The 144,179-nt window shown below is 32.7% G+C and overlaps 8 protein-coding genes and 1 non-coding gene across 17 annotated transcripts in view; 7 read left to right on the forward strand and 2 right to left on the reverse strand.

Moving 5' to 3' along the window:
• The first annotated feature begins 1,007 nt into the window (after positions 1–1,007).
• Positions 1,008–48,118, forward strand: LOC148304687 (protein phosphatase 1 regulatory subunit 16A-like). Of its 3 annotated transcripts, XM_088267794.1 has the most exons (12): positions 1,008–1,258; positions 12,007–12,101; positions 13,077–13,255; positions 14,731–14,849; positions 17,462–17,591; positions 20,141–20,337; positions 25,597–25,722; positions 27,629–27,704; positions 28,933–29,174; positions 43,687–44,290; positions 46,705–46,794; positions 47,040–47,254. In XM_088267794.1, exons 2-12 carry the CDS (start codon positions 12,022–12,024, stop codon positions 47,090–47,092), a joined length of 1,896 nt encoding a protein of 631 aa, XP_088123920.1. In that variant the 5' UTR covers positions 1,008–1,258; positions 12,007–12,021; the 3' UTR covers positions 47,093–47,254. The 3 variants fall into 3 exon arrangements, with proteins under 3 accessions (XP_088123920.1, XP_088123919.1, XP_088123918.1); XM_088267793.1 differs by having other exon boundaries at positions 46,705–48,118; XM_088267792.1 differs by having other exon boundaries at positions 12,010–12,101; positions 46,705–48,118.
• Positions 48,119–59,965: 11,847 nt separating this feature from the next.
• On the forward strand, positions 59,966–69,808 carry MsrA (methionine sulfoxide reductase A). The gene is made up of 5 exons (XM_088267896.1): positions 59,966–60,234; positions 63,945–64,108; positions 65,483–65,603; positions 67,160–67,296; positions 67,884–69,808. The coding sequence occupies exons 1-5, from the start codon at positions 60,187–60,189 to the stop codon at positions 68,119–68,121; spliced, it is 708 nt and encodes a 235-aa protein (XP_088124022.1). The 5' UTR covers positions 59,966–60,186; the 3' UTR covers positions 68,122–69,808.
• On the forward strand, positions 62,003–62,195 carry LOC148304689 (U2 spliceosomal RNA). Its single transcript, XR_015838311.1, has one exon. It is a non-coding gene; the product is annotated as a U2 spliceosomal RNA (small nuclear RNA).
• A 2,445-nt stretch (positions 69,809–72,253) lies between the features above and the next one.
• LOC148304690 (UBA-like domain-containing protein 2) lies at positions 72,254–82,889 on the reverse strand. Of its 2 annotated transcripts, none has more exons than XM_088267848.1 (4): positions 82,701–82,889; positions 78,029–78,106; positions 75,693–75,899; positions 72,254–75,409 (listed from the first exon to the last, which is right to left on the reverse strand). In XM_088267848.1, the coding sequence occupies exons 1-4, from the start codon at positions 82,809–82,811 to the stop codon at positions 75,383–75,385; spliced, it is 423 nt and encodes a 140-aa protein (XP_088123974.1). In that variant the 5' UTR covers positions 82,812–82,889; the 3' UTR covers positions 72,254–75,382. The 2 variants fall into 2 exon arrangements, with proteins under 2 accessions (XP_088123974.1, XP_088123975.1); XM_088267849.1 differs by having other exon boundaries at positions 73,859–75,409; positions 75,693–75,896.
• Positions 82,890–85,536: 2,647 nt separating this feature from the next.
• Positions 85,537–109,661, reverse strand: LOC148304691 (uncharacterized). Of its 5 annotated transcripts, none has more exons than XM_088267830.1 (17): positions 109,527–109,661; positions 108,234–108,956; positions 107,760–107,956; positions 106,867–107,010; positions 106,609–106,744; positions 104,748–104,892; positions 103,808–103,988; positions 102,486–102,703; positions 100,407–100,433; positions 99,448–99,613; positions 97,264–97,305; positions 95,332–95,498; positions 91,382–91,459; positions 89,698–89,860; positions 88,305–88,389; positions 87,653–87,805; positions 85,540–87,147 (listed from the first exon to the last, which is right to left on the reverse strand). In XM_088267830.1, exons 2-17 carry the CDS (start codon positions 108,952–108,954, stop codon positions 87,008–87,010), a joined length of 2,763 nt encoding a protein of 920 aa, XP_088123956.1. In that variant the 5' UTR covers positions 108,955–108,956; positions 109,527–109,661; the 3' UTR covers positions 85,540–87,007. The 5 variants fall into 5 exon arrangements, with proteins under 5 accessions (XP_088123958.1, XP_088123957.1, XP_088123956.1 ...); XM_088267828.1 differs by having other exon boundaries at positions 91,382–91,474; XM_088267829.1 differs by lacking the exon at positions 109,527–109,661 and adding an exon at positions 109,205–109,334 and having other exon boundaries at positions 91,382–91,474.
• Positions 109,662–110,503: 842 nt separating this feature from the next.
• Positions 110,504–117,538, forward strand: Nhe1 (Na[+]/H[+] hydrogen exchanger 1). The gene is made up of 7 exons (XM_088267894.1): positions 110,504–111,869; positions 112,219–112,375; positions 113,442–113,596; positions 114,413–114,564; positions 115,385–115,513; positions 115,931–116,023; positions 117,243–117,538. The coding sequence occupies exons 1-7, from the start codon at positions 110,642–110,644 to the stop codon at positions 117,387–117,389; spliced, it is 2,061 nt and encodes a 686-aa protein (XP_088124020.1). The 5' UTR covers positions 110,504–110,641; the 3' UTR covers positions 117,390–117,538.
• Positions 117,539–125,872: 8,334 nt separating this feature from the next.
• Positions 125,873–133,246, forward strand: LOC148304693 (uncharacterized). The gene is made up of 5 exons (XM_088267837.1): positions 125,873–125,890; positions 128,292–128,575; positions 128,675–129,183; positions 129,325–129,469; positions 133,234–133,246. The coding sequence occupies exons 1-5, from the start codon at positions 125,873–125,875 to the stop codon at positions 133,244–133,246; spliced, it is 969 nt and encodes a 322-aa protein (XP_088123963.1).
• On the forward strand, positions 131,929–140,650 carry LOC148304694 (lipase 3-like). Of its 2 annotated transcripts, XM_088267790.1 has the most exons (8): positions 131,929–132,005; positions 133,234–133,432; positions 133,524–133,894; positions 133,975–134,133; positions 138,124–138,322; positions 138,440–138,804; positions 138,900–139,058; positions 139,996–140,650. In XM_088267790.1, exons 2-8 carry the CDS (start codon positions 133,309–133,311, stop codon positions 140,374–140,376), a joined length of 1,758 nt encoding a protein of 585 aa, XP_088123916.1. In that variant the 5' UTR covers positions 131,929–132,005; positions 133,234–133,308; the 3' UTR covers positions 140,377–140,650. The 2 variants fall into 2 exon arrangements, with proteins under 2 accessions (XP_088123916.1, XP_088123917.1); XM_088267791.1 differs by lacking the exons at positions 138,124–138,322; positions 138,440–138,804; positions 138,900–139,058; positions 139,996–140,650 and adding an exon at positions 134,235–134,615.
• Positions 140,651–141,670: 1,020 nt separating this feature from the next.
• Positions 141,671–144,179, forward strand: part of LOC148304695 (lipase 3-like) — a 3,173-nt gene continuing 664 nt past the window's right edge. The window contains exons 1-4 of the mRNA XM_088267841.1: positions 141,671–141,833; positions 142,540–142,738; positions 143,108–143,472; positions 143,574–143,732. Coding sequence (XP_088123967.1) covers positions 141,696–141,833; positions 142,540–142,738; positions 143,108–143,472; positions 143,574–143,732 — 861 coding nt within the window. The 5' untranslated portion in view covers positions 141,671–141,695. The remainder of the gene's footprint in view (positions 141,834–142,539; positions 142,739–143,107; positions 143,473–143,573; positions 143,733–144,179) is intronic.

A 144,179-nucleotide genomic window follows, 5' to 3' on the forward strand; every position in this document is an offset into this window, starting at 1 on the left:
TCAATGAAATATTATGTGAGTAGGTTAGTAGCAATTATTGAATCTTCTACTGAAATATATCAGGTACCCTTATTATGAAAATGTTTGGCACACATTGAAAAAGAAATGAATGTAAAGCTTTATATTTTTGAAAGAGCCTTGCAAAGCGTTTTCTGTCAAATTGAATAAAAACTTGTTCATTGTGATTCGAAGGATGAGAAAAGTATATATTTTTCTTTTATAATGGTGAAGAATGCATGTTTGGAGTGAAAATAAATAAATTGTTTATCAAAATATAGTGTTTCAATTATTAGCCCTGAGCGAAAAAAACTTTTTGTACCCGCACACAGTATCCTGATTCCATTCTCTTTTTCAGTTTTTAATGAAAATAGACACTAGAGGTAGATAGTAGGCATTGCTTTTTACCTAAATGGAACGCACGCCCCCTGTCCACATCCAATGATTCATTAAATAATTATAATCATTTGAAATTCATGGCAGAGGGTTTAAAAATATTTATGTCATAAAAAAAAATATTACGGAAATGAAATCATTTAAAAATCTGACACGTTAACTATCTTGCAAAAGGATTAGATAAAATACGTAAATCCAAAATATCACAATGTAAGTTATATTATTACTTCATCAATTTAGCACGACTCCTTTGACTATCATAATCCATTATCCCACAATTCTGTTTTTTTTTAATTACCTAACGTCCAAGTGACTCTGAAATCTAGGTACGGCTTATGCAACACCGTTTGTCATGTCCCTACTCAGGTTTCAACTTTATAAGTTTCATAGCCTATGCCTATTTGTGAGTGGATTTACTGTTTATGTTTAAAGTTACTATAATTTCATGTAATTCATGAGTGAATATTTAATTCTCTGTTTATACTGAATTCTTTTTATATGTAGGTAGATACCTCACAATATCGCCTTTAGTACTTACGCACACGTTTATTTCATTTTCTGCGTTATTATTTACGGTCTGGCAATAGAGGTAATATATATTTTCGTTGATGTACACACTGCACCGTTTAACCAATGAACTTGAACGGGATTCATTTTCTCCCGTTCGTGCTTGTTTATATTATTATTGTGTCGTGAATATTATGTGTATAGTTTAGTGTGTTTTATTACGTTAAATTCCGTTTAGAATCGAAAATGGCAAGCTATTTTCATAATGGTTTCAGTGCATTTTTAAGTGTCACAAGCAGTCATGTGTCTTAGCGAACGTTTGCCAAAGAACGAATATTGTATTTTTATGTGTGATATAGTAAGTATTTATACTATTTATTAATGTGTATAGATTACGCTATCGCGTTCTTATATTAGAAACATGATGGCATTGTTTTTTTTATTGTGAATGTACGTGTTAAGTGTAAACTTTCATTATTCAACAACACCCAATATCTGTTGCTGTCAGATCGACAATCGCTGTCATATCTTACATTCCACTTTCTACGAGATGTAAAAATAGAAGATGCTATTAAATGCTGTTAGTCGTATCCGGAATAAATTATAAAGTGTCTTTATATTTAATTTCCTTTTCACCTCATCATATAATGTTTCAGTAATCTTATCAGTGATCAGATTAATCCCGTGTATAAACCATTTATTTGGTGATTGAACCGAACCGAATAGTTTTATTCCTAATCAGTTTTCTAATTTGGTAAATCTCTCAAATTTCAAAATACTTTAAATATGCCTTCCATATATGTCATTGGATCAGTCATGAAATTGTAACTCTTAAACTATAAATTTATTCACCAACATATTTAAAAAATAATTACTTTAATATTACTATCTTGGAATTCCACCTCGAAATATTACCCGATAAGACCTTATCACTTAAATTCACTCCTTTTGTCAATGGTTTAAATTCCTCAATGATTGCATGTAATGTTTTGATATGGCAAATTTGACACAAAAATATTTTTTCAATGTTATTTTGAATGCAATATCATTATTCTTCCTCTCAGTGAGTATGTATATATCCATAGTTTTATATATGTTACATATAAATATGGTTAAATATACACCAGAGGAAGACTGCGAAAATTAACAGGAATATTCTCCATCATAAAGTTTCTTAAAAATCCATTTTTTTTTACCAAAATATCAACAAAAAACAGAAGTTGATTCGCCATTGGACGGGATAAACGAAGTTCTGTCAACAAATTTTTGCAATTAATAACCATTGAAAAATCACAAAAACAACTATGTTTTTAATAAGTGACACAAGCAGGCTCTACCAAAATTTTACGAATTTGTCTTTTTCATGCAAATATTTAGATGACAGCCCAATTTGCTGATTTGCTGTACCCAAACTTGGTGGTAGAACCGTCAAAGATAATAGTATAGATGCTCCTTAAACATTCCTACGCAATCACTTGCCTCCGCTGGCAAATATTCCCCACCCCCGCGGTCTACCCTTCTCCAATGTAGCACACATTTTTTCTATGATTATAAATCCCGATAACAAATAAAAATTAGGTAATAATACCCTTTTGAATTTGTGCTATACCCATACCCTATACCCATACCCCGTATAGGTGTAATAAATAAATTTACAACATTAATATAAGAGTTTCTGCTTAGTAAAAAGCTTCTTTACATCTCACCAATAGATGTCTCTAGTGAAGTTCTAGTGATCCAAGAACAAGGTTTCTAAATTGGTTCATATATATAGAACTTCCAAGAATTTGAGTAGTGTGGTTGTCAATAATGGGTAGAATTGGTGAATGTTACACGTGTGTAAAGTGATCACTTAAACCAGCCTATGACGGTCGTCAGCCCCGTAAATGCCCAGACTTCCATATTCTTCTTCATCTTTGATGAGATGTCAAAAATAATAAATAAATACTGTATACAGTCTTTACCGCCGTTGTATACAGTCTATACCGCGTCCGTAGTGTAATGGTCAGCACGCTCGGCTACCGTTCTGGAGGTCCCGGGTTCGATTCCCAAGGGGGGTAAAATAAATATAAGGGATTTTTTCACTGTCATATTTATTCAATATTACCCTGGACTGGTACCTGAAGCGGAGGGCTGATCACCTTTCCTTCATGTGTAAACGATCAAGATAACACTGCGTTTATATGACGCAGTGCCCTATACACCATCGGAGTGCGGATAAGGGTTTTATTATTATTATATTATTATTATGTATACAGTAAACCATAGAGCATAGATTTCCAAAGTTAACTGGGCTCCGATCCATCTAATAAAAATTTCCAATCTTGTAACCCACTTAGCTGTAAGTTTATTAAATTTTTAGGAATTATAAATAGCTGAATGAAATATCAAATTTGTCACTTCCTATTTTTTTTTTAATTCATGAGGACCCACTAAATATTTGTTTGCGACCCACTATTGGGTTGCAAGTCCCATAGTTTGGGAAACTATGCCATAGAGTATATCATGTTGTTTTTTTATAAAACTTATTTTTTTTAGGTGTCACTTCCTAATTTCATTTTTTCATTCAAACCCTTATCCGCACCCCACTGGTGCATAGGGCACTGCATCATACAAACGCAGTGTTATCTTGATCGTTAACACACGAAGGAAAGGTGATCAGCCCTCCGCTTCAGGTACCAGTCCAGGGTAATATAGAATAAATATTAGAGTGGAAAAATCACTTATATTTATTTGACCCCCCCTGGGAATCGAACCCGGGACCTCCAGAACGGTAGCCGAGCGTGCTGACCATTACACTACGGAGGCGGACAAATTTCCTAATTTACGACAACTAATTAATTATTTTCCATGAAGCAATAAAATTTATGTACCATTGAAAATATAATGTTTTAAATGGATTTTTAATCTTTGGTTATTTTAATATGTCACAGTAAGATCAAAAACAGTATTAAAGTTTTCATAAATTATCTAATTAATCAAAGTCCATTATTGCTTTTTTTTATTACAACACTCTCTTACAAAACTTCTTGAAATAATTATCAGCAATGCCATGAAATTAATACACTGATGTAAGACATTCTTTCTTATTTTTACTTCATAAAAGAAATAAACCGTGTCTATTTTTTTTTTGTCGCCTCCGTAGTGTAATGGTCAGCATGCTCGCCTACCGTTCTGGAGGTCCCGGGTTCGATTCCCAGGGGGGTTTAATAAATATAAGTGATTTTTTCACTCTAATATTTATTCAATATTACACTAAACTGGTACCTGAAGTGGAGGGCTGATCACCTTTCCTTCATGTGTAATCGATCGAGATAACACTGCGTTCATATGAAGCAGTGCCCTATGCACCATTGGGGTGCGGTAAGGGATTTATTATTATTTTTTTTTTTTAAATCTATGTGCTATGTACTCTAACATGCTTCAAGAAACCATTTAAAAGGGGGTATTCCAATATACTCATCCAAAATTTGTCTGGCTTCCTGATATCCTAAGTCAGTCTGTTTTACTCACACCGTATTTGCAGATTTCCTATGTTTCCAATGAAATATAATGAATTACAGGTGATAACGAATATCGAAGGTGATATTGATGTTAGTAATAATGTCGGAGTGATATCTTTATGGCTTCAGATTGATTCTGTTTACTTACTAATCAGCTAGAATACGTAAATTTGCTTCGCCTATTCGAAAATCCAAGCAAAAATAGTCACTCGCCTAGAACCTTTTGTCTGTGGGAATCTAATTTTAGAATTTGCACTGTATTTGAACATAAATTTGCATAAAACAAAAGAAATATGAATTTAAATTTTATTTCATGCAAGTTGTCTCGCTGCTTTATCAGGATGAAGGTATGAGTAACGTGCTTGAAGTTGTTATATTGCAGACTTTTGTTTGTTGAGTGATTAATCCTCCTGTTACTAGTAATATTTAGATAAAAAGTGAATATGTGGAATGAGCTGATAAAGATATAAGCTCTTATTTATACCTGTTCTCATTACTTCAATGGATTTCTCATTTAATCGCCTTTGCTTAGCTTTTATGTTGTAATAATAATTTTATTGCATTGTTATTAAATAATTACATAATATTGGATATCTATACAAATTGTATAAGTAATAGTAGACCGTTCTGGAGGTCCCGGGTTCGATTCTCAAGGGGGGTAAAATAAATCTTAGTGATTTTTTCACTGTAATATTTATTCAATATTACCCTGGACTGGTACCAGAAGCGGAGGGCTGATCACCTTTCCTTCATGTGTAAACGATCAAGAGAACACTGCGTTTATATGACGCAGTGCCCTATGCACCATTGGGGTGCGGTTAAGGGTTTTATTTTTATTATTATTAATAAGTAGACTTGCACTGAGAACTTTTTTATTTTATTGATTTGGCATTAACTTTTTGGAATCAATGATAATTTAAATATATTTTTATCGCTTGTATCAGAGCATAGGTATATGAGTTTATTGATGTATACACAACTAGTTTCGAGAACTACAGATGTTGTCATCAACAGATGGAAATACAAATAGTTTGTTATTTTTACTATTTTTTTTACTTAAATATTTGTTTTATAATTCATGTTACTGTATGCAGAAATGTTCTCAAAGGGTTTGAGGGTTTTCATGCTCTGTGTTGCTTGTACTGACTATTTCCAACACGTTTTTACAAAGACCACACTGAATTGTCATGTTACTAAAGAAATGTTTACTCGCGTTAAACTTACAGTACCATTATAAGACTGCGCATATAAAAATCTGTATACTGTTGAATCTTTTTTGCTGGCATTATATTTTAAATGAAACTTTTTTACATTTTCTCAAATATTATTAGGTACTCTAAAAATGCTCTGCAAGCGATTTATATGATATTTTTCATCTCAACAATGGTAGGTGGTAAAAATAACCTTATCAGGAGTAATTTTTTTATGAGATAATGAGACCTCTCTTAAAAATGCTGATTGAAATGACAATATTAATTTATTTTTGTAAGAAATAAATGTTATATAATTTTACAGTCTCAAACAATTTCATGGTTACTTTGACAGTGTATCGAAATGAGATTTTTAATATCTAGGTTACCGTTTGTTTCATGTGTACGTATTTAAAATTCAAACAAAGATAATATCAAATTGGATAACACTAACATGTCTCTTTTGTTAAAATATACACACTGTACACATATACATACATACAATATGGTTGGTATTAAATATGGGTTTTAATAATAATAATTGTAATAAATTTGGATAACTTATATAGCGCCATTTTTGTAAAAAAACACCTCAAGGGCGCTTCACTGTGAATGAATTGGGGAAAATATTATGGTGGAAATGATTTAGCAAACAAATGTGTTTTTAGTCTTTTTCTAAAGATCATCTCACTCTCACTATTTCTAACCATTGGTGGAAGAGCATTCCACGCCGTCGGTCCTGCAACAGCAAAGGCACGCTCGCCAAATTTAGTGCGTTGGTTGCGAGCTGGTAAGATCACTTTGCCCATTGCAGATGTTGTAGCCGATCGAAGCGTGAGACGTCTATCAACCAATTCATCTGGAATACACAGCTCCTTAAGATACTCTGGAGCCATATTGTGTATTGGTTTATACATGAGTAGGCAGAGTTTATACTCAACCCTTTCGGGAAAGGGTAACCAGTGGAGTTTGTGAAGTAGTGGGGTAATGTGACTGAATTTAGAAATTCCAAAAATTAGTCTCGCTGCTGCGTTTAACACTGATTGCAGTCGAGTCATTTTATTGTTTGGTAGACCCGTGTATACAATACCGTTGAAAAAATCAATTATATTTATTAGACCCCCCTCTGGGAATCGAACCCGAGACCTCCAGAATGGTAACCGAGCGTGCTGACCATTACACTACGGAGGCAGACAATTGGCATTCCGATAGAATAATTATTTTAAAATCTTATAAAATTGGATCTGGCGAATTTTGAAAGTAGGCGACACATATTATGACATCAACAAAAAATAAATAAGACTGAACAATAACAAATTATTTGAAAAATGGCAAGCATCTTTGAATTATTTATCTTAATCACTTTCTACATTACTGATCCTCGGTTGATATAGCTTTTTTTATTATCTTATTTTAATACTTATATTATATTATAATATATATATATATATATATATATATATATATATATATATATATATATATATATATATATATATATATATATATATATATATATATATATATATTCTTCTTCTTCTTCTCCGTCTTAATCCTCATTGCTGAGGGTTGTGACCCTTGCAGAAGCAATGACTCTTCTCCAGTTATCCCTTGACTGCGCTGCACGTAGCGCTCCAACCACTGAGGTGCCTGCTGCTGCCTTAATTTGATCGGTCCATCGTGTGGGGGATCTTCCTCTCCCTCTCTTTCCCTCCAGGCTACCGATCACAACTAGTCGTTCCAGGCTATCCTCGTTGCCACGCGCAACGTGTCCAAAGAACTGGAGAATCCGTCGGGTACAGATATTGGCCAGAGACAAGCCATCCAAGCGTAGTTCCTGGCGAATGGACTCATTGGTGCGTCTAGCTGTCCATGGAATTCGGAGCATGCGCCTCCAACACCACATTTCAAAGGCATCAATTTTTCTCCTTTCTGCTGCTTTTATAGTCCATGTTTCAGCAGCATAGAGAAAAATGGAGTGGACCAAGCTCCTGACAAGCTTCATCTTGGTGTTGTTACTCACACCCCGGTCTTTCCAGATTTTGTCTAGCTTAGACATGGCACTTTTGGCGATGGCGATACGACGTCTAATCTCTCCTTCACAAGTTCCTTCATTGCTGATTTGAGATCCAAGGAACTGGAACTCGTTTATTATCTCTAAACCTTCGAATGAGTTCCCGAGATCACCAAACTTCTTAGATCGATCTATGATCATGATCTTGGTCTTGCTTTGGTTAATCTCTAGTCCCAGTGCCTTGCTCTCAATCTCTACTCGTTTAAGGAGATCTACCATCTCTTTTGGGTCTTTGGCCAAAAGTGTTGTGTCGTCCGCATATCGTATATTGGACAGCTTTACGCCACCAATGGACACTCCTCCATTCCATTCGTAGAGAGCCCTGCGCATGATGTATTCCCCATAGATGTTAAACAGGTCAGGGGAGAGTATGCATCCCTGTCTTACACCTTTCTCAGTGAGGAAGCTTGCAGTGTTTATGCCATTGATTCTTACGATTGCCTTACTTTGGGCATAAAGTTCATGGATGAGTTTTATCAAATGGGATGGGACTCCCATCTCCATGAGTACTTTCCACAGATGTTCCCACTTCACGCAGTCGAAAGCTTTTTTGTAATCGATAAAGCATAAAACTGTTGGCGTCAGGAACTCTCGGCTTTTTTCGATCACTTGGCGGATGTTGAGGATCTGCTCTCTTGTTCCTCTTCCTTTCACAAAACCAGCTTGTTCCTTTGGTATTTGCCATCCAATGTAACTGTGTAATCGTGCTTTTAGAACATATAGCATTATCTTGCTGGTGTGAGAGATAAGTGCTATTGTCCTATAGTTTTCACACATTTTGGATGAGCCTTTTTTGTGAAGAGGAATGAAAACAGATTCAGCCCATTCCTGAGGCCATGTTCCCGTTCTCCATATGAGGTTGCAGAGATCCAGCACTGTTTTTATGCCCTTATCCCCTAGTTCTTTTAGAAGCTCGGCCTGTATGCAGTCATTGCCGGGGGACTTGTTGCATTTTAGTTTTTTCAGTGCATTTCGAATCTCTTCTTCCAAAATGTCGGGTTCCATGGTTTGATTCTCAAAGGAAGGACTTCCTGCTGTTGAGGTCTCGGCATATAGTCCGGAGCAGTAACCTCGCCATCTCTCCAAGACGCTGCCAATGTCCGTCAGAACGCTTCCATTTTGGTCCTCTATTGCCCATGTCTGAGGTTTGAAGGCACGGGTTAAGAGTTTAACCTTTTGGAAAAGATCCTTTGTAGTGACGCTATTCGCTTTATCTTCTATCTCAGCACAGATATCCGAAATTTGTTTATTTTTGTCTCGTCGGCAATGTCTTTGTATATCTTTATTGAGCCTAGAGTATTCTTGTCTCGCTTCTGCAGATGAGGTTCCTTTTACTCTCATCGCTTTTCTCTTTGATATCATATCCCATGTGGGGTCTGATATCCAAGATTTCCTCTTTTCATTTCTCGGCTCCTGATATTTCATTGCAGTCTTTACAATTTTCTCTTTGAGACTGTTCCAACGCTGTTCGACATTTTCTGAGGAGTTTACGTTGAAATCAGCGTCTTGTTTCCTGATATCTGTGCCAAAACATTTAATTGCTGGCTCATTGAGGTTTAAAGTTTTAAACTTATCCCTTTTTATAATTTTGAACTTGGCTCTGATTTGTGCAATCAGCAGATTATGATCAGAGCCGCAATCTGCACCAGGATAAGTTTTAACATTACTTACTGATGACCTCCAGCGGCTATTTATCATGATGTAATCAATCTGGTTGCGACATCTATCACCCGGTGATATCCATGTGTATAGGCGTCTGATGTGCTGTTTAAACCAAGTATTCATGATTATCATTTTTTCTTCAATAGCAAATTGGATCAAACGTTCACCTCTATCATTTTGGGTGCCAATTCCATAATGGCCAACTGCACCTTCGAGGTAACTGTTTGATCCAACTTTTGCATTGAGATCACCAATAACCATCGTTATTTCTTTATTGGGTATTTGAGCCAGCGTATCTTTGAGAGCAGAATAGAAAAGATCAATAACTTCATCTGGAGCATCGGCAGTCGGTGCATACACTTGTACAATATTCATTTTGCAGGGTTGAGTGTTCAGTTTGATGTGGATCATTCTGTCATTAATGGGGTTATATCCAATGACAGACTTACTTAACTGAGATGTTAAAATTACCGCTACCCCACTAAATGTTGCATTTGCATTGCCTGAGAAGTATATTGTATTACCGTTTGCTGTTGTTAAGTGTCCACTTTCGGTCCAATGTGTTTCTGAGACTCCTAATATGTGTATGTTATGGTTGGTCATTTCTTTTTCTAGAATATCCGTCTTTCCTCTGACATTCCAGGTGCCAACTCTGTGTGTATTACGCACGGATATTCTTGTATTGGAATTAGCTTCACCAGTCGCACATTTCCCACATGGTGCCTGGTGCGTCACACCGATGTGCCCGGTCACCGATTTCCCACCTTGGGGCCCGGACCCCCAGAGGCGCCGGGTGTCAACCGGATCGCTCGACGGCCTTCCTATTTGTTTGCTTACTTTCATTGGGTTGTCTTGGGAAAGTAGTGCAGTGGTTTCCCGTTGCCTTCTGCACCGCAGTACTCCAGTCGTTGAGGCTGTTGCAGCTGCGCCTGGAGTAATCTGTTGGGCAACCGTTCTGGCATCCATTGCCTCCGCTCGCTTCCAGTTCTGATGGGTACTGCTGCCCTCCATCAGTGCAGTAGCCCAGCTAACTCGGGCTGTGGATGCCGGCTGTCCAGTTTCCTGGCAGCCACCATCCTTAGGTACACGGCCTGCACCGGGACCATCCAGGGAGCTCCTCGCCAGTTCAGTACTGATGTGAGCCCTCCAGACCCCCGTCTCCCGTCTGCTCACCTACCCAGGCTTCCAAAGGGGTTGGTTACCGCAATCTCTTCCTGGGTTGCTAGGTTTAACAGGGTTCACCACGGGTAGGTGGGAGTGGAGTTGTTGCAGAGAGGCTAGTATGTACACAACTTGTATAGTTACATTGTATTGCGCATCTGCATCCACGAACCCCCATATATATATATATATATATATATATATATATATATATATATATATATATATATATATATATATATATATATATATATATATATATATATATATATATATATATATATATATATATATATATATATATATATATATATATATATATATATTATTATAATATTATTATAAAACCCTTATCCGCACCCCAATGGTGCATAGGGCACTGCTTCATATAAACGCAGTGTTAAATTGATAGATTACACATGAAGGAAAGGTGATCAGCCCTCCGCTTCAGGTACCATTCCAGGGTAATATTGAATAAATATAACAGTGAAAAAATCACTAATATTTATTTGACCCCCCCTGGGAATCAAACCCGGGACCTCCAGAGCGTGCTGACCCTTACACTACGGAGGCGGACAAATATATATATATATATATATATATATATATATATATATATATATATATATATATATATATATATATATATATATATATATATATATATATATATATATGTATATATTTTAAATTATATTTAAAAACAATTAAGTGGTTTAAAGTTTACTTTTTCGAGTCTTTATGAAATGCATTAACAAATCAAGTACATTTAATTTTTTTTAATATGTAAAGGTGGAGATTGTCCTCCACATTTCGTCGTAACGTAACATTCGCGGCGGCATCCTACTTTGGAACGAGCGACGAGCATCTCAGCTCGCTGTTCTGACTGCACGAATGCTCGCATCGTAACGTGTCACGTTACGACGAAATGACTCCAGTCAGTCTCCATCTTAAGGGATTGTGCATTTTTATCTTGTAAAAAATAATGTTTTTTTTTTTAAAGGAATAACCCACAAAGTGTCTATTTTAGATGCTTGTTTTTGAAATTTATAACTTTTTTTTATAAAAATAGCACCATAAAATTTTGATGAATTAATGAATAATTAGCTGGGTATAGGGGTGGGTAAGATCCGGTCATTCTAAAGATCGATATCATGGACCAAAATCAAGACCAGATCAACTAAAGAATGTATATTTTCCATAAATCCGTGATTTATTCATTGACTTAAGCTAAATTGTCTCGAAACCAGTGACCGAATCAAGAGGTGTTATCAACCAACTGTTTTATGCTAGGTTGGCCCTTTGAGCCTCATTTTGTTAACCCGTCAGCCCAACATCGATAGTCTATACGGGATTACATTGGTTAGTCATTTGGGCTAAAATAAATTAACCATTTGGTCCTCTAATAATATTGCATTAAAATTGGTTATATATTGGAAAAGTAGTTTTGTTTTATGAATCACATATTTTTTTTATTGTTTGCTATTATTTCATTTGTTTTTTAAATTTTTTGCAGTAGCAATTTTTCAAAATGGAGCACTCTGATCTCGTAGCGGAGATGGCTCAGGTGGAACATCTCACCACGCAGGAAAGGCTGCACCTAGCGAGAAGGTAATTCGTCCATTCATTTATCTGAGAATCACTTAATTAACCCAATATTTGCTCAGCATGTTTGCATTGCTCTTCTGCATGAATGACACTGTCTTGTGATTTGAATAAACAAGAATTAAACACAGCGACGGGCGGTGAAGAATATGTGGGGGAGTGTAAAAGAGTATTTACCTGATGGTCTCTGTATTACAGTTCAGGCTTGATTCAGTTGTTTTAGTTTGAAGTCACATTTATAGATGAATATAAATTCCTTAAGAAAAATGGTAAATTATGTTTATCAATATGTATTTATTTATTTTATGGATTAAAAAAGTTTCAACAGTGACAATGGTACAGCAAAATAAAACAACTAGTAAAAATTAGTAAATTATGTCAAATCTTAATATAATATGAAAATAAAGCAATTAATCAAAATAAACATTATTTATTGATATGTATAATGTAATACAAAAACTTACTCCAAATGTATACAAATACAACAGTAGTTGTAAAATCTTATGATGGGATGGGTTCGGGGTCCACTGAAGAATTAATTTTTTTGGAAGAAAAAAGGATTTAGTCTTGATTGTTTTTCTTTTTCTCTCACCAAGCAATTTATTGTAACAGGAGAGTGACCCATTACATCTCGCCTTACTTTTGTGCTTAGTTGGTAGTCATTTTCAACAAATTTAATTAAATGTTAAGAAATCACTGAGTAAATTATTGCTTTTTTATTTCCTCGGTGAATCACTGAATCGCACTATTAAAACAGTGTTATAGCAAAACATAAGTAGGGGTGGCGTTAAGGGGTATTACTGTATTCCAATCCTACATCCAAAAATCTAAAATGCAGAACATTCCTTCCTTTTTTCAATACCCTCTTGGTCTAATGTAGTACCTTGAATCAGCATAAGAATCAGATTATATTCTACCCTTCCATTATACCCTTAGTTAAGGGATCCTGCCATTTCTCATGATAAAATTTTAATTCTGCAGGCGCCGCATTCAGCAGCTGAAGCTCTGGGCACAAAGGGAAAAGGAATGGTTGCGATCCCGCTCTGGACAGCGCAAGGACAAGACCCAACAACCTCCCACGGCCAAAACCAAGAGAAACATCTTCTTCAGCGACAGCGTGATGCTGTTGGAAGCTGCCGCGAGGAATGACATCGAAGAAGGTATTTGATTGTGCACTGTGCAAGGTGCATTGAAGATATCTGCACCTTCAAACTGAATGTCCAGAAGTATTTTTTTTATGTGATTGAGTTTACGATACCAATATATTCATATATCCATTATATATATATAAAGCAAAATCTTTCATCATTAAAATAGTTTTGTACGAGTGATTGAGGTTTGTATATTTACAATGTTTTTATTCATGGCCAGATACTATACTTATCATCACTGTACAAACAGAACGCACTAAGATACAAAAAAAAAGATTTACGACCATATTAATTTATATGGGATGACATTTAAAATGAAAATCTGGAGAGAAAAAAATACTTGAAGCTTGCAACTGATGTTAACATAGAAAATGAATTGAACTGCAACTGAATTTGACATAAAAAATATATACATTTATGATAAAAACTATTTTTCAATTTATGCATGTATTTGGATAGTTGTGGAGAAAGTACATATACGAAATAAGATAAATTAGGATAAAAAAAATGAAGGGAAATATTTTTGTTTTTATTACACACACATGAACACCTTTTTTATGAATATTATTAAAAAAGCTGTCAAATTGTAATAGGGGTATTCGAAATCGGAAACTCTGACTCAGAGTCCGCGACACTAACCACAGGACCGCAATCCGCGAATCATGTTTATAACTTGGTGTTGTGGAAAAATGAAGAGATTGTTTATACAGTGAAACCTCTATTTATCGTTCCTTAAATAATCATTTTCCCGGATGTGTCATTTCTTCTATCCCAAATTAATTTCAAACTCAACTAAACCGCATCGATCCTTTCTGTATCACCATTTACCGCATTTATCGTTCTAATTAAGCTGCATATTTGATACATTTTGTCTGTTTTTTTTTACATTCTTTTCAATTTTCTTACTTTCAACGGCAACTTATGGAATAGAAACTATCGAAAGCTTGTGTAACCGATAGCAGGAGAGGTCGATATTGATGAAAAGGAGCGCTGCCTGTACCTGCATTTCCAGAAGCGTGCACACTCTTTGAAAGAAAACTTTCTACAACACACATTCAATAACCGATGCTGAAAAAATACAATTTGCAAAGCCGAAAATATACTATTGACTTGCGAAAATAAAACAGTTAAAAAACAAAAGTATTTTTTAAAATTCTATTCAGGTTTGTATTTTTTTTATATAAATATATTTGCATCTGAAACATGTATTCTTCTTAGAATTTTAGCCTACGAATGGTTATGCAGATTGGGAGGACGGTATCTTTACTCGGTCGTATCTATTTGCGTATTGAACTCTTAATCCTGCATTCATTGTTTTCCCGTATTCATAGTTTATTTTAATAGGTCCCTTTAAAAACGATAGATAGAGGTTTCACTCATTTGAATAATATATGTAATGAAAGAATACACATAGAAGATTTTTATATATTGCAATGTTTTACTCTCTTTAGTACTCAGTTAATAGAATATTGTTAATGTTTCAGTGAGAAGACTTCTATCTCGAGGAGTTACTCCCGACGCTACCAATGAAGATGGACTCACCGCCCTCCACCAGTGCTGTATAGACAATAATGAAGAAATGCTGCAACTTCTGCTAGATAAGGTCTGATACTCCTAAGATCTAAAATTCATTTTCATTCATTCATTCAAACCCTTATCCGCACCCCAATGGTGCATAGGACACTGCATCACACAAAGGCAGTGTTATCTTGATCGTTAACACATAGAAACCATTTATAAAAAAAAAAACAATTTTTCAAATATTAAAGGGTTATAATTATTTTAATTTAAAAAAAGTTTTTTTTCGAGATTCTTAAATGATTTTTCCACTCCAAAACGCAACATTAAGCAATTTCAACAAAACTTCAAATATTTGGGAATTAAATATTTCAATAAACTCCCTTAAGAAATTTAAAAAATAGAAGATATAAAAATACTTAAGAAAAAAAAAGTCCATTAAAAATAAATCTTGAAAAAATATACAAACAAAAAAAAAATACTATTATAACATTTATTATATAACATTAAACCATGAGTGTAAGTCCCTTTCCAAACACAAGAGCTCAGTCTCTTTTTTGGAGAGGCACAGCGAATCTAAATTTAATGTTTTCCATATGTATAAATGTTTAAAATGTATTATGTTATACTTAAAAATGTAAATATATTAAATAAATAAAATTTAAAAAGAAAACACATGAAGGAAAAGTGATCAGCCCTCCGCTTCAGGTTCCAGTTCAGGGTAATATGGAATAAATATTACAGTGAAAAAATCACTTATATTTATTTGACCCCCCTGGTAATCGAACCCGGGACCTCCAGAACGGTAGCCGAGCGTGCTGACCATTACACTATGGAGGCGGACAATATCTAAAATAGCAACCTTAAAACGTTTTTTACTATCATTTTAACTGCCCCGATCGTCTTAACACATGTTGCATTTCCGGCCATACTTATTTCCCCTTTTTGCACATACCACTTTCTTATTTATTTTATTAGTAAATTTGTCATTATTATCGTTATCTGATTTATTTAAACTGTCTGGAAATATTTACTAGGGATATGAAATTTATTTTCTGTTTGTCAAGGTTTCCAGTATATGGAGGTCCGGTTTAAACAGGTTTTAACCGGTTAACTGCCAAGAGTTTTAAGTCAATGTCTTAAGACGCATAATTTTCTGTGAACGGAGCGCCGCTCATACAAAAATTACGTCTTAAGACGCGCCGTTTTAAATGGGCTTTTACTAAAGAATAACAATTATTTAAAATGTACAAATATATTGAACGCATAGTGACATCTATTGAGAATATCTTTGCATACTTAGAATTGAAACAGATTTTTTTTTTACCACTTTAAACGTTAACTTAAGAGAGCTTTGTCGTCGGAACAACTAATGGCGCTCAGGGTTGTCCAATAATCCCAGAGTTGCCGTCACTGCCGAATCTGATGACGGTGATTTTAGTGTCGATTCTGATGATTTTTAATTTTTTTTCAAATCAAAGTGTGTGTGTGTGTGTGTATATATACTTTTAATATTAAACTAACATAAACAATTACTTTTGACATATAATTTAGTTTTCATATTTTCTATGACAAATTTTGTGACAACCCTGCACCATGAAAATTAATTTTATGATTATGGATAAATGACTGAACGACTGGCGCGCTCTTAATTTATTTGGCAAGTTTTATAAATAAACGTTAATACACTTTTAATAACAATATGTTTAGAAGGTTTTATTTTTGTCGTAAAATTCGCAGCGTGCTGGGTTCCGCCACACATGTACCTGCCGGCAGTTAACCGGTTAAACTGTATTAAAGCTAAAACTTGACAGCATATACATATATCATATAAATCGGTCACAGAAAAAGAGTTTATACCTACCAGCTGGTTAATAATTATTAATTATACCTTGTAACCTTTCGTCCACCTCCGTGGTGTAATGGTCAGCACGCTCGGCTACCGTTCTGGAGGTCCCGGGTTCGATTCCCAAGGGGGGTAAAATAAATATAAGTAATTTTCTCACTGTAATATTTATTCAATATTACCATGGACTGGTACCTGAAGCGGAGGGCTGATCACCTTTCCTTCATGTGTAAAACGATCATGATAACACTGCGTTTATAAGACACAGTGCCCTATGCACCATTGGGGTGCGGATAAGGGTTTTAATAATAAACCTTTACATGGTATACAACATTTCAAATAAAAAAATTTGCTAGTGAAGATTGCCGTAGAAATTGAGAGCAATTAATCACTTTCCAACATTTGGTCTAATATCCCCTTAAGCATTATAAAAACAAGCCTTTTAGTGAAACTTGTGATAGTAATAAATCCGTAGAAACCATTTTTATATATTTGAATAGTTTCTATGGATTTTACCATAGACATTGTTTTTCGTCATCAAAAATATATGTTGCATATACAATATGATCCTCCTCCGTAGTGTAATGGTCAGCTCGAGCTCGACTACAGCACTGGAGGTCCCCGGTTTGATTCCCAGGGGGGTTCAAATAAATATAGGTGATTTTTTCACTCTAATATTTATTCAATGTACCCTGGACTGGTACCTGAAGTGGAGGGCTGATCACCTTTCCTTCATGTGTTAATAGATCAAGATAACACTGAGTTTATATGATGCAGTGCCCATTAGGGTCCGTATGAGATTTGGAGATGTATGATATAATTAAATGCTATGATTCCTTTTTAAATTTCAGGGAGCAAATGTAAACGCGGAAGATTCGGAGAAGTGGACTCCGCTGCACGCCGCGGCCACCTGTGGGCATTTGCAATTAGTACGTGTTCTCATAGAACGCGGTGCTAATTTATTGGCTGTGAATGCGGATGGTAATCACTTATCTTCATCTTTTAAATCCTGAACTTATATGACAAATTGTTACACAAGAATACCATATTTTTTTAAAGAATATATAATGCCATTTTCCCTTAGTCATGCGCTGATAGTAAGTTCTTTAATTTAAAAAAATCTTCTTTGTTGACAATAATTCAATATGTGAATACAACATTTTCAATATATATTTTTAAATAATTTTTACAAAACATATAAAACGATCATATCTAAGTCATACAGGAGAAAGTGACAAAGTGCATTTTTTACAAAAACGTGATCGTTGACTATTTGATATCTTACTAGCTTAATATTGTCCGGAAAAAAATCCCAAAGGATTTTAAACTTGGAAGTATAGTATATTGACTTGTTAAAATGACTAACTGCATTGATATTTATTTTCTTGCCAAGCAAAAGTGACTTAAATGGCCCTCCTGAACATTTTACATTTTGTTAGTTGGTCACTTTCTCCTGTACGACTACGATATGTAACTTAAAACCAACTTTGTTATCAAATAACTATGTATATATCTTATTATAACTTAATTATAATGTCGAGCAGTTTATTCCCCACTAATCAATAGTAAACAGATGCCGTAGTGTAGTCGGGTAGACGATTAATGCAAAACTGCCATTGCAGATTTGATTCCCGCCAATTTTAAAATAAATTCAGGAAAGGTTTATTTTCAATTGATCAGTGTTTGTGGTGTATTTTTCACATTTCGCTCACTCCTTTCAAGAACGTCATAAATCAAAAAACTTGATTTTCCAGGAGAACGTTTTTAAAGTGTAAAAATATAGTACAATGTATTTAAAATAAATATCAAGCCACTTGCTGAACTATTTACTGTGCAACAGATCTTTTTAGGTAAAACCTGAAGGTTTTTTTCTCCATTTGAAAAATAGTTAGTATTTTTTTTTAAATAATTAAACAATACCTTTTCTTCAAAATGCAAAAACAACACTTTCTGCCCTGTAGCGGGTAAATATTAAGTCAAAAATATGCCTCTTTTTCTCTCCTCCTTTCAATAACGTCAAATATCAAAAAACTTGATTTTTCAGATTGTTTTTAAAGTTTAAAAATATAATACAATGCATTAAAAATAAATATCAAGCCACTTATTGAACTTTTTACTGTGCAACACATCTTTTTAGGTGGAACCTGAAGGTTTTTTCTCCATTTGAAAAATATTTTGTATATTTCAAAAAACACTTAAACAATACCTTTTCTTCAAAATGCAAAAACAACACTTTCTGCCCTGTAGCGGGTAAATATTAAGTAAAAAATATGCCTCTTTTTCTGGAATAAAGTACATTTTATGGGCATTCCGAAAACACGTACAACTGAAAATTTACGATTTTTGATTTATGACGTTCTTGAAAGGAGTGAGCGATTTATCTTCCTTGTCCTTACTATCCTACCTGCAGACAACCGTCTTAAAGTGGAGACTTTCCAGTTATTCCCTTAAAATAATGTTTTTGAGGAAGAAACTGTTATACAGTAAGGTTATAATAAGATATGTATTGATTTTATAACAATGTTAGTTTTCAAAATTTTATTTTTATTATATTAAATTATAATCGATTGATATAGTATATAGTATAATTATTTTATCTCAAATCTGATTATAATGAATTCGATATGATAAAAAAAGAGATCCCGTAACATTTAAACAAAAAACACCAATTACATGAATTCCACTTTTTAAATACACTAGGGGAATACAAGTTTTAAGTTATCTTTTTTTTTTTAAAAAAATTAATTAACACATTTCCGTCAGATGTTTTTTACACCTCCAGACTGCTGTCGACAGAATTTGATAATATGTACATATAGTTTAAACCTTAATAAAGTGATTGTTACATAATGTTCATAAAAAAAATTAAGTAATTCCTTCTTTTCTGACTTTCAAATAAGGCCGACACAGAAGGTAAAAATATCATTCTCGTCCTTGAGCATCAATCGCCGAACGGGTAGAATTACTTTCCCGTCCTAAGTGTGTTAATATAATAGAATATTTTGTACCTGTAATATCGACGTGCCCTACGTAAAGTGCTCTAATTACATTTTTGTCAATTTTGAGATATTTGGTGTGTGTTATCAACTGGCCATTATCTACAAATATAAACAAACAAAAAAAAATTACGCTTAGTTTTCAGGCGTATAAGACGCTATCTACATCGAATTTTCAAAATGAACTGAACTCCTAAAACGCTAACTACTTAATTTTTATAAAGTTTATTGTTTTAAAACGATTTAATACATTATTTTAATGTGTTTTTTAATGAATAATACTAGTTTAGAATTTCAGATAAAACCGTTATTTAATAAAAAAGAATACTTTGAAAAAATCTTCTAAGCTCTCTCCTGTAAAGTAACAGATTTGCAGATAGAGTACTTTACGTAGGGGCCGTCGATATATTATATTGTTTAATGCAAAAAAATATATGTATTTTGAGTTTTGACGAGACTTAAATCAAGTTTGCTATATGGAATTTTACATTTGAGGCAATATTTTGCTGTAATATCCGTGTTTGATTATTGCAGGCAACATGCCGTACGACATATGCGAGGACGAGGCGACGCTGGACTGCATAGAGGGCGAGATGGCCTCCAACGGCGTGACGCAGCGGCTGATAGACGCCACGCGCGCGGCCACGGAGCGCCGCATGCTTCGCGACCTGCGGCAGGTGGCGGCCGCGGCGGGCGACCTGGAGGCGCGCGACCAGCACGGCGCCACTCCGGTGAGGCTCCTGCGCGGGCTGCTCCGACTCGTCGCCAGTCTGGCCCTCGGACTGGTCAAGAGGAAGGTCGGCAGAAGGCCGCTCTGGAAAGGGATTCTTAAATACTCGGATGTAGACACAAACATCATTTAACTCTAGACCGCGGGACTTGTTTCAATGTACCTTTAACACATAGTTGTTGGGCGGTTTTTTACTTACTTACTACTTCAGCGTTCTTCTTATGTCCAGTATTGAACAAAGGCCTCCCTCCTGGACTTCCACAGTTGTCTGTTGGACGCGACTCTCTTCCAGTGCAGGAATGCCACTATTTTAATGTCATCTGACCATCTTGTCTGGAAAATATATGAGGATGAAAAAAACTCACATTTTATCAAAAAAGTTTCCAAAAAACATTTTAAAAAATAAGTACAACATATTTTTTAAAATTTTTATATAATATACGAACATAAAATAATGCTAAAAAATTTTGATCCTAGTTATCACTACATTCTTTACACATGTTGCCTCGGTGCCTTCCACAAATTGGATGTCTGTCGTTAATTTTACAAATGTCCTGTAATCTAAGGTTAAAAAGTCAATTTCGTATGAGCAGCTAATCAGAGCATGGGAAAAGCACATATCGCTCACTCCTTTCAATAACGTCAAATATCAAAAAACTTGATTTTTCAAATCGTTTTAAAGTTTGAAAATATAATATAATGTATAAATATCAAGCCACTTATTGAACTTTTTACTGTGCAACACATCTTTTTAGGTGAAACCTGAAGGTTTTTTCTCCATTTGAAAAATATTTTGTATATTTCAAAAAACACTTAAACAAACACTTTATTGTGCAAAATTAATTTATATTTCAAAAAACACTTAAACAAACACTTTATTGTGCAAAAAATCTTTTTAGGTAAAACATGAAGGTTTTTTCTCCATTTGAAAAATATTTAGTATATTTTAAAAAAATAGTTAAAAAATACCTTTTCTTCAAAATGCAAAAACAACACTTTCTGCCCTGTAGCGGGTAAATATTAAGTAAAAAATATGCCGCTTTTGCTGGGATATAGTACATTTTCTGGGCATTCCGAAAACATGCACAACTGAAAATTGACGATTTTTGATATATGACGTTGTTGAAAGGAGTGAGCGATATATAGAGCAATTTTAAACAGTTAAATAACAGAATATCACAATTCTCAAGAATTTATTTTATAAAAATTGCATTGAGATATTATAGACCAATAGCAATTTGTTAATATGTACATATATATATTTTTCCTACGTGTTAATTTTTGTTTTGTGGTTAAATTGTGTGGTTATGGCTTATATAGAACTAAAAGGTGCTATTTTACTTAACAGTGTATATTCAGTAAAAGCTCATTAAAGTTTAAATTATAAATGTATATTTATATATATATTTTTTATTCTCTTATGAATTAAAATTGAATTTTAATCGAAAATTTTAAAAAAAACTTCTACATATTCGCAAATTATGGCAAAATTTTAACTATTGTCAATTTAATTAAAGAGCTTTTTCTGTATGTTATGTATTATAATCAGGTGCTATCAATGTTTGGTGTTTGTTACTTAGGTAGAAACTATTTTAGAGAACAAAATAATTTTAGAAACGTGTTTTATAAAACTGTTTTTCTAACATAAAATTTATTGGGTCCAGATGCAATGCTGCCACTTTCTACCATCATGCTCTTGTCGGTATATCTCAGGGACCTCTCTCCTTTGAGCCAGTTCTTGTATCTCTTTATATAATACATATCTTACTCCTTACGCCAAAGATTAAAATTGTCTTTTGTTAATGTTTTAATTATTACAGCGGTGAATGGTGACAGTTTTGCATCGGCTCATCGTACGTAGAAATGGGTCCAAAAATATAATTTTAAAGTAATAGATTTAATTGGGACCACTTTTGATTACTTTTTTTATTCAGATTTATAAATATTGTTATATATTTGTAGTTTCTTATAAACTGCATTGTAAATGTATATAAAATTGCATGTTTTGAGTACAGTACTGTTGTAATCGTTGGGAAGTCATTAGTAGTTTAAATGCAGATTTTTCTAAGAAAAAACTAAATATATTTGAATTTATAAACTGTATCTATTTTTACCCTTAAATTTTATTGAACTAAATAACTTATGGTGATTGTTGAACAATAATATCATGGTGATTGGTTTTATGCACATAATTTTTTCTTGCTTGAATTCTTCTCTTTTTTTCTATTACCTTATTATTATGTTTTTATAGTGATATTTTATTCCTTGATTTAATACTCTTCTATGTCAATATTTCTTTATTTTTTTAAGTGTGAATGATTTAACAGTTTCCTTATAAAAAGTAAAAAGTTGTTTCGGTTTCTATTTTTTAGTTTTATAATTATAACAAAAGATCGTAAGATTAAATTTGACAAAAAAACTTGCTTATGTATTATAGACAATAATACAAATCTTTGTTATTATTCAAGACTGCCTATGCGTCACTTCAATATTGCCTACGTGGTGTGAAATATTATTTAAGGTATAGTGGAAATCGAACCACAACCTGACTAAAATTCTCTATGGTCTGATTATGATTTTCTATTGGTTGATTCAAAATACATTATAGTAGACTACTAGCCGACTAGAATATTAAAAAGCTGTCAAAAAGAAAAATGCTCATATCGTAGTCGTACAGGAGAAAGTGACTAACTAACAAAATGTAAAATGTTCAGGGGGGGCATTTAAGTCACTTTTGCTTGGCAAGAAAATAAATAACAATGCAGTTAGTCATTTTTAACAAGTCAATATATTATACTTCCAAGTTTAAAATCCTTTGAGATTTTTTTCAAGGCAATATTTAGCCAGTAAGATATCAAATAGTCAATGATCACGTTTTTGTAAGAAATACACTTGGTCACTTTCTCCTGTATGACTACGATATATGTATTGCAACGGTTTGATCATTAATTTATTATCGTCTGTTTCCCTTTTTTTATTCTTGATTTATATTGTATTTTAAAAATAAAACATCACAATTAGATATGAAACATGACAGATAACATCAGACGACGTTTGGAGGATGCTTTTGGATACCACGTCTGAAAATAATAAGTGAAAATTTCTTCCATAAAACAATATTTTTACTTTTACTCTTACGATCCTTTGCCTTGTGCTAATATTTTCTGGTCTACGGGCAGCTTCTTTAAAATATTTATGTACTAATTTTGTCCTCCGTGTTTGTATTCTGTTGCTTTTTGTGTCTAATATATTTTTATATTATTTTAAATACACTTCTTTCTTTTACTTGTCTTTTTTTTGCCTTGTTCTTCTTTTTCTGTCTGCTATTTATAGTCTCTCTGCTTTCAATAATATTTCAATCACTAATTCATTGAATATATTACATAAACCATATGAGTAACTAATGAGATATAATACAATTCTAACAATGATTAAAAAGTTTACTGTCGTATAAGAATAGAATGGCTATACATGGGTGTATTTCTTAAGGCATTTTGAATTCATTTATGACCAAAGGAACCAATGGCTTACTGATATTATGAGTGACATGATTACTAATACAAATGTATGTATGTATAACAAATATTAAATACATACATTGTCCTTGCAAATTACTTACTTTTTCTGACTCTCATCTCCAGCCAATGATGCAAAAGATACTGTATCAGATTTATGCTAATAGAGTGTTAACTTATTAGGCAATTGGATGAAGACAAAGTGATAATTATGTACTGTGGCACAGGCGACCGACCAGGATAATATTAAATGTTCTCCCCCAGGCCTATATAGTATTTATTCCTGGGAATAGAACCCAGGACTTCATGAACTGTAGACAAATGATACTAACCACTAGATTAGAAAGCGGACAGGAATTAGAATTAAAAACTGTTTTCTCAATATGTTTTAAATATCTCAAATGACAGAAGTTTTTGAGAAGGGAATATAGAAATATAGACATTTACGTGGCCTATGAACCATATATGGCTGGTTTAAGTGATTGTGTACATACCGTGTAACATTCACCATTCTATCTGTTATTGGACATCCATAGTGAGATTTTTTTTCCGATTCCTTGAGTCATATATCCAGTATCCTAATAAGATTAGGATATTTTCATAAATATCATCAAACTATCATTAATTATCGGTAAATAATACTAAAACTAAGTGTCAATGTAAGTATTGCAAAAACTGACAACTAATTAAAGGATTAACAATAAAACCCCATACACATAAGGTAACATTGTTTACAAACTAGCTGACACACATTTACATCTATAAGCCTCCATTCACACGAAAAACATGTGGTTTTTGGATCGTCCGGCAATCAAATAAAAGAGATTTTATGAATCTTAAAATACATAAAATTGGTATTGGGTCTTCAGATACTATCAACTGTCATTCATATAGGAGGTTTCAATCACTTAATTCTATTCCTCAACATACAATTCATTATTTAGTCATTATTTTTCTCTCTGTGTGGCCAGAATTAAATAAATTATATTTGCATCTAAAAAAAGCACCATCTGATGCATTTCAAGAAACATTATTAAATATTCTTGTATCCCTAACTGTCCATCATATTGTCTCTTCTCCCCCCTTCTTCAACTTCTTACTGAACAAGCAGGTGTTATGGCATTGTTGGGTAGACACTCAATTGCAAAACTGACATCACTTGTTCCATTTACGCTATTTGCAAAATGAATTCATAAAATATTTATTTTCAATTGGTATGGGTGTTTGCGGTGAATTTCATATCAACCTTCCTTATCCCTACTATCCTACCTGCAGTCAAGTCTCTAAAATAATGACTTTGCAGGGCATTCCTTTTTAAATAATCAAAACCTACTCTATGGCCTCATTGTTTTGAAAAATTCAGTTTTATAAATATGGATATATATCATATTGTATTTATTTAATCTTTCACACTGCACCTCCTCATATATATTTTTTTCATTTTCACTTATGCCAGTACAAGCACTATCTGCCTATTTATTTCAAACAGTTTTATAAGGCACAAACCTAGACCAATATTATTAGTCTGTATTTGGTTGTTTGAAAGGCATTGTTTCATAATAATAAGCCGACTTATCTACGTTTATTCTACAATAATTTTAACAAATAAATAATTGAAAGTATAATATGTGAAAGAAGAGATGCACAAACATGTGCACCTTTTTAACTAAGGCACATACATACCTTGTAAATAGCAACAACAACAAAAAATGAATTGAATTTTACAATACAAATTTCTTTCACAGTTACACATTGCTGCTGCTAATGGATATACTAAAGTTGTGGAATTCCTCCTTGACAATCACGTGTCCACCGATGTCAAGGACAATGACTCCTGGCAGCCAGTACACGCAGCGGCGTGTTGGGGGCATGTAAGTACACGTTTGTCACATGACTGGCATGTTGCGCACTACCTGCATGTCCAATATGTATCACATAATCATCTTTGCTCCGGTGTTCATTTGTTTTATTTTCAAAGAGTGTTTTACAGTTTAACAATTAATGGAGGATGTATCATAGGAATTATTCGTAAACTGAAATTTATTTGTAACCCAGATTCTACCCACAAACTGGCACATTTCTTTACCAATTTTTTTAAAAATTCATCTAAACAATTCATTTCCAGAGGCATTTGTAAGCCAAAGTTTGACTATATGTATACTCAAATGTTTGCATCAGTAACTGAGTTTGTATGTCTAAATATACTGGTGTTGACTCATTGTTTACATCTGAATTCAGTATTAATGACTTGGTTTTAAATATTTTGATCAAATTAAACGACTTCTTTAAAAGTTAATCAATTCGAATTTTGGATTTGATAATTTAAAACTAATCACGCCAATGAATGCACAAAATTGGTTGCATATTGTGTATTTCTAGCTAAATTTGACTTTAATAACTTGAGTTGCAAAGAAATGGTGATCCAGAAAAGTAACGAATACCAGCCCAATCAGGTAACTTAAAATATAACAGTTACCCATACGTGGATGCAGTTTCAAACTTTCATTGCTCATTATGTCATGGCTGAATTTTTTTTAATGCCTCACTCTTGAACCAGGCAGTCAAAATGTTAGAAAATATGAACCCATACATATGTGTCCATTTTTACCATTATTTTTTTGAGGTTATTTTGATGATATGTACAGTGAATCTACAGTTATTTTACCTCTAGTTATGTTGGCTAACTAAATATATATCAGAGGTAAAATAAATATGAACGGACATTATATAGTCAACATCAAAACAAAGCCAAAGACAAACTGGTAGAACAGAATAATTTGCAATAATAAATGTACTCTCAAAAGATTTTTTTATACAGGCGACCCTAGACTTTCACAAAATTTGTTTTTTTGTAAAAAAAAAACACTTTTTTTATGATTGGTATCAATAATACACATAAAATTACCCATACATTTTTGGAATTCCGAATACATGAAACCCATAAATTAAATTATGTTTGAATGTTTTTATGTACAGGCGTCCGCCTGTACATAAAAACCTTCTTCATTTTGTATACTTTTTGTATAATTGTTTTCAATATAATCTTCCTTATATGAAACCTTTTTGTCCGCCTCCGTAGTGTAATGGTCAGCACGCTCGGCTACCGTTCTGGAGGTCCCGGGTTTAATTCCCAAGGGGGGTAAAAATAAATATGAGTAATTTTTTCACTGTAATATTTATTCAATATTACCATGGCCTGGTACCTGAAGCGGAGGGCTGATCACCTTTCCTTCATGTGTAAAACGATCATGATAACACTGCATTTATAAGACACAGTGCCCTATGCACCATTGGGGTGCGGATAAGGGTTTTATTATTTTTATTATATGAAACCAAATAAAACTTATTATATATTCTGCAATAGGGTCTTTTCATAAAGTGGGAATATGTCCATTATTGAGATTCTAATAGTTTACGAAAATAATGAAACATTGTTTAAAAAATGTATATTCAATAGATTTTATGTTTTTGTTTTTTGAGTGTTTGATGGATTGTTATTATTTGCTTTATTATAAAGGTATTTTAAATATCTATGTATATATGTGAAAAGATTCTACTATGGAGCATGTGGCAATAAGATCAAATCGCAGCAAAATTATTTCTCCATCTTTGTAATTTTTTTATGAAGTTACTCTACGCATAAAATTTTTTTTTTAAAGGTTTTCAGCTTTCTGTAAAAAGTGTTTCATTTTTATTTTTTGCCAATGTGGGTGTGCGATGTTTGTAACTAAACTATAATTAATGCATGTTTTTGTGAATGTTTCCCTCTAAATACAGATGGAAGTTCTGGAGATATTGGTGCATAATGGAGCTGATCTCAATGCTAAGAACAAACATGATGAAACTCCTGCAGGTAATTCTTACACAATCCTCTATAAGACAAGAGTGAAAGACCACTGTGTTTTAACATAACTTTAAAACAACTGTTTTTCTTAGTTATTTTGATCATTTGCGAACATCAATGGAACCGTGGAAATCATTGAAATATTTGAAACAGAACTCTTTTTTTTGTCGCTTACTTCACTTTTGTTCAACACTGACCAACTATCAATAGACATATTTGGGCATTGTGCCAATATGTATATTGATAGAGCACATATCGCTCACTCCTTTTAAGAACGTCAAAAATCAAAAAACTTGATTTTTCAGGAGAGCGTTTTTAAAGTTTTAAAATATAATACAATGTATTAAAAATAAATATAAAGCCACTTATTGAACTTTTTACTGTGCAACAGATCTTTTTAGGTAAAACCTGAAGGTTTTTTCTCCATTTGAAAAATATTTAGTATGTTTAAAAAAATAATTAAACAATACCTTTTCTTCAAAATGCAAAAACAACACTTTCTGCCCTGTAGCGGGTAAATATTAAGTTAAAAATATGCCACTTTTGCTGGGATATAGTACATTTTCTAGGCATTCCGAAAACGTGCACAACTGAAAATTGACGATTTTTTACTTATGACGTTCTTGAAAGGAGTGAGCGATATGTATTACTCGTACTTAAGGCCCCGCAAAGTCTTTATCTAGAATTTGGTATTTTTTAAAATTACCTAATGTCCAAGCAACTGAAATCTAGCTACGGCTCATACAACACTACTTATCATGTTCCTACTTAGGCTCCAACTTTATAACTTTTATAGCCTATTTCTACTTGTGAGTGGGTTTACTCTTTACGTTTAAAGTTACTATGATTCATGAATGAAAATTCAAAGAAAAAGCACTACAATTGGGTATACGAGGCAAGGTGATCACTCTTGCGCTTCAGGAACCAGTCCAGGGTAATATTAAATAAATATTACAGTGCAAAATCACTAATATTTATTTTCACCCCCCTGGGAATCGAACCTAGGACCTCCAGCACGGTAGCAAACACGCTGACCATTACACCATGGAGGCGGACAAAACATTTAAAGTTACTATAACTTAGTAGGCTTAGCATTTAAAGTTACTATAATTACTTTACATTTAAAGTTACTATAATTACAATTGATTGATGAGTGAAAATTGTAGGCAAAAATACTAGTTAGAATCTGGTTCATGAGGCTTTACTGTATTTTGATTCCCTGATTATTTTGCTGTAGATATTTGCGAAGACCCGGAGATGAGGGCGCGGATAGCCCAGCTGCTGGTGGAGCGGGAGTCGAGGGTGTCGGCGGGCTCGGCCAGCAGCGCGGGCGGAGGCCGCCGGGGCACGCCCTCGCACCGCCCGCCCTCCTCCTCCCGCGGGCACAGCGTGCGGCGCACCTCCCTGCGCGAGAAGGGGCTCACGGCCAAGCACGACGCTCACGAGGAGGCCCGGATGAGGCAGACCTTTGGCGCGGGCGTGAGTTTTATTACCTCCGTTACCTTTTCACTTTTATGTATTCCTGTAATAATAATAATAATAATAAAATTGGATAACTTATATAGCGCCATTTTCGTAAAAAAATACCTCAAGGGCGCTTCACTGTGAATGAATTGGGGAAAATATTATGGTGGAAATGATTTAGCAAACAAATGTGTAGTTGGCAGAGAAACCATACATTATTCCTACTTATTAATTTTGTACAAGAATGATAATAATATTAGTATATTACCACTCACCAAGATTTTTATGTCTGCCGGTAGACATAAAAATATACTAGTATTATTGACATTTTTGTAAAAAAATAAATAAGTAAAAATGACTAACCACAAAGTAAATGCTTTAAATGTGAATAATATTGAGAATATATACATTTTTCATTGATTTTGCATTTAATTTGTAGAACTCCATAATTTATATTTTAAATATTAAAATTAAACACTGATTTCTAGGGTCTACTAAGTTGTATATTAACAACATTTCACGTGTGTCCAAATACTTCACAAATCTGGATTATCTCCATAATTATTCTGAATTTGCCAATCACCTAATAGAAAATAATCGCACATTTGATCAAAATAAAGCACTAAATATATTACACACTTGCAACAGAGGACTTAAATTAGATTACTTAGAAATATTAGAAGTTAAAAAAGCAATTATAATTATATAACAAAATAATAATTTGCAACTAATAAATACACATATAAACGATTTTTCAAGAAGTCTATTGTTAAATATGTTTACAATCACTCTACATCCTTGATCATTTTTTATTGTGACTGCTAATCAACGCAAAAAAAATAAAGCCACTTGAGAACACTTGAGGCTTTTTTGCCAAAATATTTCGCATCTTGTTTAGTAGATAGTGTTTTAAATGTTTTATATGATAATTGATCATATCAAATGCTTACCAAATAATGCTAAGGGAGTTAGTGATAACATTCCCTCGTGTTTCATCAAAATGTGCTGTTATGAAATTGCCAAACCACTGTTTATAATTTTTCAATTATCATTATGTGAAGGTGTTTTTCCTGATCGATGGGAATGCACCCTTATTACACCCATATTTAAATCAGGGTCCAAAAATTATGTAAAATGATGTAAGCCCTGTAAATGTCCAGACTTCCATATTCTTTATAATAATAAATAATAATAATAAAATTGGATAACTTATATAGCGCCATTTTCGTAAAAAAATACCTCAAGGGCGCTTCACGGTGAATGAATTGGGGAAAATATTATGGTGGAAATGATTTAGCAAACAAATGTGTTTTTAGTCTTTTTCTAAAGATCATCTCACTCTCACTATTTCTAACCATTGGTGGAAGAGCATTCCACGCCGTCGGTCCTGCAACAGCAAAGGCACGCTCGCCAAATTTAGTGCGTTGGTTGCGAGCTGGTAAGATAACTTTGCCCATTGCAGATGTTGTAGCCGATCGAAGCGTGAGACGTCTATCAACCAATTCATCTGGAATACACAGCTCCTTAAGATACTCTGGAGCCATATTGTGTATTGATTTATACATGAGTAGGCAGAGTTTATACTCAACCCTTTCGGGAAAGCGTAACCAGTGGAGTTTGTGAAGTAGTGGGTTGATGTGACTGAATTTAGAAATTCCAAAAATTAGTCTCGCTGCTGCGTTTAACACTGATTGCAGTCGAGTCATTTTATTGTTTGGTAGACCCGTGTTCATTACCTTTTTAACATTATGTATTCCTGTATACAGCAGAGTGAACCGTACATATAAATCTATTATAATTTGATAAAGGTCAAAAATTATAATAAAGTTGTACAAGAATTGCATATAGATTTGGCTCTCAATAAATATTTTAATTATATTTAGCACTTTGGCTTATAAGCCAACGACTGATTTATACTATACCATTAGTACGAATATGGGTTTGCGACCCCAAGTGCCCTAGCCATTACTACCATTTTTTCCTATCTATTATTCCCTCTCAGATTTAAATATAAAAATAAGAAACTTTTTTGAGTTTTTTGGATATACCTCCCGAAAGAAAATAACCCATTTGCAAAATTTATAGGCACTCATTTACAGGCGTCTTCAACGCTTATTTAAAAAAAATACACACACACGGCATTTACACAATGGATTCGAAGTTTAAAAAAATATGTAGAAAATGGAAAATTTACTTTTTAAATGACAGGTCGTGAAATGTTGCCAGTTTTACCTAATGCCACATGGCTTGAATTCTCACTTTATCTAGAAGGCACTGGCCCGCCCCGTAAACTAAACACTCTTTTTGTAGAACGGTAAAAAAATACGACGATTTTTTTTCTTCATACATTATCGTAACTTTTTACATGCTCGGAAAAACAATGAATAAAGAAAAGTGAAGACAATGGCGCCCCCGCAGATTCTATAAATAAGTTTGTCGAAGTATATTGTACATTTCGCTAGAACACTGTCACAAGCTCACGCAAATAAGTAATTAACAATAAAATATCTGCACATTGCGTGCGGATATTATTATATTAAATCTTCAATAAGATCAATTCAATTTCTGGGTGAAACCACACGTACATAACGCGTAGCTATCGCACGCGATTTTAGACCATCGGATGAGTGAGTTCGAAGGAAATAAGCTTCCTTTTTCGGCTCATATCCGCCGAATACAAGGTTGTATCGAAAAAAATATAGTAATATATTATTTTTCTCCTAATAAAATGCAGATTGATAAATAAAAACAACAAAAATATCAGATAAATGTTTCTATGTTTTGTTTTTTTTCACGAAGTATTATTTGATGTTGATATTATTATATTTTAATAGTTTGTTATGATACCCTTTACATAATAAGATTAAAAATTATTAGAATGAAAAAAGAATTGATTATTTTTTGTTATTCAAAATATAGTTTTTAGTCCTATATATTTTGATATTTCATAATTTTCGCTACGCCTGTATATTATTACGTAATATTTTTCATTTTTACCTATGTGTACCTACCTAACTGTTAGTACAGGCGTTGTTTATTATTATTTAATATTATTATGTAAGAACAAAATCATAAAATGCATAGAAACGCGGAAAGTAATATGTACGTACCGTACCTAATTATTTATAATTAATACACTATTAATAGCTCTGTTAATAAATAAGGGTATCAACATTATTACGGTAATTTATTGACGTAACTAGCAGCTTAATTTTCCACCAAGAATTCTTGAAGCAAATCGTATTAGCGCAAGTATCTATCTACTCACCGACATTATTTTATAGTTGGCATTGTTTTCTTTGGCCTATTTAAAATTGTTTCACTTGGACGAATTTATTTGTTTTTTGTCGAAACTAAAAGAATATCATACATTTTTGAATGGTCAAAATCATTTTTGTGTAAAAAAATGTTACTCACAAGAATTCTGATGAGTTTGTCGAAGTGTATATATATATAAATATGTATATTTTTTAATACGCGTTATTCCATAGATAATCCACGAAAACGATCCGTTATTAAAGCCTTCTTCTATGTATATTGATTTGAAATAACTTAAAGCGAATTTTCCGGAATGCTTGATATTTCAAAACATCACTTATAAAGTAGGCACCAAAATTATAGTAACAAAAATATTCCATTTTACGTTAGTATTTAAAACATGTAACCGCTCGCATTAACTGGTTTTGACATAACCTAAAATTGACGCTGTTGATTTTTCTTCCTAATATTTTCGGTTTGAGTTTTTTTTTGTGCCATTGTAGGGATTGTTTGCATTCGGTTTTGTTTTATAATTATCCATTCAACCAGCCAATGACAGGTCGTAAACCCTGTAAATACACAGACTTGCATATTCCCAACCCTAAAACGTATTTTTGTTGTTGTTGTTTTTTTAATGAAGACTTATTGTATTATTTTTTGTAAGTTCTATTATATATGAACCAATTTTGAAACATTGTTCTTGAATCACCAGAACTTCACTAGAGACATCTATTGGTGAGATGATAAGAAGCTTTTTATTGAGCAGAAACTCTTTTATTAGTATGTGAGGTCCGAATCCTGGATTATAATCACACACATCGCTCACTCCTTTCAAGAACGTCATAAATCAAAAATTGTCAATTTTCAGTTGTGCGTGTTTTCGGAATGCCCAGAAAATGTACTATATCCCAGCAAAAGAGGCATATTTTTAACTTAATATTTACCCGTTACAGGGCAGAAAGTGTTGTTTTTGCATTTTAAAGAAAATGTATTGTTTAATTTTTTTTTTTTAATATACTAAATATTTTTCAAATGGAGAAAAAACCATCAGGTTTTACCTAAAAAGATCTGTTGCACAGTTAAAAGTTCAGTAAGTGGTTTGATATTTATTTTTAATACATTGTGTTATATTTTTAAACATTAAAAATGTTCTCCTGAAAAATGAAGTTTTTTGATTTATGACGTTCTTGAAAGGAGTGAGCGACATGAGAAACGCCAGAAAATATCATTTAAATTTTTATCATTTTACCTTATAATTTGACCAGATAATTTATATACAACATTTTGAGTGTGAACAAGTATTTGGACACACTCAAAATGATGTAAGACTTATTGTCATGATATTAAAGATATTGTCATGAAAAAATCTCAAACCAAATCTTAAAATTTTAGTATGCTAAGTTCCTATTTTTCTACGCCACTGGGTAGCATATATGTACATGTTTCACCACGTGGACGCGTATCACGAGACAAGGGAGTCTGTATCTGTAGCAGAGAAGAGTTTTTTCATTGTTTATTTATAGCCTCGACTACCGATGTACATCTTCACGCTCAATCGGCATTCCATCTCACACGCATCCATACCAGTAGATCGTAGATCCGCACTGCAGAATGCGTTTTCTAATCGCTGAATTGCCAATTCTAATTTCTAGATGAGGTACCACTAGGTATTCTTTATAATTTTATATGTGTATGTATTCTCTCGATGTAACATTGTTTATTTTTTAAAAATCAGCCTGAAAGACTGCGTTTTGTAAACAGGTCACAAGATAATGGCAACCCTAGGACGAGGCGATTGTACCGCGCCAAAATCAAACAAATAAATTAGAAAAACGATTTTTTTAAAGATAGAAGCGCATTTTTACTATTTTTGCGACATTCCAATCAATAGTCTGTTTTTAGCTATATTTTCTGTATTAAAAGATCACATATATGAGACAAAAAACCGGGAAAACGTAAAGAGAAGTTACATTAGTGTCTTTTTTTTATACTTTTCGTTTCAAAATTTTTTTTTTTTAAATTTGTTTATTTGTGAATATCATTAACGAATCAGAACGTTAGAAACACGCACGCTGCTATATAATCTCCAAGCACAACCGACAAAATATACTCGTGTCATCGTCGATACATCGACGACCATGTTTTTGGCAAAGAATACCAGAGTCGATATATCGATTTTCAGTACCCTAACGGTTAAAAAACCAGAATGGATTTTTTTCACGACGTTAGTTTATTAGCTAATAAATTAATATGAAAAATCACAAGACTATCGGTAAAATTCTTATTGAAATCTGTAGAGAAATAAGGGAGATTCAAAGGTTTAAACTTTAGATATTTTAATAACGGACACCGGTATACGTCATCAAATTTTACGTCATCGGGTGTGTTATGGGCTGTATCCCTTTATGTATCTGGTTTAGAGAGCTGTAATAGTAGTAGTGTGGATACGTTTCTGTGACGTCATTCTTTGCCAACTTACGAAAACAACGTATTTACGAAGGCGAATTTGGCAAAAGAAAATGATGAATGATAATATTGATTATATCGGCTGTTATAAACACAAAACGAGTCTCGCACAATCCTTGATAGCTTGAGTATCTTGAATTAGATATTCCTCCCGTCTGAAAATGATCCATTGTACTGATAAAACCGCATCTTCATCTATCAACTATCATTTCACTTGCATACGTTTGGGTTGGTACTAGGACCCTATTTGTGCACAGGCAGTTAAGCTTTTGTTTGTTATAAGTAACTGATTTCAGTGTACCATTCACTCTGTTCCCAGCATTCACTCTCCTTTTAACATCTTTATCAATCTTTCCATCTCTAGAACACATACTGCCCAGATATACGAAACCATCTACCTGTCCCATAATTTTACCATTTACTAATAAGCTCGTTTAAAATGTCACTTTTGGAGATGACGTGAATATTTACAATCTTACTGATAGTCGCCAGCCCCCTTTTAAAAACTTCGCCAGCCACCTCGAGTAAAGATTAACCATGAATGAAATACACATGTCGGTATTGTATTTGACCAGTTCTTCGTGAACATCTTGTTAAATCTAGCGATACAATAGAAAGTCACGTCAAGGAAAATCTGGAGCGGGATGGCGCTATGCGGAAAGCGCCGCGCGGGAGCGAGACAGTCGCGTCCGTTCCGATCGGGCGAAAACACCCGCCAAGCGATTCAAAATTCGTTTTTTGTTTGAATTTTTGCCGCGCGGAATGTTGGTGCATTACTCAGTCTTGGAATCGCGTATGTTTGTGCAACAACAATATTTTTACATCTCAAATTATGCACTAAAATAAATATTTTATGTAATGTAAATTAATTTAATAAAAACGTCGATTTCATCTTTATAGTGCTGTAGTCGCGAAAGAGCGGAAATATCGCGTTTTCCTAGTGTTGCAAACGTTAAAAAAAAGTGTCGAAAAGTTTTTGTTTTCGTTATTGTTTTCATTAAAAATAATGTGTTTTTGTGATGTTTATTTATCTATTCATAATTATTTTTATACAAGTTATTTTAACTTATAATTTTATATATTAGCTAAATCGAAATACATATTTAGAAAATTTGTTTTTCGTGATTTTTATCGAAGCCACAATAGTTTTTTTTTCCATTACTTTAACTAGACCCTATCCGGGTTTTTTCTCAAATATTTTGACAACCCCGGTAAAACTATTTTCTCTTTTCAAAACACGTTTTTGAAAATTATTTTAAATAAATTTTTTGCTAAAATTATGCAGTACTATAAATTTATAATACATATCGTGAGTGGAAATATGAAATACTGTATAAGACTCATATGCGCAAATGACTTTTAACTACCGTTTTATTCAAATTTTTTTTGTGTTTTCATCAAAAACTAATTTACTGGATTTTTTTATAGTCATCAATTAATCTTTTATTAAAAATCAATCAAGCGTTACTGGACATTTTTCTCAAGTATATTAATTTAACCTTAAAAAATAAGGTCGATATAGAAATCGATTATATAACCTCATTATCGTAGTTTTAAATAATGTCGAAATATTAAAAATAATATGTATGACTGAATTCAGTCAAAATGCGATCTCTCAGACGAATGAATGTGCGGTAAAACTATGTATGATAAATGTTCGAATGGTAATACAAAAGGGAACGAATGCAAGGCTGAGATAAGCATTATCGATTAAATTAAGTAAGGTGTGTTTAGATGGTTTGGGCGTGTTAATCAAATGAGTGAAGAGAGAACAGAAATTTATGAGGCGATTGTAGTTGATAATAGAAGCAGAGGAAGACCGAGGGAAACTTGGCACGATCAACTATTTCAAATATTTGAAAGTAGTCAGATCAGGAGTCACGAGATGTTAGTTAGTTGGTTATTCTTATCATATACCTAAACAACGTAAACTCAATTTTGTCAACCGTTTTATTATAATAACACTAAATGTGTATAAAATTAAATCGACCGGCCTGGAAGATCATGACTCTTTTTATCTAAACCATAAAGCTAAAAAAAGTCCCTCTCCAAGCATAAGAGCTCAGTCTCTTTTTTGGAGAGGCTCTTCTTCTTCTTCTTTTTAATGGCTTTTCACCCATCTTGAGTGTTCTTGCCAGTGTCGAGTAATTTTTGGAGAGGCTCAGCGCGACTAAAATTATAAGATTGCATTAAGTAGAAATGTAAAGAAATTTTATAAAATTGTATTTTTTAAATGTTACTGTATTAAATAAATGAAAAAATCTAAAAAAATATATTTAAATAAATAAATAAAAATATTTTATTACGTTAAGAAATAACAAATGCAACAAAAAAGCGCAAAAGAACAAATTGTGCACTTAAGTAACGAATGAACATAATTTTGTTAGTCATTTTATTACAAAAAAACTTTAAACTACGCCAAGTCATGTTAATCTGAGCATTAAAAATAATTAAGAAATTAATAAAACAGCAATCAATCATTTGTTTGGCGGGAAATTAAATTTCCCAATTACAGCTGTCAATTTTATTAATCATGGCAAGGATGTTACGCTGGCATAATTTCCGTTTTACGAAATTTATCGCACTAAAAGAAATGTGAATATGTCTTTTTCTGTTTTTATGTATGTTTTATTGTTTTTTAAATTATTTTTGATTCCTTATACCATATATGCCTGAATATTTTGACTGTGTGAAAAAAACAGTTATATCTTGTATAAAATTCACTAGGGCGATTATAATATGTAAAATAATATGTATTTATTTTTCAATACTTTTATGCGTAACATCAAGTACTCAGTATTTTTTTTTTAAACTGCAGAAATTAAATATGTTATACATTTTCATGCTTTTTAAAACCATTAAATTCTACGATCTAAAATTTATTTATCGTAAACGATATCTTTTTTTGTAGTGTGAGAGAAAGAGAATCTCAAAAAAATACAACAAAAATACAGAAAAAAAATTGTATTTAGGGCTTTTTTTCATGTAACGCGGTGAAAAAAAAATTATAAGTATGGAGGAATTTTTTTTTTTTTAATTTTCAAAATCATTCAGACTAAACAATGCTTGGGTTTACGTACCTAATTACAATCTATATTTATATAATTCGTCAAAATGATGAAATATGGTATTGTAATGAATATTTCAATTATATTTGAGTACATTTTTTTAGTGAAAAGCTTCACATGAAGCGAGTTCTGGGACCTTTTTTGTTTTTTAAAAAAAAACTGTGTTTATTCAATATTTACACTGGTATTGATTGGTACTTCAATTGGTAATATGTACTGATTGTTTGTGATATCTAAAATGTGTGATTTACAGGTACCTATGTCCGTAATTAGATATTTTCGAGATAATGATAAAATTAATTGGATTTATTGTAGTTCCGGATATCGTCGTTGATTCGTAGGGTTTGTTATTTCCGTGCAGTTCAATTTTTCGCAAAGACAGTCAGTTAGCTGTAAATAAATATCTGGTGCAAAGTTGGCGTTAAAATCTCCCCCGAGATTCGTAGGAATTTCATCTTCGTCTCTACCTTTTTTTTAGCATCGACGATGTAACGAAATGTGCCTAATAAACGTGACGCGTCATTGAAATTTCACTCTCAATTGTCGTCCAATTATCGACTATCGAATCGCCGCCTAAAAAGTTTCACTTCAACAATATTAAAATGAACTTATTACTTTAATTTAATTAATTGATTTGGCAGTCACTTTGAGGTAATATCTATCAATTTTTTATTCAAGTTTTACTCGGTAAATACCACTATTTCTTGAAATCCACTGTGACACTTATTTCGATGCGTTCCGCACCATTTTACTGGTAAAACATTAAAAAATACGGTGTTCAAAAATGATGCAAAATTCATCGAAACACGCGTCACAATAGATTTTAAGAAATAGTTTTATTTACCAAGTAAAACTTAAATTGAAAATAAACTTATTCCTGTTTAGCAGTAAGGCGCTTAAAATCGATGTTAAAAATATACATATCGCTCACTCCTTTCAAGAACGTCATAAATCAAAAATCATCAATTTTCAGTTGTGCATGTTTTCGGAATGCCCAGAAAATGTACTATATCCCAGCAAAAGCGGCATATTTTTAACTTAATATTTACCCGCTATAGGGCAGAAATTGTTGTTTTTGCATTTTGAAGAAAAGGTATTGTTTAATTTTTTTGTTGTTGATATTATAAATATTTTTCAAATGGAGAAAAAACCTTCAAGTTTTACCTAAAAAGATGTTTTGCATAGTAAAAAGTTCAATAAGTGGCTTGATTTTTAATACATTATGTTATATTTTCAAACTTTAAAAACGTTCTCCTGAAAAATCAAGTTTTTTGATTTATGACGATCTTGAAAGGAGTGAGCGATATACCAAGTTTTCGATTACTAAGAGCTCGGATTACTTAGTACGCACACACCGTAGTTCCTATACAATTTGTATGTTTTAACGTTACATTAAAAAAATAATTTATTCTACCGTTTTCGCATCGTTAATCACCTTACGATTCAATAATAATTATGTTGTGTTAGACCTTGCCGGTTTGGTTAACTTTTAAAGTTGAATACAAAAAGTACCTGCGTATTTCAAAAGCATTACGTCACGGTGACGTAATCATTGTTCGTCTCCCAGGGGGTGAAATAAATGATATTTTAAGGCTTATAAATATACGATAAATCACAACTCAATTTTCTAAAAAAAACCCAGATAACATTTGGCGTAATTGAAAATTTTCTTATGACACCATTTTTGTATCGAAAAAAATAGTTTTTCTTTGAAATAAATATGTAGTTCTGAAAAGAAAAGAGTTATTGAAAAGTACGGAGTAAAAAAAAAAAATATATATATATATATATATATATATATATATATATATATATATATATGTATTTATTTATATATATATATATATATATATATATATATATATATATATATATATATATATATATATATATATATATATATATATATATATATATATATATATATATATATATATATATATATATATATATATATATATATATATATATATATATATATACAAATATATATATATATATATATATATATATATATATATATATATATATATATATATATATATATATATATATATATATATATATATATATATATATATATATATATATATATATATATATATATATATATATATATATATATATATATATATATGTATATATATATATATATATATATATATATATATATATATATATATATATATATATATATATATATATATATATAAATATATATATATATATATATATATATATATACATAAACAATTTGTATGCGTAATTATTTTTAAAAAAAGTTGTGCGTATTTCCGTTGAATTGTGAGGACTATAGAATGTATCTATCTCTTCGCGTGAAAAATGCACTGTCTGGCAAATTAAGATACCTACGTCCGAAACGTAATAATCTATTTTCATTAATGGATTCGGCAGTCAGTAGTAAATATCACCGTTTCATAAAATCTATTGTGACACATGTTTCTATACATTCCGCATCATTTTCAAACACCATATGCGTATCCATTACGCATATAATTTTTTGCGAATACGTTTGTTTTTTTTAACTATACAATCATTTTATAAGTTGGTTCAATATTTAATGCATATACCATACAAACAGGATTGATTTATACATATTCATGTTTCGGATAACCTCTAAAATTATGGCGTGTTCCTAAATAATACTTTTTTGTTATTATGATAAAGAAAAAATAATTAAATTCGTATTATTTCCGACATATTTATTAACGATTAATATAACACCGCGTTGATACGTTGCAGTGCCCTTTGCACCATTGTGTGCCGATAAGATGTTTGTTGAATCGTTTTGCAATATAACCATCTTAATTTCTTTCGAAATCATCTATTCAAATATTATTAAAACGATATGTGCAACATTTTGAGTGTGTCCAAATACTTGTTTACAAAATCTGGATTATCTCCAATTACAGAAGTTATTTTCATATTATTTTTTGACATCTCATCAAAGATGAAGAAGAATATGGAAGTCTGGGCATTTACGGGGCTGACGACCGTCATAGGCTGGTTTAAGTGATCACTTTACATACGTGTAACATTCACCAATTCTACCAATTATTGACAACCACACTTCCAGGATTCGGATCTCACATACTAATATAAGAGTTTCTGCTTAGTAAAAAGCTTCTTTACATCTCACCAATAGATGTGTCTAGTGAAGTTCTAGTGATTCAAGAACAAGGTTTCTAAATTGGTTCATATATATAGAACTTCCAAGAATTTGAGTAGTGTGGTTGTCAATAATGAGTATAATTGGTGAATGTTACACGTGTGTAAAGTGATCACTTAAATCAGCCTATGACGGTCGTCAGCCCCGTAAATGCCCAGACTTCCATATTCTTCTTCATCTTTGATGAGATGTCAAAAAATAACGATATGTGCATTTTAACTGCAGTTTTCAGTATTATTAGTATTTTAAAACCAGATTTAATTTCTTCGTTTGAGGCACAAATTGGGAGTTTCCGTTATCATAATTGCATTAAATTATTTATCTGCGCCTATAAGCTGTTAATTTATGTACACATAACAATTATATAAATTATTATTTTAATTCGCGTAAACGCCTTTTTGCAGCGCGGAAATACGCTTATTTTCGACAGAGAAAACCTACCTTGAAATATTAATTAATTGATTATCCCATTAATTTGTAAAAAATATTTGCTCGAATCGGACAGTTGGAAGCCATTGTTCTTCTCAGTAACATTGTTACATATTACAATGTGAAATAGTTCTTTTTTTTTTCGTGTACGAATTGATACGCCAAACGCTGGATTTATTGGCTATTGCGCTAGTTTTTCTTTCATCAGCAAAAGTACCAATTCAACTTTAAAATAATTCATATTTTTAGATTGAATATTTGAAAAACTACAATTTAGAACGATCGAATCGGGTTGTGGTCCCGTGGTTAGTGTCGCGGACTCTCGTTTTCAAATGTAAAAAGTGTAAATAAAAAATAACTCGGCACTGGCTAGAACACTCTAGATGGGTGAAAAGCCACAACAAAAGAAGAAGAAGAGTACAGAGTTTATAAATAGGCTCAAGCCCACTCTATCACAACTTGATTCCTATGCTTAGGTCCACGAAAACAGTATAGAATATCAATTTAATATTTGTTTATATGATTTTAAAGTAGTAAAATATTTTATGTTAAACGAATTTTTTTTGAACTACGTAAATAAATATCGTACTAGTTTTTTGTATGGTCAAAAACAGTTTTGTGTAAAAATTGCCGGGAATTCTGCAGATGAGTTTGTCGAAGTATAGATACGCCTAGTGGAAATTTATGGACTTTTTGACTATGGGCGTTTGTGCACTACCCGGAATTTCACCGTCCGGCAGTCCGGTTTTTTAAAATGAAAGCGACTACGACTGTTTAGCGTGATCGAATTTACGCGCAACGTGTTCACGCACCGATCAAGAGCTCCGATCCGAAGAAAGATGGACAAAAGCACAAGCCAATCGTCTTTTTAAAATGCTAACTGACGTGCCGTACGGTAAAATTCCGTGTAATTCCGGGTAGTGGACAAGCGCCCTATAGATACGCCTAGCGGAAATTTATGGACTTTTTGACTATGGGCGCGCACCAGACATGTGACATTCCTATCTTTTAAATTATTTTTGGTTGAAATAAATTCGCATAAAACACGTAAAAATACTGTAAAATACATGGAATCTATACCTGCCGATTATAGCCATAATACCATTTGAATATAAAATCACCTAAAAATAATAAACATATATGCAGTATTGCATTCACAGAGGAATATAAGCAATGTCCATTACGTGTTTCGCATAAAATTTTGTTTTAATGTAATACTTAGTTTTTAGCATTTTATTCTTTATGAAAACAATAACTAACCTTGTCAAAAATGTTGTCAAACAAAAACAACCATGACCCAAACCTTGACTTACTCTTCGCGCTTTATTGTATTGTTATTTAACAAGAGGCCTTACTAATTTCTGTAGATTTTATCTAAACTACCAAATTTAAACAATACTCTTCACCTTTCCTAACAATTCATAAACGTTATTATTTATTCAACAATGTGAAAATAATTTAAATAATCATCCAAGTTATTATTAAAAGACAATGAATCACATCGTATCCCTGTAATAAATTGTGAGTGACTCGAGTTAATACAAGTACATGTTGGGTGTGTATAAAATTAAATAGTTTTGTGCTTTGAGTGAGCTGTGATGAAACCAAGATGTTTATCATTAATGACAATCTACGGAAGATGAAGAAGAAAGAACCGGTGATACTGGGATTAAGTTACAGAGTTAGTGGATATGTACAGTAAAAACACTTTAGATTCGTAAAAAAAAAACAAAATTATACACTCGTTTTTATATATTAACTGATGCGCTGCTATACTCTAAAGTAATTCTTATTTTTTTTGTTGATAAATAATAAAAGCAGTGAAAAATCCTTCTTTTTTTTTAATTTTCGGATATTTCCTTCAAAACCTGAAGATAATGTTCTACCTCTGTGCTGTCATCTTTAGTGTTGTCAACAATTAACCAAATTGTATAAATAAATTTTAAAAAACACTGACACACATTGTGTGTGTGTCTGAACATTTGTGGTTGCCATAATAATATCATGTTTTCCCCAAATTTATTGAAAATAAAAAATCAAGTTAATGTTCATTCAAATTTGTAATTTTTTTAATGCTCTATGAAAAAACTAACCCATTATATTTCTGTCTTTACAGGGTATTCCAAATGGAACAGAAAACAATCAAAATGTCGCTAATCAGCTCCCCAACGGGCCGAGTTCCCCCCAGAAACGACCATCAAACGGATCCTCAAACGGAAGCATCGGCGATCCCGGAGGTCTACCGCAATCCACAGACTCATCACCACCGAAACAAATCGCAATATCGCAAAATGGAGACAGCCACTCGATCAATTCAATTGAAAACGAATCACAACCATCATCGACCTATCCCTCACAAGTGCCCAAAATCACCAACCCTCTTTTCGGCGTGAATGGCGCTCAGCAATACCTCCCTAACTCCACAATAACTCAAACTTACAATGGGTATAGTAACGGAAACAAAAAGGGACAGGACGCGCAGTTTGAATCACGGCAAAAAGAGTCAGTTGAAAATGGATCCGTTAAGATTTTCAACGGAGTTAGGAAAGCCCCAGAAGGTCAGGACAATGAGTCTTACATACATGAAGATGACCTGGATGGGACTAAAGACTTAGATATTATTAATACCAACCAGAGTGATGTTCCTGAAGCGAGTGCTGCCACACACTACACGACAGATAATAACGGCAAGATCAATGTCCATGTGACAGTCATGATAGGTTAGTACAACCTGCTTTAATACATCTTTTGATTTTCTGATTCCACCCTAGTTTTTTTCTCCACATGCATTTTTCTGTAGACTCCTGTATAATTTGATTGGTTTGGTTTGGTTAAATATTCCGTTGTCCAATTTCAAAATCTAGTATGCACTGGCATTTTTTTGGAAAACCGCGTACAAAACAATGAAACTGTATTTTCATTTAAACCCTTTTTTGCATTGTTTTGCAAACAAGAACTTATCAATCTTTTAGTTCTCATACCTGAACTATGCATAAAAATGATGCAGTCACTTTTTAATCCTTTCAAGATGATTATTCTGACACGCCATGTTTTGATTTTGTAAATTAAATTGTGAGATTTGATAGTAAGCATATGTGCACAACTTTTTTTTATTTTTAAAAGGTATAATCAGCATAGCCTCTATTTTAGAGGCTTGTCTGCAGGTAGAATAGTTAGGAAAGGGAAGGTATATCTGAAAAATACATTACAAACACCCAGACCAATTGAAAATGAATATTTCTTGAATTCATTTTGAAATTGGCGGGAATCATACCCGCAACGCCAGTTTCGCAGTCGAGCGTCTACCCGACTACGCCACGGCGCCTTAGACTGGAATTTGAAGCGTAGAACCTATCACCTTGCATTCATATAATTCTCAAATTGAAAGCTGTCCCACCACATGCCCAGATCTAATACAGAAGCATCTAGGCTTCCTGACAGATCTGCTCCTGCAAAGCAATTTTTTTTTTTGAACAAAGTTGCGAAATTTATTGAAAACGTGAAACAATATAAAATTGTATCCTGATTTTACTGTGAATTTACATTTAAACGCTTTCAATATACCTGTCACTGCCAATCTAAATAAATACAAGTTTGTAAATCCGTCACCAAATTTTCTAGAAGTACCCCAGTGTAGGCAGTGAAAGGGATTAGTGTTTTGTTCAATTAGTCAGCTAGAGCCATTTCTGACCCGATGCTGGCCGGTACCCAGACGCCCACAACCCCGACCAGCACAGCAGACAGACTCGGAACAGTGCAAAGACATTCATTCATTCATAGATGATAACACTGCCTTGTGCGTCATGCACAATTGTATGCGAATAAGAGGTGGTAGAAAATTTAAAAATTGGGCAGCCATATTGCAGAATCAATTTACTACCATAATGAATATTGTATTATTCCTTTGCTTCTCCTTACATATTGTTTATTTTTAATCTCGTGAAATTATAAGTTGGTATCTCATTTGTTTTTGGTACATAACACCAACCTTTTCCTGTTCTGACAAAATTTTATGTACAAATACAGGATTACCACAATTGAATGGTGGGAGTCCCGTGTCGTCTGTGGTCAGCCGTAAGTACGCACCTAAGAAATCATGTGGTTCGTGTTGATCGAAACATGTGCTGAAATTACTTGAGCTTCCTTTGCAGCCTTCTGAACTCTCCATCACTCTATAATCTGTCCTATTCTCATTTCAACTCTTCATATCCACTTTCTTTTCCCTCTTTTTGTCTCGTTCTACATTGGGATTTATCAAGCAGAGCTTTAGCTGTATTTATTATTTAATCATGTACTTTATAACATAAATTATTCATTAATCTTTTCATTTTTTCTGCACATAAACAAAATTTAGAAAATAAACATTATAATCAATGATAACAAATGAAAATTAAACAAATTATTACATACTTTTAATCTTCTTTTGACCTTATCTGCACCCAATGGTGCATAGGGCACTGCATCAAATTGACTCAGTGTTATCTCAATCGCTACTTACATGAAGGGAAGGTGATCACTCCTGCGCTTCAAATACCAGTCCAGGGTAATATTAAATAAATATTACCCTGAACTGATGCCTTATGCACCTAGATGAATATTGCCTAATGTACCTAGAAAATAAGGCATATCAGATCGAACCAATATTAATATAATTATCAATGGGGAATTATCACTCGAAATATCTAATTTAACATACTCAACCTATAAAGGATTGTGTAAAACTCGTTTTGTGTTTATAATAGCCGATATAAGCAATATTTTCATTCATCATTTTCTTTTGCAAAATTCACTTTCGTAAAAACGTTGTTTTCGTAAGTTGGCAACGAATGACGTCGCAGAAACGAATCCACACTACTACTATTGCAGCCCTATAAAGCAGATACATAAAGGGATACGCCCCATAACACACCCGATGAAAAGTAGAAATGTCTAGAAAATTAATTGAATTATTATTTTTTTAAATGTTACCATATTAAATAATTTGAAAAAAAGTTTAAATCTTACGTTTTTTCACTTGTTTGCCGATAGTAAATTAATTTTGCTTTCACAATTTTCTCCAGTACCGTTTCCCATAACAATGTAACTTTCAACAGAAAAACCTTCATTTCCTGACTCTGTTTTAAATTCATTCTAGGTACTCTAGCTGATTTGAAGAAACAACGAGCGCAGAACAGAAATGCAAGTCCCACAGAGTCAAGTCTCATTGCCAACGATTCCATATCAGGTACCCTCCCCCCCAGTTTGCTGCAGAGTGATGTGCCCCGGTTTAGTGGCAACACCAGCGAAGTAGTCGGCGATGCTCGCTCAAGAAGGTGCTGTGTTGTCATGTAAAAAAAATCAATAAAATATTGTACGGTTACAATTTAAGAAACCATGTATTGCAGTTGTGATAAAAATTATAGATGGAATGGTTGCAAATACAATATTTATCAATTAAAATTTGAATCCCATTGATAATTCATAGTACAGTGGTACCTCGACATACGAGTTTAATTCGTTCCGCAACCTTGCTCGTATCTTGAATTACTCATATCTCAAAGCAAATTTCCCCATACAAAACAATTGAACTACCATTAATCCATTCCAACCTCGAAAATGTCACCCCCAGTTATTTTTGTTACGTGGTTTTGAATAGTAAAAACGTATTTATAAATATCAAATATTTATTGCACAAAAACAAAAAAGAGAATGTAAAGAAATAAATTAGATATCCTCACTGGTCTTTGCCTTTCTCGCTTTCACCTGTAGGCCGTTTAGAAAAATACATGTCCAAGGAGGTTTGTTTCTTCCTCCCTCTCAGAATGTTCCGGAAATGAGTTAGGCAAGTGTCATTAAAAAGGTCAGATGCACTACCTGTTGCAACTTTTTCTGAGTGTTTTTTTTCCAAGAACTGTGAAACTCTCTCCCACATTCCTAAGATCTCCTTTATCTCACTTGTAGAAATAACCTCCTCCTCTGACTCCTCAAAACCAATTTCTTGCATAACCTCAGTATGCTGCTGTGACTGTAACTCTTGTATCTCCTCAGTCGTCAGTTCCTGGGTGTGCTCCTCGATGAGCTCGTTCACGTCTCTCTCTTCCACCTCTAGTGTTACTACCGAACCGAACTCGTATCTCGAATTTCGCTCGTAACTAAAAGCAAAAAATCACTTGCTCGTCGGCTCGTATCTCGAAAAACTCGTATGTTGGGGCAGTCGTATGTCGAGGTACCACTGTATTTGATGATACAAACCTTATCTCTGAGAATTTGAACATAATGCAACTTAATCATTCAATTCTATATTATAATTTGGCATGTAACACTCCAAATGCCAAGATATAGGAGAGCATGTAAAATAGACAAAAAAAATTGTTTCCTCAATTCTGCCCGTGATTAGCTACTTGACAAATTAAGTGTAGAATATATGAAATTTTCCTAAATTTGGGTGATGTGATTGTAATTATGAATATAATTGTGAATTTTACAGTGTAAAAAGTGGTCAATCAAACCAGCCAGTGACAGGTTGTAATCCCAGTAAATATTTAGACTTCCATATTCCTATTTCAACAAAAAAACTCATCTATCTTGAGATATCAATAAAAATCTTCATATATAAATATCTTCCAAGTGTAGCAAAATTTGTGGATAAAAGATTTAGACACACTCAAGAATATTGTGAGTGTGAGTGTTAGTTATAGTTACCACTTGTAATTTCATGATTTTTCACCCTTAACAAGTATTCTTACCCTTGATAGTCCCTTTAAAGTGGTAAACTAAGGCCGCCATTTTATTTTATTTTTTAGTTGGTACCAAGCCCTTATTCAAGAACAAGTTGATTTTCTGGTCATTTCAAATTGTTTATTAGCAAATTTCCTACCTATAGTACCAACATAATAATTGTTTGTGTTGATAGAGTCTTGTGCCTGGTTTTCAAGCTTCAAGTGATTGAGTAGATTAATTGGGTGGAGGGAAACAAGCGGTCAAAATTATTTATTGGCATATGAAAGCGACTGACTTCTTTGAGAAAGAAGAATTTGATAGCTGAATTTCAACCAGAAAAAAATGTGTTTCGGTTTTATCAAATTTGTAATTGCGACTGATAAATGATAATGTAAATGGAATGAACACATCAACCCATGATGGAGACTGCCAACCAAGTAGTTAGTGCTATGTAAATATTGTTTTATATAAACGCCATCAGAAAGATACTTTTGGAACAGGGTGTAACTGTATGTACGGGAATGAATGTATATATTTTGAATGAGAATGAATGTAAATTTTTTTTTTTAAGTGGGTTGCTTACTGTTAATAGAAATTAATTTGGTTCTGGTGCAATAGTAAAAATTTGGTGCAGAAACTTGTCTTTTGTATAATTTAATGTAATAATTGTATGTATTGAATATATTTTCATTTATTTATTGTGATCATAATGTATTATACATCCTATGTGTTTTTTAAATCAACTTAAAAAATATTTTTTTAATAAAATCTTACATTGCAAATTTCATAAAATATTTGAAACAGACACTACTTTTATTATTTCTGCTAAAATAGCTCTAATTAATATATCAATGACTTTTATATTACTTCATTTTATTATATTAAATCTACTTGTTTTTATTTATTGTAAAATCTAGATATATTTCTTATGATAAATCTTACACATATCTTTAATGAATCAATAATTTTGCTGAATTCCTACGATTTTTGACTAAAATATGGCAGCTAACAAGCGCATCTATGTTCATATATCGCTCACTCCTTTCAAGAACGTCATAAATCAAAAACCGTTAATTTTCAGCTGTGCATGTTTTCGGAATGAAAAAAAGTTCTATATCCCAGCAAAAGAGGCATATTTTAAACTTAATATTTACCCGCTACAGGGCAAAAAATGTTGTTTTTGCATTTTGAAGAAAAGGTATTGTTTAATTATTTTTTTAAGTAAACTAAATATTTTTCAAATAGAGAAAAAACCTTCAGGTTTTACCTAAAAAGATGTGTTGCACAGTGAAAAGTTCAATAAGTGCCTTGATATTTATTTTTAATAGATTGTGTTATATTTTTAAACTTTAAAAACGTTCTCCTGAAAAATCAAGTTTTTTGATTTATGACGTTCTTGAAAGGAGTGAGCGATATGTGTAAATATTTTTTTTTTAGACTTAATGTAAAACTAATTACAGAGCAATATATAATATAAAAATATAAGAGCTATTTCTTTTCTTTTTTCGATTCAATGGGCTAATAATAATATTCTTATGGGAGTATAACTTTGTTAAATTACTAAAAGTATTATTACATATTTTTTTATTCATGTCAGCTAACGTAAACTAAATAAAAAAGCAATAAATAGAATATAGAAAAAAAATTTAAAAGGAAACCTTGGGGACCTATATGTATACATTTATAAATTGTTAGATAATACAAGTTCTTCATTGAAGAATATGAAAATAAGCAAGACAAAAATTGTCAATGTTTTTGATGTCATAATAAAATAATATTATAGATTTTAGATGAAACACATATTAACCGACTCATCTATCTTAAACGATTTCCACCGTACACTATAGTATTCATTCCATTTCGTTAAAATATAATTCATCGTGTAAATATATTTTTTTAAATATTATTTATTTACTGAAGAATGAGTTGTTTCTGTACTTACTCATATATATTTTTATTGTTCAATTTATGAACACCTTTTGTAACTTTTTTGTGCCTGAAAACCGTCCTATTCGTTAAGTACTTAATTCATTTAATATTGTTATATTATTAATAGTATGCCCATTTTGATTTCATAAAATACGAGGACTTTTAATTGTTTTTTTAAATTGTTTAACTATGTAAACAACATAAATATACATATTAAACTCCGTATTGAATGTACTACACATTCCTATGTTTAAAATATTTATTTTCTAAAGAAGAAAACAACATTCTTAATTTTTAAAACGTGTGTAGTTTTAGTTTTAATATTATCTACAGATTTGTTCAAAAACCTACGTGTTAATTATACTTTTTGTTAATTTAAATATCTACAAATTATGTTAAAAAACTACAGTTATATTTCAAGAGAAACTATCTTTTTTCACTGAAATCTATATATATATATATATATATATATATATATATATATATATATATATATATATATATATATATATATTCTTGGTAGGTTAGTGAACCAAAAGGAATCGTATATAATACTAGGACCACCAAGCTACTGTAAATCGGGCACTGATAATAAATAGGTGTTTGATTTTCATTGTATACATGTCGGCAATTTTAGTATTTAAACTTAAAATAATGATTCCTTATTCCTACATCGGCTTGCCTTTTAGTTGAATAGAGCAATAAATGTTTCATATAATGTACCTGTTTTTTCTAAAGTACTTAAGTGAAAATATATTAAGAAATATATTTAATCCCTGTGTTGTGAATAGAGCGATTTTGTGTTGGTAATCCTTTTAAATAAGTATTAACTAACTATGTATTTGAAGTTACATACAAAAGTTGCCTTATATAATTTTTAGCAGGGCTTACCCTTTTGTGGGGTAATTTAAATTTTTTAATAATTCATAACAACTGATGATTAATATTTCCTTCCTTATAACTCTTAAACGCACCTAATGGTGTACAGGGCACTGGACCCTATCAACATAGTATTATCTTGATTGTTAATTGATTAATGGAATTGATCCTGTGGACAAAAACTTCATATTCAACAACAGAAGTACCAATTGCCTTGTGATTTTTATAGTAATAAATTTGTCCATAAAAACAAATACATACGTGAAAAATGCCCATTGTAGTCATCACCATATTGTTTATTTTACATCATTAACACGTCATTGTCAGAAAAGCAAATTTAAGGACATTGCCCGCCATTATTCAAATTTTGACCAAAATGTGGAAAACCATTTATGTTTTTTTTATATTTCATGTGAATGTCAAAAATGTCTCTAAATTGTAGTCTGAGGTTCATTATAATTCAATTTTGTTAAATTATATAAACTTATATGAAACTCAAGGAATGATTGATGGGGAAAGAATGTGACTATGACAAGGTAGCTTGTGCACTACATACACGGAATTTAACCGTCCAGCAGTCCGGTTTTGAAAAATAAAAGCGACTACGACAGTTTAGCTTGATCGAATTTACGCATACTGTGATCACGTAGCGATCGAGCACACCGATCCGAAAAAAGTAAGACAAAAGCACAAGCCAATCATACGTTTTATATGCTAACTGTTGTGCCGGACGGTAAAATTCCGTGTAGTGCACAAACACCCTAACTATTTACAGCCATTATTACCTTCATACCATTTTGCTGCAGATGTAGGCAGAGAGGATGAAACCCCACAAATCTCTAATTACATCTTATTCATGTATACCATTGATTACATAGACTTTTACCAGAACCAGATTTAAGGTTCTAATTAATTTGGTCATGTTACTCTTGGCCATTCTCTCCCATTCACACTCAATAAATATACTTCCTTAGTCTTTCTCTCATTCTCCGTTCGCTCCACATGTCCAAACCATATTTCAAAACCTTTCTTAATCTGTTCAATTGTACCTAACCTAATACAGCCTCACATTTTTTTCTAAATTTGTTCATATTTAAAGATATTCGGAGTATGTATATTCAAAACTTTGCTTGTTAATTCATACTGGATTTCACCCTCATGGAAGTGTTTACAAAATTTTGTTTTCGATATCTTATAATGTCCCACAGATGGCAATTAATGGGTTTTATGGGGGTTTTGTCAATTTACATTTATGTCAACGATAGTGTTTTTTAATTTATTAGCGCATTTTTAATTTATTGTCTAATCGTAAGTTTTACCTTAAATTTAATGATTTAACAAAAAGTGTTGTGAAAATGAGATTTTTTGACCTTTGAGATTGTAAAGCAAACAATTTACTTATAGCTTTGCTTTGAGATCAATTTATACCTAATGGATTATTTGATAATTTGCTAATGCAAGTAAGCATACGTACTTACTTTTTGAAAAGATGTACAATAGTTATGTATGTCATTCATTGTACAGTAAGTCCTCTACTTACGCGATTTGACTTACCAGAATTCAAACTTGCGTGATTTAAAAAATGAAAAATAAAATATTTCTCAAGTTGTTTATTTACATATACTGTTGTGTTGATAGAAAAGTGAGAGAGAAAAAGATAGAAATGGCACTGGCTCATGCCTTGCACCCTTTCCCTCCACCTTTACTGTCCACAGGATGTGATCAATGACGTAGTCAAAGTCATAATTTAGATTTCTTCCTCGTTGATTACATGTGTGTTGCAATCGGGATTCTTTCCACGTTTTCAGTTTCGTATGCATGTAGGTCTATTCTGTTTTCACATATGTTCTATACCCAACTAGTGCATATTATACATACCATATATCGCTCACTCCTTTCAACAACGTCATAAATCAAAAATTGTAAATTTTTAGTTGTGCATGTTTTCAGAAAACCCAGAAAATTTACTATATCCCAGCAAAAGCGGCATATTTTAAACTTAATATTTATCCGCTACAGGGCAGAAAGTGTTGTTTTGGCATTTTGAAGAAAAGGTATTGTTTGATTATTTTTTTAAATGTACTTAATATTTTTCAAATGGAGCAAAAACCTTCAGGTTTTTCCTAAAAAGAACTGTTGCACAGTAAAAAGTTCGATAAGTGGCTTGATATTTATTTTTTATACATTTCATTATATTCTTAAACTTCAATCTCCAGAAAAATCAAGTTTTTTGAAATATGACGTTGTTGAAAGAAGTGAGCGATGTGTTCTATATCCATTAAAACTAGTGCATATTATACATACCGTATATGTATTTAAAAAATGCCTTTTTTTTTTTCGACTTACACGAAAACCTTCGGAATGAATTAATCACGTAAGTAGAGGACTTGCTGTACTTGATTTTTGCTTTAATATTATACAGTAGATTCTGTGTTTGCTGGTATCAACTGGAAAAAATCCCAGTATATATACTGAATGATGTATTCTAACCCTTACCAATAGTACCTTACCCAATGGGACATTAGTTTAAATTTCAGCATAAAATTGCAAAGACATTGGGAGCACCATTTATCATGTATCATCTGTACCAAATTCGACCCCTGAAAGGTATTGTAATGGTATTTATGTCATCAAAATGAAAATGATTTATTTACTTAGATTTCCACGGCAGTTCAAATGCTGATAATGTTTTTATGGGTTATTACGCCTTGTGTCTTAATGTTTTTTCTGACTTATAAATATGTTTTTTCGGTGAAAATTCTAAAATCTTTTGTTTAAAGTAGTCTAGCAACATGATTGTGGATTGTCTTTTTCGCACTGTGGACTGTTTTCGCTTGTCAGGGTTGGTGTTTTTATTCTACCTGTCCATGAAAAAATAATAAAAAATAAAAAATTAGGTCCGATTTTGAGCCAGAATAACATAAATATGATTTAAAATATTAAAATCTAATTTTTCTATCTACTCTCCCCTTATAGATTATATAAATCCCTTTGTGATATTTAAAATATGTATTAATAATTTTTAATTAATATCGTAACACTTATATGTATGGGTAAATCAAAATGGTGAACAATGGATTCAAGTAAGTTTTAACAGATGCACTGTTATATAATTATGATGAGTGTGCTTTTGCATCTTGTTAATACGATGTGTGATGTTGAGTGCCTATATTATCTTAATTTCTTTTCTAATTTGTTTACCAATCTGTTTTTCTTACTGTTGTAACATGTGATTGGTTTGGTGTAGGAAAAAAAATACTACCAGTCTTTCTTACTATTTTGAATGTTTGTGTTTAAAAAATATATGCAATTCTTGAAACATGATGAATTATGTATTTCATACGTTTCCGTTTCTTTATCAATATTGATTGTAACTAATATAATAATATTATGTTTTAAAGGTGTCAAATTTTTTTTTTTTAAAGAAAATTATGAGACTCTTAGTAAAGGATAGAGCTTTAGTTAATATAGTGTAAAATCTTCATTAAACAAATCGTCTGTACTTAAAACTTCATCATATGCAAGATAAAGATAACACTGCATAAAAAAAAATCCTTAGAACATAATGCTCTAAGTTGGCCCTTGTATTATTTAAAACATTACTGTAAGTAGATGGAAAAAAGGTAGTATGTAACAGCAGTGGTTAGGACACTCGGGATTGTATACCTAAACTCTTACTAGTCTGCTCCTTTATGAAAGAAAATGCATGAGAGAAAATCTGAAAAATCTATTGATAATAGAAAAAGATAAGCCCTTTTATAAATTGAAGTAAGATGAGTATAAGAATATCAATAATACGTAAAAATGTGTCCTATAATTAACAGCAGCTAAAAGTCTAATTATATAATTCTCCTGTTTTGTTTCATCGCGAATATCAAATTGATTACAATACATTGAACATTTTGCTTTAACAGGGAACTAATGCGTTATTACTCGAAAAAGTGTAGTTTTAATATATTTATTTTTCATAAATCATGCGCATACATTAAAATCATTCCATTTACCGTTTAGATTATGAAAACGTAGCATGTATTTATTAGTATGGCACGAGTAACATTATTCCAAATAATTTTAATTAGAATACCTAAACAAAACATTATTACAGATTTCCTTAATATATTTTTAAGTACATATACTAATATAGGATTCATTCTTTGTAGTATTTTCATACATACATATTTTAACATAAACTCTTCACTTACAAATGGTAAATGTATAAAACGTGAATCAAATTTCATTATTGTTCAATGTTATTGATAAGAGTAATGTTGAATATAAAAATATCTTTTGAATAGTATATAAGTTGATTCATGGTTATCTAATTTTAAAATAAGTATGCTTTTCATTTGTAAGTAAAGAGTTTATGGTATAAAAATTCGACATTGTAAAATATTATAAACCGTATTTGAAAAATTTTCCTTTTTGAAAATATAACAATAATAAATTGTCTTATCTATTGATATTTAAATAGTAATATTTACCAATTCAAATTTAAATTAAAAATAATTCATTGCATTGTAGATTTCCGGTGGATTACTCAAAAATAATAACTAAGATGTCCATCCCTTAGATAAACTTGCTTTATTTACTAATATATAAAACTATTGATCTTTCTCAATATGTCTTCTTTAGAGTATCTATTTTTGATAATGAGTATTTTAAATATTGAATTCAATATATGAAATCTTTTGAAAATTGGGCGTTTTATTTTAATTTGAAATGATTAAATTGTCACATAGCTCGCATTCAATAAATGATTGCAAACACTGATTTGTATTTTGTAAACCATTTGCGATTATTTATCCTTATAAATATTGACCAATATACATATATGCCTCGCTTAACAACCTACCTGCTGAATAGCAACCCCGGCTCATCAGCACGAAGATGTACTGAACTGTTAATTTTTTCTTAAACTTTTTTTTTCATTAACACGTTGACTGTCAACTACGAGATAACTCGTAGATTGCGTTCTTTGCTAGGACGCCGACTAAGAGTTATCTCGTACTATGTTTACTTGCCATATTCATATATCAGTGCTAATATGGATAGATGGCGCATGGGAAGAGAACAAAAAATCAATGCTAGCTTACATGAACAGAAAATGTAGTAATAAATGAATAGAAAATATAATTATAAAAATATTATTCAAAATAAAAAAGAGAATGAATATTTTTATTGTAAATGAAATCGGTTTTTTTGAACAGAATTCTGAAAATTGCCATGGCAGTCAACATGTTAACTGACCATGTTTAAAGAATGAAACAAAAGGTAAACTACTAATTTACTTAATAATTCCGGTTGACTTGGTAATCAGCTGTCATCTAGCTGGTCACAAAGAAAAATGGTTTTTCTCAGCTTCAGTCTTATGAATCCCCTTTCTCAGCTTGGCTTTCGGATGCCGTTTTAAATGTATGTCTCACTAAACAAATCATTCGCAATCTTTGAAAGCGAGTACTTTACTATGCACCCTATTATTGTCATGTTGGTTCCTCGCTTATTGAACGAGTTGTGGGAACAAAACTCTGTTGTTAAGTAAGAAGATGTACATATACAAAAAAAATTCAATTACTTGCTTTTTCTTGCCTTTCAAGAGCTTTTTGCATTCCATTAGTCCTCTAGTCTGTTAGTAAAATAAAAATGTATATTTTTCTATTAAATGTATATAATTTGACCAATTTTTAAACTTGAATTTGAATATCTTTCTACTTATTCACATATTACCTGTAAAATGTTAGTGCATATTGTATGCCTTGATGCCTGGTCATCTCCTTTTGACCAAGTTTTACAGGAGAAACTGAAAATTGCTGAACGTTTTAAAACATGAACAAAATGTTTATTGGGATGTTTTAAAATGTTATTTTTAAATTGTGTCCAATGGAAATATGTTTATTAGAATAATTCTCGTGCTATATTTATTTTTATCTATCATAAATTAACTATAACTAAACCAGAAGAATAAACAAAGCCTTTCGCATCCTCCAACCAAATATTTAATTTTCTGCAAATACAGTTTAATTTTTTTTATCTTAATAAAAATATAGCGTAACCCTTCAATTTATTTATGAAAATTTTATAAAACAGTGTTATTTATTTTTTAGTTTTACGTTTTAATGAAATATGAAATAATTTTTTTGATGTCAGTTTGTAAATTATGTTTTGATGCTGGAATAATACTTTATTCTTAGCTTGTAAATAAAAATAATTTGAGAAAATTTGGTGCCTAATTTTAAAATAATTTAAGTGTACTATATTTTAATCACTGAAGAATGGGATCATTTATTTTTCCACTATCCTTTGTAATAATATTCTATTATTTTGCCATTTCGAAGGTTTAGTTGTTTTTGTAAAAATAATTGTATTTTTTTTTTGCTTATGCATAAAAGAACATGTTTCCTGTTTTGTACTTATGTGCTCCTTGCAATACGTCGACATTCCATGGTTTATAATATAAGTCCTTCCGTTATTGAAAATTATACATTATGTAACTATATAAATAAATAAAATTTCTGAATTGAAATATTCGTATTTTTTTTAATTTACACACTCGAACACATTCACAGGTTTTTCCAAGAAACATATTTGATTTTTGTTTGTGCTTTATAGTAGCGAATCATGGGGTTTTAACCCTGACAGATGAAAGCGTTATACAGGCGGACCTCATCTTTTGCACATTCGACTTTCGCACAATTTGCTATTTCGCACATTAAAAAAAAAATTTGGCCATAATGCAAACATGTTTTGTTTCCGTGCAGTTGTTTCCTTTTCAAACCATGAAATGTATGTGAATGTGTTACGTACATTCTGAATTATAACATATGGAACGCAATAAACAATATTGGAGATGCATGGGCTAAAACAACTATGCCCTCAAATGATGGGCGGTTCATAAATTCTGATGAAACTCCAGAAACCATCACACTTGAAATAGTTTACCTAATGAACGAAGTAAACCTGGATGTTAACAGTGAAGATGTTAATGAGATGATTGAATCTCATTCTGAACCCTTGACTAATGATTTTATAATGGACTGACAAGAGAATGAAAATAATATACAAATTGAAAGTAAGGAAGAAGAACCTGAAGAAATCATCAAGACCTTAACAATAAAAAATACGAACGAAGCTTTTATGTATCTCGAGACATGTTACAGAACTCTCTATGTAAAAAAGAAAAAAATTGTAAAATACAACTAACTTTTAACAAGTTTATTAAGAAAATATAATTTTAATTCAATATGTGTACTTAGTTAGTCATTTTTGACAAACACAAATTTTAAATTACAATTTTTGGTGTTTTTTACATTTTTTTTACATCCCTCTACGTTCGCACACATTTTCAGGAATCAATCATGTACGAAAGTTGAGGTACGCCTGTAACTTTAAGTCTGCGAATTCTGTCAGCTCAGATTCTTAAGAATTTTTTCAAAGAAATATTGCATGAGAAAAATGACCCTCGGGGCGTTTGTGCACTACCCGTAATTTTACCGTCTGGCAGTCCGGTTTTGAAAAATGAAAGTGACCACGACAGTTTAGCGTGATCGAATTTACTCACAACGTGTTCATGCACCGATCAACAGGACCGATCCGAAGAAAGATGGACAAAAGCACAAGCCAATCATCGACGTGCCGGATGGTAAAATTCCGTGTAGTGCACAAACGCCCTCATCGTTTAACTATAAAAAAACTGTTTTTATCACAGAGCAACTGTTAATTTTGTGAATTTTGTAAAGATCTCGCTATAATATGGACATCTTCCATCAATTAGAGGTAAGTATTTATTATTAGTGGAGTTTCATAGTAAAATGACCTAGGTCGAGGCAGATGTTAAAAATCATCAGCGAGTTGACTATAGTCTTGTGTTGATGTTTTAAGTACTATTTTTGTCATTGTTGCCAGGTGCCTTGTGTGACTTTAGTCTTCTTATAATGCATTTGATCTCGTTGAAAGTTGTCAGCCATAGGACTAAATATTGTCATTAGTGATTTATGCCTCCCTGAAAAGGGAGACGCTTTAGACACCACTTGCGAAATTGTCAGCTAAGCTTATACTTTCCGCAGGTTGAAGTCTTCCGGGAAGAATAAAGTAGGGAATACTGTTTTCCTTCGCTTAGAAAATTATCCTCAGCTTCCAGGCTATGCAGCTTCTTTTCCCGGAGCTCATTACGCAATTGTTATAATGTGAATTTGAATTTGCCGCTGAAATGAGTTTAAGGTGAACGTATATTGTGAAAGAGTGGGCGTACTGAATTTTTGTCTGAAATCAGTGTTTTTTTTACGTTTTATGGATATTTAATTTTCGAAAGACTTTCTTTGTAAACGAAGTATTGTATTGTGGGAGTAATATCATAAACACGAAGGTCTATTTCAGGTGGTATGCCATGTGAAAAAATTAATTGCGTGCCCGAAAAAGCCAGTATGGGCCTGAAATTTAAATTTTAAATTCGATGTGAAAGTTAAAAGTTAACCTTAGTATTGGTTTGCTGTAAAGTTGTGTAAGGTTAGCAAGAGGGATCTGAGAATTAAATATGAATATATCACTACTTCGTCCTTATGAACATGTACCGGTGAAAAGAAATAGAGCGTACTTTATAATGCACCATCTTTCTCTTCCTAAAAATGGGTAGGAGATGAAGTACAGATTTACCTCGTTTAGTCCGGCGAGTTAACTCCACCAATATCTTGGGCCGTTAATTATGGGAATTTTTCCAACATTTAGCATACATGTTTTGAAATAAAAGTAAATATTTGATATTATATTAAAAATGCTTTATTTGGTGTATTTTTTTCTACTGTGAACCTGTGAGACAATCATAATAGGACTATTCGAAGTATGTCCGAAATTTCCATACTTTTTTCAAACGTCGAGATCATATGCTCCAAGCTTGCGATCTATGTTATTTTTATAATTTTCTAGAAGTGTTGTCATTTCACTTGACGTAATGTTTTGTTATTGAGTTGCAATTTGTGCCGCGATCAGTCGATTTATTAATATTTTGTGTTGTTACTGTTTATTTCTCACTTCGGCCAGTGTAATGTCAACAATAGTTCGTCAGTGAAGTTTTATATCCACTTTCATTAAAAATATATTAAAACAAGACGAATTACTTATGAATTTCTTCTCCAAATTTGGATCGAAAATGAAACCAAGCAACGTTGTAAGTTTTTAATAAATTCAATAACAATAATAATGATAACATGTTAAGTTGTTTTTACTTTCTTATTAGTAAAAATAAATGTAAATGAGAAAATTTCTGGGTTCAAATATTTTTGACAGGACTGGGTGACATAAAAACAATAACATTAGAATAATTGGCCAAATACAATATTAAACATATGTAATATAAATAAAATTAAAATTAAATACAAGGAAAGTAAAAATCAATCTTAATAATCAGAGTGAAATGTTTAAATTTTAAAACCTAATATATTTTGTATAGAGGGAGTTTTGTGTTAAAAATGTCTAATTTCTGGGAACAGCAGAATGCTATCGAAAGTTTATTTTGTTTCACTCACAACGAAAATTTATTTTTAGGTTATTTCAAATAAACGACGATAAGGAAGTTTAATACTTTTTAATGGACTCTTATATATTTTTGAGTGTAAATGACAGTCACGTGAGTTGGCTAGCTGTCGTTCTTTAGAACAGAGATTCTCTTTTTTTATATTGAAACTCTTTTAAAGGCTTAGTTAATATTAAGGTAAACGATTCATGTTCCGAAATGACTTGACCTCCCATGTGGATATACTTATTAATAAATTTATGAATCGATTTCTAAAGAAAAACTTTTTTATTGCACGAATGTCAGAACTCTTACGCGAATCGTAAAATTAATAAATAATGTATATAATCGGTATAAAAATTATTTATTTACACATAAATAGATAAAATAATGAAAACATATGGACTTAGAGAAGCTTGTACTTGTAAAACATAATTATGACATTTTTCATTACATAAGGCATGCAAGCCTCGTGACACATATCCAAGTTTGGATGCATATATACGTAATTAACAATACATTACCTTAGTCATAAACCTAATTAAATCTTACACCATACATTTATTGTTTATATTACATAAAATATGAAAGTGCTCGACATGTTTTACTCAGTCAGTACTTAAATACAAACCAGTGTAATATCGATGCCTGTAAAAATAATACGTACCCTTATCTATGCTTTATTTTTAAATATTTCCTTTGTAAAAATGCGGTATCTATTTTTTTTATCTACATCGAATGGAATTTATTTTTCACACAATTATATAACGTGAGATAAATTATGATCAGCAACGCTTGCTTATGCCAGATTTTGTAGTTCAAAGTCTTCCATCACGCCGTTTTACTGCAGGGGTAGGCAGAGAGGATGGAACGCCTCACTCGTTTATTCTGATATTTACTCCTAGCTTCCTTCATATCCACACATCTAGTCATACATACCTTCCGGTTATGTAGATTTTTGACACGATCAGATTTTAGGTTCTGATTGATCTGGTCGTGCCAAGATTTTGGCCGTCCTCCTGTTCTCTCGTTCACATTTACCAAATTTACAATACTTTCTTAGTCATTTTCTCGCAAACACTGAGAGTAATTGAAAATATATATTTATTTAATTCATTTAGCAGCTGACGGGAATCGAACCCGTAACGCCATTTCCGCATTCGAGCGTCTACCCAACTACGCTAAGGCGCTTGTTCCTATTAATACAAAAAGTAAAACAAATAATTTGTGTATCGTAACATTTAGTAAAAGATTATGTTGATTTACATTTAATTAATTACTTCAATGTTACTTTTTGTCATGACGTTGACTTCCATTCAATTTTAGTTCCTTTTTTTCGCTAGATGGCGCCACATTCGTTCCCAGTGCGCTTACAGAACGTTCTACATGTTCAATATATACCTCAGGTTTTGCCAGTTACGGTATCGCTTCTCGGCCTGTTGGCTAAGATCAAAGTGTAGTATCTGTTCTTATCAGCTTAATATCTGATAGTTCCCGCAATGCGGGACCAGTATATTAAACTGATTTTTGGAATGTGACGGGATGTTCGGGGCTTGCTCCACTCCTGTCGCGGGTTGGCCCGGCATTGCAGTGCCGCCGGGATCGGCCCATCTTAACCTTTCATCATTCTTTGTAAGCCTCTGTGGGGCTTACAAACCACATGTTTGCGCTTTATAAGATATAGAATATGTAATACGTCAAACAGGATGCATGATTTGCCGCTTGCGACTGTGGTATATATTAATTCTAACGATTCTGGTCACATTTCGGTAGTGTAATGGCAATTTTTTTATTTCCTAAGTTTGTTCCACAAAATAGCTGTAGTTGCAATACTTATTTAGTTTTATGAAGATATCTATGTGTAAAAATACAGAAAACAAATGAGTTATGTAATTTCACAAGTTTGTTTTTGCTCTCCTGTAAAATTTGGTCGGAGACAGATATACCCTTTGCCTTTACGCTAGCGACTTGACCCGCAGGAACAAAGTCATCAGTGGTTTCTGAGCGTAATATGAGATAAACAAATACGATTTGTAAATAATTAACCCTTTTAGTGGTGCTGGAGAATAGTTTCCCACAATATGGAACGTTTATGGAGCCACATATCGCTCACTCCTTTCAACAACGTCATAAATCAAAAACTTGATTTTTCAGGAGATCGTTTTTAAAGTTTAAAAATATAATACAATGTATTAAAGATAAATATCAAGCCACTTATTGAACTTTTTACTGTGCAATAGATCTTTTTAGGTAAAACCTGAATGTTTTTTCTCAATTTGAAAAATATTAAGTATATTAAAAAAATTAAAAAAACATTATAAATACATTTTCTTCAAAATGTAAAAAACCACACTTTCTGCCGTGTAGCGGGTAAATATTAAGTTTAAAATGTGCCTCTTTTGCTGGGATATAGGACATTTTCTCGGCATTCCGGAAACATGCACAACTGAAAATTGACGATTTTTTTTATATATGACGTTCTTGAAAGGAGTGAGCGATATGTCTCTGGGAAACAATTACCCCAGAAAATTAAAATTAAATGCGATACTTATGCTGCCACTTCTGGATGTTAGCAAAAATTATTTACTGCCGAAAAAACTCAAGACAAATAGAACTATATTTTTTTATTTATTTAAAAATAATTCCCATACTTCTGTCACTTAAAGGGTTACGCATAAAATACGTCATAAAACGAATAATGAAACACGCAATAAATATAAATTAACGGTTAAACCCCAGGCTATTTTTTTCTACAAATAATGTTTTTTAATCTTTTTCAAAATGTACCTGTATACCACGATTTTCTAACCACCTTTACCTTTACAACAAGCGAGCGAATTTTGGCGGCACAATAACGGTACCCAAATATCGGTAGACATCTGATATTTCAGTCTAAATTATTTATTCTTTTTGTACCTTTAACTACCGAAATTTAATCGAGAGTTATCGATTGTAATATCTTAAAAATCCCCCGTCAAAAATTCGACTTTTAAGAAATACGACATTCATTGAAACGGAAAATATCGAAATAAAAAATATAAAAAAATCACATCATAGACCTGTGTATGTCATACAAACGAGTTTATTGGTCTTTAATTTATTTTTGTCCCTTTCAACACTGCAGTTTCTCATTCATGTTTACAAATTGATTACGGCAAAATATTGAAACAAAAAAAAAAAAAATCGCAATTATAAAAAAAAGCATTAGCATTTTCACACTAACAAAAAAACTCGTTTTTTATTTGCGAAATAATCCCGCCTGTTATTGTTTAAAAAGTAAAATATCTATATTCAAATTGAGAAAATAATCTGCTGACCCCTTAAGGGTTAAATTATTTTTTTTTATGGTTTTTTTCTTCTTCCAGGGATCAACACCACTCCACAATGTAGATATACCGGTTCAGAAAGCCACTTTTGGTATGGGATGCTTCTGGTCCAATGACAGTCTGTTTGGGGCCAAACTTGGAGTTGTGAGGACCAGAGTTGGTTATGCTGGTGGAAAAAGTGAAGCTCCGTCATATAGGAATATGTAAGAATTTTTTTACTTCAGCTAGCCAAGGATTTATTGATTTGGCATTAACTTTTTGGAATAACATGATTATTTTAATATAAAAATGGAACACTTGTATAAGACCACTTCTTGAGTTTATTAACACATTGTTGGCAGACGGTTTTTTCATCAATCCCAACCATAATTAGTATTCTAATTAGGGTCGTATACTAATTACTAGTAAGCTAATTACTAGTAACATAATCACAAGTAACCGCAAACCCAAGTCCAATCTGTACAGTGTTTTTTGAGGTCTCGCGCTGTACCAAAAGTAAGCAAATATAACAATTATAAGCGTCTCTCGCTCTCTACCAATAGTAGTTAAAAACGCTTTTTACCGTTTCCCGCTAACTACGCGTTAATGTATACATAACTAGTTTTGAGAACTATTGCTGTTATCAACAGGTGGAAAAACAAACTGCATTTTCACTTTGCCATTTTCACATACTTTGTATTTTGACCTGTTGACAAGAACATCTTTATTTCTCGAAAGTAGTCTTGTTAACATTAATAAACTCAAATAGTGGTATGTTCCTTTTTTTTTAATATTTAAAATACCTAGTCATTAATTATGTGCCCAATAATGATACCTGGACCTTAATGCCAGTCAAAATCAAATTAACACCCACAGATATCATCCACAAATGTTATGAATTACTTTTCATACCGCACAATATATGGAGTAGTTCATAAAAATTAGTATTAAAAATAAACATAAAAAAGTATAATGTGTAGTTTATGTATGCATCAGGCGCCATCGCATAGTCGGGTAGATGCTCGACTGCGAAACAGAGTCACAGGTTCAATTCCTGCCAATTACGAAATGAATTCAAGAAATATTTATTTTCAAGTGGTTGGTTGGTTTGAGTGTTTACGATGTATTATTTACCATTTCCTTACTATCCTACCTGCAGACAAACCCCTAAAACAGTGGTTCTTAACCGTGTTGAAGGTACCGAACCCCAACAGTTTCATATGCCCGTTCACCGAACCCTTAATTGGAAAAATGTATTGTTGGATTGATATATTCCTCTTAAATAATATACCAGATCTGTTGGATAAATGAATATATCGTATGTCATATCATTTTGCATAATATTTTATAGATTCCTTTCATATAATATACTAGATCTATTAGATAAATCAATATGTCGTACAATAAGTCGGGTGTGTATTTTGACCTCCGCCGAACCCGGGAGACTGACTCACCGATCCCCTGGGGTTCCATCGAACCCAGGTTAAGAACCACTGCCCTAAAATAATAGGTTTGTGGGTTATTCCTTTTAAAAATAAAAACAAAAATTCACTTGATTGCTTTATTTTGACAATCTTGCTTGCTTTTTACACTTGTAGAGGGGACCATACAGAAGTAATAGAAATTGACTTTAATCCGAAAGAAGTCACATTCAACGATCTTCTAGAAATGTTTTGGGGCAATCACGAATATGGCCTGACCACCAAGATCAAGAGACAGGTAATTGTTTTTTATTAGATTTCTAAATTCAGCCAGATCACTCCACTACTTCAAAAATTGTTCCGAATCAACTGTTCTGAAAGAGAAGAATATAAAGTATATTTTCCATCATAATTCTGTATGTTTTATCATCATTTTAATTCCATTATCCAGTGTTTAATCAGTCACGTAATTGATATACGTATTTAGATAACCTACTGATATTTCTTAGTGAAACAGGATTTTATGATAGAATAATAAAACATCAACTACATATGTACAATAGCTTTACCATAAAAAAATATCAGTGACCAGGTTTTGTTATTGTAACCGAAATTTTCAAACTGGTCTGATTAATGTTAAAGTAGCATATACACAAGCTTGTACGAGATGTACAATCCCGAGTGCCCTAGCCATATTCTCCTTTCCTCTTTTTTATTAAAAGTATCTATTATGCCTTCGTTTTGGCTGCCTCCATAGTTTAGTAGTTAGCACATTTGACTACCATGCTGGAGATCTGTTTTTGATTCCCAGAGGGGTCAAAATTGTCAAAATCTTGTCTAATTTTTGTCTTATCTGTTTATTAATATTAGACTGGCAAGGTAGATAGATGATTCCCAGGCAAACCACCAAAGAGATGGCTTGACAGCTGGGAATCGACATAGCAGGAGACTAATCCGTCTTAAAAACAGGCCATAAGGACTACACTAAGAAGATATATTTACAATTAAAAATTTGTAAAATTGCTCCTCACTTTTTTTTCCTATGCCGAATGCGTTTTACAATGAATGACTTATTAGTTGGTATCTATCATGAGTCATGCAATCAAGAATGAAGTGGCTCACACAATCTATTTAGTTTCTACACACCTCTATTATAGTTCCGTTTTTAAATGACTTTATTGATAATGAGAGTAGGTTATAAAACTTTTTTGCACAATACTCAAAGTTCCTCCGACTAAATGTAGTAGTGTATGTTTGATTAGTTTCTGCATTTTTAATCTTCTGGTTAAGACCAGTAGATTAGACAAAGTAACACAAAGTACATGAAATGATGTAACAACATCAAATAAGTGACTTTGATGTAACATGTTAATAGTAATTAATAAAACACATACAGAAAAAACAGTCACCAAATAAACAACATATAGAAAAACACTGTCACCAGACACATGACTGTGTGAAGGTGACGGTGACCTTAAAGAAAATCATAAAGAAAAACACCTCCCTGCCTAAACTTGGGAGGTGTTTTTCTGTGACCTGTGTGAGTTTTACCTTTGATTTCATACTGAGGACTGTTTTAGTGTATTGTTACGGCGCAATATTTCTAGCAACTTGAACTATGACCCCAAGCACCTGCTAGGAGCAGGGCGTGGTGCAGGGAATGTTTACGTTATACCCTTATGAGATTGAGGCAGGGAAGACTGCACTCACTTGTCACTGTACTGTCATAGCGACCTGTTTATGCCTGTCATACGAGTTATTATTACCTATACCCGAGCCCCGTAATAGTATAATTGTTTGATTTGCCTTGAGTCATTATTTCTTTAAATATTTCCTTTTTATTATAATTTTCAGTACATGTCTTTGATCCTGTACCACGACGAGGAGCAGAAGAAGCTGGCGGAAGAATCGTACAAACGGAAGGAACAGGAACTTAAGGAGAAGCTCAGGACAGAGATAGCACCTGCCGGACCTTTTTATCCTGCTGAAGAGTAAGTTCTATCGCACTGATTGTCACTTCAATTATTGTGATTAATATTATATATATTTTTTATGTGTATTATTTTCATATGTATTTTTTTAAACAATGTAAATATGTCTTTAGATGTGAGTACAAGTTATTTATATATTTTGACATCTTAACAAAGATATAGGGTATTTTCCTAAGAGTAAGGTTACTCTTAGGAAAAATATCCGAGATCTGGGACTTCCATATTCTTCCATCTATGATGAGATGTCAAAATGTAAAAATAACTTAACTAGTTGGAGAAACCCAGATTCATTAACAGGGATTTGAAACACCCGAAAATATTGTGAACAAGTTACTTATTTTTATTATTACAATATTTCAACTCCTAACATTGACATTTGAGACTCTAATGTATGGGAATATTTAAGATCTCAAGGTAAATCTTTCATTTGTGTGATTCTCGCTAGTATAACTCCTGAATAGAAACCTGAGTGAGCGGTCATGTTATTCAATTGTACTTTATCTATTTGGTTAGCCATTTTAAGTCCTCGAACAATGACAGATAGAACGCAATTTTTTTTAAACAATAAGAATATTTTATTTTTCTAGTTATCATCAGAAATACCGACTTCAGGGCCACAAAGACCTCTGCGCCTCAATTGGCCTCAAAGTCGGAGCCATGTTGCAGCAGTCCCATGTGGCAGCGCGTCTTAATGGCTATCTCGTGGGAGTTGGAGGCCTCGCGCAATTCGAGGCGGAGGCGCCCAAACTAGGACTAAATGAAGAACAACTCAACTATGTGCGCAACGAGGTCAAAAGAAACGAAGGAGGCGGACTGTTTTGCTGAATAGAGACATGACATGTCCCTTTGGCTACGTCCACGTAGAGATACACACACTGCACATGTTTTTGAAATATCGCTCACTCCTTTCAAGAACGTCATAAATAAAAAAAACTTGATTTTTCAGGAGAACGTTTTTAAAGTTTAAAAATATAATACAATGTATTAAAAATAAATATCAAGCCACTTATTGAACTTTTTACCGTGCAACAGATACTTTTAGATAAAACCTGAAGGTTTTTTTTCCATTTGAAAAATATTTAGTATATTTATAAAAATAATTAAACAATACCTTTTCTTCAAAATGCAAAAACAACACTTTCTGCCATGTAGTGGGCAAATATTAAGTCAAAAATATGCCTCTTTTACTGGGATATAGTACATTTTTTGGGCATTCCGAAAACATGCACAACTGAAAATTTATGATTTTTGATTTATGACGTTCTTGAAAGGAGTGAGCGATATATTTATTTTATCTACACCAAATTTTTAGATGTTACGGCCTTCAATGTTTACATAAATAAGCATGTATAAGCGATGGTGATTAAAGTTTAGTTGAAAAATATAGATATAAATTGAATAACAGGAATAAAATTTAATACATATAAACATCGCTTTAAATTTTTTAAATATTTTTTGTTTTTGTTTTGATAATTGGAAAAATTTATTACAAATTTGCGTACATGTTATTATTTTTAAATTATAATTGTTGTAGCGCGTTTAGCAGCGCATAGGTCGTCCTCTGTAGCAGTCATGTCGCTATTGCGGCTACTTGCAATGTATTTTCTTACTAGCCAGAGCTAACATTACAAAATTGTTATATTTCAACCTCAACTGTGGTCAATAAAAGCAACATTTAGTAATATGTATTTACATTTTTTCCGTTTTCAAACCACGGTGTACAAAATACTTATCGCCGTTGCACGCAGAAGTTTTTTAGCACCGTAAGGAAAATGTTTAACTCATTTTTAATATTTATACCTTTTCATTTTATGATACATCATGTACTTATTTTTATATAACAGAATAATTACTTTCAATTATGTGGCTGAAAGTTATTTTTACAAAGTTATGTTTATGAAAATAATCACACTGACTTTTATATTAATTGTGCATTTAAATCATATTATCTACTTATATTTATAGGTATTATTATATAAAAATCCATCACAACGCTTAATTGATTTGTAAGTTCAACTTGTTGATAACCTTTTTGATAAATTGATTATAACACAGCATCATTACATATACAATTGATATCTTTGGAGCTATTTCTTGCTGTTATTACTTTTATTGTAAAAAAAATCCTGGGTTTATCATTTTATGCACATTGTTGTTATTTAATTTGTACCTACCAGATGGCCATAATAAACATATCGACTGCTTGATGAACCTCCAATGCATCTTTCTAACTGTCAAGCAGTTGATAATATTTTCAATGAACATTTGTATTTCATGTAAGTAGGTATGAATGAAAGTAGTATGTATGAAACTTCTTTTTTTCAAAGTAGGTACCTATAAATCAATTTTTAACTATTTTATTTTAATGTTTTTAAATTTTGATGATCTTATAATACTCTCATTCAAATAATATGAACCATGAGCTAAGAACAGAATTTTATTATAATTGTTGAAATGCATAGATGGTTTTGTTTATATTTGTTATTATTGCAATAAATATTTTTCAGTACAACTTAACTTTTTATTGACAACTTTATAAAATCTTATTCTTCAAACCCTTATCCGCACCCCAACGGTGCATAGGGCACTGCATTATATAAACGCAGTGTTATCTTGATCGTTAACACATGAAGGAAAGGTGATCAGCCCTCCACTTCAGGTACCAGTCCAGGGTAATATTGAATAAATATTAGAGTTAAAAAATTACTTAAATTTATTTAACAATATCATATACCCTTGATTGCTACTAGTGAATGTTCACATAACATAAGTTCAACATAAACATATGTTCACACGCATTAGGAGCGTGCAACTTTGGGCAGCAAGTCGTTTTGATCTGCTCCGACATATGACTTTACCACGGAACCCTCTCTCGAAGACATTTTAAATGCACGGAGTGCTACATGTTTGCAATATAGTAGATACCTAGTTTAACGGAGTGCAGAGTAGAAAAAAAATTAAGGTGGTTTTAAGAACCACAAGAAAAGAAAGACACACTTCGCATGGGAAAGGAATTTCTACCCATTAGATAGATTGATGCTTAAGTACGGGAAGGGAATACCCTATTATACCTTTGAATACCTTTGAAATGAGGCCGGCGCAGAAGATAAAAATATTTATCTTCTGCGCCGGCCTCATTTCAAAGTCAGAAAAGAAAGAATCACATATTTAATGTTTTTATAAGAATATTATTTACCAATCTCTCTATAAAGGTCTTAACTATATGTACATAATTATCAAATTCCGCGGCCAGCGTAAAAAACTTATTCTTCTTCTTCTTTTTCTAGATCCTAAGGATCTGTTTGTACCTCCGTTTGTAGCTCTTGGGATGTTGACTCCCAGCTGTCTTTCTACCTTTTTAGAGGTCTGCCTGGGGGTCTGCGTCCTTCAGGGATTCCTTAAAGGGCGATACGTGGAAGTCTGTCATCTGACATTCTGTTTACATGATCATTCCAGTATCGCTTTCGTTGTCGTCCCCACCTCACGATATCCTCCGTCAACACATGCTCCTGATGTCGGTATTTCTTACTCGGTCTCGCAATGTGTTTCCGGCTATGGATCGGAGAGTCTACATCTCGGACGTTCGAAGTCGAGATTTTGTTCTAGAAGTATCTGCTCTTGCCTCAATCCCAGTCGAACACATGTAAAAAAAAATTATTATAATAATAAACCCTTATCCGCACCTAATGGTGCATAGGGCACTGCGTCATATAAACGCAGTGTTATCTTGATCGTTTAAACATGAAGGAAAGGTGATCAGCCCTCCGCTTCAGGTACCAGTCCAGGGTAATATTGAATAAATATTACAGTGAAAAAATCACTTATATTTATTTTACCCCCCTTGGGAATCGAACCCGGGACCTCCAGAACGTTAGCAGAGCGTGCTGACCATTACACTACGGAGGCGGACATAGTAAAAAATACTTGTCTGAAATGTGTTAAGTGAGATTAAAAGTAAAATAAGTGGTTTGTTTTTTGTCTTTATTCGTTTATGCTTATATCCTATTAGCCTTTGCATGTTTTGTACAGAGAACCAATCATCTAAACAGAAAGAGTGAAGCGAACCGGGTGTACTGAGAAAAACAAAGAAAAAGTATCTTAAACAAAACTAGACAAGTTAAATATCTGCATCAATAGAAATCATTATTGAATCCTTCAATTTCAATGACTATTATTAACATATTTACAGTAGTGGAGTACCCAACTATTTAACGAGTTAATCTAGAAAAAATGACACGCAAAGGTGCCTTTATATAATATTTATTTATACATTAAGTTATACGTAAAACAAAACATTCTAGAGATTATATTTTATCTCAACATTTATTCACATACATATGAAATACATAATATAAAGATCGTGATTGAATATATATTTCTCATCAAAATCTCACAATTATGGAAGAAACATTCACAATACACACGCAAGAGTATAATTGAAATAAAATTGTCATTCACATAGTTTTAACAGCCATCTTTTTAAATACAGACATTTCCTTATCGCTTATAACAAAACAAAAATATTATATTTCTTTTCAAACTCTAATTTGATGTATGTACGTAGTAATATTCATAAGGCGGAGATTATAATATTTAAGAGTCAATTCTGAAAATAAAACTTATCCTTAGTTTCTGCATTTCCTATGCCATTTACATATTTAATTACTTATGAGAAGAGTAAATATTAACAATCTCATTATTAAAATACATTTATGGTTAACATACTGATCAAAAAATAATAAACTGCTAGTTATAAACTATTGGATATAATAAACAAACAACAAAAAAATACTGAAAACTGCAAAATAAAACATCCAATCCAAATTGAGTCTAAGGGGTCAAATTACGGGATGTATAAAGATACATACTCTATAGAGATAAATGAGTCGAATAATTTGTTGTCATGTAAGTAGTAAAAAGGTCATATTTACTATTCATGTAATGTAAAATATTACGAATTAATGAATAAAAAATACAAAAAAAACAACAGATGGCAATTGTGGACCATTTTTTTAAACCCTGCATTCACTTTTTGAAATTAAATATACCCCTGTAGCTCAGAAAAAATCACTACATACTATCTTCCTTTATGGATAAAAAATAATTCTCAATTTGACATATTGTCATAAATGAAGAGTTATTCAATTTTTTTTTATGAGCAATGGAAGATGACTTTTTTTTATCTGAGGAGAAAAGTATTTGAGTTTTTAAAAAAATGCTTCTTAATTATAAATATAAAAAAGTTAATCGTTCCAGTATTATCCTCGGTATGTCATTTACAAAATTTAACGTTTCATTAATACAAACATCTTGTCAAAAGAAAAATACTCTTTAATTATAAAAGTATGCAAGCTATGTAAGGTTTTAAAAAATCCATGATTCCAATTTAACCAACCTATGCAAAAATATAGTTTTTATGTATACAAACTACAATATAAAAATACTTGTTAAAAAAAAACTAATTTAATGAAAATATCAAAAAGAAAAATTCAACCTTATGATTTGAATAATATGTGTGGTCTTTATCTAATCTGAAAACTAAAAGTACATGTTTGTGTTGCATATAAATAACAATACATATCGGCTTATTTGTTTAGTTTAAAAACGATAGAAACAAAATATTTTATATAATCATAACTTGAATTGATATTTAAAATAAATCATTGTATCATTAACCCATTTGATTACAGAAATAAGGACTTGAGTAAGCATGTATTTTATTATCTGATTGAAAACAAATTTCTCCACTTTATGTAGTATATTCCATATCAATAACATTAAATTGATTGGCATATCAATTAAATTTTTATTGAAATGTGAATCAAAACGTAAGACATATCGCTCACTCCTTTCAAGAACGTCATAAATCAAAAAACTTGAGTTTTCAGATTGTTTTTAAAGTTTAAAAATAAAAAATATGTTTTAAAAATAAATCTCAAGCCACTTATTGATCTTTTTAATGTGCAAAAGATCTTTTTAGGTAAAACCTGAATGTTTTTTCTCCATTCGAAAATATATTTAGTATATTTAAAAAAAATAATTAAACAATACCTTTTCTTCAAAATGCGAAAACAACACTTTCTGCCCTGTAGCGGGTAAATATTAAGTTAAAAATATGCCGGGTTTGCTGGGTTATAGTACATTTTCTGGGCATTCCGAAAACATGCGAAACTGAAAATTGTCGATTTTTGATATATGACATTGTTGAAAGGAGTGAGCGATATCTTACCTTGTTTTCAAAATTGCAATTACATACATATAATGAACATATGTATATTACGAGACATAATTTTTTTATTGATTTTGGAGGCTTATTTTTCACATCGTACATTTATAAAATAAAGAAATATGTAGTATGGATTTCTGTAAATATATTTGCAGCATTTTATTTCATCGGAACTGTTGATGCAAAAGCATATTATAATAAGCTAAAAATATTTAATAAGCAGTGAACTATTTTTTTTTATTCAGATAATACACCAGGAACTGGTTTCTTAGTTAAGTAATAATATGAACTTTCGATAGTATAACCATCAAAAAAATATAAGTGAAAACATTTAAAAAAAAACTATATACTATTTACAGTGCTCAATATGAATGAGCTGATATAATTTGGTATCTCCTAATATTAAAATTTAACAAGAAAATATTTTAAATCATACAAACTGTAGCCCAACCTTATAATTTATTAACAAAAAATACCAAATAGCGTTGTTTAGAAAATGTAACTAAGGTGAGCAAAGTGAGAACACCCCAAAAACTGCTGAGAAACGTTGATCATTCCCTAAAATGTGCAGTTTGTCAAAAAAAACTGAAAAAACCAACACTTGGCCCGACCCTGTTGATTACATTTCTTACTGCATTGGTAAATTTGGAAACTAAATAAAGCTCTCGGAAAGGTCTCAACATCATCTCTCCACATTCTAAAACGCAGTTACGCTTCACAAAACAATTATCGATCACATCACAGAACATAAATTTACATTTTCTTCATTGATAATTCATTTTAAACACGTTACACTGTTGACATTTCAACCGATTCAGTATTCTATCGACAAACAGTTTGTCATCACATCTGATAGTAGTATTAAAAAGAGAATCCTTTACCGTCATCATTCAGTTACATATGTGATTATTATCACGATTGAGTATTACAACAACTACAAAAGAAAACATTTATTTTGATATAAATTAAGAAGTAGTGTTACATTGTTCAGAGTAATAATTGGACTAATTGAAAAAAATAACTCATTACAGGGGAAGCATACATCGTAAAAATATAAATCGTGCTATAATTGCCGATTGTCGGTTTCTGAAGTATCATCGGGTATATTAAAATTTTAATCTAGCCAACTTGTAGGAAGATAACACATTTCCAGTCATAAGAAATCCTCAACGCATTAAGGATTCCTTATTAAGGTTAAACGCCACAGCGTTCAACCTTCATTCAGTCAGGCAGTCGTCACAAATGGTCGGCAGCTGAATAAAACTTAACCACATATAATACGCAGGTGGTTCGTGAGACCGAGTGATTCATTTTCATAAAATCTTTTGAAAACGATACAGCCTGATCACTCTTAAAGAACATATTGCATGTCTAGTGGTATCCCTAAAAAACAACCGGTTCAAATTGGTTTAAACCGCGCACATCAATATACCACTATACATGCGATGTTTAATCTAGAGCGAATCGACTAAAGATAAAACCACACACGAGTAATGTCAAGTATAGTTTAAGAGCAAAAATATAGCGTCTCGAAGCACAAATTTGTGCATCTGATGTACAATCATCGTGTCCAAGAATTGAAAGAAAGCGCGGGGCCATTTGCGAATCATCTTCGGTGAACACCGGAGTTGACATAAGAACGGAGTCGGATGATCAAAAAAGGGGTATTTTATTTTATAAAATGATTTCAGATAAACGAGAACCTCCTCCTTCATTCTGCAGAACGGGTAGTGACGGTTCTAGGACTCAGGATGGGCAGACTCGCGACAAGCCCTGGCAGATGGATCCCGAGTTGATGTGTTGATGATTACTTAGTGTAAACGCCCAATTTGGCAACTAACAGCTCCTTCGGAGCTCCCCTTATCTCTGCATGCACTGACTGTCCACCTGAAATTACAACTTTAATATATTAACAATAAATTGAACAATTTTTTACTGTCTTTTCTTTCAGATCTAATCATTCACCCTACGGATGATTTATTAATATACATTAAAAGTATCTCAACTGAGAAGAATCTGTCGTTTGTATAAAAGAAGATGGAAGTCTGAGCATCCCGCAACCTGGCATTTGGCTGACTTAAGTTATTAAGTAAAAGATAAAGAATTGAAGTCTGTTTGGTTCGGCTAAGTTATTAGTCCTGGGGAGAGTAATTGTGCAGGGTATGCTCACAGTGGCGGGGAAGTGTATCCGGTTGCGCTGGTCGGGCGGCGTGGTGCCGCAGGAGTGGTGGGGCGGGGGGCAGGCGAGAGGCGAGGGCCCGGGCGCGGGCGCGGGGGGCACGGGCTGCGGGCTGCCCGCCGACATGCGCCCGAAGGCGGCCAGCGTGTCGGGGAAGTTGGGCGGCGTGGCCGGCGTATTGCACGGGGTCATCAGCTGCTGCGGGGGTAATACATGCGCATATTTATGGAGGTCCTCACCAAAACGTTACATTTCCATTATAATTTGTCTTTTTACTGTTCCGTGTCTATTGTGCTGGTCGGGGTTGTGGGCGTCTACACAGACGCCCACAACCCCGACACACCGGTACACACCGGCCAACGTCGAGTCGGAATCGGATCAAGCTGACTAATTGAACTAAGCACTAATCCCTTTCACTGCCTACACCGGGGTACATCTAGAAAATTTGGTGATGGACTAACAATCTTGTATTTATTTAGATTGGCAGTGACAGGTTTTAAATGTAAATTCACAGTAAAATCGGGATACAATTTTATATTGTTTCACGTTTTCAATAAATTTCGCAACTTAGTTCAACAAAATAAATTGCTTAGCAAGAGTAGATCTGTCAGGAAGCCTAGATGCTTCTGTATCAGATCTGGGTATGGAGTGGGACAGCTTTCAAAAAAAAATTCCATTACAAATGATTTTAAGTAATCAGAAATTCTAGTTTATAAAATTGTTGTGTTTTGGTGTGATTTAATGATTTCATATTGGTTTAACACAGGATTGGTCACTTTTTGTTGCAACTTTAATTAAGATTTTGATAGAATACAGTAAAACAGAACAGATTTGCATTTAAAGGATTTTTTGTGCAATGTTGGAAATGAAACTTTTTGGTGAGCACCTCTACATTTATTGATTATACGAGAGTGAGCGCTATGAACCGACTAGGGTATTCAAAATGTGGCTACGTCGTAGAATGCTACGCATTCCATGGACCGATATGGTCAGCAACGAAAATGTGCTCCAAAGAGTTAAAGTAAGAATACAGTTGATTGATATCAAGGCCCGGAAGGTGTCCTATCTGGGCATGTGCTGAGGGGAGAGAAGTACAAGCTATTGAACCTAATCATAAAAGGCAAAATAGAGGGTGAACGAGGTATGGACAGAAGACAGATCTCCTGGCTCCGGAATATACGAGATTGGACAGGGATCTGGACTGTCTATTATATACAGAATTATAATAGACATTATTAGTCTATTATATATAGAATTCTTGGACTTGACTGGACACCTAGAATTCTTCTCTTCTTCTTATCCGCACCCAATGGTGCATAGGGCACTGCATCATATTGACGCAGTGTTATCTTGATCTTACATGAAGGCAAGGTGATCACTCCTGCGCTTCAGGGACCAGTCCAGGGTAATATCAAATAAATACAAGAGTGTAAAATCACAAATATTTATTTTCACCGGTGGGTGCCTAGGAATCGAACCCGGGACCTCCAGCCCGGTAACTAAACATGCTAACCATTACACAACGGAGGCAGATAATCTTGAATTACATTGACCCTAAATACAGGTACTATTAGATGAAATAATAAAATTTAATTTTTTATCGATTCATATTGAAATTATTTAGTTACTGATAATAATAATAATACAAATAATGGTTAAAATGTCGACTATAATCAGCATGTCGAACTAAACAATATAAGAACCTAAAAAGAATCAACCGAGTTATCCATACCAACAACTTAAAATAGCTGTTGCATACTTTGTCATTTTGCCAGATGACAACAGACCAGTAACTAGCGTACATAACACAATATGCAACCGATAATTCAGGAATTTTAAACATACAAATTTAATTTGGAGGAATTTAAAGTTGTAGAATAATAAGAGAGTTGTAAAAGAATTAAATTTAATGATTCGATAAAAAAATAAGATTGAACAAATGTTTTACTGAAAAACATAAAAATAAATAAATTAATGTTTCGTGTAAAACGCTTCAGAAAAAGATCTACATCTATATTTAAGAAATTATGTTTTTAAATTCGTATTAAAGTAAGGTATTTTTTTTTAAATAATTTTTCATTGGCAAATATTTTACAAAAACACTGGATTCAACCTCCGAAAGATCATTATCAAGATAAATTATAGGTGTCTCTCAACAGAGAAAAAATATCTTTTCATAAGAAATTTTTAGTTCAAAAGAATTCTCGCCTACATCAAATATGTAAAAGCTATTCGCTTCACATTTTATTAACAGATGGCGTAAAATGTTACATTGTCAATGTTGAGATAAGTAAAAAAATTAAATAAACATATAAATTATATCCAACCTGTCCAAAATGTGGTGCTGCTATTCCATTTGGTCCTGTGGGTATCGCTACTTCTTGAAAGAATATTGATAGCGCCGTCTGGAATTGAAAAAATATTGGTCAGCTAAAGTAAATAATCATAATGGCAAGAAATAAATACTAGCACCCTTTATACCCAAACAAAGGTCGGAAACAGACTGCCACCTCTTTACCCAAGCACAAACTATGGCAAGGACGATCCCGCTTGACCTACAAGGAATAAATTATACGCCAAGTTGAAGGGACGAGCGGAGGATAGAGTCAGGTGGAGACTGACCACGAATGAAGGAAACCAATCATCACACAGATAGCGGCCCAGGAATGTAAATTTTTATGACAAATTTCTTCCGCATGTAACACTAACACCAAATCAAAAGTGTCCTAAAATTTAATCATCGATTTTTTACATTCACAACAATGTCACAATAATCTTCTTCTTCTTCTTCTTGGTGTAGGCCTTGTATGATATAACGCAAATACTAGCTGAAAGAGGAGCGCTTCCGGAAATAGTCAGCATAATCAGGCAACTCAACTCAAACACAAACACCAGAATCAGAGTAGATGGTAAACTCTCAAATCCTGTAAGAGTCGGTACTGGCATCAGGCAGGGCGACAGTCTGAGTCCATTCCTCTTCAATCTCATCATGGATGGAATTGTGGAGGATATCAAAGGACTATATAAAGGATACAGACTGGGAGAGAAAACCATCGATGTTCACAATAATGCTGAAGATAATTCATAACCATGAAAGAAAAGTGATTGTGAAAATATTATTTAAATGTTACAAAAATTTGTAACATTAAATAATATTTTTGTGAATATAAGTCTAGAGTAAAACCTGTAAATCTTAAGTTAATTGTAAACAAAAATCTTTTGTGAAAATAAACATGGATCTTTCCAGTAAGTTCAATTATTTATTCTTTTTTATTTTTGTCACAACGAGGCACGGCAAATGGGCAACTGAAGGTAGGTCAGGTCGCTTCGGTGGCTTGGGAGGAAAGAGGATCTACCTTGCGTTGTCACTACTTCTGAAGGTGTGGTGACGTCACACTGCTCGCTATTGCACGGCCATCTATAGTTTGTCATGGCCATACGAGGCACGCACCACATGATTAACAATGTCATACGGTACCTGATGCGGAAGAAATGAGAAGAATTAAGCTCTTTTAAAATTTATGTTATCACTTTACGTACATTGTGTTGTCAATTGAAAAGATGTTAGCGATATCACAACACAGTACACTCTACTCCCAGTCGGGTAAACATAGGTGAACTGTTGCTATAACCCGAGGTTAACAATATTCCACTGTATACAAAGGATGAACACAAAAGATTCGTAGTGAAGGAAAGACTCTTTGTAAAAATAAAGAGAAACGATTGTGACAAAAATGAATATTTATTAGAAGCTTCCAGTCATGTTACGGTGATCCCGGAAATAGAAATAACTCTCCTACTATATCAAATTGACAATAGTAAAAATGGTCCCAATATAAAATGCTATGATCGGACCTTAGATACCCTTGGCACATGACATAACGTTTAACAAAATCAATGAGGCAACAAATTGCAAAACTGTTATTTTGTCTGGTTTCGTTGTTTTCCTGAATATAGTTTATTCTGGGGCCCATTGCACCAATGATAAAGTTCACATGGCGAAGGAATGCATTAATGGGATATTGGGTTTCTTTTTTTAATTTAATTTTACAAAACTTTTTTTTAATTGTCTAGATGCTTACTAAATAAAGTAACACAACAGCGAGCCAAATGGATAGGCAATATAAGACACCCAGGCCTGCTTCTTATGATTGCGAAGGCATGTGTAAAGTGACCATAAGTCCCGTTTTGAACGGGACCGCCCCGTGTTTAGAGAGCCTGAACAACATAATTTTTTCATATTTATATTATTTATTCCTTTTCTTCAACATTCCTTTTTCTTTTATAAATACATAAAAACTATGAAAAAATGTGTTTCCTTGAATATACATACTATTACGTAAAAATTGGTAGATGTCCCGTTTTGAGGACAAAAATAAATGGTCACGTTAGGCATGTGCGAAGGCACAAACTACAGGGGACGACCCCGCTCAACCTACATGGAATAAATTATCTCCAACGTGCGTTGTAGCGGATATGATAAGTTGAAGAGACGAGCGGAGGATAGAGACGGATAGAGACTGACATGAAAGAAGTAAACCAATCATCACAGATTGTAATTCAAGAAGAAATTAACCAAATATTATTTTTTGCACTTTATTTCAACAATTTTATTTTTATCGATTAGAATTATTTTATTTTTAATTAAACTAACCAATATCTTTATTTACCATTGTCTTTACATCTATTGTAGTTCGAAACATCTATTTTGTTGTTGATAGAATGAATTTAATTGAATTTACGTTGGAAAAACAATTAATCGGCGTTTTGTCGTTTACGGTTGGCAGCAAAAAGCCGACTTGTCGGCTTTTGATGGTTGATCTGTTAGACATATCAAGACTGGAAAACGAAAATTGGAGTATCAGACACACAACTTGACCTCATGTTGTTTTTGCCCGGGTGAAAAAAATTACTGTTAATTTAAACTAATAATAAAAACCCTTATCCGCACCCCAATGGTGCATAGGGCACTGCGTCATATAAACGCAGTGTTATCTTGATCATTAACACATGAAGGAAAGGTGATCAGCCCTCAGGTACCAGTCCAGGGTAATATAGAATAAATATGACAGTGAAAAAAATCACTTTTATTTATTTTACCCCCCTTGGGAATCGAACCCGGAACCTCCAGAACGGTAGCCGAGCGTGCTGACCATTACACTACGGAGGCGGACAACTAAACTATTACTATTAATTTTAATCGAGCTATATTGGCTTGCGCAACGTCATTTTTTGTCGCATTTGGTCAGGCATTAACAGATATTGCTGACATCACAATATAAACAAATTGTGTTACCGCATTGTTTGGGTTTTAGGAAAAACAAAAGAGAAGGAAAAAAATTACTAAACTCTAAATAACTATTTTATTAATCATTGTTAAGTCAATAGTTTATGGTAAGACACAAATTTTATGTAAACACAATTAGGACGGGTGTTTTTTATGCCTGCGGAGTACTGGCGACGGAATTCGATAATTGTGCACATATCGCTCACTCCTTTCAACAACATATTTCAAAAATTGTCAATTTTCAGTTTTGCATGTTTTCGGAATGCCAAGAAAATGTACTATATTCCAGCAAAAGCGGCATATTTTTAATATAATATTTACCCACTACAGGGTAGAAAATGTTGTTTTTGCATTTTGAAGAAAGGGTATTGTTTAATTATTTTTTTAAATGTACTAAATATTTTTCAAATGGAGAAAAAAAACATTCAGGTTTTACCTAAAAAGATCTTTTGCACAGTAAAAAGTTCAATAAGTGGCTTGATATTTATTTTTAATACATTTTATTATTTTTAACTTTAAAAATTATCTGAAAATCAAGTTTTTTTGATATATGATGTTGTTGAAAGGAGTGAGCGATATTAAGAACTTAACAAAGAGATTGGTACATAATATTCAGATAAAAACATCAAATAATTCCTTCTTTTCTGACTTTGAAATGAGGCCGTCGCATGAGGTAAAAATACCCTTCCCGCCCTCAAGCATCAATTGACCGAATGGGTACAAATACCTTTTCCGTCCTTAGTGTGCAAAGCAATATCTATTTGCTATGTAGGATACTCACAGCAACAATTATTAAGTATGGAAGTAGTTCCAAGACTTAAAAATAGAGGTTAGATCAAGGGGCCAAAATAATCGCAGGTATAAACAAATTTTTACGACACAATAACAAATTGTTATTCCATTAAATTCGGCATTCAAGGACACAACGTGTTTAAAAACAGCTTGTTGACTTAAAATGTCATTTGAATATTGATTAAGCTATTAAAATCAATAAACAGTATTTTGACAGATATGCCGAGAAATACATAAAAACACAAGCATTGTACAAAAAATAGTAGAATTATCGTAATTTATCGTGAAGAAATGTAAACAATGGAAATAAACTTCATTTTGAAGCGTATTAGTGTAAAAAATAGATTTGTTACGAATGTAAATAAATATTTCACGTGAATTTCGTCAGCGTTATCGCGAGATGACGAATTAAGATCCATGATTAAATGATGATAAATAACAGCAAATCTTCACATATTGGTTCGCAATTCATAAAATTTGGAAAGCCTCGTGATATTATTTATATATTTAGCTGAAAATGTTTCGTTCTGGATATTTCTCTGACCTTGTGACTTATAAAATCTGGGGTCAATACACATGCCAAAGTGTTGACAAACAGCAAAGTTCGGCTACATGATCAGTCGGAAAATGTGTGAATAGGAAAGACTAGATAGGAAATCGGGCGCCGCACCGACCATATTTATTAGTGCAACGTAATCGGAAACATCTTTTTCATAGAAATCAAAATATGTATCGCGTTCTACATCCTTTCAAAAGTTTAATAGAATTTTTAGCGGTTTTCTCTTTCACGCTCACGCGCCGAATACCGCGCCGAGTGAGACGGCGATAGCAGATTATAAAACCACCGCAAGGAAGGAAGCAGCCATTTGGCCATTTCATGATCAATGTTTGTTTACATGTGAATAGGCCGAAATACTCACCTCGAATTGCCAATGTGCAGCCTGTAATAACTGTTTCGCTTGTTCTCTAGCGCATCCCGCGGCGAGAACGAATTGATTAATCATAACTTGCTCGCGCAACGACGTATCCATTTCTAACTTTGTTAATTTTCAACACAATGCACAAATTTACCACCGGCCCGTGTTATGGTCTGTTTCAAAGATTTGTCTGTTTTTACTAGACTCCCCACTTCCCCGCGTTCCCCTTGACGTCATCCACGGCTGCTCTGTAGAAAACGTAATGTCATTCCGAAACATGTAACATTGTTTTCGCGTTGATTCTAACGTTTTCGACTCGTTTCGTTGCTTATAGCTCGTAGCTATGAATTGTGAATAGTAACTTATTTTTGAGACCCACGTATCTAATCTCCTAAAAAAGCAACAACAAAAAAATCTAAAATTTGTATGGTATATAAGATATCTGAATAATCCGAGAATTTTTACGTAGAATTACCACGTATCACTACATTAGAATAATATTCAATAAAATAAAATAAGAGTAAATTTGCGTCCATGTGGAATCTCACGGATTAGGTGATGAAACTTGCAACTTAATTAGAAAAACCATAAGCGGTGTTCCATAAGATGTAGCTAGAATAGACAGTCGATTCGATTTTAGGTTTCTTTAATTGTATTTTTACCACGTTTCTCTGCTTAAACAACGGTCACGATTGTACAGTCAGTTCTAAAGTCTGTCGAAAAAGTAAATATAATAGTGTATAACGAGAACATTGTATTTCATCAACTAGCGGTATTTTTGTAACATATGTTTCAATTTTACCAAACCAATATTTGTTATTACGTATTGAAATAATAAATTTTAAATGACAAAATGTTCTGATTTTTTAGGGCAAATATCTAATTTTGGTAAGTGATAAAGATATCGACAAAAATTTTCAGTATCAAATGGTTTAGTCCAATAAAAAAAAATTGGCGAATAGACACATATCTATAAATAAATATAATTTAAATTCAAACCAACATTTGAACGTTTTCCTCTTTCGGATTTCCGAATACATGAAACTTATTTAAAAATGTACCCTTACCCGTTTGTCTTTTCCGAAAAGAGAACATTCGAAGTTTTAATTGTTTTTTTTTTAAATTTTATTTAATGCATTTAACATCAAGGGTAAATCTACTCACATGTAGGCTATTAAACTTTAACATTAGTGGAGTCATAATGGGAGTGGGCATCTATTCTGCGTCATTTTCAAACACCATTTTGAAAATGATGCAGAATACATCGAAACACGTGTCACAATAGATTTTCTGGTACTTAACAAAAATAATTAAAATGAAAAATAGATAGATATTACCACAAAGTGAATGCCGAAATTAATGAAAATAAAAAATATTCATACCGAAATTTGAACGTCAAGTGAATGTTGTATAGAATTTAATTTCTTCATAGACGTATATACCCTGGCGGAATTTGTATCTCTTTTGACTTTTAAAATTACTTTCTTATATTTTGTAGATCATATAACAAACATGAATATAATAGAATAAATAAAAACAGTTTTATTAAAAGTACTTTTTATCTCCCATATTTTGTCAAGCCTACTAAAAACTTTGTAGGTCACTCTATGTTTATTTACTTATCGCTTATCATTAGTGACATAATAAAGTGTATTTTTCAATATGATAATGATTCTACATGTGTTTTTACCCAGATGTGCCAGTGAATTATATTGTAGTATTTGATGTTTTTAAAAGTGATTTTTATTATTATTTTTGAGTCGGATTGACGTTACGCTAATCCAGTCAAGAAATATATTAATGCCAGCAGCTGAAAATATGTATTAAAGTTATGGGGACAGCCATAAATTTGAAATACAAACATTAATCGAAAAATTAAGGAAATAAAGAAATCAAAACGTTTATTATTACATATGAGTAATTCACTTGCAAACCACGTAATGTTAAAAAAAAATAAGTCTTTTAGCTAATGGCGGCAATCAGTAGAAAATTTAAAATATTAACATCTATGTTTAGCATAATCTGCCAAAACTCAAAACTCATGAAGGAACAGAAAAAATCAATGCTCTTGCAAAACTCGCTATGCCGATCAACAGTTTACTTTCAAAAATCTCAAATTGGTAGGAGATTTAATCTCAATCTTCTACCGATTACCGCTATTGTCTAAGAAACTATTTTTTTAACATAACGTGGTTTGCAATTGGACTACTCATATATCAGTGGTTAAGTATAAAACGGACCATTTATTGTATGATCTAAAATGGCCACTCGAGTCCTTTTTACTTTCCACTAGCTACTAGCTACTGTTTTACCAAATATGGTAATGAATGAACTTTATTACCTGCTCTGCAAAACAATTCAATCAGCATTTGCTTCTAGGTTATAAAATAAAAATAGATCTTTTGAGAAATCATTCCCAAGTTACAGTTATATCTTAATCACTCGAAATTGAAACTGAAATGTATTTTATCTCCATATCGATTTTTTGGCGACAATGTTTAGAGAGAAATTTATATTTTTTGTGGACAAAATAACAAAAACGGCAAATAAAATTGTGTATTGAAATTAATTGAAAAAAAATCAATCCAGTCTAAGGAGAAAAAAAAACAAGATTTCTAATTTAGGTGAAATATTTTTTTTAATATTGAAAATTGCGTATGAGAAAGTTTTATAGTTATTAAAATTATGATAAAATTTTAATGATTGTCGAAATTACCGAGCTTTTACTGAATTTTCACTCATGCAATGCTTCACAATGCCACAGGAAATAAAATAAAATAAAACATGTTTTGCTTTTGCACAAAAAACCCTTTTTTTCCATATAAAATAAAACACCAAAGAATGTAGGAAAAAATATTTATTGTAATTTAGTTACAGAGGTTTAAAAAAGAAATGTTTCACACTTTTACATGAAATTAAAATATGTATGCAATTGTAATATTTAGTTTTGTTCGGCTAACACAAACAGCCTACACATTAAAAAAAGTTACACAATATATTACATTCACTGGAACAATAAAAGTACAGCAATTGCTTGTACAGAACGAAACAACGGTTGAGTTTATTTTATTTCACATAAAATCTTTAGTACGAAAAATAATTACTAGATCAATCAATGTTGACTATGTATTTTTTATGCAAACCAAAATTGTTCAGCAATAAACATGAAAAAACACACATTGCGGTAACAAAAAATGTACACAAGTAGTGGTATTGTTGAATAACATTTAAAAAAAATCTTTATTGTGTATTTAAAACAATTTATTTACACATTCATGGTGATGAACGGTATGGTATGTAGTTGAAATTTACGTTTCATTTGAGAATTCACAGCATGGAAATAACAGCACTGATGATATGGTAGGAACAGTATTGTGTCTCTGTATAAAAAAAATAGACATATCTAGATCAAAAATGTCCCAGTAAGTGACTTGTTTAGTGATCATTTTAAAATAAAAACATCATAAGAAGTGAAAGTGTACACTAACATGCTAGAACTAAACCTCCGGATTTTGTAAAATGTATTTACGATGTAGTACACCGTAAACAACAAAATATGTTGAGTTTTTTTTTACAACATGCATTTTACTACCTGTAAATACATAACCAATATGTATGCAGTTGGATTAAAACGTAAAATAAAACTATCACAAATCTTACATAACACAAAAATAATTATGGTTAAGTCATTTGGCATTTCTTTTCAAATACAAACTACTGTATAATTAATAATTTTCACATAAACTATTTTGTTGCGAAATTAGTTTTTTTGTTTTCTTCTGGTTTTTAAAATAATTTATATTACCATCTTACTTTGTTCGTATGTAGTTTGTTATTGTGTGAATTCGGCAATGTGTTATTTATCTCATTAGCCAACCAATGTGCGAGTCATCCAAAATCACAAAAAAGTGTGAAGCACACAACTTCACAAACCACATAATAATAATCAATTACCAAGTTTTGATTTTTAAAAAGTTTTATTGATAAACAAAATGAACAATTCATTACCGTGAAACTATTCAGACACACCACCCGTATTTGCTTAGGGAAATTGGTCAAGCTATGCAATATAAAAGACTTGATATGATTCTAAGATAAGCAGTGTATTCAAACTATTCACTACTAGATCACATGTTTATATAATAATTACTTATTAATAATAAAAATACCTTTAAACTCTATCTATGAACAAAACGATTTACTGCCAAATCTATAAACGACCCATCCGACTTTAATCTCAAAGGGAATGTATGGGAGGTCAATTTGTGTTCGAAGGAACCAGACAAGAATCCTGTGAGGTGATCACTCGTTCATATCTTGGACCTTTTCCTGGCGATGGCATCCTCCACAGCCTTGAGCTGTTTGAGGAGCTCTTCCCGCCGGGAAACCGGCCTCTTTGCCGGCATATTGTTGACAGGAGAAGTGGCAGGCCTCTTTTTGGATGCAGGATCTGTAGTAAAATACATTTTGAAATGAATAATTAAAAAATAGTATATTTACTAAAAACTCTTATGTATATGTACATACATTCCTTATTTCATAAATATATAAATTTTTCATTAATTGGTTCAGCATTCACTTTGCAGTAGTATCTATCCATTTTTAATTTAAGTTTTACTTGGTAAATACCACTATATATTTCTTAAAATCCACTGTGACACATGTTTTGATGCATTCCGCATCATTTTCAAATGTTTATATGTACGTATATGTTTGAAAATTATGCGGAATGTATCAGAACACGTGTCACAATGGATTTTAAGAAATAGTGGTATTTACCAGGTAAAACTATAATTAAAAAATTATAAATTTCGTTGTTTAACATTAACCTTTTTTAAAAATAGATTTCAGACTCTGAAAACAGCAATATCTATATAAATGACAACGCTTATAATTTGCAATTTTTCCATGGTTGACAAATAAAAATAATTAGAAATAGAGGAATTGTGTATTACCGACTCCATCCTTCTTTGTGTCCGCCTGCCTCGGAGGCATGGCAGGCGGGGGGACGATGGCGGGAGGGGGAGCGGTGCGGCGGGGGGCGCTCGCGGAACTGGAACTGGAGCTTCCCGACTCCGAGTCAGAGTCACTGGTACTCGACGACGAATCTGAAACAAAAATAAATAAATTTTATAACAGCTAACTCAAATCTTGTAATAGCCGGGGAGGAGAGTTGTCGGTTAACAAAACTCAGAAAGTCCCATTCAAATCAACAAGTAAGATGTAATATTAATAAGCAATTTTATAACAGCTAACTCAAATCTCGTAATAGCCGGGGAGGAGAGTTGTCAGTTAACAAAACTCAGAAAGTCCCATTCAAATCAACAAGTAAGATGTAATATCAATAAGCAATTTTATAACAGCTAACTCAAATCTCGTAATAGCCGGGGAGGAGAGTTGTCAGTTAACAAAACTCAGAAAGTCCCATTCAAATCAACAAGTAAGATGTAATATCAATAAGCAATTTTATAACAGCTAACTCAAATCTCGTAATAGCCGGGGAGGAGAGTTGTCGGTTAACAAAATTCAGAAAGTCCCATTCAAATCAATACATCTATGGTCAGTACGGAACTCATTGGTTCTGACGGTACTCAAAATCACGCTTACCTGATCCTGATGATGAAGATTTGGAATACCGCTTTCTTGGCTTTGGTTTGGTCGGTTTTGTTCTTCCAAAAGCATCCACTCCACCCTGCAAATAAAGTATAGGAGATATTTTAGATAAAAGATGTGAATTTTCAAATGCAATATTGCGGTGACTCATTACTCAATCTCGAGTAAGTACCTAAACAAACAAGCAAACCCATCGGGTTGCCCGCACTGGTAAACCTATAAAGTTGTAAGCCCTGCATACTGAACGCAGAAGAGTCCATAAAAACTCGCGTGTATGTGTAATTTTTCTCTTCCTGCACGCTCGCTGCTCAAGACACTTGCCACCAGTAACCACGACCTTTGATTGATTGAGTGATTTTTATTATTCGTAACAATATGAAAAAGGGTCCTTATTCGGTTTTTTTATTTGAAGTTTTAAATTACAATTTTAAAATTTTAAATAAAAAAACCGTGATCTGTAATCAAGTTTTTCATTTATAAGCAATCTTCTGACGAGAGCTAGATATTCATACATCACACCACACACAGAATATTTAAGACCTCAATATTATTACGGGGCTCAGGTGTCAGTAAACAACTCGTAATTAAGATCGGTTTATTCAACAGGTCGCTATGACAGTACAAGGACAAGTGTTTGCAATCTCCTTTGTGTCAATCTCATAAGGGTTGGGTCTCAATAATATTTTTTTTTATATAAGATACTGTGAATATGTATTATCTAAAGGCTTCAGCCGTTCAATAAATAAATAAATATAACATAAACATTCCCCGCGTACATTCCTGTCCTGCCCCTAGCGGGCGCACAGGGTCATAGGTCAATTTATAATTATTGCGCCGTACCAATATTGATATACGAGGGTTAAATAATAATCTTGGATGATTTGTACAGCGCCATTTTCGTAAAAAAACTACCTCAAGGGGGCTTATACAGGTATGGATTATGATATGAAAATGATAATGAGAGAAAATTAAAAAAATATTTAATGAAAAACGTCGTCAATCAGCTGAGTCTGAAGGCAGGAAAGTGGAGCCGCCGTATTGTTGCGCTTTCGGGGTTAATTGTTATGCTGTACCAAGTTGATCAGATTTTGTAACACATGTGCTATTTGTACCAAGGTCAAACCTAGGGGACTTGTAAACATTAGCAATGTACACAAGCTAGAAGAATAATTAATTAAAAACCATATCCGCTCCCTAGGTGGAGCATATGGAGTCCAAAAACTGTCTCCAGGCTTTTCTGTCGGCTGCCAGCTCCCTTGCATCCTCCTAAGTCAGATCCGCGTCCCGAAGTTCTGACAAGAACTGCCGACGAATTGTATTGTACGAATTGAACTGTAGAAGAATAAGGGGTTTGCAATTTCGAGTGAACAAGTATTGAAGTGTGTACCTTGGGCGGTGGCGGCGGGTTGGCTGCGTGTTGACGCGCGGCGGCGGGGGAGGGTGCCCTGCGGCGTGCGGACGGCGCGGGCGGGTTCATGGCGAGGGCACGCGCCGTGGCCGCGCGGCGCTCTTGGACTATCACGGAGGGAGACAAGGCAGGGCGGGCCACCCTACATAACAAACAGACACATTAATTCACTTACTTACTTACTTATAACCCTTATCCGCACCCAATGGTGCATAGGGCACTGCATCGTTATGCAGTGTTATCTTGATCATAACTTACATGAAGGCAAGGTGATAACTCTTGTGCTTCAGGAACCAGTCCAGGGTAATATTAAATAAATATTACAGTGTAAAATCACTAATATTTATTTTCACCCCCCCTGGGAATCGAGCCCGGGACCTCCAGCACGGTAGCTAAACACGCTGACCATTACACCATGGAGACGGACAACGAAAATTCACTACTTGATTTATACTCTTCTTATACTTGACTTGTTATTTATAGGCCCCAGTTGCATCAACATTGGCATTACATTAAAAAAAATCTAATCCCTGCCCAATGGTGCATAGGGCACTGCATCGTATTGACGCAGAGTTATCTTGATCGTTACTTACATGAAGGGAAGGTGACCACTCCTACGGTTCAGGGACCAGTCCAGGGTAGTATTAAATATTTTCATTAATTGATTACGCAGTCATTTTGTGGTAAAATCAATCCATTTTAATTAAAGTTTTACTTAGTAAATACCACTATTTCTTAAAATCTACTGTGACACAAGTTTCGATGCATTTCACATCATTTTCAAACACCATATTTTAAAATGATGGAAATACGTGTCACACCAGATTTTAAGAAATAGGATAAGGAATAAGAAATATGTGAAACTTAAATTAAAATTAATATTAAATAATTATTTATAGAGAGTAAAATCACTAATATTTAGAACCTCCAGCACAGCTGCTAAACAATAGCTAAATACGCTAACCATCACACCACGGATGCGGACATATCATATATTATAATATTGAATATATGAATGTAATTTGGTTCTTATTTATGTGCGTACAATTACCTATAAAATTTGACCTTGTAATAAAAAATTATACAAAAAAGATATCAGACCGGACCTTATATCCCCTGTATCCTACCCTCATCCAGTAAAAATGATATTGAAAACGATGAAAATGTTGCTATTGAAAAATATAGCCAAAGTAAATAGGTAATGTTCCTTCCAAATTTGTGTATTTTTTATAAGAATTTGTGTATTAAAATTGTATTCATAAATGTATGCGAGAAGAACAAAGATGCGCAGTTCATTGACTTTTATTTTGTTTACAATATTGTCCCCACCACATGTAACTCCTTTAAAATCGTATATAAAGGGTGAAGGACCAATATTTGAGTGCTCAGATAAGATTAAAATTCAAACATATATATATATAAGTCGCGCTCGCTCTTTGTCAATTGGCGTCGCTTTGTTCTTCTCGCCCATACAAGTTTTATAATTTTCGATAAATAAATAATTGTCTTTATTTGCGCGTTTCCGTCTTCCTATTCGTACCATTATTATTATCATTAAACGATACAGGTAAGAATGGGCATTTAAAGGGCTTAAGACTTGTATCGGCTAGTTTTATGGGCATTTTGAATTGGCTGATGAAATAAAAGTTTCACGGGGTATTACCTTTGCTTGGGCGGCGATCTCGCATTCCGTTTGGCAGACGGTCGCGACGGAGACTTGGCAGAACTCGAAGACCGAGAGCTAGAATCAGAGGAACTGGTGGAACAGAGGTAGACAAGTCAACACCAAAGGAAACCAGATGAAACAGTCACCCGCGTAGACAGCGATGAGTGTACCACCAACCGGAGGAGTCAAAGCGGAAAGCGTGAGTAATCGGGGTAACAATGTGGCATTCCAAGGCGGCATAATCGGATATTACGAGTGACAGACAGAGTTGAAAGCGATGATGCGGAGGAAATTATTGTTGTGAAAGAAGATGAGTTAAATGTGGAGCGGACGGGTGGAGGTGGGAAGGGGGACAAACATAAATCGGTTAGTCAATCCAGACAAAGTGCTATACTTAGTGATAAATTGAGTAACAAAATATATCATTTTGGATGGATAAAGAATTTGCATTATCTGCAGTGAATATTAATTTTTCAAATTTCTACAAAACAATTTATAGTAAACTTTAAAAATTATGAAATATCTGAACGTTTTAAAATGATAATTTTCATAAATTAGACATCTAATGACGATATTATATATCAAAGAGAACTGCAAAACTGGTAGCTTCACAATTGTGACTGTTTATTTTTCTTCAATGCTTTATATACAGCAAGCACCAACCTTGCCCAGGTGAGTAATGGCGTATATGGCAACACTCCTGTAGGACACTATACAGTAGAATCGCGATATAAGTAATCGCGATATATCGAAAAATGACGTATATCGAAAAAAAAAAACAAATTTATTCCCTAAAACTAATTTTTCATACAAAAATGCATTTATATAACGAAATCCCGTTATTATGTATAACAAAATCACTTTTGTCCCGTATGAAAAAGTGCCAATACATTTAAGTAAATTTATAACAAATAAAAAATGTTATGATAAAAATATTGCAAATAAAAAATGTTGCGCCGCCGCACCATATGCGGATGGTTTTATGGCGATTTTTAAAAGTAATTCAATACAATATCCCATCAGCTTGAGTAATTAGTAATTAGAGTCAATGAGTCAGTGAAATGATTTACTTTAGCAATAATAATTCTTTAGTTGTGTCGCCTACTTTCAAAATCCGCTAGATCCAGTTTTATAAGATTTTAAAATAAATACTCTATGGAATCGGTTTTTTTTTTGAGTACTGAAAAACTTTCCAAAAAAATGGGAAAATTCTCTATTTTAAAATATTTTATATAAAGATAGACAAATCTTTGAAACATAAATGTTATCCGGAGAATTTGGATTTTTTTTGTAAAATCGACTTATATGGATCTGGCGGATTTTGAAAGTAGGCGAAGTAGTTATAATCTCTCTTCTTATTTCAATGAAATTATTTCTGTAGGCCATAAAAATTCTCAAGTATATTCTCTCCCATAATCAGTCCACCTGCTTATCTCAATGGTAGACAATAATAATTCTCAAATTACAATCCATCTTTTTATCTCAATGAAATGATTCTGTTGACAATAATAATCCTCAAATTGCATCCTCTTTTATCTACATCGTAAGGGCATTTGTCCACTACATGGAATAATTTTACCGTCCTTCCGACAGTCAGTTTGCGTTTTAAAACGACGATTTTACGATCGAATTTACGTGCAACGTGTTCACGCACCGATCAAGAGCTCCGATCCGAAGAAAGATGGACAAAAGCACAAGCCAATCCAAGCCAATCGTCATTTTAAAACGCTAACTGACGTGCCGGACAGTAAAATTACACGGAATTTCGGGTAGTGGACAAGCGCCCTAAGTGGGGCGTAGTGTCGGGTAAGACAATCTGCACACTATTGGACTAGCGGAGTAACGTGTTACGACGTACGACATGCACGCATACTTACAAAGCACGCCACACGCGCAAACACAGAAACATTTGTGTATTTTTACGATTTTATGTTAGGATTTGATTCCCGATTTTTTTACAAATTATTTATTTCCGTCGCTGCAAATGAATGACATTATGAATAACATTTACCAGACCCAACATTACAAAATTGTTTTATTTAAACTTTAAATATGGCCAATAAAAGCAACTAGGAATATTAAATATGACGGACAATTTGGACAAATACGAATTTGTCCGTTTTATACGGATTTTGAAGGAATAAAGAGATCAAACGGAATTTGAAGGATTATAACGGAATTTTAACGGATATTAGGAAATTTTTAGCGACGGCGAAAAAAAATTCATCGCGTAAATTTTGGAAAATTTCGCCGTCTCGTAATTTCGCAATCTCAATATCGAAAACTACTCTTTGACGTCTGACAACACTGGCCGTCAGTAGCGCGCAAGCCGTTCTCGTTCTCGGCTTTGGCGGCTACTTGTGATATTATTATTATTATATTTGATGTTATTATTCTCATTTTCAGATACATATTTACCAGTACCAACATTACAAAATTGTTATATTTCAACTTTAAATATGGCCAGTAAAAGCAACTATGAATATTTACGTTTTTCCTGTTTTAAAATCACATTCTCATATTGTGTACAAAATACATACGAGTATCATCGATTCCCGCGGCACTTTTATCACCGTAAGGTTAATAAGAAAACTAGTGAAAATATGTAGATATTCAGTTCCCTATGGCCCCCTTCCTCCTTTGTTTGCAGAACTTGCGATCTTTTTGAAAAGCCGCGCAACATTTTTTGCAACGGCGCGCAACATATACATACTAAGTATGATTTAAAAAAATTCGTTATATGTGGGAATTCGTTATTACGAATTAATATTTTTTGGTCCCTTGGATTTCGTTATATCGCGATTCTACTGTATTACTTATTAGGGTGGTGACTTACCGGAGCATTTTGTCGTAACGTAACGTCGTAACATCGCTCGTAGCAAGCATCCGAAACTATGGATGGAGCGCTCGGCTAGCTTTACTGACTATACGAATGCTCGCATCGTAATGTGTTTCATTAAGACGAAATAGCTCCGGTCAGTCACCACCCTTAGGTATATAAGTGTGGTCCGTAGGTTCACATTATCGACAAACAATTATTTCATTTGCTACTGCGTAATATTTCAAGATACACATATCTACACAGTTTGAGCTAAAATGAATCCTCATTAAAGGGTTCATATTAATGTAATTTTTAAATATGGTTATACAGTGATGGATCAAATTAGCAGCATCATAATATATTATATGACGCCACAATTCTGAAAACAACTTGCGTTATAAAAAAAATCTTATAAAAAATCCTTGTTCTTATTGTAGTCTCTAGGCTATAGCACAAATTGGCAAAAAATTTAAAGATAAATGGTGCAAAAAAGTAAGTGCATGTACCTTTGACAGTGCACACATTCCTGTAATAGGTGAGCAACTATTTGCGCGGCACAGCAAATATGTAAAACGGAGTTTAGGCACTTTTTTGCATAGATAAATTATGGAGAACACCAGAAATAAAAATTTCCGGATTTTTTTTTTAATTCAATTAAATTAAATTCACATCATTTTTAGTGAGAAATCACAAGTGTTATCACATTGATTGACTCTATCTTGTTTATCGTATTTTTGGCATTCAAAGGTTTTGCCAAATTGACAAAATTGATCAACCTGTTTTATGCATATTCTTCTTCTTCAAACCCTTATCCGCACCCAATGGTCCATAGGGCACTGCATCATATAAACGCAGTGTTATCTTGATCGTTAACACATGAAGGAAAGGTGTTCAGCCCTCCGCTTTAGGTACCAGTCCAGGGTGATATTGAATAAATGTTATAGTGAAAAAATCACTTATATTTATTTGACCCCCCTGGGAATCGAACCCGGGACCTCCAGAATGGTAACCGAACGTGCTGACCATTACACTATGGAGGTGGACGAATGCATATATCCATATATTTATGCATATATCCATAGTAAAACTGGTGAATTGGTTATAAGTATACGCAATATTCTAATACCTCGATGAAGAATAAGAGCTGGCAGAACTGTATTTCCCCGGCTTCCTTCTCCTCTCGGCCGGGGCGTTCCGGCCGCCGCTCCTCATCCAGGGGTCGGCCCACTCGTCCCCGCGGGCCGTCACCATGGCCTTCTGGACTATCACCTCCCGGGTTGTTCGAAGCCGGCGCTAAAGGGTGAAAACACATATGACATAACTCTACCGAATGGCCCATAACAAATCTGACAAAATAAATTAAAATGTCATTTTAATAGCAAAGTTTATAATGTGTTATATTCCATACATATTGCCATTGATGGGCCATTGAAATGAATTTTTTTATTCAAATTTAAAGAAAGGATGCATTTAATGAAAGACCCTGTATATATGTATTACCCTGATATAAGCCCCTCAGAATAGGTACCTACAATAATAGTAGTGGGGTAGATAGGCACAAAAATTAAAATACCCACAATATGAAATCGAGTTTTATTATATTTATAAGAATTCAGAATTGAAACAGAGAACAGCAAAAAAAAAAGAATATTTATGGTTTCGGATAACGATAGAGGTTCGACTCACGGCGCCCCTCATTACTTTCTACGGCGTACCAGGGGGCCGCGGCGCACACTTTGGGAACCCCTGATTTATACCATTCACTATTGGTAGTCACTTGGTTTTTCTTAATTTTTTTCAAGAATTAAGGAAACATAAAAAGCTAGTTTGAGCAAAATCAGATTTGTTCAATTTTATAAGTAATTGAAAATTTAAAAACGTTTTTGATTTACCTAACGTCCAAGTGACTGAAATCTAGCTACAGCTTATGCAACATCGCTTATTATGGCCCTACACAGGCTTCAACTTTACAATTTTTATAGCATATACCTATTTGTGAGTGGATTTACTTTTTGTATTTAATGTTATTTTAATTTCATGTAATTCATGAGCGAAAATTCTAGGCAAAAACACTAGCTTATTTGAAGATACCTTCTTAGATAATAGTGGTCAGTGGTAATAAATAATTAGTATAATACAAAAAGTTTATCTAAAATATAACATTGTCATTGTTATTTGAAAACACTTATCTATACTATATCAACTAAATTACGCTTCTACATATTTTACATGCATTATCAACAAAACAGAGAGAATACATATACATATAAGTTTAAATAAAAACGCACAACAAAAGAAAAACAAAACACAACACATACAAAATTATGCATTCAATTGATCTAAACATAACTATGTACACACTGCAACTGAAATCATTAATTAAATGTGTTTTTTATGTTGAAATCCAAAATCAATTCAAAATAAAGTACAAAAGCAAGTTATTTAAAATTCAAGGATGAATAACGTACATATATTTAATAGTTCCAGCAATGACAGTATGAATGTTGGCAAGCTGTAAAATGTTATGTAGGGAAGCTATACACAGTTTTGAATACAATATTTCACTGTGTGTGATTTTTTTTAATACTTATCCTTCTGCATAAAAAGATGTAAGTAAAGATACGAGTGATTTTCTGAAATTCCGATTTTCAATTGAAAAATAAATTTTGTTAACACTTCAGGTCGAAAAAAGAGATGCATGATCATACTAGAACAGTTTTAAAAATGATATGTATGAAAGTATTGAAGGATTTGTTTTTGTCAATTTTAAATGAAACTAATTTCCTTGGACTTTACTAAGAATTTACAGTTCATACGACATCTGTTTCATGAAACATTTTACCCTCGTTGATTTAAAATATTTGTGATTATTTATATATTTATAAAAAGCACATTACAACTGAATATATTTTACTATTATTAATGCAGCAATTATATCAAGTTTCAAAATACTAAAGCTGACAGATACTACAACTTCTACAATAGGTACATGTTAGTAAAAAAAACTTTTTATAAACAGCACAACTAATTGAATAACGTTAGATAATAAGGTAATTACAGTCTTGATTGGTCCTTGTTGTGGTATTTGTCTCTCTTCCATCTTCATTCCCAAGAAATTTATTAAAAACAATGTTAGTTTTATTAAAGAAATAGACACATTATTCGGAATAATTCTCACTACGTAAAAAAGTATGAGTACAGATCAGCGGTGATCATAAATTAACAAGATATAAAAGAGAAAAGAAGTTTAGTTCAACCAAAACCAGTTAAAAGGATAATATTTTTATCCCGAAAATAAAAATATTTGATAGGCAGATTTTTTAAAAATATTTGAATACATATTTTTTAAAAGAAAATTATTTTCTTATAATATGTTATGTTGTGATAGATACATGCATTTCTAAATAATATAACGAAAGATTCCATATTTATGACAAGTAATAATAACAATAATAAAACCCTTATCCGCACCCAAATGGTGCACAGGGCACTGCGTCATATAACGCAGTGTTATCTTGATCGTTTTTACACATGAAGGAAAGGGGATCAGCCCTCCGCTTCAGGTACCAGTCCAGGGTAATATTGAATAAATATTACAGTGGAAAATCACTTATATTTATTTGAACCCCCCTGGGAATCGAACCCGGGACCTACAGAACGGTAGCCGAGTGTGCTGACCATTACACTACAGAGGCAGACAAATTTTTAACAAATTTATGACAAGAATGTTTCTTAATTATTCCTATATTCTCATATACATATCTTCTGTCTGGGAAGTGGCCTAAATTAATAATAAAAAGTAGATAAATAAGAAATCCCAATAAAAAGAAATACAAGGCATAAAAATTCTATTTGAATTGATAACGTTAATTCTTCTTCCATTATCTGCACATAACGGTGCATAGGGGACTGCATAACATCAATGAAGTGTTATATTGATTGTTCATTATGTGAAGGTAATATAAGCAGTCCTATGTGGCAACCCACAACAATCGAACGAACGAGCATAATCGAACACGCAAACCGAGCTCGGGCCGAACAAAAACCAGAACAACACATTCCGTCACCGCCCGTCCAGTGATCGACACGTCCCCCTCCAACTGCGCTTACATTAGAATCACGCGATTATTCTTAAATATTTCTTGACTGTCATTTTTTGGAACTGAATAAATCTGTGTTAAAAGTAATCCGCTTTCATCTTGCTTCCCTTCTGTTAATTTAAGTAGGTGTTCAACTAGAACCCACACCTTCATTTCAGAGTGACATTAAATAAACATTTAGAGTAAAAAAATCCCTTAAATATTTATTTTCACACCCCTTGGAATTAAATTCAGGACCTCTAGAATGATAGCCAAATGTGCTAACCACATTAAGGCCATACTCGCAATAGTAAAATTCATTTAGATTCCGGCAATGTACAGGAGCCGGAAGTCAGGTCACATTTTTTTTAGAACACATTGGATTTTTTTGTTTTTTAGAATATGTATTGAAAAAATATTTTTATATACTTTTTATCTCCTTACCTATCAATAACTCTTTTCTTATAAAAACCACATATTTATTTTGAATAAAAACTTATTTTTTCAATACAAAAACAGTGTTTTTTTTTTAAAACAAAAAAATACATTAAATGTTACTTGGGTTTTTTTTTTTTAAATTCCATATTTTTTTCTGTGTAGTTGTGTTCATTACTTATACAAATACACACCCAGAATAAAAAAGATTCTGATTTATATTCATACAAGAATAAAATCTTCACCTGAAAATTATGGACATTAACGAATGTCATTGTAATTATCGCTCACTCCTTTCAAGAACATCATAAATCAAAATACTTGATTTTTCAGGTGAACGTTTTTAATGTTTAAAAATTTAATACAATTTATTAAAAATAAATATCAAGCCACTTATTGAACTTTTTACTGTGTAACTATTCTTTTTAGGTAAAATCTGAAGGTTTTTTCTCCATTTGAAAAATATTAAGTATATTCAAAAAAATAATTAAACAATACCTTTTCTTAAAAATGCAAAAATAACACTTTCTGCCCTGTAGCGGGTAAATATTAAATAAAAAATATGCCTCTTTTGCTAGGATATAGTACATTTTTTGGGCATTCCGAAAACATGCACAAATGAAAATTGACGATTTTTGATTTATGACGTTCTTGAAAGGAGTGAGCGTTATGTATAATGACAAATCTACTAAATTAAACAAATTGGGTGATATAAGGCTCCAACTTACAGATTTGTGATGCGCCAGGTCGGGCGGGGGCCCCTTCTCCTGGTAGTAGTGGTGCGGGGGGGAGTCCTCCGGGGGCCCCTCCATACGAGAAGAGTACCGCGGCACGCGAGCTCGCTCCCGGGGCGGGTACACGGCCGCGCGGGGCACATCCTCGTAAACCGCCCGCCTGACAAAGAGGAGAAAGATATTTGAAAATAACATTTTTACTAAAAAAAATCTTACATTTAACTACTATAAAAACACTACATTTGAGAATTCAAAACAGATTGGAATGCTTGCAGTTTCACATGAGAATTATTGCATATTTTTAATACAGAAAAGTTTACTTGAATTTATAGCCCTTACAATTGTATGACTGGAAAACATTTTATATATTTGGTATCTTTAATCTTCTCACCCTTATCCGCACTCGATAGTGCATGGGCATTGCATCATACAAACACAGTGGTATCTTGATCGTTAACATATGAAGGAAAGGTGATCAGCCCTCCGCTTCAGGTGCCAGTCCAGGGAAATGTTGAATTAGAGTGAAAAATTACTTTGGAAATCAAATGAGAACTAATTTGTTGTGATCTTATAGCTCGTTTATTGAGAAACTGAAATATTAAAATAAAGTCTGGCCCCACTAAAACGGTGAGGCCAGACAAAAAATTGCCAAGGCTTCTTTGAGTCATGGCAGATTTTAGATGATAAATAGTAAACGGTCATTGATAGCGCCACTTGTCATTGTGGAAAGGAAAGAATCTATTGACCAATGAGTCATTTACTCATTAACCAATGAATCTATTGACCAATGAATCATTTAGTAAAATAACTCGGTCAAAAAATGTATTGATCAACATTAGTTGTTTGTAAAATAAATAAATATACATATTAATATGTATTATGTTATAACTTAAAAACATAAATATATTAAATAAATAAAAAAAAATATATATAAAAAAATATGTATTACATACCTCTCCATCTGCCTGTAATACTCTTCCCTGAAAAAATCATTTAATTTAGTAAAGAGAAATAGAATGCAATATCAGTACAGAAAATCTCAATATGTATAACGGACTACTATTTAACAGACAAAAAATCTGGTCAAATGAAAAAAAAAATGCCCTGTTAATATTAAAATATTATCGTTCTTCCCAAGAAAGAACACTTTCCATTCCTCTCCATAACACATCATCCTTCTCTATCCAAGCGGCTAGACTATGGAATGAATTACCTCTCCTTGTAAAAAATGCACCTTCTCCAATAACTTTTAAGAAACGTCTGAGACATTACTATTTATAATTAGAATCCTAACTGTCCATCAATCCTTCTCCCTTAGTTTTTCGCTCTACCTCATTCCCTAAACTCCCTTTTTCCTTAGCCCTCCTTATTATCATCTTTTGTAATTCATGTTTTTTTATATGTTAATTTATAATTTATGTTTTTTTAATGTTCAAGTACTATCTACCCTCTGATTGCAAACAGCTATTTATGGTATCAAACGTGTTGATCAATATCACTAGTCTGTTTTTGGTTAGTTGGAGATATTGCTTCTTAGCAATAAGCCCGCCAACGTACTTATTTATTTTCTGTGCATGAAGTTTAAATAAATAAATATTATACATGCTTAAATTCAAGTGTCGCATGCAAACAATTTTCACCGGCCATGATAATTACGTCATATGTCTAGCACTAGAATTTGAGACATCTGTCCCACTTGTAGAGTGCACCTAGCCGTAGCAATGATTATTCAATTCGAATTACAGTGTTCACATAAAAAAAAGTTTTTTTGATTTATTTTAAACCTATAAATATGACCGACTTACGGCTTTAATGGACACACCCTCCCCACAATTAGTCAGAATATTGAAGTTTTATTGAACTACAAAAAAATATCAATTTGGCAATACATACACGATGATGAAATAAATAGCAATACATACATAATGATTAAGTAAAAAAAATAAGAATATAAAAAAATAAAATAAATAGTCTCGAATACTAATGTCACTGCCAATATTAATTATTTAAAGGAATAGATGGTTACATAAAAATGTAAATGGCATCAGTGTAGAAGACTGGTACGATATTCAAAATGCACACAGCCAATGCGCTGGCTTCCTTGCACAAGTACTTGTCTGAGTAATTCGGGGATTGAACCCTGATTACATATTTCGTATTGGAAGAGACAAACGGATGGCAGTAGCAAACATTGATTTTAACGGCATTGGTAGCAACTACACAAAATCGTGCAATATGCAACCAACTTTATTCTCCTACAATATTCAACTAATATTCCTCCCGAAAATTAGCCCATTATAATTACGAAATGATTGAAGAAAGAAGGCACCTACTCGCGACTATCTTGAAGAGACGTGCCAAATGGATCGGTCACGTGTTAAGACAGGAAGGTTTCTTGCACCCAATTATAGAGGGAACGATCGAGGTAACATACGACAGAGTACACCCACACCGCGAATATATTTGTGACTTACGAGGACACGGGTTGTTCGACGTATGAGGGGTTGATGAGGGTTTTGCAAAATAGAAAAAAGAGTGACGCAGGAGGTGTCATTTATTGCTACAGACTAATCTACAGGATTGGGACAAAAGAAGGAGAATCGTAGCTGTTGACCTGTTAACCGGGCGGGACGTATAAATACGTCGAACCTAAATAATATCGGCAACGGGTAGGACATATGAATACATCCCGTAAATATATGTTGCCCCCTGGAGCGGGCAGGACCCATATTTTTGAACATCCAAGGTAATTAGTCATCCATGCATGTTTCGACATGAATTTTTTTCTATTTGTTTGTAATTTTGTATTTACCTTTGTGATTTATATATAAATAAACGAAAATATATATATTTCATAGTCTTTTCATATATTTTAAGTATAAATAAAATATATGAACTTACGTCCACTGGGCGTGACGTACTGACACGTCCTAGTGAAAGAGTTGGCGCCCGTTGTATGTTGCGTACTTAAAAAGTGAACTCCCCGGTTAACAGGTTAATGTTGCCAGGGATATATTAAAATGATGCGTCACCTCTCCGCCTGGCGGTAGTAGTCCTCGCGCTCTCGCTTGACAGCGGGCGGGGGGGAGGCGCGCGGAGCGGGGTAGCCGGCGTAGGCCGCCAGCTCGGGGTCCAGCTCCGCCTCGGGCCCCAGGGAGCCCGCGCGCCCGGCCGCTGCCAGGCTCAAGTGCATCTTCTTCTCCTCGAAGTCCGTGTCCTGCTCCTTGCGCTTGGTGGCCTTGCGCATCATCTGCAAAGAGGGATGAAAACATGATGATAAATGAAAACATAGTTCAGCTTTTCAATTTCAATAAGGATAGTTCAAATTTCGCAAAATCTACTCATATTGATATTCAAAATAATATTACACCTGAAATTGAAAATAAAAAAGCAATTAAAACTTATTTTTAAAAACTAGTATTGAAAATATTGATTTGTTTATTTTTTCATTGAGAAAATTTCCCACGCATTACTTGTATTTGGGAGAGGTGTGTTTTTTCCTCTCATATTATATACTAAATTTAAAGCATTAAGCCAATTAACACACTTCGGACAGAAGAGGTATTTCTACCTATTTGGTCGATTGATGCTCAAGGAAGGGAAGGGTATTCTTACCTTCTGCGCCTGCCTCATTCCAAAGGCAGAAAAGGAGAAATTATACAATGTTTTAATATGAAAATTATATACCAATCTCTTTATTAATATCTTAACTATATGTACATAATTATCAAATCCCGTCGCCAGCAGTTCGCAGGCATAAAAAATACCCATCTGAAATGTGCTAAGGAGCATATATTATAGCATAATTATAATTAAAATATAACTTTGTTTTAAAATACAACATAAATATTTTTTTTTTACTTAATTATAATGTCTACCGGTTTCGAAGCTAACCGCTTCTTTTTCAAGACTGATTAATACTTGGGAATTATAAAATGGAAAATCACAAAGTTATTGCTTCAAATATAAATTATATATTATAACAATTTTAATATACAGAATCACCCATGTACACGTGACAAAGGACAGATGTGCATCTCATATGAATGCCTCCATGGACGAACTTGCTAACTTGCGAACCCAATCACCCATGTGGGTCGGATGTGCGTCTCATTAAACGCCTCTACGGATGGACTTACTAGTCATCACACGTCCCTAGTACAATTGACTAACCGAATCACCCATGTGGGTCGGATGTGCGTCTCATGTGAACGCCTCTACGGAAGTACTTACTAGTCATCATACGTCCCTAGTACAGTTGACTAACCGAATCACCCATGTGGGTCAGATGTGTGTCTCATGTGAACGCTTCCACTGACGGACTTGCTACTAGTTCCTAGTACAGTTGACTGACCTCCTTTGCGGTCCTCAGGCCGCGCTCCCAGGCGCTCTCGGTGCGCGAGGCGGCCAGCATGGCGGGGTGCGGTGCGGCGGCGTGCGGGGGCGGGTGCTGCACCCCGTACCCTGCCGGCATGGCCCGCACCATGTCGAACATCGTGTAGTTGCCCTTGTCAGTTACGCCGGGATGCAGGAACCTGCCAAAAATCATTTTTGATATAGACAAACTCTTACAATATGAATGAAAATTTTCACAACCTTTGTTTAGAGAGTTGAGATATATTGGTTGGTCGGAAGTTATTGCTATTTAAAAATAAGTCAGCTATTCTACGTTTATTCTGTAGAAGAATAATAATAATTTTGGATAATTTACATGGCGCCATTTTCGTAAAGTACTACCTCAAGTTTTTCAAAGTTATATAAATAATAATTTCGCCTTCGTAGTGTAATGGCCAGCACGCTCGGCCACCGTGCTGAAGGTCCTGGGCTCGATTCCCAGTGGGGGGGGGGTAATAAATATCAGTGATTTTTCATTTTCATGTTTACCCAATATTACTCTGGACTGGTGCCTGAAGCAGACACCTGATCACCTTTCTTTCATGTATACATGGATCAAGACAAAATTGTGTTTATATGATGCAGTGCCTTATGCACCATCGGGTTGGGATAAAAACATAAAAATGTTTAAGACGCAGGTCCCGTAGCACATAGCACCATCCAACAACGCCATACTATAGTAATGTAGCTGTAATGCATATTTCAATTCTACCTTTCCTACCTGTAGACAAGCTTCCAAAATAGAAGCTTTGTGGGTTATTCTTATTATTAATTATTAATTAATTTCATACTGTTGACTCCTTTTCATGCCATTTTTCAACAGTAGATGATAGGAAATAGAGAGTCTACTATAAACATGTCTTTTATCTGTAAGCCAATGCGGTACAAGGATTACCAACCTGCAGCTGACTCCCCAGGTGCACTGACCGCGGGAATAGAACCTGCAAACGGGGCGCGGCTCAGTCTCTTCAGGTCTACGTTCCTCTTCGTCGGAAACTTCACCTTCCTCCAGAGATGACGCAGCTCCAGAACCCTCGTCATCATCTACAATGCAAAGGAGAATAGTCTAGAGAATCGCTATTTACCTGTTAACTGGTCGGTCCGCTGTCCAATTACGCAACTTGTAACGGGTGCGAATACTGATTCACTCCGTGTCTTAAATTCATGTCGAGACATGTCGCTCACTCCTTTCAAGAACGTCATAAATCAAAAAACTTGTTTTTTTAGGAGAACGTTTTTAACGTTTAAAAATATAATACAATGTATTAAAAATAAATATCAAGCCACTTATTGAACTTTTTACTGTGCAACAGATCTTTTTAGGTAAAACCTGAAGGTTTTTTCTCCATTTGAAAAATATTTAGTATATTTAACAAAATAATTTAACGATACCTTTTCTTCAAAATGCAAAAACAATACTTTCTGCCCTGTAGCGGGTAAATATTTAGTTAAAAATATGCCGCTTTTGCTTGGATAAAGCACATTTTCTGGATATTCCGAAAACATGCAAAACTGAAAATTGTCGATTTTTGATTTATGACGTTTTTGAAAGGAGTGAGCGATATATGGATGACAATACCTTTGTTGTTCGAAAAATATACATCTCGCCCGTTCCAGGGCGCAACATATATTTTAAGGATATATTCATGTTCTACCCGTACCTGATATTGTTTACGTTTGACGTATTTATGCGTCCCGCCCGGTTAACAGGTTAATACCTCTTAAATCTATGGCTGACAGAATAAGGGTTAAATATTTGCATGATTCTTAAAGGGATACTCGCAATAACAGATCTCATTCAGAGTTTGGCAATGCTAGAAGCCACACGTCATTTCACGCCTGTTTTTTGTTTGTTTTTTAGAATACACGTTGAAAAACTATTTTTTTTAAATATTTTTTTTAACTCGTCACCTTTCAATAACTCTTTTTCTTTCAAAAACACATATTTTTTTCGAAGAGAAACTTCAATTCAAAAAATTCAATGACGTCAAATGTTACCTGGGTTTAAAGTTAAGTTGCAATTTAACGTATGTAGGGCCTTAACACATTGTTTGCGGGAAACGCTTAAAAAGTGTCTTTTACATACTGTTGATTAAAAGCAGGAGGCTTTTATTTATAAATATAAATATTAAAATAATTTTTTAAGTTTTTTTCTTTCTTACAAGTATATAATTTATTTAATTTATTTTTTAGCATTTTAATGTCTTCTTTTTTTTATATCTGTAAGAAGGTTATTGAAGTACTTGGCTCCCAAATATTTAAAGTTCTGTTGGAATCGTTTGGTATTGTAAAGTCTTGTTGATATCTCGAAGATGAACTTCTATTTGCTTACTTTTGGTAAAGCAAGAGAGATGCCAAAAAACACTGTACAGATCAGAATTGGGTTTGCGGTTACTTGTGATTAGTATACTGAGGGTCGGGCGGCAGACTGTCTGAGTATTATTAGGGTCGGGATTGATGAAAAAATTGCCCGACAATAATATGTGTTCACCAATGTGAACGGCATCCAGGTTAGCAGATTTCAGTACACCGTTAGCGGGCAAATAGTAACCCATAATGCATAAAATGGTTAGTGTTTACTTTAAACACAAACTTAGGTATGTACCTTTCCATTCACTTGTTTTTTTTTTTTTCAATACACAACACCATATTAATTATTCAAACTTTTGATATTCAAGAATTCAGTATGCATTCTTGGTCATGACAAGTTTTGCCCAGCTCTTAGTCTGACAACATAAATACAGGGTAAAAAAATCAAACCTTTATTTGCTGTTTCAGAATTTTTATCAACATTATTTTGCTTTGGTTCTGGAGCTTCCACGCATTCACCTTCTTCCGCTTCGAAATCCAACTGTTCTTCCACATCCTCTGTTTTACTTGTCTTCTCTTGCGGTATCTGCAAACGTGGGATATTAAAAAAATTACTAGTTAGTTTACTAGAAATTTTTATATTAAAAGCGGTTCTGTTCTAGGAGCAGAAATAATACTATTATTCAAGTCTATTCGATGGCGCCTTACCTTGTCTAGTTTGAGTGATTCTGAAATTGATCCGTTTGTTGCTACTTTTGGTGAAGATACTGGATGTCCCTTGGAAATTATATTTCCGTTTATTTTTGGTTCGTATTTAGGTGGCGATTCTCTGCTATCAGAATGTTCTGGTGCCTACAAAATGTATAACATTGTAAATACAGATATAAGCCGACCGGCAATACAGCATACTCTGTTACGATACTGGTGTTGTTTCTATTTTTCAATTGGTATATACATAATATATTTAAGGTTAGGGTTGTATGTCTTTTCGGTTTAACATAAAAATAGAATGTAATTAATTGATTCAACAGTCACTTTGTGGTAATAATCTAGATAAGTTTTTATTTTACTTTTACTTGGTAAATGGCGCTATTTCTTCAAATCTAATGTCATGTTTTTCATTGCATGTATCATTATCAAACACCGTAACGTAGCCTAAATTTGAGAGTTGTAGCCTTGAGATGGTGAAGGATGAGGAGGTAAAAGCTGATACTAATTTTTTATCAGTTGGAACATGGACAATAGGGAGGAGACTTTAATTACCGATTTATTCTAATTTTATGATTTTAGTGATTTCCAATGTTTCAAAATGTTGAAGCCAAAAACAATTAAAAACCATCAAGAAAAGTGCTTAGCAACAACTTTATATGCATAAAAAGTCAGAAGGCTTGAACTTTATTCCACAAAAATGTCGCGGACTTCGCTGTTGACACAACAGACATCTGACTTTAAACACAACCTAAAATGAACTACACTTTTTGTTGCCATGTATTATAAAATGCAATAATGTTAGAACACGATTTCTACATTAGTATATTTCTAGAAGTTATTATTGTCTTTAATGTTACGTTCCAATAAAAAGACAAAGCTTGACAACTGACCCTAATGGGACTTTTCATCACAGTTGGTCGCTCATCCTCCGAGGCAGCTCCCATGCTCTCCAAGTCTGACACGTCCGACAGATCTTCGTGGCTCATGTTCACATTACTTTCCGAGTTTTTCTTCTCTCGACTAGAGCCTTTACTATCTTTCTCAGAGACCTTAGTCTTTTCTTGTTCGTGGTCAGACTCCATTTCCCCTGAAAAAAATTATAACGTAAAAAACATGGTTACAAACAAACCTCCAATATGGAATTTATTTCTTGAAGCAATAGGGAATTGAACCCTGGAGGCATGCAAAATATGGTACCGTGAAATTGTTTTGACAAATTGTATAGTATAATTTGATTTATTCATTCGGCAGTCACTTTGTGGTATATTTAATAAGTAAAGCTTAAATCAAAAATGTTTATTTACACTGTTTTTTCATTTTATCGAGTTGAGTTATCGAGCGAATTAAGATCTAGTATAACTCACCTTCTGATATTTCTTCTGTAGGAGGATGCTTAGCGGGGCGATCATCGGGACTCGAGTCTCGACTCGACGCGCTGGAAGAATGCGCCCTTCTTCGCGGTTTGTCCGGAGAGTTCCCGGGTGGAGACTCCCACTTGGGGCTGCCGAGGGGCGACACCGACGGCTGCCGACTGCCGAAGTCACTCTTGGTGCTCCACTTGTCGGGCGGGGTCTGGTTGCTCTCCGAATCGGGGGACCGGGGCGCGGACTCGGGAGACCGGGGGCGGAACGCCGGGTCCGGGGGAGCGCCGGCGGGAGGGGGGCTGGGCGGCTCGCTGGAAGGACTGCGGGGCCGGCTAGAGGGACTCTGGGGTCGGCTCGGAGAAGAATCATCCCCTGAATCGCTCTTCTTACCGTCCGGGGACCTCGCATACCCCTTATACCCCCTTTTAGGAGAACCCGGCCTCCAACTAGGAGAATTACCTTCCGAGTTTTTATCACTCTTATCTGATAAAGCCTTCGAGTTCACCGGGGAATCTGGCTCTTTAGGCGAAGCGGGGCTGGCGGGGCTGGCGGGGCGCGAGCTCTTGGAAGGGCTCGGCGGGCTGCGGGGGCTGCCGGGGCTCCGCGGACTGCGGGAGCTCGGCGGGCTGTGGGGGCGCACGGGGGACGCGGACCCGCTGCTGCTACTGCTCGAGGAGCTCGCGTTTCCCGCCGCACCTTCTCGGGAATCTTCCGAATCCATCCCTACAAAACCCCGACAAACTCGTTAGCGCGAGAGCGTAAAAGACTGATAAAATCAACGAAACATAAGATAAATAATAAAAATAAAATCAGGGCATCAAAAAAATAGACAGTGGAACGTTATAGGTAAACGGAGTTTTCAATGTTTCTCGCTGTAACGAAACCGAGTGAATCGGACTTGCCCTTAAAGCGTTAACAGATACATTCGACTACAGTTGGAAACCTTTTACAGACTTCCTGAACGTTCTTACCTGGACACGACGACCCTGAAGATTATGACAGCGACACTTTGTTTCACTTTTCATTTTAACTATTTACTTTATCAACTTGACTTTAAACTTCTTAATGCACAACACAAAACAGTAACTGCAGTCTTCTGTAACACTTACTGTATACTCATTTGAAACAAACTGAACTTTTAAAAATACTTTGACATGGCTAGAATGAAAGAAGCATAATAATAATGGTCACTACATTTTCAACATGGCGACATGGGTACATGTAGAACTGTCGTTTAGCGAAAATAATTAACTTGTTTCGAGGATTTGGTTTATGCGTATCTTACCCTCTTACCTTAAAGATGGTAGAGTTGGCGAATTCTGCTAGGGTGTCTCGCGATTTCCTCGCCAGATATCTCAGGAAGCCAACGGACAACTCGCCGACAGGCGATAAATAAAATACGATAAAAACCGCAGAAAACAGGAGTTAATCTACCTCTTGTCGTTTTCTATGAATTTAACAAAATAAACACGTGTGTAAGTACCTAACCACGAAAAATAAGGCAAAAGTTCGCCAGGGTATTTTTTTGGATCAAAATGAAAATTACACCCTATTTGCATAGTACAAAATGCAATAATTATTTTCAATTTAGCGCATCTCATGCCAGAGTTTAGCAAATTCAAAAATTCGCAATTGCCACTTTCCCTGCAACAGCGTTTGCTTTGATTTTTCCTGAATACAGTGTTTGTGAATGTAAATTAATTTTTTTAAGTAGAGTCGATACGCATAGCACTCCTGAATTTTCAACTTGAGCTCCGTCAGGAACTACTTAATGTAGAATCAACTAGTGAAAGAAAAAAACAAAAGTCTTAAATATTACTAATGTCATACATATTTACATACTTATTTTTACTTTCCTCTCCTCTTTACCAACTTCTTACTTTTCTCACCTTTCTGCTTTTTTTCAATTTAAAATTCAACTCTCAAATAATCGTTTTACATAAATCTTCAATGACAATATTTGAGCCACATTTGTATTAAGTGGAGACTGACCGGAGCATTTCGTCGTAACGTAACGTGTTACGTTGCGAGCATTCAGGCAGTCAGTACAGCGAGCCGAGCGCTCCATCCATAGTTTCGGATGCTCGCCGCGAGCAATGTTACGACGTTATGTTACGACGAAATGCTCCGGTCAGTCTCCACCTTTCGGTCAATATTCAGTATTTGATTACAAAATCTACATAAATTGTCGTAGTTTATTAGTATTGTGTATTATCTTTGGAAATTGATGTAGGTACTATTTTTAGATATTTTTTCTTCGTACCACACTGTTTTTCTATTTTGACATTACGTTTGTCAGATTCCGGATTTGGAATCGATGAAGTTTTCGATTTTTCATTCGCGGTTCACGTTTTTAAAGAAATTATAAATATATTTCTTATCCAACCAGAATAAAGCGTTTATTCTAAATGTCTCAAATAATGTTTCCTAGATTTCAGTCACATAAATTATTAGTGTTTTTTTGTTTGTTAATTTATCCAGCTGGTGTATGGAGCACTGCCGATTACCCGACAAATCCAGATATTACGGATAAAATTATTGAATATCCCGAAGAAGTTTATAATAATTTAGATATAGATTCGGCAGATTTAAATTCTGAATCGAGTGCGTATTTTCCGATTTACGACCCTAAAACGAATCGAATTCGAAGGTCGAACCCGAATGTTTCCATTTCCTCCACGGAAAGTTCTAGAATAGAATTGTTATCGTCTACGACCGGCGATAATTCGAGTGAATCTGATTTCCACGCCAATATTACTGTGATATCTTCGAGTTTAGCTCCTCGCAATGTGTCCACTTCCACGACCCCCTCCTACCCCGTCCTGCCAGAGAAGAGTTCCGTGGAAGAGGAGCATAATAGTTCTATGTCTATATTCTTCGTCCTGTGCATTTTGGCTCTGGGAATATTATTAATCCACTCGATGCTGCAAACTGGTTTCACATACTTGCCCGAAAGTGTCGTAATAGTCTTCCTCGGTGGTTTAATCGGCTTGATAATAAATTTGATGTCTACTAAAAACATCGCCAATTGGAAAAAAGAAGAGGCGTTTTCTCCAACAGCGTTTTTTCTCGTTCTTCTACCGCCAATTATTTTTGAGTCTGGATACAATTTACACAAGGGTAATTTCTTTCAAAACATCGGCTCCATTTTGGTCTTTGCTATTTTGGGTACCGCTATATCTGCGTTTGTGATCGGAGCTGGTGTTTACTTACTGGGGCTAGCGCAAGTCGCTTATAAATTGAATTTTGTGGAATCTTTCGCTTTCGGTTCCCTCATATCTGCGGTGGATCCCGTAGCCACTGTCGCCATATTCCACGCATTGGACGTGGATCCCGTCCTGAACATGTTAGTATTTGGAGAGAGTATCCTCAATGACGCCATCTCGATTGTCCTCACCACCGCCGTATTGGACACGAATGAAGTTGTAATGTCTACCGGGGAAGCCATTTTATCTTCTCTGAACAGATTCTGTTTGATGTTCTTTGCATCTGCGGGTATCGGGGTGCTGTTTGCTCTGATCAGTGCCTTGTTACTGAAGCACGTTGACTTGAGAAAGAATCCATCCCTGGAGTTTGGAATGATGTTGGTATTTACATATGCACCCTATGTACTTGCAGAAGGAATACAGTTGTCAGGTAAGGTTAGCGCACTCTGTGCTGCTTCAGTACCTAAGTCAGCGTATTGTTATACAGTACTTTTATTAATTTGCGCATTGCATCCACAAAAGCGCAATAAAAGCATGATAATATATTTTTTTTGATTTTGCATTCTACCATAATGGCAAGACATTTTTAATAACTTAGGAGGTTTGAAATTTTTAAGAAATGAACATTTACTTCTTTATTTATGAAGATATTACATATTCAGATTTATTATAGGCTTACAATATTATAACTTTGCTTTAAAATGTTAAATTTTTGTATGTTTCACTATAAACTATCACAATAAACAAAAATATCTTATATTATTATCTTAATTTTTCAGGAATAATGGCAATTCTCTTCTGTGGTATCGTAATGTCACACTACACTCACTTTAACTTATCCACCGTCACACAAATAACAATGCAACAAACAATGAGGACATTGGCCTTCATAGCTGAAACTTGCGTCTTTGCTTATTTAGGATTGGCTATATTTAGGTAAGGAGTGTTTTTACTAAATATAACTACTATTCTTATCAAATCATTCATATCAGTCTTCATCAACAACTGGTTTTGCTTAAAAGATATTTAAATTGTGAAGTCGATTTCACGGATATCAGATTGATGGACCACAAATTGCTCACTCCTTTCAACAACGTCATATATCAAAAAACTTGATCTAGTAAAATGTATTAAAAATAAATACCAAGCCACTTATTGAACTTTTTACTGTGCAACAGATTTTTTAGGTAAAACCTGAATGTTTTTTCTCCATTTGAAAAATATTTAGGATATTAAAAAAAAAAATTAAACAATACCTTTTCTCAAAATGCTAAAACAACACTTTCTGCCCTGTAGCAGGTAAATATTAAGTTAAAAATATGCCACTTTTGCTGGGATATAATGAACTGGGATATAATAACTGAAAATTGACAATTTTTGATATAAGACATTGTTGAAAGGAGTGAGCGAAATGTCAGAATTTTAAGGAAATATGACGAGTAATGAAGTACATGGTTCTTACTCATTCTATCAAATACAAAAATAGCTTTGCAAGTCTTTTTGTTGAACCTTTGCAACCGAATGAAATTTGAAATTTCAAGTGCAACAACGTAATAATTGTAAAAAAAATACACAGAAATTCACAGATGTCACTATAAGTCCCCTTTTTTAAAAATAAATTTGTCAGCATTTAAATTATATGTATAGATGAAACATTTTGTTTGGACTTCTTGAGATTTATGTTGGAACAATAACATTAACCAAAAAGTTATTTAACCCTAGATTACAGAACTTTTTAAAATTTTTGATATCCAATCTGTGGGGAGCACCGAAGCAACATATGTAATGAATGTAATGACAACTTGCATGTATCTTTAGTTTTTTTTCGATATTTTATGTTTGTTTGCATTTTATATAAAAGAAAAAACACGATGCACTTATTTTTATATGTTTTTGGTAAAATGTGAGTTTTTCTTATCCTCATACATTTTACCGTATTAAGGTACACTGAAACAAGTCCCGTGGTCTAGGGTAAATATTGAAATGTATGTGTTTTTTAAAGCTTCAGACATCGCGTCGAGCCAGCCTTGGTGATTTGGAGTATATTTCTATGTCTGCTGGGTCGAGCGTGTAACATCTTCCCGCTCGCGATTCTTGTGAACAGATTTCGTGAACACAAAATCACAAAAAAGATGGCATTCATCATGTGGTTCAGTGGTATATTTTTACCTATTATTTTAATTAGTATAAACTATAGAAAACATTCTTTCATCAATTAATTTGAATAAATGTACAGGTAGCCATCAACTTTTTTTTTCTTCAAAAATTTGTGTGAATGTTTAAAAGTAGAGAGATGAAAAAAAAATCACACAGTAAACCCTCATTTTCCATGCCTCATTCTTATGTTTATGTATGGAAGAATTATATGTTTGTATAAATAATAAATATAAATCAATAAAAATTATTCTTTTAATTGATTCAGCAGTCAATTTGTGGTAATCTATTAATTTTTAATTTCATATTTGCTTGGTTAATAAGTACCACTATTTTAAAAAATTTATTGTGACTTATGTTTCGATGCATCAAAACACAAGTAGATTTTTAGAAATAGTGATATTTACAAAGTAAAACTTAAATTATAAAATATATAGTATAAAAATAAAAATTACCCTGGTTTTACATCGCCCATGATGAACCAAATCATTTTTGAGCTTCTTGGAGATCTTTTTTACTTAGTTCTTTGGCATAACTATCCAAGTATTGTTATATCTCAAATACTTTATTTGCATAAAATTATTAGAAAAATAAAAGATATTGTAAATTGTTTTTCCAAATCATACCTTAATTAGATATATATGTGCATCAAATTGTATATGTGCCTAGCGGAAATTTACGCTTATATTTATTGAAATTCATCTTGGGGCGCCATCTATAATCACAACCAACATTTTGCCGCACAATTTTTTGTCACCAGAATGCTGTCAAAGATTAATTTTAAACTTTCGTAAAAATTGATATAATGTTTATTTTCAGGTTTGCGTGGAGCTATCTCTTATGCTCTGTCACTGCATTTAGGCTTCTCGGATGAGACTCGACATGTCATAATTACTACCACACTAATCATAGTGCTATTTACTACTCTGTTTTTCGGAGGATCTACAATGCCACTTCTCAAATTCTTGAGGGTAAATAATATTGCGTTGTTTCTACAAATTTATATAAATATCCATAAAAAATTAGCATTTCATGTCTAATAACAGAAATTTTCAAAATTCAATCTATAATATATATATAATATAATATATATAATATAATATATATATATATATATATATATATATATATATATATATATATATATATATATATATATATATATATATATATATATATATATATATATATATATATATATATATATATATATATATATATATATATATATATATATATATATATATATATATATATATATATATATATATATATATATATATATATATATATTTATATATAAATATATATATATATATATATGTATATATATATATATATATATATATATATATATATATATATATATATATATATATATATATATATTTATTATTTTTTTTTTACCGTAATGGCAGCGCTGTCTTTTGAACGTTACAGTAACACATGCAATACTTAATATTGCTCATGGCTTGCTTCTTGACAGCTGCTGTCACTTGGCATTTTCAATGTTTTCGATTGCATTGTCGATTCATTGATTTTTAATATGTATTTTTATTGCTTCACAAGCGTACAATTAAACATATTACAAATGTGTGCTTTTTATTTTAAATAGTAATGTGTGGCCTAGTTTTTAATATAATTTAGATATCTGACTTTCTCACATCTTAAATGTTAAAAATCAACATTCGTCACAAAGTGATACTTTAAACAGTAATAATCAGGTGTACAATATAAGGTTTGCAAATTTATTTTCTTTGCCAATTGTTATATTTTATTTATTACTTTTAGGCAAACAAAAAGAACAAAAGATCTCGGTCACAAAGGCGTCGTAAGGAAGTTTCTTTATCCAAAACTAAGGAGTGGGGACAGGCTATCGATTCCGAACTTCTCTCTGAAATCACAGAAGAAGAAATGGAGGTAATGAAATGATAAAGATTATGAATATTACTATCTTTTGCAAAACTTTTTTGAGTGTTTGATAATGTCTTAATTAGAAGAAACGCGTCACGTATTATCATATACATAAATAAATGTAGAATTCAATCCAATAAACCTTGTTTAATTTTGGATATATTACCCAACAATTCAATATTCAATTCTACCAAATGTCTGCAGTTACAATAAACTTTTATATGTTATTCTATAACAATATTTGTATATTTAGACGAAACGCGTCACGTATTAACATATACATAAATAAATGTAGAATTCAATCCAATAATATATATTACCCAACAATTCAATATTCAATTCTACCAAATGTCTGCAGTTACAATAAACTTTTATATGTTATTCCATAACAATATTTGTATATTTTTTCAAACTTGATTCTAGGTTAACTTTTCCCAATCAGCGAGAGTGAGGGGCTTCGCTAGATTAGATTTAAAGTATTTAATACCATTCTTCACTCGTCGATTCACTCACCAGGTATGTAGGTTATTTTAATTACGTTCTGTCTATAAAATTCACAAAGTATTCTTTGTATTTACAAATAAATATATTTTTGATGTCATATTACTTATTATCCATAATATGTCATTGAAACACAGTGAAATATCTATCTATCGTTCCTCGAATAATCATTTTCCTGGATGTGTCGTTTATTTCTTCTACCCCCAATTCATTTCATACAAAAATAGATTGCATTGATCGTTTCTCTATCATCATTTACCGCATTCATCGTTTGATATGTTTTGACTTTTTTTTTACATTTTTCTTTGTTATATTTTGTTATATTCGACGACAATATTCCAGCGTGTGGGATAGAAACTATCGAAAGCTTGTGTGACGCAAGGTTGACGGATACAGTAGAAGAGGTCTATATTGATGAAGAGGAGCCGCTGCTTGTACCTTCATTTTCAGAAGCATGCACACACATGACAGAAAAATTTCTGCCATGCATATTCAATAACTGAAAATGAATATTGATCGCAGATTATTTACAATGCAATAAACTGATTTTTTTTTGGTTCTGTTCAGCTCTGTATTTTTTTAAAAATAATTACATTTATTACATCTAAAACTTGTAATCTTCTTAGAATTTTAACCTACCAATGGTTATACAAATTGGGAGGACTGTATATTCTTCTGTATTAACATCTTAATCCCGCATTTGCTTTTGTTTTCCCCGCATTCATAGTTCATTTCAATAGGTTCCTTTAAAAACGATAGATTGAGGTTTTACTGTATACCTACAAGTTTCAATGCTTTCACACTTTCGATTATGTGGTATACATTTTGCTACCCTTTTACTCATTCAAAATTCAAAACTGTTCACAGTCAAATGTGTAGGGAGTAAATAAGCATTGATATCTCAGTAATACATTTAAGGTTGTAATTAATGTGAACTTTTACTTATTTCAATACTTCATTATACTCCGCGGTCACGGTATTAGCAGATAACAGTTGACATATTATTATTATCATCACTTTCTGTGTCATTCTATTGTTGTGAAAATCATGTAACGTTTTTTTTTGTGTTTTTCTCTTATCTTGTATTTATGTCTTCCTGCTGGATAAACAAATAAAGTAAAATAACACATGCGCATACTGCCATTATGAATTACAAATATTTAACAAATTACTTACGCATTAATAATACATCTAAAAGTACACAAATTACTGTAAAAATTTATTGTTTCTTCAGGAATTAAAAGATTGCAAAAGCCAAATGACAGACCTCACCAACCAGTGGTACCAGGCTATCAGAATTTCACCGGAAAGAGAGACTGATGATGAAAGCGTTCCTCCTTCTAATTCTAACTCCCAGTCAAGCCTGCAGAGAAGTGCTTAGTTTAACATTTGAATAACTAACTTAATCCATATATTTAATACACTGGACTCTCTTTTTACACAGTGGATATGGTCCACGCATTATATTTTATCTTTGATGTGTTTCATTTAGTATATTTTTTTTAAAGTAGTTTGAAATAAGAAATAAAATATTATAAATATTTTTTATTATATTATAAATTAAAAAAACAATAATGGTGGATAGATTACCTTATATTATTATTTAAAAAATAAAAATGCACAATTAGACAATAGAATAACAACTTATGCAAATCGGTAAGACATTTTTTTCATCACTTGAGGCATCCAGACCCTATATAACATTTCGTTATATAACAATTTGATCCCAATTTTTTGGGTTTACTTGGTTTTAAAAAAAAATTGTTATCGGGCGCTGACTGCTATTGGTGAGTTTTTTATATGACTCTTGGTAACAAATCAGAGATCAAATCACATTGAAATTCTAGAGCTTTTTCGCTGTGATCATTATTATAAAATAATTTCCGAGTTTATTAGTCAGATGGCCAAGGATTCAATATTCTGTGATTGGATTTCTTATTGCATTATTATCTTGCGGTTTGCTATGTAGTAAGTCCACGCATCACATTATTTTAAAACTGCGTAAAAAGGATGTTTAGTGTATACTTAAAACATTGTACGTTTGACCAATTCATTGGTAAAATATTATATTTTAAGTACAAATATATGTCACCTAAATGATCATTCCTATTTTTTTAAGAACTTATCTCTTGAAGTTACCGTAGATTTAATTGATGACATAAAATAATGTTACAAGACTATTAGAGTGAATTTCTCCTTTATGCAATATCTGTTTTAGCAATTTGTCATTGTTGAAACAAATATATATGCTTTATTTATTGTTTACAAAACCTAGGTTAAATCCCGAGGGCCATATTTTATATACCTACAGTTAATGTTACACAAGTCACAAATTCATCACTTCAGTCAAACAATGACAGATTGGGCTGTAAATATCCTGACTATCATATTCCCTTCATTTGAAAAGAAATTTTATCTCTGTTGCATCTAAAATATATTTCAAATATACAGTGGTGGCCAAATGTATTAGGCACTGCCTATAGAATTGGTTTATGTCTTTAAATACTGCGACTCTTGGAATTCTTGCAATCTTTTCAGATAGTATCGTATTTTGAAGGATTTTACCTACTACTTATTACCTGCTATCCCGACCTACGACAGTTAGGGGTGTGGTTTATTCAAAAACTCTCTTTTTACTAATTTCAAGGGTGAGTTTTATATGTGAAACATTGCTCATCAGTTATTTTAATCAGTGAAATAGTTATTTTTTTTGTACTTTTCATTTAAGCCGATTCTGTAGGGTGTGCCTAATACATTTGGCCACCACTGTATATATGCGGTTTATAATCACCGTTTTTAATGTCCTAATTGGCTGAGAAGTGGGTTGTTTTTCAGACTCGAAATTCGATGTGAACCTATTAAAATTTGTCCATTCTTAATATATTTCTCAAAAAAGTATTACAGACTTGTAACTTGTATCTAATATTATATTTAAATATAAATGATGAATTTAGCTAAGTAACAACTTCGTTTTATAACAGCATATTTTGTATGGTTGATAAAAAAAATAATATTTGGAAAACTGACATATTTATTAATTTTTGTGTAAGAGTTCTAAATTCATAATTAACTATTTAAGCGAAGATAAATTGACTCCTCCTATGTATTCTAACATAAGTTTAAAAAAATTAACTATATATAGAGAAAAACAATTTTAATATATTTTATCCAGTACAAATCCCGATTGAATGTTTTTAGTTTGCTAATTACTTTAAAATATTAAGAAAGGCATACAAAACAAATAAATTAAAAAGAAACCTAATAATTGCCAATTTGTGACTTTCAATATTATGTGTAGGAGTCAATATCCATCTTAATGAATTTCTGTACTCGGTTAACATCCAACCAACTTCTTGATATGTTGTACATTTCACCTAAACTTGATGGTTAGAAAATTCTGTTTAAAAATAAAGTTTTCCGGTGAGCTCTAATTGAAGCGTACTGTCTAATTTGATTAGTTATTAATATAATTTATGTATAGATGTGATTATTTGTGTGATTATGTTTCAATTGGAACATTTAACAAAACTATAATACTAACCTTGTGAAAAAAAATTCACATCAAGTTTCGTATTAACTGCTGCAGTATTATTTTTACATGCGATTTTGTCTTCTGATTGCAAAATAGTTCTTTGTTGCGAACTCCAGTTTTAGCAATGAAAATTCTAATCTATTTATTTTTTTCTACGAAGAATTAATGTTTGTACTATCATAATTTTTATTGGCTATTTTGAGGGACTTTACTTAACAATTATCTGATAACGTGTAATTTCCACTTTAAAAGTTCAGTAAAAATTTAATTACGCACAAGTAACTTATCTACTTGTAATAAAGTTGTTGGAACCTTCAACTCCTACTTATTTTGTCTGTTCTAGTCCTGATGTATGTATTAGCAAAATAAAGTTTTATTTGAACTTTTTATTGTTTGTTTAAAAGATGTTATTTAGATATTTGATAATTTCAATATACACATATGTATTTATTTATATTTTTATAATAATCGTAGTCTATTATTTGCCCTTAAAAAGTCTTTTTAAAAATCTAGGTAAAGAGATTTGGTGTTAATTCCCCGACTTTAAACATTTGAAAAAATATCTAAATATATTGAAACCTCGGGTTACCTTAAGCAGTTCTTTAAAACAATTATTTTTAAATGTATAGCCCAAATTGTTCAACCACAAAACAAATTTTCCCCCTGAAATGGTCTTTCATGATATCCTATACATTAAGTGTGAAAATGAAAAGTCCTATCTAAAATGGATTAATTTTGAGTTGTATTTTAGAAGAACTATTAAATTCCACCTTTTAATCTGTCTCTGAAGTACCTTTTTTCTGCATAACTGCCTTTTGCAACTTTTTATTAATGCGTAGTTATTTGCGCATAGTAGATGAATTGGTCCCAAACTTTGGTATATTTTCATTGGGATTCATAATAAGCATTCATAACCCGAGGTTCCACTGCACTTAAACATTATCAATATAAATTATTATTTTTTCATTCTTCAAATGTTTAAAAATGAATATCATAATGTTATGTAAAAAAGTGAAAATTAAAAAAAATACAAAATTCTATTTATTAGTAATTTACAATTGTAATTATGTGTAATACGATTATAACTACATGTATTAAAAATATTTATAATGCAGGCTACCATTAAATATTATTTTAACTTAACGCATCAGTGATATTTTTATAAATGTATTAAAAATACACTAGTCATCACATCTATAAATACATTTGATGTGCACCATTTGTTTGTTAGTCAAGTAATCTTGTTGGTTAAAACGTTCTATGTTCCTTTGGCGCCATTATATTTTATGAGCAGCCCAATACAACCTTTTTTTCAATGCAGCCTAGGGAAGTGGAATGGTCAGACCCCCCTGTTTGGATTATTGGGGTTTGTGCAATATTAATATTACGATGTAACGATGTATGATAGATGTGCGAATAGTGAAATAAGGTAGGAATGCAAAGCTGAGATAAGCATTATCGATAAAATTAAAAAAGGTGTGTTGAGATGGTTTGGACATGTAGAACGAATGAGTGAGGAAAGAACGGTAAAACAAATTTATGAGGCGAATGTTATTGGGAAAAGAAGCAGAGGAAGACCGAGAAAAACATCAGGTATGCCAAATACTTGAAAGTGGTCAGGTTAGGAGTCGTAACAATCGGCGGGTATGTATGAGGAGATGTATGAACGTGGAAGAGGCGAAGAATGTTTGCAAGGACAGAGTGGTGTGGCGCTCTATTCTCTCTGCCTACCCCTGCGGGGAAGCGGCGTGATGGTTAGTTAGTTAGTTAGTGCAATATTATTGAAATTGCTTTTGTAAATGTTTATCAAATATAATATAATTTCATTTTTGAAAGAATATTTTAAATGTATACATTAGAATTTTTTAATAATTAGTTGCCTACTCTCGTAACTTTCTTTTGAACCCTTTCATTTATGATTGCATCTCCAGTCATAGTTTTAATGCTGCAGATGTGTTTAAAGATATTTAAAATATTTAAAAAAGCACTCCTTTATTAAAGATTCATTGTTTTTTCTCTTGAAATTTATTAAAAATATTAATAAAAAAAAAATTAAAAAAACATTAATGAAAGTCAATCTTTCTATTTCAAGTTCTGTATAAAAATATTGTTGAATAAAATATTTATAGCTTTAGCAAAATACTTTTAAAAAAACACAAGTAACTTGATATAAAAAATGTATGATATACAATCAAAAAATTTTACCATATTTATAATCACACCTCCATATTGTGTGTACATATTAGTCTTTACAAAGTAAGGTAATATCTATCAAAACTATATACGACACATTACTTGTGATATATCGTACTTCTTATTATTGAAATATGTATGTAAATTGATTCCTAAGTTATTTACATAGACATTCGTCTATTATGTATGGAAAGAGTCCTTATTTTTTATACTTTTTGTACAGTATTTGTATATCTAAGGGCATCCTGTTGTAAATTGGGATTTAGTAAATAAAATTCTTATTTATATTTAGCATGGAACGTTTAATATTGTTCTCGATTTCCAATACATTCTAAACTGTTAAAATGAAAGATTGTAACTGTTATATTGTGTAGATGTAATTGATATTATTAAGAGGAAAACATTCTAAAATATAACCAATGTGGCATAAATAATGTTTTACACATATAAGGCAATTGTATAATGTGAAATTATCTAAAATAATCTAATGATATATTATGATTTATGATATATTATGACTTACAGTCGGTAAAGCTCAGTAAGATCATGTAAAAAGTATTATGTTAAGCTATGCTAAGAGCTCCACAAACAAGCATATAGTGTTGATAATGCAATTATTTAAAATATCCATTACAATGTATTAAGCGATCGCTAAAGCCAGCCAAATGCCAGGCCGTACGCCTTGGGATGCTCAGACTTTCATATTCTTTTATTAATAAATAAAATAGGTGCTTCATCTCAAGTTTCGGCACCTTTAACATGCTTTTACACTGAGATGTGACACTGGTCACTCGCAAATGTCCTCATGGTTTCCAACTGTATTGTCTGACTCGCAGATTATTAGATTATTACTAGGATTGTCTAAAATAAAGTTCTCTGCCGCTCACCATACTACCCGCTATCTGTCTTGACACTATTTTTTATAATTTTATGTGTAGGGTGTCATCTCTGTAATGTAATAACTTAACCTAACTTTATTTCAATTCATCATTAGGAAATTTAGAATTTTTGCTGCGTTAACGCAGCACACATCTTTTAGATTCACCTCTTTTATGAAATGTTTTTCATCATTTTAAATATCGCCATAAGTTGACAAGGAAACTGTTTTTATATTTAGTTTCACCTTATTGGAATTAAGACCAATGAAATATTTTAATAGAGTCAAATAAATGATTGATTAATCTATTTCTTGATCTATATCTTAGTAAAATAATACTCTATCAAATCATTTAAAAAAATGTTTGAACAGTGGATATATATAGACCTATTTTTTATTTTTCAAATAAAATGTTGGCTTCACATGACACCGTTAGTCGTGTTGGTTACCAAATGATACTGTTAATATTATTGTGAAATTTGTGTTATATTTATAAAATGTAAAAGAAATTTAATATTAGGAAAAATAAACAGTAATTTATTGTTGTCAAAAAATTGTTTTAACAGTGAGAAAATTGTGTACCTAATTAAATTAAGATCTGCATAATGATTGCTCTGTAAAATATATATAGTTAACTAAAGCATTATATGCTAATATGTATTACTCAGTACTCATAACTGGCAGCATACAACCATATGTCACATTGCATCCCATAGTTTTAAACAATAATTTAATGTGTGGTGTTTAGTGCTAACAATGTAAAAAAGAATTTTTTTTAATTCTCGAATTGCCATTTTTACTTGTAATTGTACCTTTACACCATAGTTATGTGCATATCGTGGGTGTACTGGCAAAAAACATTAACTTGAAAATTATTGTAAACTTTTCAACATTCTATAATCTGGCAAAATACACTAAGTAGTTTGAAATGTCATATATATCGCTCACTCCTTTCAAGAACGTCATAAATCAAAAAACTTGATTTTTCAAGAGAACGTTTTTAAAGTTTAAAAATATAAAATAGTGTATTAAAAATAAATATCAAGCCACTTATTGAACTTTCTACTGTGCAACAGATCTTTTTAGGTAAAACCTGAAGGTTTTTTCTCCATTTGAAAAATATTTAGTAAATTTTAAAAAATAATTAAACAATACCTTTTCTTCAAAATGCAAAAACAACACTTTCTGCCCTGTTGCGGGTAAATATTAAGTTAAAAATTTTCCTCTTTCGCTGGGATATAGTACATTTTCTGGACATTCCGAAAACATGCGCAACTGAAAATTGACGATTTTTGATTTATGACGTTCTTGAAAGGAGTGAGCGATATGTGGTTTTAAAAGTAAATTCAACTTTGAGTTTAATATTGGGTATTTTATTCAGGCTAAAAGTTTTAAATAACAGGGATTATTAAAACAAGAATTTTAGAGTTACATTTTTTGCCAGTATACCCACATTATGTTATATATATTAAAATAAAACAATTTGTTATAAATTATGTATATGGGTGTCCAAAACAGCTCTTATTTTAAAATAACACTTTATTCAAAACTACATTATGTTATTACTTTCAATAAGCACAAAATTGCACAGAATATGTTTTTTGATATAAAAATATTTAGAATATTGAAATTACAGGTCTCTTCGTTGCTGTGACAAAAGTATTTCTGATGTTCAATGTATACAATAATAAAGAATATATCTTTATGTCAATATGGTGTTTTAATTATTTTCTCATACAATTCAACTTCTATTGGACAGAGTATCTAAAAGGGAAGATTGGTTAATTGACGACTCATACTTTGATCTGCTATTGGTAAAATGATCTCACCTATTCTCAACCAGTGCACTCAATTTGGCGAGCGTGCCTTTTCTGTTGCGGGACTGATGACTGCTCTACCGCCAAAAGTTAGAAACGGTGAGACGGTCTTTAGAAAAAAACTGAAAATGCATTTATTTGCTAAATCATTTCTCTGGAAGGGAATAATAAATAATTTATTTATTGATTTGGCGTTTAATTTGTAGAACTCCATTTTGATTTATGTATTAATTTTTAAATCAAATACAGATTTTTTGAGTCTACTTAGTTTTTTTTTATTATTAAAAAACACATAAAAATAATTATTGTGACAATTGTTTCGCCTAGTTATGGCATTTTCAAACGAATGTGAGGATTAAATGGACTGACAGTCCTTATGTAGCTATACAATTCTAGGTACTTAAGTGATAGTTTTAACATGTGCAGCAATAATTTATGGGAGACATAAAAGTTCAAAAATGCCATAACTAAGCGAAACAGTTATCACAATATCAATTTTTATGTGTTTTTTTTAATAAAATACAACTTAGTAGACTCGAAAATCTGTGTTTGATTTAAAAATTAATTCATTAAGTAAATCATTTCCCTACCTAAGCCATAGGATCGGTCACCCTGCCTTCATAAATGATTGTTTGTTAAAACACTGCATAATCCTATGAAGTCCTCTAAAAAACAGCTAAAACAGTTTTTTTCTACCTTTGCGGAGTTAGTGGTTTCTAGGCTTTAGTGGTCCGTTATACAGAGCATGTATTATCATAATAATAATAAAACCCTTATCCGCACCCCAATGATGCATAGGGCACTGCGTCATATAAACGCAGTGTTATCTTGATCGTTTACACGTGAAGGAAAGGTAATCAGCCCTCCGCTTCAGGTACCAGTCCAGGGTAATAATATTGAATAAATATTACAGTGAAAAAATCACTTATATTTATTTTACCCCCCTTGGGAATCGAACCCGGGACCTCCAGAACGGTAGCCGAGCGTGCTGACCATTACACTACGGAGGCATGTATTGTAGTAATATTAATAATTTGAAAAGTGGAAATTTTCTTAAGAATGTAAATAAACATTAAACATAATGAGATTAAACATTTAAAAGATATTGTAGATAATAATGAAAAGACAAAAGCTTCAAATGTCATTTTGAATGATTGCTGTTTTATGAATATTTTATGTTTGTTCACCCTTAGAGGCCATTTTGTGTCATTCAAAAATAGTTTTTTTTTTAAAAATTGATCATCAATTGTGCACCAGTTATCATATTTCAATCAATCAAATAGTTCAGTGACATGTGAGTCCCATCTTTATCTGAAATACTTTCTAAATATTTTAATATCACATAAACCTGTGAATTAAAAAATACATTTTTATTGGTCAAGAAAGCTTTTATTTGGTTATATAACCAATAGTTAATAATAATTTTGGATACATTCTATAGCGTCATGGTGAAGATCATAACTGTGGGAAAGGATATCCAAGAATATCTTGTTGTTAAATCCCACAAAGTATTGACTATTTGTGTTGTCGATTATCAGAATTTTTTTTAAACAAATGCTCGTTTCCACGCATTGGTATGGTTCAGTCTGGTTAAATGGAAAAAAAGAAAAGACAAAGCACGCTTCTTAAATAATGCTTGGTTGTCAAGAAACACGCAGTCCGCCATGAGCAATTTTTAGTATTGCGTGTGCTGCTGTTACGGTTAACAAATAGCGTATTTTATTTTGATAAATAAAAATACTTTGTTTTTTGATCCACTCACATTTTTATCAACAACCAACTAGTTTCGGCAACAATCTGTTCGGCTGTCCAATTTTAAAACACAGTAAGGGACATTTTTTTTGTAGTACGTTTTTTTTGCATTTTTTGACAAAGTAGAATCTACTTAGTCCAAAAATGCAAAAAAACATACTACAAAAACATTGTCCCTTACTGTGTTTTGAGTTTGGACAGCCGTGTTGCCCTCTTCAGGGTTTAATTTATGCCATAAATTAAACCCTGAAGAGGGCAACAGGTTGTTGCCGAAACTAGTTGGTTGTTAATAAAAATGTGAGTGGATCAAAAAACAAAGTATTTTTATTTATCAAAATAATATATCAATATGATCCACAAAGTTAATGCTTTCAATATTCAAAACAACAAAAAGCGTTGCTGTTGCGGTCAAAAACACTGTTTATAAAAAAAAAATACATATTTTTACCTGTCACAGGTAAAAACACCTGTCATAGGTTTAAGAAGATTTAAGAATTTAAAAGAACTTTTATTTACATAGATTGTATCCACACTCGTATAGATAAATAACATTTTTGATTATTTATTTTTAAAAATTCCCTAGCAATCACGTATGTCATGAGTGGGTTTTGTGTAATTACTTTGACATCATAATAATATGTTATTATTCAAAATATACAGGTTGTTTTTATGCATTCAAAAATATACATAGATTATTCTCAAATGATAGTTTTAATGGGATAATTCATGGTCTGCGATCTAACCCGGGGTTTAATTCCTCACTGATTATAACTGTGTTTTAGAGTCTATTAGTACCTGCTAAATATTAATTGTACATATATATTTAATTTATTAATTATTATTTATCCACAAATGACCATAAAAAAGTAGCTACACGTATTGTTATGCGTAAAAATTCCATTACTTAAAATAATGAGTTTAAAATTACATATGTATTTATCAATATGCACTGTGTATTGTATCAATATGTATTGATTGAATATGTATATTATGCATGTCACTCACACTATGTCAATTCCTATTCTCTATACAATAATAGAATACTATTTTTAAACATGTAGCGATTATCACCAGACTGGACTGCGTCGATATGATGCAATGCCCTATGTATCATTGAGTGTGGATAAGAGTTGGAAGGAGTAGAAGGCTAAAAAAATTCCCATCGAAAATGTAATTATTGAGTATAAGATTTAGGGCATAGGATTGGGTATTTCTATAAGTCGGTCGCGGTGATTTTCGACCTATTTTAAAGCGATAAAGGTCATTAAAATGCCCGTTACAATAAGGTTTATGGGTAGCAGATCGTGACTAACATTAGTTTTAACTGTCGTTCTTATAATTTTAATTTCCATTATTTTCCAGTCGTAGTGGATGTCTCCGAGCGTTTGGTTATGCGCTGCTATTGCTGTCGACCAGAATTTTCTCTAACATGACGATTTTATAAAAATTGTCACACCCCTCATGTTTCTAAAGGTAAAGCGTGTCTTTATATATAAATTAATTATAAATAATACGCATTTACTTATCATACCACTTGATGATGTTATCTCGAGCAATGACGTTGTTTGATGAAGTAGTTTACTAGTAACGTACTCTTATCTTGGATTTATTTGCGATTTATCAAATGAGGTAGGCGTTTATTTATATATGACAACCATAAGAATAAGACAAACGAAACAATGTAATTAATTAATTAATTATCGTCAAGATTTATGTTTGATTGTTCTCAATACACAAATCGGGAGATAATGAAACTAATAGGATTATAATTTTCTTCTTTTTTTTTACTTTTTTCCACACCTAATTAATGGTGCATAAGGCGGTGTATCGAATCGATAGATCGATAAATACATGAAAGCAAGGTTAAATAAGTAAAAGTCCGAAAAAAACTAACAAACTAATAAACGTTTTGTATAATAGTTAAACGCGCTAACCAGGGGACCGCAATTGTTTTAATTAAAATTAAATGGATTCTTACACTATATTTCTTCTAGATTTCTGGGTTATTATTCAGTAGTTTGTCGCCAATCTTTCTTGCCAATGCTTCGGCCGATCTTGAAGAAAAAAGCAATTAGCAAAAATCTGAACTCGAATGGTATTTCATATTTCCAGATTTTCACTCGGCTGGTGATACGATGGGTACTGATAGTCCTGGGATGCTGGGTGCTCCTGACGCTGCTGACTCTGGACCTGCGACTCTCTCGGATGCGGAACTCTCGGGCCTCCGCGCCCACGTCTCCGGAACTGCGACTGGACCGGAGGAAACCTCCCACGAACCAAGAAGAAATTAGAGAAATATCTCGACTTCTCTCTAACTCCCCCATCATTTATTGCGAAGAAAGGCTAGACCAACGACTGCAGATGTTTTACAAAAACGGTACTTGCGCCGCTTTTCCGTACATTCTCGACTTGCACAACCATCAAATTTATTGGCAAATACTGCGAATCTCCAGAAAAGCGGTATTTTATCTCTATAACGCGTATTACGATTCCAGAAAATTATATCCAATCGGCCCCTTCATTCGCATTGTTGCTTTGGTCGATAAAGCTGTTCTTAATACTCCTACCTATTGCCAGATATGGTTCGAAGGTATATTTGAACCCGCAATTGTCAAGTACCACGAATATACACCAATCGAGGGGGGTTACACATCCGGGGAACTCCAGCCTTACATTATCAGCTGCAAAATCCCAGATGAAAAAATAAAACTGAACCCTGTGGCCGTATCGCTAGTCAAAGAAATGTGCGAGAACGCAACCAACCTCATTCATGTCACGAATAATGTACCCAAGACGAAAAAACAGTTCGCCGTGTGCGTCAATGGGCGAAGTTTGCTGGAAGACACGTCTCCGAGGCTGATCGAATGGATGGAACTTCTCGGCTTATTGGGAGCCGACAAGGTACTCTTCTACAACCTGCAGTCTCATCAAAACATCACAAAAGTCATGAATTATTACACGACCTTGGGAAAAGCCGAGATAAGTCATTATAGCTTACCTGGAGGTAAACCCAATTTACCACTGCTGAGACATTACTACCTATCTCAAAACTCTAACCAACAGCAAAACATCGATATTCTTCTTTATAATGATTGCTTGTACAAAAATATATACTCTTACAAGTATGTAATCTTTTTGGATTTAGACGAAGTCGTTGTGCCGTCGAATGACTATACATGGAGCTCGCTGATGCGCAGAATACAGGATATTCCTTCTGTGAAGAAAGGATCCTTCACATCGTTCAATATCAACCACGTCTATTTCCTAGATGAGTTTCAACAAGCGCACGGGTATAGTTACGATATTCCCGACTTCTTTCACGTTCTTCGCCACGTTCACCGTTCTCCAAAGTTCACATCCCAGCTGGTATACTCCAAAGCGTTCCATGATACGGAAAAGGTACTAACTGTACACGATCAGACTTCTGCCGACAAGTCGTACTTCGTAAGTCAAGAAAATGCCAAACTGCACAGCTACCGAAAAGATTGTATCGAAAGACTGAATCAGGATTGCCATACAGTCCAGGAAAACCCAATAAAAGACGATATCATCTGGAAGTATAAGAACGATCTGATTCACCGTGTTATTTACACACTCAAAGTGCTGGGATTTATTTCCCAAGACACTCTCATTTAAACACTTTTCAGATGTTCACAGATTTCTTACAAAATGGCGAAATCAGTGCATCTACTTTATACAAACACTTCCCATCACGCCACTTTCCCACAGGGGTAGGCAAAGAAAATAGAACGCCATATTAATAATCTTCACATCTTCCACATTCATGCATTTACTCATACATACCCGCCGATTATTCCGACTCCTAACTGACCACTTTCAAGTATTTGATAAACCTGATCATCCCAAGTTTTTGTCATTATTCCTCTGCTTCTATTACAAACCATATTCGCCTCATAAATATCTACATACTTTATATTTTTAATTATTTAAATATCATTTTTGTTTAATATAATAACAATAAAATAATTGTAAATACACGATTTTGTTTAATTTGTTTTTTATTCATCTCCTTCTTCAGACTCCTATCCACACCCAATGGTGCATAGAGCACTGGATCAGATAGATGTAATGTTTAGTCGATCATTAATTAATTGTATAAAGACAAGTATTGAATAAATATTACAGTGACAAAATCACTTGGGTATATTATTTTATACTATCATCACCTTTCCTTCGTGTATTAACGATCAAGATAACACTGCGTTTATGTGATGCAGTGCCCTATGCACCATCGGGTGCGGATGGAGGTTTGAAGAAGATAAAGACAAGATGGTCAGTCCTGCGCTTCAGGGGTGTGACAAATAAAAAATTTAAATTTCAAAGAATAATCACAAATATTTATCCTAACCCCCATAGAAATCGAACCCGTGACTTCCAGTCCGGAAGTCAAAAGATCTAACAACTACACTATGGAGGCGGGCGTACCAGTCCAGGGTCATATTGAATAAATGTTTGAGTGAAAAAAACACTAATATATATTTATTTTACCCCCCCTGGGAATCGAACCTGGGACCTCCAGAACGGTAGCCGAGCGTGCTGACCATTACACTACGGAGGTGGACGCACAATTAATTAACACTGCACCTTAATAACAGTGATCTGTCCACCATTTGGTGTGGATAAGGGTAGAATAAACGAATAGTAACTTACGTTAATATTATTCAAGCATAATCATTATCACTTCATTTGGTATAAATAACGTCGGAGATAATATTATACAGGGTAAACTAAGCTAACTTCGTGATACTAAACTTTTTTTTTGTTAAAAAAGTGTCAAGTATTTCATTTTCATTGATTTATTGTGTGATTTAAAAAACAAATAATGCGAGTACCCAATTATTGAAAGAGAAGGAAAAATGTTCATTCGCTGAAATATTTCAGCGAATGAACATTTTTCCTTCTCTTTCAATAATTGGGTACTCGCATTATTTGTTTTTTAAATCACACAATAAATCAATGAAAATGAAATACTTGACACTTTTTTAACAAAAAAAAAGTTTAGTATCACGAAGTTAGCTTAGTTTACCCTGTATAATATTATCTCCGACGTTATTTATACCAAATGAAGTGATAATGATTATGAAATTGAAATTGAAAGAAAGCTTTTCATAGTTTAAGACAACTTCGTGGTAGTATATTCCTAACTTGGTGATAAACTTAACAATTTTAAATTTCGTTAAAAATGTTTATAAACTATGTTTAAAATATTCAAGTTAACTTTTGTAATTAAGTTAGCATCTAGTAAATTCTAAGCGTAAAATAAGTAAATTCTAGAACATTCTGATATTTTACTTTTACATAATACGAATCCCTCGAAATCGATAAATTGATGAATGGCAAAGTTAGAAGCGGATGTTTTATTCATTAGTTTGGCTACTATCGTACGTTATAGTTTATCTATATAACTATTAGACAACAATTTTTGAAGCATTTTTGGGAAACCTGACGCATTTGTTTTATAATATAGGTAGGTACTTGTAGGTATTAAAGATCACAAGTATTTTGACGCACTTACTTTTGAATATTTAATCTTCTTTTACCTGATAGATAAGTCTAATCATCTCAACGAGATCGCCAGATGATAATACCAACGTATTGAGTATAAAATGATGCCAACATTGGATCATTCTCAGTCGCGGAATTCAAACATATTACCACAACATGGTCATTAAGTTCTTCGTGTTTCTTTTTTTCATAACTGTAGTATGGGGAGGAAAGTCTCCTCATGGGGAAGAATTAATTGCGGCTTTATCAAAACATGAACGCATCGATATTTCGATTGAGGAAGATGCAAAATTAGACACTGTAAGTGCCCGACATCTTTTTTTTTGGATACCAAACATTTTGCCACTGTAGTCATGTTGAAAATTGATTTTTTAAATATTTTTTTTATTGCTTCCATTGCAATCTAGCAGCTTCTTAATCTCGAGGATGTTGTTCTTCCTCGATCTAATTGATATTTTATTAATAATTATGCAATGCTCTTCCTTCCCATTTTTCTAGATCTAGTAATTTTCGCGCTAGAAGACATCTTTATAATTTTAGTATCGTTAACATGTCTTATTAATTGAAGTAGGTACCTTCACCATAATTGTAGCTCTGGCGAGATTTCAAAAAACATACACATGAAAAAACTACTTCTTATGAAATCCGTTCATAAACGATATTTAAAAAAATCATATACTCGTATTTTAAACTAAACATTGCGTAATAATTAGGAGTTTCTCGGGTTTTCTCGCTAAATATATATAGAAGAAAGATAGCAAAAAAACAACTGTATAGGTTTTCCACATAATTTATTTTACCTACAATCGAGTTTCGTCGTTACCGATATCGTCAGGCTGGACGATGGTGACGATGAAACCTTGATGGCTTGTTAAATATTTAAAATGGAAAAAGCTTGATTGTCAGTATTTTATTTATTTTATATATTATGCGTTTCCCCAAAAACGTGTATGTAAAAAATACATGTACGTATATTCAATGGATAGGTTTATTAGTTATCTACGTTTGTGTAATACGAGATTTGCTTCTTTGTAGGATTATCACATTAATATTATTTACTATTATCACAACTTTCATGATAAATTAATATCACCTTAATTTATAGCAATTACCATAGAAAAATTAACATTCACTCCCTCGTGTTATCGAATTGTCGGCATTTAAAAACGATAATCCCATAAATATTCGATTTAAATTATTTGAAAGATTATAAAAATATTTTCCCAAGAAATTCTAATTATTTTTCGCATATTATTAAAAATAATTTTGATAATATCAATCAACTATTATTTATCTTTGATAACGATCTATTAGTGTGTTATCTGTTATTGTAAAGTAGTGGCGTCATACGATAATCAATAACATAATTTTATTAAAATAAAAATTAAGTTAAATTTTTTTCTATCTTAAAATTGTCGCTCATTATTTTATCATTTATATGTACTCGTATTTCACCGGAAAACTTTTTCTTCTACAAAATATATAATATTTTTGGTATGTAAAGTTTTTGTTATTTTTTCCTTTTTAGGCTGGTCTTCTGAAAAAATATGGCTACCCAGCTGAAATTCATACAGTGACCACCAGCGATGGCTACATCCTCACCATGCACAGAATCCCCTACGGGAAGGGACAGGATCCACAGAAGGACAGACCCGTGGTCTTCCTCATGCATGGACTTCTCAGCTCTTCGGCAGACTGGATCAACATGGGACCTCACAGTGGCTTCGGTAAATATCAAGACAGTCTTATTTTACACATCTTCCTATAAAAAAACAATGCGCGTGCAATACAATGACAAATCTTCATATTTTCTTCCAGGATACCTGTTGGCTGACGAAGGGTTCGATGTCTGGATGGGAAATGCTCGTGGAAACTTTTACTCCCGCAAACACACCACTCTTAATCCAGACGCAATCTTAAATTCTAAATTTTGGCAGTTTAGCTGGAATGAAATCGGTTATTACGATCTCCCTGCCATGATTGACTACGTGTTGGACAAAACGGGAAAAACTCAGCTACACTATGCTGGCCACTCTCAAGGAACGACCTCATTCTTCGTGATGGGATCCACGAGACCCGAATACAATAAAAAGATTAAGTCGATGCATGCTCTCGCTCCTGTGGCTTATATGTCAAACTTGAAGAGTCCATTGATTAGATTATTAGCTCCGATGTCGAACACATTAGAGGTATGTCGTATTACAAACCTTTTTTTTTCTGCCGCTACAATTATTTATTTTCTTTTAACTGTAATCGTTTGAAATTGTAGTTTTTGACATCACTCATTGGTGTTAATGAGTTCTTGCCAAGTACTGAGCTGATGACAATTGCTGGACATCTTCTCTGTGACGATAACGCCTGGTTCCAACCCGTATGCTCCAATATTCTGTTCCTGCTTTGTGGATTTAGCCCTGACCTTCTGAACACCGTAAGTTGTTAGAATAACCAAATACCGTGTTTTATCGATGAAAAAAATATTTTATAAAATTAAAATATGAAACTTGATGATATGATTGATGTTTATTTCAGACAATGTTACCTATCATATTGGGACATACTCCAGCGGGATCTTCGAGCAAGCAGATGGTCCACTATGGACAGGAACATATATCGGCTAAGTTCCGTAAATACGACTTCGGCTTGATCGGAAACATGGCCGAATATGGATCAACCAGTCCTCCAAACTACCCCCTTAAGGACGTCACTGCTCCCGTGTTTCTTCACTACTCTGATAATGATTGGATGGCGGAGCCCGTTGATGTGGACCAGTTGTACAGAGAGCTAGGAAACCCGCAGGGAAAATTCAGGGTCCAAAATCCCAAATTCAACCATCTCGATTTCATGTGGGCAATCGACGTCAGGACTCTAATTTACAACCGCATTGTCAACTTGATGAAAGCTTACGATTAAAAAACAATTTGATAGTTAAGAGGAAATTTATATTGCTATAAAGCAAACGAGAAATTTCTTCATAATACTTATATGGTTTCTGTATTATATTAATACATAATGTTAAGTTTACTATTAACTGTCAAAATAAACATTTTTATACGTGAATGTTTTTTTTTATTAATAATAGTTTTATATTGTGATAAAATCAATTTTAATTAATTAATCATGTTAATAAAATTATTTATTGATTAAATATTCAGGTCATATGATTTACTTTACATAAAATATAAAAAAAGATATAAATAACTAAGGACTGAGAATTTTTTTAATATGCCAAGAATCAAAAGAATACAATATTTGAAGAAAACATAAAAAAACTCTTTTCATATTCATCTTCTACAAGAAATTAATTAACTCTTGGGTATTTAAACTTCATCCTTGCAAACCTTCTAAAACTTTCATGCAGCTATTAATCTATATATTTATATTAAGCTTTCTAATTCCAAGTAAGTATGATAAATTCATTTATTACGGTTATCTTATTTCTTGATCTACTCTTGTTACATTAAAAATAAATAAAAGCTAGCTTTAATTAATTATTTAGCCATGAAAATATCTTTAAAACTTTTACTTTCATTATTTGTGAATCAAATTAATTTTATTTCATTAAAATTAAACACTTGAATAATCCACTTTATCGAGTTTTATTTTTATTTACGACTAGTTTCGAAAATGACAATTGTTTTCATCTTCTGGTACAAATGAAAACTTAATTTAATTAATTAATTATTACAGTTATAATTTTTACCAGAAGATGAAAACAATTGTCGTTTTCGAAACTAGTCGTAAATAAAAATTAAACTCGAAAAAGTGGATTATTCAAGTGTTTAATTTTAATAAAATAATCATGTCATTCCACAAAGTTAATGCCGAATCAATAAATAATACAAATTAATTTTTATTAGAACCAACTAAAAAAATAACATAAAATGATATTCGTGATTTGTAAAGTTAGAGTCTGTATCTTATATTATAAGGACTTTTTTTAAAACTTTTGAACACAGTAAAAAGGGGGGTCAAACATTGCTTTTTGTAATTAAAATTATAAATTGATTTAGAAATATATATGGTGTTTAACTATTTTTTTTAAATCTTATATTTTTAGGTTTTGCGGTTGTGCATTATTAAGGTGATTTAAAAAAAAAACTACTGTAAACCTATTTTTTTTGCTTTTTATCATTTTTGTGATTTACGTTTCTTTATAAACTTAGTTTATATCAATAGTTTGTTTAAAAGGAAATCAATAACCCCTTTCTTGAAATTGTATTAAAACTACGTTTTTTTTTACCAATAATAATAAAGAAAACAATATTTATTTTCAAATGAGCCAATTTTAGCTGGCTAGATCCCATTTTTCTGTTTTTTATTGCGCCTGAAACATAATAGCCCGAATCTGAAAACATTTTACTATAAAGCTTGACGTATATAAAGGTACAACTATACCAATATTTAGGGCTGACATTCAAAGACACTAATGAATTACGTATTTACACTTCACATATCGATAGTTTTAAAATACCTTTTAAGGCGGAACTTCTTTCACTTGAAATAAATATCGTTATACGTATTTTATTTCTCAAATCGTGCAATTACAGAAGTAAAGTAGTTATATAAAAAATATGTTCATGTGAAGTATGTTTATGATAATTAAATTGATAAAAAAACCTACATAATGTATTACAAAGTTTCAAGTAGTTTTTACGCATGTTTTATGGGGGGTATTAAATAATGTTATCATTTTTAAACCATACAGATTCAAAGATAAATTTATCAATATTAGTAAGATCGATTGGGGATAACATCTTCATATTTCTGGTATAAAAGAATACTTAACCGTATAATTTTTCAGTCGCAGAAATTGAACAAGTATCACAACATGGTGCTCAAGTTCTTCGTGTTTCTCGCTTTGGCAACTGCAGTATTGGCGGGAAAATCTCCCCACGGAGAAGAATATCTGGCTTCCTTATCAGGCGATGTACGCATTGACGTTTCCATTCAAGAAGATGCACTGTTAGACGTTGTAAGTCCACTTTTAAGTCGTAAGTTGTAAGCCCACTTTTAAGTTGTAAGTTGTAAGTTCACTTTTAAGTTGTAAGTTTTAAGTCCACTTTTAATTATTATTTCTTAGAAACTTTCAACCATTTTAAATACTCATTTATAGTTTGAAAAATATCAGTTTTCCTGGGTTTCAATACTCTTTTATAGTCCTTGGACCTAATCAATAGTTTACCTTCGCAGTCTCTAAATAAAATAAGCATTAATTATTAACGAAAAAAAAATATTCAAGGATCACATTCAAAATATGTACCAGACAATCACTGAAGGTATGAATTAGGTAAATTAGATAATTGCAAAGGCACCCGTAGAGCTTTCCAAAGAAACATTTAATATATAAGATAATTAAAATTGATCAAAAAACTTGAAAAAATATCCTAAGGGCGGTAGTTTTTAGCGATGATACAAAAAAATAATTTTAACAACGGTTAATTTTCTATTCCACCTTTTGAATAATACCTAATAATATATATATGCTTGCGAAATAAAAGATATATTGTAAGGGCCTATAAAAAGGTGAAATTGAAAATTTACTAATGTCAAACGTATTTCAATATAAATCATCGTTTAATAGGGTCCTTGAGATAATTTTGCACAAAAAACTGGGCTATTAGTTATTTTTAGTATTTAAAAAATTTAACTACTTTACTGGAAAGCTCTTTGCTTGCAAAAGGCAAACATCAAAAATACCTATTTCATGCTATATCTGTAGTGATTGTCGGGTATATGTTTTGGGTATTCCCTATTTATAAAAATATTTTTAATGCATTAAATAAATTATAATTTTTTTAATAACTTAGCAATCTCATTTTTATAAAATTAATATAGTTACAGAGGTACTCTCTCATGATAAACTAATCCGAGAGTCTTTAAAAAGGATTAGTTATGAAAATCCGTTTTTTCTTATCATAAGACTTATTCCAAACAACATTTTAATCCAGATTGATTTCTGATTTAAGCGATACAATTGTTTTTATTTTGTACATTTTATTAATAGCTGCATAACTAACATTTTTCTTATAAAAATAAGATTGATATCAATAGGCATAATTAAAAATTATTATCATTATTGACAGCGAATAAATATTTTGTAAGTTATATGGTGTTATGTAAATAATAATTATAAATCATAATTAATACTGATAACAATGTACTAGAAGCATTAAAATCACTTACATTGTTTCGTTATATAGGTTATCGTATAACCTAGGTAACTATATACATACACACACATACACACACACACACACACACACACACACACACACACACACACACACACACACACACACACACACACACACACACACACACATATATATATATATATATATATATATATATATATATATATATATATATATATATATATATATATATATACAAACTAACCTTTGTTTTCATTTAACAGCCTGGCCTTCTTACAAAATATGGCTACCCGTCCGAAGTTCATACAGTGACCACCAGCGATGGCTACATCCTCACCATGCACAGAATCCCCTACGGGAAGGGGCAGGATCCACAGAAGGACAGACCCGTGGTCTTCCTCATGCATGGACTCCTCAGCTCTTCGGCAGACTGGATCAACATGGGGCCTCATAGTGGATTTGGTATTTATAAATTTGAATGTTGTATTGTAATAATTGTATGTATTGTAATAATAATAATTGATGACACAATTCGCAATAAATCCCACTGATTTGAAAATATTTCGAATTGTTTTTCAGGTTACATGGTATCTGACGAAGGCTACGATGTCTGGATGGGAAACGCTCGTGGAAACTTTTACTCCCGCAAACATACTACTCTCGACCCTGATGCGAATTCCACCTTTTGGCAGTTTAGCTGGAATGAAATCGGTTATTACGATCTCCCTGCCATGATCGACTACGTGTTACTTAATACTGGTAAACCTCAGCTACACTATGTTGGTCACTCTCAAGGATGTACCTCATTCTTCGTGATGGGATCTACAAGACCAGAATACAACAGCAAAATTAAGACGATGCAAGCTCTTGCTCCTCCCGCTTACATGTCAAACTTGAAGAGTCCTGTAATCAAATATTTGGCTCCAATGGCAGACACAATAGAGGTGCGGTTATACTCGTAATATAATATAATAATTACGAACGCCTTTTTCTGAAATAATAGCCTTTAAAAAATTATTTTAACCGTATAAAATTTCAGATTTTGACATCGCTCATTGGAATTAATGAGTTTTTACCAAGTAGCGAATTCATGGCGATTGCCGGACAGCTTCTCTGCAATGATAATTCAACCTTTCAACCGATTTGCACCAATATTCTATTCGTTCTTTGCGGATATAATCCTGACCAGATGAACACTGTAAGTTGACAGAACGCATTCATATTTTAATGATTTTGATTTTTATATTTAATATTTATTTACAAATTCGTTATTTCTTTAATGTTTTCCGCAGATAATTTGTGGCACATTTTATAAGCTTTATAAAATGAAATAACTTCGTTATAACCATTATTTATCATAATACAATTTAACCTACCGGTTTCAACGAGAACCTTGTCATCTTCAGGGTTTATATTAATTCAAAAACAATAAAAACATTAAAATACTCTCACCAAAAAAACTTCCACACTATATTCCACAAATATATATATATATATATATATATATATATATATATATATATATATATATATATATATATATATATATATATATATATATATATATATATATATATAAATATATATATTTATATATATAAATATAAATATATATATATATATATATATATATATATATATATATATATATATATATATATATATATATATATATATATATATATATATATATATATATATATTTATATTTATATACATATATATATATATATATATATATATATATATATATTTATATATATATATATATATATATATATATATATATATATATATATATATATATATATATATATATATATATATATATATATATATATATATATATATATATATATATATATATATATATATATATATATATATATATATATATATATATATATATATATATATATATATATATATATATATATATATATATATTTTAGGATTTTTACGGAGTGTGTGGAAGTTTTTTTGGTGAGAGTATTTTAATGTTTTTTAATTAATATAAACCCTGATGATGACAAGGTTCTTGTTGAAACCGCTAGGTTAAATTGTATCAAGAAAAAAGTGGTTTTAACAAAGTTATTTCAGTTTATAAAATTCGTTATTATTTCCGTTTATTTCAGACGATGATGCCTGTCATCATGGGTCACACTCCAGCGGGAGCAGCTAGCAAACAGCTAGTTCACTATGGACAGCTACACGTGTCGGCTATGTTCCGCAAATATGACTTTGGCCAAGTCAGAAACTTGTTAGTATATGGACAGACAACGCCCCCTGACTACTCTCTCAAGGATGTCACCGCTCCAGTGTTCCTTCACTACTCTGATAATGATTGGATGGTGGATCCTGTCGATGTTGAGCAAGTTTACAGAGAATTAGGAAACCCGATCGGAAAGTACAGAGTAGAAGATCCCTTGTTCAACCATCTTGATTTCCTATGGGCAATCGACGCCAAGAAGTTACTATTTAATCTTGTTGTGGAATTGATGAAATCTAACGATTAAAATGCATTTCGGAAGTAAAGAGGAAATTCATATTGTTGCAGCAAACGAGCGATTTCTTCCATATTATATCGCTCACTCCTTTCAACAACGATATATATTTTTAAAAAATCATCGATTTTCAATTGTGCATGTTTTCGGAATGCCCGGAAAATGAAAATAATCCCAGCAAAAGCGGCATATTTTTAACTTTATATTTACCCGGTACAGGGCAGAAAGTGTTGTTTTTGCATTTCGATAGGTATTGTTTTATTATTTTTTTAAAATATACTAAATATTTTTCAAATGGAGAAAACACATTCAGGTCTTACCTAAAAAGATCTGTTGCACAGTAATCAATAAGTGGCTTGATATTTATTTTTAATACATTTCATAATATGTATCAATTTTAAAAACACTCTCCTGAAAAATCAAGTTTTTTTTATATATGACGTTGTTGAAAGGAGTGAGCGATATATATTCATGTATTATATTAATACGACGTTATGATTTTGATAAAAAAAAGTACTACCTACCGGAAATGTTTAATTATTATGTACTACGACCATCTTAGGTTGATAAGGTTACTAGGTTGACAGAGAGGATGAAACGATACACTCATCTGTCCTGATACACTTCAAACTTTCTTTAGATCCATGCATCTAGTCGTCCATGCCCTCCGGTTGCATAGGATTTCGACACGATCAGATTCATTTGGTTGTGCCGAGTAGTTCTTGCATTCACATTTGCCAAATGTCCTCTCTTAGTCATTCACTAATCCATTCAATTCACATAATAAAACCACCTCGAAAAACCTTTCCTAGTATTTTATTAATTATTTCTTTACTATTCCCTAACTCAGTCTTAATTTTATAAATATCTTTATTTTTTTAATAAAAAAATTTAAAAAAAGTATTTTTTATAAGAACATTAAGAAAGGTGTGTTGAGATGGTTTGGACATATAGAACGAACGAGTGAGGAAAGAACGGTAAAATAAATATATGAGGCGAATGTTATTGGAAAAAGGGGCAGAGGAAGACCGAGAAAAACTTGGCATGATCAGGTATGCCAAATACTTGAAAGCGGTCAGGTTAGGAGTTGAAACAATCGGCAAGTATGTATGAGGAGATGTTATTTGGAATACATACTGTGTATATGGAACAGTAGGTCAAACAAGTGTGTATGAGGGTGTTAAAGCATTTATATTTCATTAAATAATTGGTAAAGTATCACTAATCAATATAATTAGATCGATAGAGGACGATATCTTCGAATTATCAGGTATAAAAGTACACATTGCCGGAGATTATCAGTCGCAGAAAGTAAACAAGTATCACAAAACATGGTGCTCAAGATCTTCGTGTTTCTCGTTTTGGCAGCATTAGGAGGAAAATCTCCCCATGGAGAAGAATATCTGGCTTCCTTATCAGACGCTGGACGCATTGATATTTCCATTCAAGAAGATGCCATGCTAGACGTTGTAAGTCCACTCGAAACTCTTTATTATTATTTCTATCACTGTCACCAGTTTTGAAAGTCCTGGTTCAGAAATATTTTTTCTTCAAGAAGTCTCTCTCTACCTTCTTTCAATTTATTGTCCTCGAAGACGATGAGTTTCGAATTTCTTTGGTTTACAAGTTGTAGCTATATATGCTCGTTTTACACTGAAATAAAAAGTCTATACCAAAAAAATCAGATAAGACTGGTTCTCACCTCCTCTATCCTCACCCTCTATTCTCACCTCCTCACCCCCTCATCCAGTTAACGTCATTATATTTTCTAGTAAATCACCTGGGCTCAGGACCCATGCGTCTAAAACATCAAAGCAAACGTAAAAGCCGTCGTTAAACGTAAAAGTTTTTCAGTATATCAATACCTACCCGTGTAATATTTCATGAATTTTATCTATTGTATTTGGTTTCTGTTTTTTTGATTAAAGATAACGCCAAAATAATAATAATGGAAAATTGATAGAAAAACAAATACATCATAAACAATTCATACAATTTGCGCAGGTAAATCGGACATAAATTACCATTGTTATCTCACTGAACTTAACGAAAATGGTCGCATTCGTTACTTTTTTTGGCATATGGGTCATTATAATTAATTAAAGAAGATATTTTTAATAGATATTGATTAAATGTAATTTTCATTTGATGTATTGAACACTTTTCTATTGACAGCCAGGTCTTTTGGTAAAATATGGCTACCCGTCCGAAGTCCATACAGTGGCCACCAGCGATGGCTACATCCTCACGATGCACAGAATCCCATACGGGAAGGGGCAGGACCCACAGAAGGACAGACCCGTGGTCTTCCTCATGCATGGACTTCTCTGTTCCTCGGCAGATTGGATCAACATGGGACCTCATAGCGGATTTGGTATTTGCTTTTTTTTTTTAATGATGCATATATCGTAGTCGTACAGGAGAAAGTGACCAACTAACAAAACGTAAAATGTTCAGGAGTGCCATTTAAGTCACTTTTGCTCGGCGAGAAAATAAACATCAATGCAGTTAGTCATATTTAACAAGTCAATATATTATACTTCCAAGTTTAAAATCGCTTTGGGATTTTTTAAGGGCAATATTAAGCTAGTCAGAAATCAAATAGTCTATAATCACGTTTTCGTAAAAAATGCACTTGGTTACTTTCTCCTGTATGACTACGATATAAGTATTATGATAACTGATGATAAATTTGTCTGCTTTAAATCCCAAAGAAATGAAAATATTTTAAATTGTTTTTCAGGTTATATGTTATCTGATGAAGGTTACGATGTCTGGATGGGAAATGCTCGTGGAAACTTTTACTCCCGCAAACATATTACTCTTGACCCAGATGCGAATTCCACCTTTTGGCAGTTTAGCTGGAATGAAATCGGGTATTACGATCTCCCTGCTATGATTGACTACGTGTTGGATAAGACGGGTAAACCTCAGCTGCACTATGTTGGTCACTCTCAGGGAGGCACCACATTCTTAGTTATGGGATCTACAAGACCAGAATACAACAGTAAAATCAAGACGATGCAAGCTCTTGCTCCTGGTTCTTATATGTCAAACACGAAGAGCCCCCTAGTCAGATATTTGGCTCAGATATTAGACACATTAGAGGTATGGTATAGTATAATATACAACTTACGAACTCTTAATTTTGCTGTCATTATACATACATAGCTCTATCAATAATTTATTTTGATCGTTTTAAATTTCAGGTTTTGACATCACTAATTGGATTGAATGAGTTCTTGCCAAGCAGTGAATTCATGGCTATTGCTGGAGAACTTCTCTGCAATGATAATTCAACCTTTCAACCAATTTGCACCAATGTTCTATTCCTTCTTTGCGGATATAATCCGGATCAGATGAACACTGTAAGTTAAAAGAATAATGCATATATATATAAGACAATTTTTTAACATCTCATCAAAGATTAAGAAGAATAAGGAATTCTGGTCATTTACGGGGCTGACAACCGTCATAGGCTGGTTTAAGTGATCACTTTACACACGTGTAACATTCACCAATTCTACCCATTATTGACAACCACACTACTCAAATTCTTGGAAGTTCTATATATATTAACCAATTTTGAAACGTCTCACCAATAGATGTCTCTAGTGAAGTTTTAGTGATTCAAGAACAATGTTTCAAAATTGGTCCATATATATATATAATATCCAAGAATTTGAGTAGTGTGGTTGTCAATAATGGGTAGAATTGGTGAATGTTACACGTGTGTAAAGTGATCACTTAAACCAGTTTATGACTGTCGTTAGCCCCGTAAATGCCCATAATTCCATATTCTTCTTCATCTTTGA

The sequence above is a fragment of the Brachycentrus maculatus genome, unplaced genomic scaffold (assembly GCF_059751285.1).
Source record: "Brachycentrus maculatus isolate JH-2025_06_01 unplaced genomic scaffold, ASM5975128v1 h1tg000306l, whole genome shotgun sequence".
NCBI lineage: Eukaryota > Metazoa > Arthropoda > Insecta > Trichoptera > Brachycentridae > Brachycentrus > Brachycentrus maculatus.

What these genes read in the sequence shown, in the direction of transcription:
- LOC148304687 (XM_088267792.1), top strand. Translation starts at nt 1,202, where the DNA reads ATGTGTCTTAGCGAACGTTTGCCAAAGAACGAATATTGTATTTTTATG. An exon ending in TGCAACTTCTGCTAGATAAG is followed by an intron (nt 14,850 to 17,461) that starts GTCTGATACTCC and finishes TTTAAATTTCAG; the next exon opens with GGAGCAAATGTAAACGCGGA. An exon ending in ATTGGCTGTGAATGCGGATG is followed by an intron (nt 17,592 to 20,140) that starts GTAATCACTTAT and finishes TGATTATTGCAG; the next exon opens with GCAACATGCCGTACGACATA.
- LOC148304691 (XM_088267828.1), bottom strand. Translation starts at nt 108,954, where the DNA reads ATGGATTCGGAAGATTCCCGAGAAGGTGCGGCGGGAAACGCGAGCTCC. An exon ending in ACCTGGGGAGTCAGCTGCAG is followed by an intron (nt 103,989 to 104,747) that starts GTTGGTAATCCT and finishes GATTTTTGGCAG; the next exon opens with GTTCCTGCATCCCGGCGTAA. An exon ending in TATTACAGGCAGATGGAGAG is followed by an intron (nt 99,614 to 100,406) that starts GTATGTAATACA and finishes CCTCTTTGTCAG; the next exon opens with GCGGGCGGTTTACGAGGATG.
- LOC148304694 (XM_088267790.1), top strand. Translation starts at nt 133,309, where the DNA reads ATGCACAGAATCCCCTACGGGAAGGGACAGGATCCACAGAAGGACAGA. An exon ending in GGGACCTCACAGTGGCTTCG is followed by an intron (nt 133,433 to 133,523) that starts GTAAATATCAAG and finishes ATTTTCTTCCAG; the next exon opens with GATACCTGTTGGCTGACGAA. An exon ending in GCCCTGACCTTCTGAACACC is followed by an intron (nt 134,134 to 138,123) that starts GTAAGTTGTTAG and finishes TTCATTTAACAG; the next exon opens with CCTGGCCTTCTTACAAAATA.
- LOC148304693 (XM_088267837.1), top strand. An exon ending in GGTACTTGCGCCGCTTTTCC is followed by an intron (nt 128,576 to 128,674) that starts GTACATTCTCGA and finishes TTACGATTCCAG; the next exon opens with AAAATTATATCCAATCGGCC. An exon ending in TCATTATAGCTTACCTGGAG is followed by an intron (nt 129,184 to 129,324) that starts GTAAACCCAATT and finishes TTTTGGATTTAG; the next exon opens with ACGAAGTCGTTGTGCCGTCG.
- MsrA (XM_088267896.1), top strand. Translation starts at nt 60,187, where the DNA reads ATGAATTTCTTCTCCAAATTTGGATCGAAAATGAAACCAAGCAACGTT. An exon ending in GCTCCGTCATATAGGAATAT is followed by an intron (nt 64,109 to 65,482) that starts GTAAGAATTTTT and finishes TTACACTTGTAG; the next exon opens with AGGGGACCATACAGAAGTAA. An exon ending in CCACCAAGATCAAGAGACAG is followed by an intron (nt 65,604 to 67,159) that starts GTAATTGTTTTT and finishes TATAATTTTCAG; the next exon opens with TACATGTCTTTGATCCTGTA.
- Nhe1 (XM_088267894.1), top strand. Translation starts at nt 110,642, where the DNA reads ATGTCTCAAATAATGTTTCCTAGATTTCAGTCACATAAATTATTAGTG. An exon ending in CACTTCTCAAATTCTTGAGG is followed by an intron (nt 114,565 to 115,384) that starts GTAAATAATATT and finishes TATTACTTTTAG; the next exon opens with GCAAACAAAAAGAACAAAAG. An exon ending in CTCGTCGATTCACTCACCAG is followed by an intron (nt 116,024 to 117,242) that starts GTATGTAGGTTA and finishes TTGTTTCTTCAG; the next exon opens with GAATTAAAAGATTGCAAAAG.
- LOC148304690 (XM_088267848.1), bottom strand. Translation starts at nt 82,811, where the DNA reads ATGGATACGTCGTTGCGCGAGCAAGTTATGATTAATCAATTCGTTCTC. An exon ending in CTGCACATTGGCAATTCGAG is followed by an intron (nt 78,107 to 82,700) that starts GTGAGTATTTCG and finishes TTTCAATTCCAG; the next exon opens with ACGGCGCTATCAATATTCTT. An exon ending in CAGCACCACATTTTGGACAG is followed by an intron (nt 75,900 to 78,028) that starts GTTGGATATAAT and finishes TTACCCCCGCAG; the next exon opens with CAGCTGATGACCCCGTGCAA.